At 41.7% G+C, this 126398-nt stretch overlaps 3 protein-coding genes and 3 long non-coding RNA genes across 40 annotated transcripts; 4 read left to right on the forward strand and 2 right to left on the reverse strand.

Annotated features, from left to right (window-relative positions):
* Positions 1–4871: 4871 nt before the first annotated feature.
* Positions 4872–5666, forward strand: LOC125294452. The gene is made up of 3 exons (XR_007193529.1): positions 4872–4891; positions 5456–5560; positions 5643–5666. It is a non-coding gene; the product is annotated as an uncharacterized LOC125294452 (long non-coding RNA).
* Positions 5667–29618: 23952 nt separating this feature from the next.
* nf2a (NF2, moesin-ezrin-radixin like (MERLIN) tumor suppressor a) lies at positions 29619–66944 on the reverse strand. Of its 3 annotated transcripts, none has more exons than XM_048243085.1 (16): positions 65778–66941; positions 60020–60145; positions 58949–59071; positions 51853–51936; positions 49440–49508; positions 48939–49021; positions 48584–48659; positions 48031–48165; positions 47845–47919; positions 47245–47358; positions 44105–44227; positions 42523–42740; positions 40584–40689; positions 39633–39760; positions 38479–38638; positions 29619–30258 (listed from the first exon to the last, which is right to left on the reverse strand). In XM_048243085.1, the coding sequence occupies exons 1-16, from the start codon at positions 65886–65888 to the stop codon at positions 30208–30210; spliced, it is 1782 nt and encodes a 593-aa protein (XP_048099042.1). In that variant the 5' UTR covers positions 65889–66941; the 3' UTR covers positions 29619–30207. The 3 variants fall into 3 exon arrangements, with proteins under 3 accessions (XP_048099042.1, XP_048099041.1, XP_048099043.1); XM_048243084.1 differs by having other exon boundaries at positions 40524–40689; XM_048243086.1 differs by lacking the exons at positions 29619–30258; positions 38479–38638; positions 39633–39760 and adding an exon at positions 39843–40359 and having other exon boundaries at positions 40524–40689; positions 65778–66944.
* Positions 66945–66994: 50 nt separating this feature from the next.
* fbxo21 (F-box protein 21) lies at positions 66995–74508 on the forward strand. The gene is made up of 12 exons (XM_048243083.1): positions 66995–67240; positions 67783–67918; positions 68249–68358; positions 68592–68713; positions 68837–68983; positions 69120–69256; positions 70435–70571; positions 71643–71837; positions 71940–72072; positions 72439–72629; positions 73300–73457; positions 73826–74508. The coding sequence occupies exons 1-12, from the start codon at positions 67014–67016 to the stop codon at positions 74062–74064; spliced, it is 1932 nt and encodes a 643-aa protein (XP_048099040.1). The 5' UTR covers positions 66995–67013; the 3' UTR covers positions 74065–74508.
* A 358-nt stretch (positions 74509–74866) lies between these two features.
* tesca (tescalcin a) lies at positions 74867–83573 on the forward strand. Of its 32 annotated transcripts, XM_048244392.1 has the most exons (12): positions 74867–75097; positions 75377–77344; positions 77541–78307; positions 78405–78465; positions 78571–78615; positions 80751–80820; positions 81049–81129; positions 81277–81416; positions 81724–81785; positions 81883–81990; positions 82404–82451; positions 82553–83573. In XM_048244392.1, the coding sequence occupies exons 5-12, from the start codon at positions 78585–78587 to the stop codon at positions 82634–82636; spliced, it is 624 nt and encodes a 207-aa protein (XP_048100349.1). In that variant the 5' UTR covers positions 74867–75097; positions 75377–77344; positions 77541–78307; positions 78405–78465; positions 78571–78584; the 3' UTR covers positions 82637–83573. The 32 variants fall into 32 exon arrangements, with proteins under 32 accessions (XP_048100349.1, XP_048100348.1, XP_048100347.1 ...); XM_048244391.1 differs by having other exon boundaries at positions 77541–78465; XM_048244390.1 differs by lacking the exon at positions 78405–78465.
* A 17380-nt stretch (positions 83574–100953) lies between these two features.
* Positions 100954–102757, reverse strand: LOC125294929. 2 transcript variants are annotated; one of them, XR_007193586.1, is made up of 4 exons: positions 102621–102757; positions 102292–102450; positions 101500–102091; positions 100954–101367 (listed from the first exon to the last, which is right to left on the reverse strand). It is a non-coding gene; the product is annotated as an uncharacterized LOC125294929 (long non-coding RNA). The 2 variants fall into 2 exon arrangements; XR_007193585.1 differs by having other exon boundaries at positions 100954–102091.
* A 2465-nt stretch (positions 102758–105222) lies between these two features.
* LOC125294928 lies at positions 105223–105685 on the forward strand. Its single transcript, XR_007193584.1, has 3 exons — positions 105223–105353; positions 105431–105502; positions 105594–105685. It is a non-coding gene; the product is annotated as an uncharacterized LOC125294928 (long non-coding RNA).
* The last annotated feature ends 20713 nt before the right edge of the window (positions 105686–126398 follow it).

A 126398-nucleotide genomic window follows, 5' to 3' on the forward strand; every position in this document is an offset into this window, starting at 1 on the left:
AGAGAACTGTGTCTGCCCTACCCTCCGGGGGGGTCCAGTCCAGCGGGGGGGGGCTACAGATCAAAGCGAAGAATGGCGGTTCCATGCTATCCATGTGGGTGTACATGCCCACCAAGTTTTGTGTACCCGGTCTTTCAGTGTCCGGGAATCCTTGTTGGTGTCGTCACTAAATGTACACATAAATTATTTTATTGTAAGGCCCCCATGAGCGAAAGTACACAAACTTGGCATGCATTCGGAGGAGGGTGTCATAATGATCCTACACTTTTAATTTCGTGCAGTTTTGACCTTGTCAGCCAGAGATATTGTGATGAAAACACCTAATTTTTGCTTTTTAATTTTTAACTAGGTGGCTATACATGAAATAAGTGGTAATGGGATGGGTTGACATGCCCCCTTAAGACCAACATACATAAAAAAGGTGGACCTCCTAGGCCCTACAGTTATCGAGATATTCACAGAAAACTGTGTCTGCCCTACCCTCCTTTCGGGGGTCCAGTCCAGCGGGGGGCTACAGATCAAAACGAAAAACGATGGTTCCATGCTATCCATGTGGGGTTACATGCCCACCAAGTTTCGTGTACCCCGGTCTTTCAGTGTCCCGGGAATCATTGACGGAAATTTGGGCATGCGAAAAAAAAAAAAAAAAAAAAAAAAAAAATGTGACTAAACCTATATGACCGCCGCTTCGCTGCGCGGCGGTCATAATAACAACCAAAATTGGTGCTACTTAACTGAAGTAGCTGCAGCTAATGGCCAGTACTCCCATTGAGCTACAATGCGAGGTCTGGGGGCATCATCTAAACCAGTGTTTCTCAAACTTTTTTTTCTGGGGACCCACTTTTTAAAAATGACAGACTACCGCGACCCACCTCGTGACTGTGGTAGTTAACAATCTAAACGTGCCTTTTTTGCCTCCTTACAGACTCAAAATGTCATTAAAAGGTCTGTACAATATGAGTCCTTATGTGACAAAATGATGGATTTTCTACTCATTAGCTGTGAAGAAAGCATCTAAATTCAAAGTTTTGCCAGAAATTTTAACACATGTCATTTACAAGTCATTTTAAACACATGCATGATAGAAGGCATGGTTTGAATTACAGCGGGATTGGGGGGGTCCGACTCCCTTAGATGAGACTTGGACCCTCCCAAATGGGATGAAAATAATAGTTTGGGGGGTACTGAAAAAATTATCATATATTGCATGTAATCAAATGTATTACCATCACATACCAACAATTCAGGATTTAATCTAATGAGATACGATTTTCAAACCCTCACCCCCATTGGGCTGTACCATTTATCTGGTACGTTCAGACTGTGTTCTTTGCTATGATATGACGACGAATTAAAACAAATGCACAGTGTAGAATGCAAACGCCTAAATGGATTGACAAGCGGTGGCCAACTGACCATACATTTGTCTAATATTTCACTGCCTTTGTAACACATATTGATAGCCAACCTTAGAAAAACATTGAGTAAAGATCGCTATGGTTTAACCGGAGGTCTCCCTTCACTCAGCGGCCACGACCATCGCTGCTCCTTAAAAATCAGGCCTACAATCACATGTCATAGGAGGAGTTCCATAGATTAGAAATACAGACACGGAGAGAGGTTTAATGAGGCGATTTATCATTTTGTGCAATTTCATTCTTAATGAACAAGAGGGAATCTGCACTAATATTCAGGGAATTTCGCATGTAGATGGTTCTCAACCTTTTTTAAGCAAATGCCCATACACCCATAAATGCAACGTTACCTGCAGTTTGTTTGAAACGCTAGGTGAACATTTAATAATAAATTGGACCTGAAATGTCTTTCTTTGTTGCCATTATTAGAGATCAGCCTTTCTTAAAAGCGTATTGCTGCACAAACGTTTTGTGATAGAACACCAGGCGCACAATCCACTAGGCTACATTATATGAAATGCCTAGCTAGATAACGTGGATTTGATTTCCAACCGTGAACAAATCATTTTTTTATTTGCTTGACGTTTGGTAGGCTTAGCTATCCAATAAAAAATAATTAAATGAACCAAAGGCAGGCCTTAGGCTAGGTGAACTTGGCTATTAAACGGGAGACTTTCTTTGGCCAATCTGTAAACAATTCTGGGTCTTAAATTAAGTAGTATGTTTGCCATTTCTGTGCTATTGGTCTATGCATGTCCATGTTTGCATTGCACTGCTATACAAAAAAAGAATTTTTGACTGTGGCGCGCAATTTTACGCACTGGACGCACCTTGAAACAATGTTTACCCAAATTCAACCCTTCCCATAACGTGCAAGGTATTGTGCTTGCTAGTATGATTAGGCCTACAGTAGTTTCTTTTAACTTGTCGACCAGCCAGCCACGGCCATATAACCTATATTTCGAAGGAAATTTGACTGTGAACCACAAGTGTGAAATCATGTGTAAGCCTATATAAAATGGAGAGTGACGTCACCAGTCGAAATAGCTGTACCCCCCGAAGCTCACATTATAATTCGAACACTGATAGAAGGCACTATACCTGAGAAGAAACCCACGACAAGCCTGTTTGTGGAGCAACAACACATCTAATCACTGAAAGTTTTTTTTTTTTCAGTCCCAGGACCATCATGTGGTCTAAAAGGGAATTCAATTTTCCAAAAGCTAAAATGCGCCCAGGGATCAATCCAGACCAGCTTTATAGCCACTGAGCTAATTTGCCTCTTTCGTCTTATCTTGTTCCTCTGGTTGATTTTATTATGATAATATTAATCATTTTTTTCATCCGTGTAACTGGGGCCAGAGTTAGGGATTTCACACCATGGGCAATTTCTCTCCCACTCAATTTCAAGCAACAGGAATTTATGATTAATGATTTATGAAATCAATGTTTCTCAGCAGACGCTTGGCCTGCTCAGTCTGCAGCGGCAGCTTGCTGTGTTCCTTGTCTATCGTTGTCTGAGAGTGTGGACAGCTCCCGGGTCAGTGTAATGGCCTGTCTGTGGGCTTCTTCTACTCACTGACAGAGAGAGATTATGTTTCACTTGCCCCGTAGTGAGTGACTACACTTACTGTATGTTTCTGCTGATCATTTTCTGACATTCTATCAGTGCCTCTTTCACGTTTATTTCAAACACTGATCATGTGTAATTTATACACATCATTTATGTATGTTTCAGAAAGTGCTTTCAGGGAGTGAAATCCCCCAGAGTGTTTGTGATAGCTCATCACCCCTCTCACTCCCAATCCCCCGGGCACTTACCCTAGTCAATGACCTGTGACTGACTGCATATCTCTGGTACCCTGCCCATGGTGTGAGTGGACTAAAAACCTACTTCCTGTGAGTCATCAGTGGACCATCTTATGAATGCGGAGTGCAAGCGATCTGATGCTCCAAATAGTGCCGCCCCCTCGTTTTTTTAATGGCATATTAACAAGCAGAGTGAAACCCTCCCTGTAAAACACATGTGGCACAAATGGGTTTGAGATTTGACCCATGTGTCACCGTAGCACATAATGGGGCCTTGGAAAATGGGTACCCGTACTTTTGCACAGTTTGTGCTTGATTTGGGATTATTGGACCATGAGAGAGAGAGAGAGAGAGAGAGAGAGAGAGAGAGAGAGAGAGAGAGAGAGAGAGAGAGAGAGAGAGATTGTGTGTGTGTGTGTGTGAGAGAGAGAGAGAAAGAGAGAGAGAGAGAGATGTCCTTCTTCATTAACAGCTGATGCCCTACACGTGGCCAGCAGTTCATGGATCTCCATAACTCTGCAGGTAGTCACATATTCATTCTGAAAAATCGTCACCTCAAAAAGTGTCTGGCTAATTTTATCCAAAATATAGGGCAATGATATTCAAACAAAAAGAGAAAACAAACTCTCTTTTGAGAGATAGTGTTCCTGTTTACTTTTTAATTAAAAGAAAAGACTGGAAGGATTTATTTGAAAATCCCCCTCCTATCTAAGACCAGTGTTTAAATATAGTATTCAAAATAGATGTCAGAAAATATTTATTATGCAATAATGTCGGTCTGAAGCTGGTATACAAAGCAAAATATGGTATACAAGGCAAAAACTAGTAGCAGGCAAACTTTTGGTGAACGTCTGTACATGTCGAACACCAAATGTAGCATCGAATTGTAGGTAACACTTTATAACAACTACACACAATTCATAATTTAATAAGCTGTAAGTAAATAGTTTGTTCATCATTTGTAAAGTATTGCTTAGTAGACTTTAGTGGACTTTAGAAAACTTTGGCCAAAGTTGAGATGTGGGAAAACTCATGGTTTCACTTTCATCAAGGAAAACAGCGTGTTGCATTGTGACATGTTGTTCCCTCGTTCGTTTGAAATCTCTGATTGACCACCTGTTCGAGGGATTTGCGACAGCCTTTCCCAGCTGTTTGTAACATGTTTGTAGCATATCAGTGTTCAACAGAATTATTTAAAAAAACGGATGGGAAAATAGGCAGTTTTTTCCTAATAGCCTACCCTACTACATATCTCTTAGATTTCGCTAATGAGTGTTGTAGAAGATATTGACGGCACGATAACTTTTACAAAAGACCAGAAAACAATGTTAAGTAGTAGGCCTATATATAGTCTTTTGATCCCGTGAGGGAAATTTGGTCTCTGCATTTATCCCAATCTGATCAGTGAAACATACTCAGCACACAGTGAGGTGAAGCACACACTAATCCCGGCGCAGTGAGCTGCCTACAACAACTGCGGCGCTCGGGGAGCAGTGAGGGATTAGGTGCCTTGCTCAAGGGCACTTCAGCCGTGCCTACTGGTCGGGGTTCGAATCGGCAACATTCCGGTAACAAGTCCGAAGCGCTAACCAGTAGGCCACAGCTGCCCCATGTTAAGGCATTTGTGGAGAAGAAGGATGGTTCGTGTGTTCTTCCTACATCTCACAGTAAGTTATTTCGTTGCTCTGATTGGTTAGGTCTATCCAATTGAGTGCAGAGGAGTCTCAATTGGATAGACCCCAGTATCGGTTGAAACACGCCCCATAATTACTTCCCAATGGAACAGTATCAGACTCATATTCTGACTAGAATTGAGTATGGCTACGTCAGGCTACCACCTTTGTATTTTGCTTCCTTTTTTATGTCTTGAAAAGTTTAATCATGAGAGTCTCATAACAAAAAAAGCGTAAGCGAGACAATAGCTCTGTCTGTTTCAGTGAATTTGATTACCTGAATCCATTAGTTCTGTCTGGGCATGATTGCTCCACAGCATTAGAACATTACTGTCATGGTTAGTGGATGGATAATGTTTTGTCTGATTGGGCACATCAGTTCCCATAATTTCTAGGAAAAGTCAAGTGCTGATAATGATTACTTATTATGGATTTGCATAATCAAATATACAGTTCAGATCAGGTGTTTTCCCTTCTCCCCAAGGTGACTTACAATGTGAAGACAATAATCTGTCTACAAAGTCATTTCTTTGGTGTCCAATACTTTCATGCTTTCAGATACAAGCTTCTCTCTGTATCTCCTATGAGAATGGTGTAACCATGACCAGCAGGCCTGTATACACTATGTCCAACATTCACAGTGTAGAGGGATTGTAGTTACTGGTACGTCCTTACTTTTTTGAATTATATTCCCCTCCATCATTGCGTTTTGAGATTTGAGTCACACCAAAGCCTTTTTTTTCAGAAACACAGCTCATTTTCTTACGGACGCCAGGGATGGAAAACTGCCGACTTCCATCCTGTCACAAATCTCCCGTGATGGGCTCTGAAGGCGAGCTGCCAAGGAATGTGGCTTTTTGAAGTGTTCCACTGGTGTCCTCGTCCCAGTGCAGCTTGCATCTAGTGAAGCCGCACCACCCGCTTGTGCTTGTCATCGACATTTATTTCAGAATAACTGCTTGCACAAAATGAGCCTGCAAGATTCTTTCACAAGCAGAACTCAATGAAGCCATAAGTGCCTGCAGTAACTCATAGCTGATAGGCTCAATTGATTCCACCAATTAATTTTTTCAAGAATAACAACTTCTGTCAAGTTTTTATCGTCACTGGGAACATCAAAGAACAGAGGAGAAATTGGTTTGGAGCAGTTAAGGAGACAGATAAAAATCTAGCTCCTCAATTTTTGTGAGTGGGGAATATATATCCACATACATGCCGCTGTTTGCACACTAAATAGACCTCCAGATGTCCGTACAAGATGATAGTGTACCACTGTGGGCCTAACAGGAAATTAATTAAATGGACTCTCATTGATGACATTTCAATCTAAAAAAACAAATCCTCTCAGACCAAGAGTTCTTCCCTTCAATCTGGCTGAGAACAATGGCTTTTACACTTATTATAAATAACTAGGCTTAATTGGGAGAGATCGACTGTGTTGTGACACCTCCAAACAAATCAGCAGTGAAAGCCCCCTCCGACACATGCCAGGAAAACAGAGGGTATGCCTAGAACGGTCGTCCGGAATGTGTGATGGGTACCCAGGTGCCGTCTGTCCATGGGCAATCTGGAGACGGTAGCAGCATGTGTGCCAGACAGACAGATGAGGCATCAGCCTACCCTGTGCCACCTTTTCCCTCTTGATCTCTCTCTCGATCTCTCTCCCTTTTCCTCCATCTCCCTCTCTCCATCTCTCTCTCTATCTTTCTCCATATTTCTCCATCTCTCTCTCTTCCCTTTTTCTCTGTATCTTTCTCCCTTTTCCTCCCTCTCTCTTTCTCTTTCTCCATCTCTCTCTCTCTCTGTCTGCCTGTCTCTCTCTCTCCATTTCTCTGCCATTCCCTCACTAATCTCAGTCTCCCAGAGGTGTTCTTAGCTGTGTCATAAGCACAGTGATGAATCTCATCCATATCTCTCCCTCCCCACAATCAGTCTGTGTCCTTGTAAACAGCAACTCTAATGATCTAACATCACGCTTGCTGATGGATACACTTGTGGTTACAGTATGTGTGAGCTGTACTCCAGTTGTGCTGTTCGGCCATTACTGCAGACATGGATGGGCTGTTGGTCTGTCATTCTGATCTGAAATATTGTGGTTTCTTCTATTAGTGCATACTGGCACTCAAAATCAGGAGGGGAAACACAATATTATGTGTGAATGGATTTTCGCCACCAAGGCTTAGATATGCATTGATTTTATTATGGTATCCTATGTAGACAATGTTTTATGTAGCCAATCCTATGTTTGTGTAAGAAATGTACACTCTTTGATTTCTATATCTACAGTATGTGCCCAAAACCTTTATGCTGTATTTCTTTCTTTCTCCCTTTGTTCCTTTCTATCACACACTCCTTTCCAATGCCCCCTCTTTCTTAGAGCATCACTGACCATATCATGGAGAGCTGCCTTGAATAATAAGATAATAAGACCCATTTCCTGTGTAAGTCCAGGACCTGGAGTAAAACTGCCCCTGTGTCTTATCAGCTTCACTCTGCTTCAACCCTGATGGTGAGGGGAGATAGATACAGAGACAAGACCAAGGGCAAGGTCACTGAGCACTGGATAAGATCATCCCCTCATGACAGTATCAGATAAGGACCTGACTAAATGTTTGGCACGGCTCTCTGCACTAGTTCATTTCTAGCTCACATCGCACAATGTCAGGGACATATGTGAATCATAAACATCACAAAGCTGTCGACCGCACAGTTTGAGTATACAGCTAAACTGATCCTCGGTCATATTTTTCATATCTTTCATTCATAGCAAATAAATGCACACACAAATAAACTCTGGGAAGTATTTTAGATCGAGAGCAACATGCTTTACATAGAGCAGTGTAGAGTGCTGTTGACAGGATGCCCTGCGCGTGCTCGCTCTGTAATAACACTGTGAGCAAATTGAAAAGCCCTGCTATAAATGTCATCTGGAGAGTTGTTTTGTGCCTATAAAGGCCAGTGAATGGAGTTGGTGACTCAGAGCTCTGAATGTGTTCAATTCAACTCACAGTACACAATTACCTGAGCTGCTGCTGAGCTGGGAGCCGGGGAGGACACAGAAAAAAACACGCTTTTCTCTCTGCTCGCGTGTGAATGTTACATAGACAACCATTCAGCGTTTTGTTAATGACTAGAGCCTCTGTGTGAGTGACCTCATCGAGAAGGGCATTGAGTCTTGAGTGTTTTTGCTCATCACGGATGGCTTATGTGAGGTGGAATATAGCCATAATGGTGCACCAAGAGACAATGCTGCTGTCTGAGGTTTTCCAAGTTGGATTTCCAATAGAAGTCAAATCTTTTGGGGATATTTGTCTAAGACATACATGCATTAAATTCATAAATACATACATGACTGCTCACCTCATATGCTGTTGACAAGCTTGACAAATATAGTTTTGATTATAAAACGGATAGTCCCGGTCCTTAATTATAATTGGCTGAATCGTGTTTGATGCCATTGTATAGTCCAGCACAACCCCACACGCTGACCGCATTTTGTTCTATATTACTGCGCTACCACAACTTGCTACAATAGTTAGAGTTGCTGCGTCTCGACATTGACAACATTCTGATAGAGGAAATATATTTCTTTGCGGAAGAATGATCATCTATGAATAAATCGTTACATTTATCGCTGCTGTGCCTTTATTTTCTAAATCTTAGATAAATGTAGTAACTGTTTTAGAAAAGCAATAATCCTTTCAAGTCCATAAGTTACACTGATTATAGACCAGTTAAGGAGGTTTAAGGCACTCCGCCAAGTGTGTTGTGCCTAATTTGCCGGTATAGTCCTGCGTGTGTGTCCCTCACACATGGCACGTGACGAGAATTGCGTCATCAACGCGGCATGCAGGGGGTGTCGTGTGTCTCCCAACAATTGTGACTGCGTGTCGATGACACACATCTTCGATGTGTGCAAATGTGCACGGAGGAGCACACCACCTCCTTAACAACGCCACTTAGATGTTCTACAATCCGTGTAACCTACAGCCTCTCAGGGGCTTATTGCTTAAACATGAAAAGGTGGCCACATTTTCTGCATAGGGCTCCTATCCTGCAGTGCTGTGTCTCTGTCTGAGCACCTTTGGCCTGTCAAAGTCTGAAATGGACAGTCAGAAGCAGCAGCAGGCAACATCTCCTCCTGCCTGTGGAAAAGCCTCTAGAGAGAGGGCAGGACATGCTCATTACCCAGCAGGCTCCCACCATGTCATTGTGAGAATGCACACCCAGGACTTTCATGTCCTTGTACCAATCACCACTCTCAATATACAGAAGTGACTGGAGTATGAATAGTGGTTGCTCATTGCTATTATGAGAAGCCAATCAAGCCTCACTGTCCACATCAGGGAGGTTCCTTCTTCAGGCTCCATACTCATACTAATGGCATTACAGCAGCTAACATCAGTAATGTTACTGCTCTCATAATGAAGTGTACTCTACTGACTGGCAAAAGCACACTGTATTATCCACATTCACAATATGTACACTCATCAACACTCTAGGAATCATTTAATACCACTGGGATTGTTATAAACATTGAACAATACCCTCCAGCATCATCAAACATGTTTTGAATGCCTTTTTACAAATCTGATACCGCATGTCGCAGTCCACCTTACCGTGATCACTGAATTTATAGTTTACCCACCTCTTATTTTACCACTACACCCCTGTCCATACTGATGAGAGGGGAACTATTCCCGGGGGTGAGGGGTTGAGTCCCCGGTTCCCTCTGGGGGTTCAACAAGGCTCCTACTCTGTCACTTGAACTTGAGTGAGAAATTTAAATCACCCGTCAACCCCCCTCCCTCCATGACAAGAACAGCCCGTTAAGCCATGCAGCCGGAGGAGTTTGTTGCCATGACTCCTGGAATAACACTGTGTTTTTCGGGAGGAGTGATTTTCCTTCCCCTCACTGAAATGCAACAAAATAAATATTACTTTGCAAAACAAAGGATACCCTCCCATCTGCACACATTCAGGGTTCATCTTAAGGTCTGTGGTTTTGTTCTTGGTTGGTGATAATTAGGCTTTGATTGCAAAGCTTGAATGAGTTGTATTTTCAAAATAAACACAATCAACCACCCAAAGACATCTCTGGCTCTCACAGTGGCTGTATCCCCAACCAGGGGACAAGATTACTGCTTACTGTAGTCAGGGAATATACACATTCTGACCCTGCAATGCAGCACAATAGCACTGTAGATCAAAACAAAGTCTTCCACCAGTCTTCATAATACCTCTCTCTGTGTATTCATTACTGTGGGTTTGGCACCTTTTGGTTTGTTTTGTTCTTTAATCTTCTTTTCCCCTGCCTCTGCTTAATTTATTCATCCTTCGTTTAAAAAACGTTCAGTGTAGTCTGATTATAGTCTGATTAATCTCAAGCTTAAAAAAAAACTCAGAAATGTCCTCCCTCTAAAGGATAAAACTCCAACCACAGGTCTGTACCAGTGAAAACCACACGTGTCAGAGCTCTGAGAAGGTTAATGCTGCATTAGCATGTAGCAAATGAACAAGTAGCACTTGTTTACAAAATTGTCATGCCATCAGTCATATTCATATAGTTTTCTTGTACGTGCCTCTAGCCAGCCATCATAACTAGAGACGTCTAAGGGAGGACTAAGGGTCCATCACTCAACAGGCCATGTGTTACTGACAGCCAACAACTCCTCTGAGAGGACATGAGCCTGAAAATGAATCAGTGATCACAGAACACAGTATTCATGGTCCTGATCACCAGACTACACACACACACACGATCGCGCATGTTCGCACACGCAGCAGTTAGCATTCCATTCACGTACAGGGAGCGCAACAAGCAGGCAACCAATAAATTAACACTCATTCAGGAGATAAATGTGTGTCCCTAATAATGCTGAAAGGATGATGGTTAGTTCAATAAGCAATGAAAATAAAATATGCACATTCACTGTGCACACAGAGAGAGGAAAGAATACGCCTGCCAACTTCTGTGGTTCCGGTAATGGCAACCACTCTCTGTGTGACTGATATGCTTCTTCCAAGAGCTTGCTATTAGTGAATCATCTTTGTCTTATTGATATTAACGTGGCATATTCAATACGATGAGCTATGGGAGTTATACTCTGTTTTTGGTCTGCTACAGCACCATTAAATAAGACTCATAGTTTGATTGAACTGGAGTGATGCAGGGGCATCTAGGCATTGGATTGCATCTCTTCGCTACCCTTCACTTTACCTATCCAAAGCTACTGGTCAAGCCTTTACACTGACACCTGTCCCAAGAATGCTGCCAAGTTGTGTGCAAATAATGCTTACAAAGGCCTTGTAACCAGCTACTGAATGGGGTTCCGCAGTGGGATTAACTGTCTATCAGTTTGCATTCCCAGTTGTGCAAAACAGAATGTCAGAACCACACAGGAAAGAGTTCTATTCAGAGCCCCTGTCCTGTTTTTTACCCTCCACATCGACCAGCTCAGGCTAGTCTGAGTGAATGTTTGTGTGTGTGTGTGTGTGTGTGTGTGTGTGTGTGTGTGTTTGGTGAGGCTCCCTCTCTATGTGACTGAGTGTGCAGACGTGGTCGGCCACGGGACAGAGGGTCAGACTGCCAGCCGGGGACCAGCCAGCCAGCCAATGTCGGGAAGGGTTACGACGACAGACGGCGTTTTACTGGCCATGTTAATGACGCACTAATGAAGGGCCCGTGAAGAGACGACAGCCTTGGCTGATGGCAGTTACCAATGACTCTGCGGACTTCGTATGGCCAACTGGCAGCGTGTATCAACACTTGAATGCTAGTGTGTTTGCATGGTTCAGAGTCACACATATGGCGTCATAACAACAGCAGCAGCCTGATGTGACATTCACGCCCTCCTGCACTCCAATGCACTGAAACACTCCCACACTCACCGTCAGCATGTTCGGTTAGTATACTTTCATATGCTATTTAGGGCTGGTGAATTCAAAACCCTCAAATGCATGCCCAAGCTTGATCGTGGCTGACAGAGCTGTTGATTAGCCACTCAAACATGTGATTGGTTTGAGTCATAAGCAAAGAGAGGCAGTCATTCCAGGTTGGGTATGAGGGTGTTGCTGATGTCGTGGTGTGAAACATGTCTTTTCCCCCCAAATCATTCACAAGGATACAAGGATACAAGGAAGTTTATTGTCACATGCATATAGTTACTGGAAGTAAGAAATGCAGTGAAATTATGTCTGGTGTCAGCCTATTTGTGCAAAGTGGGGGTAAAAAGTGCAGTAGAAGAGGGGTTTAGTAGATTAAGTGGCAAGGGCTGCATAAGAAAGGTGGGGGAGGATTGGAATTGGGGGGGGGGCACCAACAAGGAGCACCCAAGAGCAACAGGGGCAAGGAAAAACTCCCTTACCAATAAAACCATTCTCTGAACCTGTTCAGACTTACCCATCAAATGAGCACTTTCTGAAGTTGAGGTCCATAAGTATTCAGCCTCGTCAGATGTACAATCAGTTCTAATGTATATTTTCTAATTACAGACCCATACAAATCCCCATATTTGTCATCTAAACTTCAGTACCCTGAGTGGTATGATAAGAATAATGGTCTCCATGTGTAATCAACAACATACCCCGTAAATATTGCTTAACGTAATACCCTTCCTACAAAATATCCTTCAAATAAAAACCACTGAATGCCAGTGTATTGGCATGGTCAAATAGATACAGAGACACTCAGTATTCAGAGACATACCCTTGCTATCCCTAAAGGGCAATTTGCTATGTTGTGAAAGATTAACGTAACATGAAAAGGACCCTCATTAACCTTGAGAATGTATCAAAATGTATTAATGATGTTTTGATCATCAATCCAACTTAAAGCTCCAAGGGACTTAATTGTTTTCATAACAACTGCTTTCCAATCACATTTTATTCATTTTTCATGTTATATTTTTTAATCAAGACAAAAATGTGGGCCAGACAAAACAGCAAAACAGCCAATAGCAGCCAAATACCAAGGCATTTAACACTATAGAGTTGTTATGTTGACAGTTCAGACAACCTGATGAAAAATGAATGTCTGTTTTATTAGTTGTGCCAAACAATGGAAGAATGACTACAAATTAGGAAACATATCTCCAGCACTGGACTTTCTTGTACAATGAGGCCTGTGAAGGACTGTGGTTAATCAAATCATCTCTCCTACGGATGATGAGTAGGCTAAGCATCAAAGAACTTATCATTCATGTCACTGATCTCTCTTTTTGAGTTTGTTATAAAAAGGTGGACACCGCTTTGACCCCTTTTTGTTTGTTTGGTAGGGGCTAATGTAGTCAGTATGTTAATATGACAACATGCCATGATGATCATGACCTTAAAGCAAAGCAGAAATAATTCCATACAGAAATAATTTGGCATTTTCTTACCACTGTTGTGACATCAGTTTCATCTACAGTCTATTAAAAATGCAAAGCTTCCAGCGTATCAAACATGGATCGTGCCATCTGTCTGTTATACAGTATCAGTGTTCTGTTATGCAAGATAAAGCACATGAGGGGGAGAGATGTTATTCACAATTCTCTATCAGTATCTCTCTATTGTATTTACACAGCACTTCTATGCAAAGTATGGCAAGATGCTTTAAAGTAGTGTTAGCATTTCAAACATTCAAAACTTTCCATGACATTTTATTTCATGCTTATTGAGCATGCATAGAATGCTGAGAGATACATGTATACTATGCTGATACATTGTACTGACAAATTTATTGGATACACTGCTTTGTGGTCAGCAAGATTGTGTAATTCAAACTAAATCAGACTAACAACAGACTTCTGAATATTTTTACTGACTAATCAGAACTGAGTATTCGGCAGAGACATATTTTCTAAGACTGTATAACACAACATTGTATTTGTAGAAGAAAAAAAAAGGTTTTCACTCTACATGATCATCTGTTGTGAAATTATGCGATTGCTATATTCATAAGACGGTATATTCATTGACGGTAAATTTCATATCAAATTATGTAAATTTCATATCAAATTATTACATGACCAACAAATAACAACCATAGTCACGATCACATACTTAGCATAGCTGTAGCACAAAAAAAATAGACAGCATTTTCTGTTCCCTTCTCACCTAAATTTATTTTAGTGAATCTCAGCTGAAGCTACTCAATTCCCTCACATGCCAGTTTAATTACACTAACAGGTAAGAGCACTGAGAGGGCAGCTGTCAGAGGCTGCATCATTTGTTTGTTTACTTGTTTGTGGGCTTGTTTGTTTGTGGGCTTGTTTGTTTGTTTTCTCCCTGTCTGCTTCATTACAGCTAGCATTTGAACGGGATATTCACAGCACAGGGTTGGCATTGAACTCTCACAGGCCTATTTAAACAGCTGTGTTTTCCGCCAAGCCATTGCACCCAGCCACCAGCATGTGTGATGATTCATTCATTTGTAGGTTTGTTTACATGTTATGTTCAACAAATCAAACAAATTCAATTTAGGGGATGCTCTTAAGATCAATAGTTGTGAGTGTGTGGGTTTCTACCCCCTCACTGTCCTCCAGCCATCATACACTGAATCAGATTCCCCTGCACTGCGTCTCCTGAGGGAGCCATGAAGAATCCCCATGTCCCCCATAATCCCCATGCCCCATTTGAATTCTGCACCTCACATCTGTGCTTCTGCTGGAAGTATGGCAGGGATTTTCTCAACAGTCTCCCTCTCTCTCTCTCTCTTTCTTTCTGTTTCTTTCTTTCTCTCTCTCTTCTTCTTCTTCTTCTTCTTCTTTCACTCCTTCCCACAAATCCAATCTCCTTCTTTCTGCCCTGCAGAAATCTTTTTTATGGAGAGCGCCTTTTATTTCTGTCTGGCATTCCCTTGGACAAGAACATTCCCTCAGGGATACACAGACCTTATTGCCTTTTACTGATACCCTAGTACTGATAGAATGACCATCTTTCACATACTTTCCACTGTAATCTTAGCAGATGTCTCTATGTTCTTTAAGTAGCAAAGCCAGCTGGGAAACTGCTCCATCTTTTTTCCATTGTCTGATGGAATGGTCCTCTTCATTTCACTGAGCTTATCAAAAATGTCAATTGAACAAATTGACCCCTTCACACAGATTTAATTAGTGTCACTGCAGATTTTAGCAAGTGTCATTCAGCTTTTCTTTATTTTATATGAAAACTATTCAATATAGGACCTTCTTTCTTTCTGACTGTAAGCCTTTCACCCTCGAAAGAACCTTAGAAATATGCATTTTTTGCCAAGAGTTTAAGTGCAATATCAACCAATTAGTGAAACTTTATGCCATCTCTCAGCTCTGAATAACATTCCTAAAAAAACTGTGAGGAAGTGAAGAGATTTCCCAATGGAAACAAATGACTCCTAGGGGGTGACTAAAATGTGCCTATTAAGATAAATATTTATGATATTTAAATGAGGGAAGAGCAAGACTGGTACTCAAGGGTCTACACATAATGCTCAGGGGTGTAGTTTTTAAGACTGGACTACAGAAACTGTTTCAGTTTCCACAACCTGGCAGTGAGGAGAAGTAGAAGAGCAAAAAGGTCTAAATGTGTTCATTGAAATATGCCCATTTTGATTCATGATTTTAATTATGCACTATACCGAAGTATTTATTTATTTGATATGATATTATATTATTATTATATATTATATGGTTATTTATTTTATAGTATATTATAGTATGTGTTTATTTTCATTAGGCTATTGATTGCATTGACATTATTGTTTATTATTACTATTCCCATTAATGTAGGCTTATCAACACCTTTTAAAACGGTTCATTGTTAATTTAACTGTTGTTTTGTTTGTAAGTCGCTTTGGACAAAAGCTTCTAACAAATCCCATAATCATAACCATAACCATTTAATTACTTGATTTAGGCACAGCTGATAAAAATAGTGACAGTATTGATTTGACAAACTCATTCTCCTCTCAAGGGTCGATTCAGAGTTGATACACCTTGAAATGAAGTGAGATAGAGCCATCCACATCATGCTGTCAGCAGTGTGCCATTCATTTTTTTCATTCATGTTTTAAAAATGAGATTAACTTAATGGATAGTAACAATGTAATGGGAGCTGAGAATACTCAGTAATGAGAACACTGAGTCGATACACTTTTCATAATTTGCTTTTATTGTGCACCATAATCAGAGATATACAAAATGCCATACAAAAAAAATGAGCCAATAAATGAAGTGAGCAAGAATCATTTCAGCACAGTAAAGAGAATGAATAATAATCTCTCATAAATCCTGCCATTTTTCTCTCTCTCTCTCTCTCTCTCTAGGGAGGATGATTACTGGACAGCTCCGCACAGGTGACCTTAATGGTGCTGACACCTTCCTTGCTCTTTGCATAACTGTTTATTTGTGCTTGTGTGACCCCTACTCGACAGAGCCAGAGCCAAAGATCACATCTCACCCTCTACTGCACCACGCATGTGTCCTGGCAGATGCCCTTTCTGACCCAAATTCACATGTATCATCCTGACTGGTCTAATGACCCAGCCGTGGCCCCTTGGCGACGTGCGCAGAATCTAAAGCCTCAGACTTCAGACATCGCCTTAGCTGTGAATCTGTCCTCTGTATTTTTAATGAGGCAATACAAACTAAGCATGTGATGTTGTGTGAGGTCATTTGGAGTGGGCGGAGAGGAGTGCATAATCCCCGACTGCATTTTGAGTGGTTGAAATGTGTATATGAACGCCTATAATAGGCTTTAACAGAGCCTTGATAAGTAAAGGGGGAGCTGCGATAGCACCCCGCTAATGGATATGGATGGCCGCATTAGTGAGTTCACCTTAAGCGATGTGGACGCTGAGTTTACCTGGCTGGATGGGAGACAGGAAGTGTAGTGCTCAGGGTTTAATGGGCACAATGACCGTTTTGAATGGGAGGTGTGGGATGTAATAGCACTCAGAGCCAAAGCTCTCATGCACACTCAATCACAGATACGGATGAACGTGGGCCTCCCGTCACAAAGATGGGCTGCTCCGCACAGCAACAGAGAATGTCAGGGGAAATTGTTAGGACTGAATTTTAAGACAGTATTAGCTTCTTGGCAGACCCTAAGGAGAAAAAAACTGGCTTCATAAAGCAATGCACACTGATAAATTCACGACAGCGCTGCTGGACCATCAAGATAATTTAGCTTCATTATGGCAGTGTTTAATTGAAAGCTTTCAGTCCTCTTACAAGGATTGACTGCTCATGTGTGTAACAGACACATAACTCAGTTCCCTGTGGAGCAGCTGCCATTTATCTGTTCCCGCAGTTAAGGTAAAAATCCCTTTCCCTGAACATATTTATATCTCCTTACCAGACACACAATTCCATGGAGTTACAGAAGACATGTTGGAAGGTTTGAATTTTTCAGTCAGTGCGCTATTAGAGAGGTTGTTTTCCAACAACTGGTCAAGGTTTCTGAGAAACACCAGGGACATATTAATAAGTGTTATAACAGAAGATGTTTGGTAGGGTGCAGTCGCTGGGGGAGAAGTGAAAAATAAGGGGAGATGAAAGAGGCATACAAACACACACACACACACACACACACACACACACACACACACTACACCAACACACGAAAACACGCAAACACACACACAGACACAGACAGACCACACACACACACACACACACACACACACACACACACACACACACACACACACTAAACGCATGCACACACTAAACACACACAAACACACACAAGGCTCGCTCGGTAATACAACCAAAAACCCCAGGGAGGGTGTCTGCACATGAAGCAGTGTAGATTGAACACACCATATCTCCTAATATGTCAATAAAGACTTTTGTTAACACCACAGGCTTTGAATAACAAAAGAAGGCCATCATAAAACTCTAATGAAGTGAAAAACATTTTCAGCCATCATGCAGCTAACCAGACTGTACTGAACCAGTGGTCACTTCTTCCCCACAGGGGTGAAATAACTCGCCTCCAGTGTCGTGGAAGCACACACGTAACGCTCAAATCCATTCTTCAGTTTCGAACCACTGGCAGCCACAACACGCCTCTGTCAAAGCCGCAACCTCATTTCTGCCATGATTGTGCATTCTGCATCCATCTAAAAGAATTGTAAAGCCACAGGGGAAGCAGGGCAATGCATATACTCAAATACAGAGGAAGCAGGGCATTGCATATACTCAAATACAGAGGAAGCAGGGCAATGCATATACTCCACTACAGCTTGTTACTGGAGAGGCTGTGGTACCATCCATCAGAGCGGTGACTAGGAAATGTGCTTTGAAAAGGTAGATGCTCTCATCCTCTCTGCTTCTCTCTCTCTCTCTCTCTCACACTCACACACACAAAAACTAACACACAGTCACTCGAACACAAACCTACAAGAAAATTGTCTCTCACACACACATACAGTACACACACACACACACACACACACACACACAGAGAGACACACATCTTCCTCAAGAGGTAAGCAACGGCAACTGATTTTCATGGTCAGCTCCAGCTGCCAGGCAGTTTCTCTGAAACTTTCCCGCCTCATGGAAACCGCACCGCCTTACCAATTTCCCATTTCCTATTACTGGTTTCATTTCAATACTGTTGTCTGCTCTCATACCCCCACCTTCTAAGTTATTTGTTTATTTATCTATTTATTTGTCTTGCAGAGGATTTGAGGGTAATTGAAATGGGCAGAGCATCCAATTGCAGACAATGCAGATTAAATTACAGCGCTGCACACAATGGTCCCGGGTTCAGTCTGAGAAGTCCTGGCACCGATAGGGCCCCAGATGAAACAGCTGCCTAATTAAACTCACTCATGTGTTAAAAATAAATGTCTGCGAAAGCCCTCCGCTTGCCACAGTGCCACTGCCACCGTTGGGGACACGAGTGGCAATTACAGCCAATATTTCTGAATTTTGCCAAAGCAGGGAAGTGTAATTGACTTTCCTACACCCGAGGGGCCCCTGCGTCAGGCTAATAAATGAAAACTCATTTACCCACGTGGCCGGGGTCCCTCGCCATCAGAAAGCTACAGTTTTTTGGACAACGGCTGTTAGGCGCCCAGCATTATGCCTGTGACAGTGATATATTGCGGTGGTTTATCTGGGGGGAAATTGGGATCCGCTGCTGATGGGTCCGTTTGCCAGGCGTGAACAAGGGGGGATTTGATAAGTGTCAGTCGTGGGAAAGGTGTGAATCACATGGGCCCCCATACGGGCTGTCTAGTTCCATGGGGTGGAACAATTACTTTAACATTTTGTGGAAAATGCAGCGAAATTATGATCAATATTGTCACAATGTGCGTCTGTTTCCAGTTAAACACATTCCACTGTGTCTGTGTATCTCCGGCATCTATTTAGGCACTCTAGCATGATATTGCATATTTGTAATGTTTGTAGCCTCAGACCCCATAAACATGCAGAAATGGTTTCTGCTGCTAAGCAGAGCTATTCTGTGCAAGGGAGATCTGGGGCAAGTCATACTCACAAACAATTTTCACGTTTTCATAAAGCTATACATTATAGACAGTAGCCTATAAACTGTCTCAGAAACTCATTTCTGCAAGGGGGACTCAAAAGCCAGCTGGGTGACTTTGGGACAGAATGGCCCATTATCTACTGCATGAACATACACGCACACACAAAACAGAAACATTGTATTGTCCAAGCCTTCCTAATTTGCAGGTCCATTGACCTACATGCTTGTATTTCTTTATTAAAGTGCTCTCTTCCTCTATGCACCACTTGTCAGGTCATACTGTTTGAGGTAAATAAGGCTTTAGGCAGGAGGGCCTGTCTGCAGTTGTATTTCGTGTGGCTACGGTACAGTATACCCAACCTAATTCGTCACAATGTGTTAATAACATAACAAAATATGTTAAATTCCTCATGCTATAGGTAGGGGATTTCACACAGTGGACAATCTACATCTAAGCCTAGTTACCATCAAAACCAAAATCACCAACAAATCACAAAAAAACCCATCCCCAACAGAACAGCTTTCAAGACCATTTCACAGGGGTTATCAAGCAGGCACCTTCCTTCATATGTGTTTCATTGAATTAGGCCCACAACACCTCCAGAAGGCTCAAGTGAGTGCTGCAATACAACTGTGATCAATTTACAAGATCATAGGCTGGGCCAGTTTTAGTTTTAGTATTTTATGCCCCCAACGTTGTCTTCAAGGCAGTGCTGCCTGGAAGGCACTAGGGTGAGGCAAGGGTTAAGGTTAGGGTTAGGATTAGGTTTAGGATTAGGTGCCTTTAAGTCTGCGGTGGCAGCGCTGCCTGGAAGACGACGTTGGGGGCATAAAACACCATCGAGCGGCTGGGCCAGAGAGCACCAGAGAGAAGAGACAAACGGTGGTTGTTAGCCTGACTATAACTCAATTCTAGTCAGAATTTGAGTCTGATACTGCTCCATTGGGATGTGATTATGGGGCGTGTTTCAACTGATACAGGGGTTCTTCTTCTCCACAAATGCCTTACCATTGTTTTCTGGTTATTGCGCTGTCAATATCTTGTATAACAGACGTGATAGCGAAATCTAAATTTCTACCTTTTAGCAACAGCGTTTTTGTTAGGAAGAACCGGGAAGAATAAAACACTTTTTTAATTAAATGTCACTTACAAGGACATCGTACCATACTGAAAGCTAATATTTTGTCACTAGCAACCTACATCTGTCCTCTGTCAAACACAGTTGCATTTTCAGCTCTGAACAAAACCGTTCAGGAGTTCTGGTCCGAACCGTGACTCCGAACAGCTCTGGTTCGTGCATAGTTGGTCGACAACGGAACAAGTCCAAACCGAACTTCCCGACCTTAAATTTTGTGGGCAGGGCTAAGTTCGGCTGGCTTCAAGGCTACAGGTGGGTGCAGCATCTTTCCTCAAAAGTGAAATAGCTTTTATTTTTGAAAAATAAAAACTGTTATAGACCTTCAGTGCTGATTCACTTGTCCTGGCACAATAAAGCTGGAATGTTTGTGTGTGTTGCTGGAATGCCTGTGTGTGTGTGTGTGTGTGTGTAAGGTCTCTTTTTTGCTGTCTCTTTGTGCATGCTGCTGTTAATCTATGCCATTTCTGTTCTGTTCCATTTCCAAGGCAGCAATACTGTCCACATGAATTTAGCTGTCATGAAATAGCCATTTCTGAGTATGTCTGACACTCTGCTTGGTAAGCTTCATGTTAAATCATGGTTTCATGTGAAGGTTAAAAGTACAAAACCTTTTTTTATGCTGTGAGAACAAAATCTCATAGCACCTTTACAATTTGTATCTTAATATGACTGGACAGGGTTCATTAACATTCCTATCACTGTTTTATCAAATTATTTTATTTTTTCTGACCCCCTTTTGCCAAAAGAACAGCAGGAGAACCTAATTGCTCATTTCTTGACTAGAACCCACAGATGTCCAGTTGGATCTAGGTCAGGAGACATGGATGGCCATGTAAGAAGCTTGTATTTGTTCTGATTTAAACATTTAGTGGGTTTCATGGTGTGCTCTGGATCGCCCTGCTACAGTAGAATTTCCAACTACAACATGTTTTAGCCTTTCTTGTCAGCTGCGCAATATTAGAGGAAAAAGCCCCACTGCATCATAGGTCTTTCACCATTTTTGACACTTGATATTAGCTGCTTTTCGTTGAAGCCTTCTTTCGCCATCAACCCACCTACAGCATTTGGAGTCAAAGAACTCAGTATTTCGGTAACACATTTTAATTTAGTGAACACATGTTAGCCATTATAGGTAGCTTACACAGGTGAAAGTATTTTTGGCGACTGTAGAGCTCCCTCTAGAGTCGTGATATATTTATATTTGACTCTGCTGTTGTAAATAGCAAACTTCTCCTGACTTATCCCCCCTGTACACAATGAAAATGCTTTTGCTGTGGAGGCGAAGGATTAACAACAGGCAAAGAAAAACTCCAAAGAGCTGACAAGGTAATGTTTCACGATTTTCAATCAATAGGTCATTTATTCTTGGTAAATCCTTAATACTGGTAAGCAACCAGTATCCAAATAGAGACTTTATCGACTCATAATTCAATGTCTGAATATGTGACAGTATAATAACATATTAAGACAATGTATTAGAAGGCTATAGATTTTCTATTATGATCCACATAATTCTTAACCAACTAGTTGCTTATTCAGGATTTACCAAGAATAATTCACCTATTCAGCAAGAATAAGAAATTGTTGAATAAAGACTTAATAATTAGGGAATAATGCTGCAGACCTTACTGAGCACTATAAACATACTATTTATGTATTAATGGCTAACATGTGTTCAGTGATGACACTGAAATAGTGTCATCAGTATTTCTGTTTCTGTTTGCACCCTGTTCGTCTTGAGCCTCTAGTGACATCTGGCAAAGTACAACGTGGTTTTGTTAGTGACAAAAGACTTCTTTCTGCCATATCTTATTATAGTTTTGAATGTGTTCCACCTAAAGGATTGGCATTTTAAGTCATTTAGGTCTTGGATTCATTCCCTGACAAAACATTTGCCTAATTGCAATGAAATGCTTTTGAATCTTTCCCATGGTGATGTTGGGATGCCTACGATTTTGAGGCCTGTGTCACGTCATTTTTGTATCCCAGTGAAACAGAAAATCATTGAGGACATTGAATTAACCAATTAGACCAACTCAGACCAATGGACAAATAATTCATTCATATTTAAACTTCTTTGGAGTGCTTTTTTTAAAGAAATATTTATCCCTAATGGCTGCTTTATTTTTTGAGTAAATACATCTTAAACAAAGATACAGTACTTTTTAAAATAAATTTTAAGATTAATAACCGATAAAGTGATATTTTATGACTTTTCAAATATCTTCAACAAGGAATGCCAACCATTCTGGAGGGCACTGTACATGAAAGGGGCTTGAAAATGTGTCAACATGAAAATTAATTCTAGAGTAAACCACCTATACACATTACAAAGAGGAATCTGATTTTGCATTACATCGCAAACCTGGTATTTGGCAAAAGGGATCACAGCTCTCTGTTCTCATTCAACTAATCAGTGAATGCACTGAAAGGGTCCTCACACTCCTCTCCACCATGCCAAACCCTCAGTGTGGAGCTGTGCTGATGTGTTCCTGCAAGTGGTTTGAAGAATCAATTGCAAACAGGGGTGGATAAAACATAACATTCAAACAAACTGTGCCATCGATATATGACTTGATGCTTCTCAGAATCTGATGCCTTCAATGCATCCATCATCTGCGTGCTCATTGTGTTATGCATTATGAAATCACTGTGCTGTTTATTCTATATGAATACTTGATACAGACTTCAGTAAGAATATCCCATTTTCTCCTCCATCATACCACCCTGTTCAATAAATCAAGACTGTCCCTCTGCAAGACTCCACAAAACCTGCCAAAAAGTTACACTTCTCTGTCTACTTACTCCACCCATTCATTCATTCATTCATTCATTCATTTATTCATTCATGCTGGTCCAGATCGGGTCGGAAGTGGGGAGGTGTGGGGAGGTGTGTGGGGGCGTGGTGGTAAAAAAAGAGCGCAGCGAAAAGTGTGTCAGCTCCGAGTGTCTCAGGCGTAGTCTGCCGTCACCCAGACAAGAGGGAGACGCAGGTGGAACAGTGGTGCAACTACTGCCTGTGTCTCATAAAATGGAGGCAGCCGCTCAGCACCTGACACTACACACTGCACACTGACACTGCACTGTTATGACAGGGCCGAAAGCACTGTCTGCAGGCTGCCTGCTCTATATTTTGATTGTTTGGGACTGTAATGAAGAGCAGACAGACAGATAGACAGAGAGAGAGAGAGAGAGAGACACACACACACACACACACACACACACACACACACACACACACACACACACACACACACACACACACACACAAGCAAAGAGGTGAGAGAGAAATAGAGAGCAGCAAGCAGCAGTGACACAACAGCAGCTGCTATACGGCAGAGTGAGAGAGGGAGACAGAGAGAGAGAGCGCTGGTGTCCCGACATAACTCTCCAAGAAATGGGCCAGAGAGTCATGTCTAATGCAATGAGACAGAGCAGGGGAAATCAGGCTATGGGCATGTCTGAGGATCCGGTGGGTGAAAAAATGTATATTACTGCAACCACGCTACTTTTAGATGTTTACCACCTAAAAATAGAGGGACTAGGAACATTGATGAGAGCTAACAGCTTGAGTTCTGTCTCATTGTTTAATAAGAGGTTGTGTGTGTGTGTGTGTGTTATTCTGACAATCTGCCGTGCAAAGGTCTGTGTATCTCTGTATGGCCTCCACATCATTCAATTTCTATTCAGTTTCAACCTTTCAAGCCACTGCACAGCAGGGATCCTGGTCAATGGGCAGTAGAAACAGCTTTTAGGAGACATGAAATTGCAATAGCTCTTAGACAAAATCAAATCCCACACAGTCTTTCAAAAGTTCTGTTTCTCAATAAAATGGGGCAGTGCTATGTGAAAAGGCACAACAAGAAGTAAAAACAAAATGTATTCGTGCTCCACATACCACATTCAATTACTTAGAAATCCAGACACAGTCGACTATACAGCTTAAAACTTAAACAAAGAAATCACATCAACCCACTGTGACATATTGCAAAGAGCACTATCAAGTGCACCTACTGTGATGGGCACTCAATGATTTGGGGGAGTCAATGACTGATAACTTTGACATAAGGCACGATTACCAACAGAAAGAAAAGGAGAGGAAATTAAAAAAGGAAACAGACAACCTTCCCAATTAAAAATAAATGACAAGAAGCTGCCTCGGCTCCAACCCCAGGAGGAGTTAGATGAGCTGAGTGAAGACTGTAAACAATTTAAAAGAGTGGCCAATAATCAGGTTATACTCCTAGAAAATGAGAATGGTACCCTTATAAAATAAGTGTTCTTGGGGGATCTTTATAGATCCCTTGGGTTCTACAATAGATGTATGTGTATGCATAGTATGTGCATTCAAAAGTCAAATAGGATGGCAAATAGGTTTGGACAGGGAGAACAAGTCTCTGTGGCTCAGCTGTCTTCTCTTTAGTGCCAAGAGAAAGTGTCTTTAGCATTTAACATCCTGGTGTGGCCTGACCTAAAGGACAGTTTTGACATTCTGCAACCCAGCATTTAATATAATGATCCAGGGGGAAATGATTATACCAATAGATGAAGTATATCAAGGTCAAGTACAAAGTGAAAGCATGTCAGTAAAAAAATCAGATAAGTAGGCCTAGATACTGATAAAACATGCATCATGGTGAGGTCCTCTGGATAAAATGTAAATAACTTTTATGTGAATTTGATTTGCCCACCTCATTAATTAGGCCTTGGCCAGTAAATAGCTGAAATGTAGTCACCCATTTTTTTTTATAAAAGTTTCTGCAAATTACATAAATATAGGCAAAACATTTTATTCCACAATAAATTAGCCTGATATTCTTTCTCCAGATATGACAGTTTACCACTACCAATAAGGTACTGGAAGTAACAAAAACATTAATTAAAAATAAGCAGGATCACTTTGTGTCATGTACACATGTTCTGTAATTTGGAGAGGATGGATAGATCCTAATGACTACTAGTCTAATTTTTCTTATTCAAACAAGGTAACACCATTAACATCGCATTCAAACATACTAAAATTAACATATCATTCAACCTAGCAATAATTAACTCTTCATGTGGAGCTACATCACATCTACTGCTTAGTGTAAATATTTATCCCATATCAGTAATTTAAGCTCAACACCTTTCCAATACACACCCTGGTGTAAATGTGAAGCCCCAGTACTCTTCAATATCTCTGGTCCAGCAGACATAACACTGTGTGTGCATTCTGTGTGTTCAGTGGAGCAAGAAGTGTGAAGATGTAAAGAGAGGGAGGATTGGAAAGAGGGAGTGAGTGGAGAGAGAGAGGGAAGACGAGGCAGTATGGGTGGAGGAATGGATGAGTGGAGAGAGAGAGGGAAGACGAGGCAGTATGGGTGGAGGAATGGATGAGTGGAGAGAGAGAGGGAAGAGGAGGCAGAATGGGTGGAGGAATGGATGAGTGGAGAGAGAGAGGGAAGAGGAGGCAGAATGGGTGGAGGATTGGATGAGTGGAGAGAGAGAGGGAAGAGGAGGCAGAATGGGTGGAGGAATGGATGAGTGGAGAGAGAGAGGGAAGAGGAGGCAGTATGGGGAGCGGAGGTGAAAGAGTAATGAGCAGGGCTACAGTACAGAGAGTAGGGGGCCTGGAGGAGAATTGGGGTGACACTGACCCTACGGGAGAAACCGTTCTTAAGAGAGAGGGACTGAGAGAGAGAGAGAAAGAGAACATTGGAATAGATTTAGAGAACATATTATGGAGCATGCAGACAAGAACATGAGGAATAAAGAGAGAGCGAGAGAGAAAGAGCATATGAGAGAGAGAGAGAGAGAGAGAGAGAGAGAGAGAGAGAGCGAGAAGAGAGAGAACTCAGGGCAACAGACAGATAAAGAAAAGAGAGGAGGAGAGGAGGAAGCAACATTGGTATTCATGAGGGGTAGCGTCCTAATGAGCCGTGATCTGTCCTCTCTCAGACCTTCGTGATTTCAGATGGGCTGTTTGATGTCAATGTTGGAAGAATATGGCAAAGGACAATTAGAGATATGGGGCGGGGGGGGGGGGTGACATCTAATTTCCTATTCTGTCCTTCTCTTTCTGTGTGTCTTCTGTCTCTGTCCTGATATCCTCTGAAGCCGTAAAGAGGCCTTTCATTGTACATCTGAAAACTAATGAGCCGTGTCTGACTGCATAAATAGCTGACAAGACTTGTTTACTCAGTCAAATACTCAGCAAAACTGCCATGTGAACACAGTCATCATGTCGTTCTGTTACCTTGGTGCACCCAATCACACAGATAGCGCAGAGAGCATATTTCACCTGATCCTCCTACCTGCAATGACATCCCAATTTTAGCCTTCCTCTCCACTGTTAACAAAGGGTGCAAAGAAAGCTTTGTTGTATTGAGTTTTTCCACACATCTCTGAATTATTTTTATATTACTATGACCACTGCAGTGCTAGCAGTCATATTGGTCATATAGATGTAGATATAGATAAAGACTATTATAGTATATAGACTATTTTCTTTCTTTTTTTCACACACACTTGATCTCACACTTCACTTTCACACACACACACTGTCTGTCTGTCTGTCTCTTTCTCGCAGTTTCAGCACTTCAAGCTGTTCACACTGTACATTGCTGTGTTGCATTGTTAAAAAATAATTTACTAAGAAGAAAACATTGACCAAGAAGAGAAGATGTAAGACTTGTTTACATGTTAACAAAAGAGTTATGGGATGGGGAGGACTTGCTGTTTAGAAAGAGTTGCAGGAGTGTTTGTGTAGCAGGTGGCAACACCATGTGGTGGTTATACCATGTACTGCTGTGAGGTACATCTAGTTTAAGAAATTCTTTATGAAACCTTCACCACATCAGAGGAAAGAACAATTCAGCTGGTGAGAGCAGCTTTGGTAAGCATAGATGTGTGTCACATTTTGAAAGCCTACTGCGGCCACCATATCATCCTGAAATTAAGGGAAGGAGGCAGAAGTTTATATCTTTGCCTCTCTGCTTCACTCTACATGATGACTTGCATGAACAAAAACACAAGCTACAGTATGTCTCTCTCTGTCTCTCTCACATACATGTAGAAAGGGCACTGCAAGAGACATGGCCTCAGATAAGCAGGCAAGAGGAAGACATTCGTAATTACTGAAAGACTAAAACATTACCACCGCCTCTGGCCATATGAATACCGTACTCACTCAGTACTGTCTGTGGTAATGATCTCTAATAAATGCAGTGAATGTCTGGTGTCCCTGCGGCTGCAAATAACTCAATGAAATATTCTTAAAGGCATTTTATGGATGCACAATAGGCTAAGTCTAATTATACAACTCGTCTTTTAATAGTCACTCCTTCCCAACTGCATGCATTCATACATCTACTTTCAAACACTGATTTACCAGCACTACACTTAATGAACATTGGTTCCATTTTCAACACAGCCAACTCGTTGAATTAGGCTCAAGGCCCTTCACTTTGTCTTTGGCTACTGTCAAACCATCAAATGCCATCCTGCGGAGGACAATCACGCAAGCACGGAGGGGGGTGGTGAGTGCCGAAGCTGTCTTGTTGAATTTTTCATTTGTTCAAGCAGATTTCATGGGTAGCATAACATCCATGCAGCGGATTTCATTTTGGAGAGGTGGGGAGTTTGTTGATTTTACATCACTGTGGATAGACCAAGTGACAAACAACTCAGACATGACCGTCAAGGGTGTGTAGGTTTTATGCCATTTAATTAAGCAGAGGTAACCAATGTCTTATTTAACTTGACAAGGCATATTCTACTGTTTAGGATTAAAAACAAGACTGAGAAGTACATTTCGGAAAGTTGGGAGGCAGGAATAGAACTAAAGGTTCAATCCTAAAATAACAGATCAAAGATGACTGTGTTCAGAGTGCATTAGGCCTAATTAGTCTTGTGGTGTTGGCCCCAGTCCATAACAGGGCTAAGGTAAAAGAGAATGGCTGGCATTTTGGATTCCTTCACAATATCCTACTTTTGACTTTGCCAGGCAAGGTACTGTATTGTGAGGCCACACAAAAGTAGCTCAAGAAAAGTACCCACCTCAAAAAAAATCAATAAATAAAAAATTCCCACTATGACCCTTCAAGGACCTCATATTGTTGTAGGCTAAATGAATAAATGGATGGTGTTGACTATATGAGCTTCTGCTGATGGAGCAACGTTGAGATTATGCATCAGTGCTTCCAGTTCACTGACCACGCACACCTCCAAGGGGCGTCTGACCTGATCCAGTCGTGTGTTGCCCAGTGTAGTCACAGACCGCTCCATCTCTCCTTGGAGGCCTCCTCTGTCCCAGGATGCATGGCTGTCACTGAGGGACGCCTCCTGCGCTCTTCAGCTGCGTCTCTGTCACCTTAGCGCTCATTGCTCTCCAGCAGGTGACAGCCTGTCGATAAGACTACACTGACCTGCCATTCAAACTGCCAACACCACTCTGCTCACTCACAACAGCTCTGGGAGTGTGCATATATGGGAACAAAAAAGGGCGTGTCGTATTGAACTGCAGAGGTGAGAGACTAATGCTTTATGCTATTTGTTTTTAGATGTGTGAGTGAGGTCATCTGAATCAATTACGGGGAAAAAAACAATACCTCTGTGCCTATCAAACCACTATACGGCCAACTCTCCACAACACACTCAAATGAGAAGTTTGCTATAGGCCCACTGTATATCTTTTTGAATGTATAATTTCAGAAGTTCACAGCTAAAAGGATAAAAAAAATCCAATATAAGGACACCTTACTGTTGCCATCACCACCATCAATTATGTCTATGAGCTACAACTCTTTCAGACTAATTTTATGAGATGTATTAAAATACTTTATGAAAAGGCTTTTCAAATGAAGAGCTATTTAGCAGTTTAGATGAAGACACAGTTGATTAATCTAAAGTCCATTTATTCATCTAAAAAAATGGCAATGTTCTTTTATTAATACACAAATCTTCTAGACACCACTTCAACTGTCACACAATCATTAAGTAATGAACACTAACTAAAGAATTAAAAACATAAAATCCTCAACCTCATAAAAAAAAAAAACATGATTAATTTTTCACCTCAGCTATCCCAAGATACATACAAAATAAATATAAAAAAAACAGCATTGACATAGTGTCACTTTCCCTGTAATGTAAACCCTACAATTAAGGCACAAACTCAATCACCCAGCAGAGCTGCACATTTTCTGGTGGGGTGGGGTAATGGGGGGTTAGATGCACGCCAAGGAAGCGTGTTCCATGCCCACTCCCTCAGCATGGTCACCGTGCAGCCGAGTGCCTCACAGTTAGTCTCTCAGACGGCCTCACCGCCTCGGTCTCCACCTCCGCCTGGGCTGAGCGGCCGGGCGGCTGGAATGTAGTGCATTGCCTGGACTAATGGAATGGAACGGCTTTGCCAGGGCCTAGTAGTGATTTCTCTTGTACAGGAGGTGTGTGCTGGACGCATGTGAACGCTGCCGCAGCAGACATTCATGAGGACTGTGGCTCACGGAGCAGCAGCAACAGCAGTTAGTCAGTGTCTCATCAAGGTGGTTTAGTTTAGTGTTAGCCCTATAGGTGTGCTTAAACGGACGACTGTGCCCATACCCTAAGGAACACAATGCAACATGTGCACACTCACACAATATATGTTTTCCCTCACATGTTCACACACACACACACACACACTCACTCACACTCACACACACATTTCCATCAGGGTCCACTCTGCTACAGCTCCTCGAAGCAGGCCACTCTGGATTTGGTGCTTTGTAATGTGAGCTGTGGAAGAGAAGAAACAGAGAATGGAAATGATAAATGGATGAAACACACTCGAGTCTGAAATGGGAAAAAAAAAAAAAATAGATGAAAGCAATTTCAGAGTTCAGAGTGTGTGGGTACCCAGTTGTTTATTCCATCCCAACAAATCTCATTCATTACCTTCAAAACCATGAATGGCTTTTCTGAAACATCATCTGAAATTCCATTCTTTTTCAGAATTCTATCTGAGATAATACTTTGCTTCTGTATCCATAGCTTATACTTATACATAATGTTACTGTTGACATCTGCATATGTATCCAGAAATGCATCAACAGTTTCATGCTCCTTGCTTAAAATTTCCATGAAAATCGTTGTTTTTTTCCTTTCTTTCTTTCTTGGTGAAGCCACATCAAAGCAGATTCTACCAGCAATCACCGCTGTATATCAGGTGCCAGACACGAGCATGCGTCAGTCAGTCTCGATGTCAGATCTGAGTTCAGTGTGTCGCAAGATTGAGGCCTGATCTGGTGACAATTCTTTTCATCATCCGATTCCTTTGGCATTGCACCAGGCACACCTATTTTCCCGTCACGCAACACCCAGGAAACTATGGGGCGTGTGTGGTGACACCTTGAGGCTTAGCCGTACTGCGGTGACAATGACTGAATGGAACATTATTGGCCAAGGCAAAAGGTGCTGTGTAAATGGCCATGGAGACAAATACCACAGACAGCCACAGTCTACCCATTTGTATCGTACTAAACAGTGGTTAAAGCCTCAAAAAGCAGCATTTCCATTTGTTGTTTGCACTTCTTTGTATGACTAAGAATTCCATCCTGGTTTCTAGACAGAAAACTGAGTAGATGTACGATTCACCACCGGTCTTAGCGAGAGGAAGGCTTAAGCCTAGATGGTGCAACTGCCGTATCTATTAGGTTGGACTTAGAACACTGTAGCTTAAGACCAGGCATAAGCCCCAGTGCTTCCCACAGAATTCTATTTGTGGTGGTAGGTTTGCAGAATGACCTTGAATGCAACAGTTTTTAACAAATTAGCGTAGCATGGTTATGATGCTATCCAGATTTGGGCACAATTTAGTACAACCTGGAAAAACCATTGTGTGGTGGTCAATGTTGATATTGTGGTGGGCCGCCACAAATAAGTCAACGAATGGGAAACACTGAGCCCTGTTGGGCAACCCAACAGAACTGTACAGTTTTCAGAGGAGGAGAACCGGTGTCCTTGCGACAGATGCTACAGATGTGCTAGTCTGACCAGATGGTCTGGTTAATGTGACAGAGGGCTGGGGCTTTTAAAGACCAATCAGCACCATCTCTCTTTGGGCGCTTGCACTCTCTCTTGCACTCTGATTCACACCTGCATCTGCAGATGTTAAAGTGAAAGAAAATCTGCTGTGTTCTTCAAATCAAACCATCTGCAGTCATCTGCAGTGTCCTTATCAACCATGGTACCGTCAGTGTCAAAGAACGGTTAATTGCCAGGGATACTTAGAAAGCCCTGAAGAGTTGAGTTGGGACACGAGGTATTCCTGAAATAACTAAAGACACAAAAAATGCGTCTAACTGGAGGGCAGAAACCCCCATTGTTTTTCAAATCGATCAACAATCAAGTGTTGGCCAGACACTAGACACAACATTCCTTACATTATTTTCACTCTTGAGATTGTAAATCATAATGTAATTGAGATATTGACAGACTCTTAAGGGTAGAGCTTACTCAGCTTTCTGAGGGTAGAGAGAGCCAAAATCTAGTGCTTAATTCCAAACACAACTTTCCCCTAGAAGAGCTTGACTGTGCTGTCATGATCAGTCACCCCTTGACTGCATTTTTAAAGGCTGTGCAGCTTTAGCAGAGCTTAATTCGGGACCCGCAAATACAAAAAGCTCAAAAACTGGTGGCTGGCGAATTTGTTTTTCTTCTCACGAAAGTTTTCAACTTGCACCAACAAATGCATAATGCATTGGGTGCAGTTATAGAGAGAGAAAGAGAGGGGGGCTAAGAGGAGAGACAGAGCCACTGAGGAAGAGGAATGGAGGGAAACAGATGGAGGGAGGTGAGAGAGGTAGATGGAGCATAAACACGCTGCTCTAATGTGTTAAATATTTTGTGTTGGGTTTCTCCAATTACTCGGTATGAAAAAATGTGGCATCTAAAAATTATTATGCCTGTTCGAGTGGTCATACTTCAGCACTTCATACTTGACCTCCTGCAGAGCATTACAAAATTGCTAGGAGAGAGAAAGATGTCGACAAAATCTTCAGAGCAAAGCATACGAGATAAGCTTAGATTTGCACCTCATACAAACAAGAAAGTAAACTACCTGTCCAAGTTCCACTTTATTTCTGCACACAATCCTGTTTGCTGAAAGAGGCTATGAAATCATTAAAGCCCCTCAGCCAGTGCAGGTATGGCCGCCCTGAGGAGTGCACTGAGCTCTGGAGTGTTGGCTCCTCCAGCGTCCAGTGCTTTCTCCCTCCAGTAACTAGATGTGGTCATGGGCCGTTGAGCAGACATCATGAAGGATCTGTAAACAGAGCTATGCCCACAGACTAGGGGCCCATGCCAAAATGAGCCTCCGCAAGCCTCTTGTGGACTTAAAGGCAGACACCTCCTGATTTGGGAAGCAGCTCAGCTCAGAAGGCAGGGAGGGATGGAGAGAGGAATGGAGGGAGAGAAGGATGGAGGGAAAGAAGGAGGCTGTTTTTTTTTCAGTGGGGACCGCCGTTCTGCAGCCTTAGGTCTCGCTCCAGCGTGGCCAGCAGATGGAAAAGACAAGAGGAAGGAGGGAAGGGGAGAGAAGGAGAAAGGGAGTTGTGGGGGAGAGTAAAAGAAAACTGAGGGACAGAGAGAGGATGGAAGAGAAGCAGAGCGACTGGGCCCATTAATCTTGCTCTAGCATCGGCTCCAACCTGAAAAGCCAACAGCCCATGTCACCTGCCCCCGGGCCTCTCACCCACTCTATAAACCAACTCCACCTGTCTCTCTCTGGCCCAGAAAACATACAACACTCTTCAGTTTATATGTCTCTGTGTGAGTGTTTCTGTGTGTGTGTGTGCACTTGTTTGTGTCACTCGTCTTTCACTCAACTGAAAAAGGCCCCTTCCTTCTAACAGCGGAGCCAAGTGCGCTCTCCTGAGAACTGCGATTAATTCTCACCAGTCCCGAGTCCAATTAAACGATCACGCTGATCCGAGCTCCGTACGGCTTCGCGAGAGCCCTACATCAATCCGAACGAGTAATCACAGTACAGAAATCAATTAGTGTGACTTGTTTAAGTGGAATTTCACAGCCAGGAGTGGAGGTACGAGAGAGACTCCTGTGGATGAACCCAGGGGTGTGAAGCACCTCTAAGGTGCTTTTTTTGGGGTCTTGGTAAATGTGTGACCACTAGATAAGGCTTGTCCTCTTTCTGAGAGAGAAAGAGAGGAGAGAGGGGGAATGTGTGTGTTTCTGTCTCTCTGTGTGTGTGTGTGTGTGTGTGTTCGTGTATAATGTGTTTCCTTATTCCTGTTTATGTGCTCCCTCACGCATACGATCAAATTAAGTATCTGGGCTACATATGATCCCATTTTCTGTGACAAATGCTTCTGGAGTTTATCATCATCATCACGACAGGGGTTTCTTCCACCCTTCCTATAAGGATGCATTCTTTGTTAGCTTATACGTTTTGGAATTTCAACAGAGCAAAAAAAAAAGTTTTTGAGTTTGAGTTCTGTTTGTGCAAAGAACTTTCTTATCCGTGTGGGATGTAATTATGGAACTCCTATATGTCCAGCTGAGAGAGATCATTTTCTATAACTGGAGGCCTATTAGCGTGGGTTTGAGTGAAAACAGCACCTTGGAAATAATAGGAGTGAGGGACATGCACACATTACACATGCTTGGAAAGCGCATGAAAAGAATGGGGGAATGGCTGGCCTGCTTTGGGGAGGCAACTAAAGAAGCACAGAGAGCACTAATGTTTTATGAAGGGCGAGACGATGGGGCTGCCTGCACGGAAATCACAGCATGCTCTCCATCCCCCTCGCTGCTCCACCTCTCCTCCTTTCTTCTCTTCCTGCTTCCTGTCTTTCACATATCTCTCACCTTGTCCTGTGTCTACTCCCTCCTCCTCCATCTTCTCCAACTGCCCCCCATCTCCACCTCCAGCAGTGCCGATGGAGCAAAGCTCCGAGGGGAGCTGGAAGAGCTAGTTTGGATTCAGTGAGTCTGCCTCATTGAGATGCAGCATCTCTCTGAACCATGTAATCACAGCCTTTGGAAAGAAGGCCAGGAGGTCTACCTTCAAGCAAGCAAGCAAGACCCCATCTCTGCATCGCCTCTGATCATCTGCCTGTGCCTTGGTGGGACTTCAAATGCATCTTGTGAGGTGATGGGCACTGTTTTCCAATGAGTTTTGTGCAGGCTTGTGTTTAGTGGTACTTTTTTTACAGTGCAGCTGACAGGAATTTGCATCTTTGCATTTACAATCATAGTCTATGGCAGGGCTATTAAATTACAAATTCAGTCAGATTTTCAAACCAAGACATTGAGCTGGGCCAGACATTTTCAGCGGTTGGCAGGATAAGCAGCAGGTAATAACACAGTTTTAAACCAACACAAATGAATGTAGGCCTCTTGAAAAACAAGTAGCCTAATGTTTATTTATTGTTTTCCTTTTGAATTTTGTCACATTGGACATGAGCACAACAAAAAGTGCATAAAACATTTTGATGTGCCTGTGTCAGATGTGACCCTTTGGTGGCATTTCTAAACTGCCGCTCTGAGTGCTATGAGTAGGCTACACTGTGGCCCTTTGAAACTGTTCTTAAATTAATGTTGATGGGAATTATCGTATCGTTAATTCAGAGCATCACACTCACAGGTCATTCAGTGCGCACACTGGGCACGCCTTCTGATTGGATGATGGGACAGAGCGGCAGAGTGTGCCATTAGTCAAACTGAAAATAGTGGCAGACAGGGTTTTGAGCAAATAGGACAGATTCCAGATCTGTTTACAATTTAGAGACCTTACTAAGTATTTAAACAAAATTGATTGCATAGTGCTAATCATGCTCACTGTTGTTAAGCTCTTGAATGAAAAAAAAGTCTTATTTCGACATGCTGCTTGTGTTAATTAGCGTGTTTCCATCCAACTTCCTAATGCGCATTTAATCTATTCGAATAAGAAATCCCGGTTGGAAACACGTGAAATGCGCATCAAAAATCCTAATGCGCATCTATATTTGATTTGCTAGAGGGGGGTGGATTAACTCTTGATGCGCATAAGGTATAATGCGAATAAAGTTGATGGAAACGGTTTATTCGCATCATGTGACGTAACCTTCAGAGAATCTCAGCAATCTCTGGCGCTTCCCTATAACATTAGGCAACTTGATGTGTTCTCTTGCTTGTTTTCGTAGAATAAAACAAACTGAATACACACATCGGTGCACAGTTGTTTTGCTGACGCTAAGGTTTCGCCAACAACTCGATCGGCACACATCGGAAGTATTATATACTAGTGCAGTGCCCGTTCAAACATGCCATTCCTGTAGAAAACCTGTAGCCCGATTACATGCCCGCAGGTATGCCTGCTTTAACAATAGGATGATAGGGAAAAACATAATTTCAGCTAAGCATTCAATAATGTAGGCCTACTGAATATCATAATATATTAGCCTATAATTAATGTGCAGTAAGCAGAATTTAGGCATGACTGCATGTGATTTCTACAGATCAGAATGGCATAACAAATGTTTTGAGTTAAGGCTATAGGCCTAGCTTATTGCATAACTTTCCTGATCGTAAAGACAAGCCATTTTGTGATCGTTTGACATTTGCAACGATGTGACTCAAAAGCAGTGTTTGGTAGCATAAGTGACGTTTCTCTGTCTGCCACTTGTTGTCTAGCTGTGTGGCACGTCTTCTGAAATCGGGACCATTAGCCTATTACTTGTTTCAATTTGGGACCTTGCAGTCGGAAATGTAGTTTGTTTATTCAAAGTCTCACGTCCAATGTAGCCTGGGCTATTCAAAGTGTCAGTTTATTGCACATACTTTTCATGTAATTTATTTATTGTTGAGGTCAGATGATAATCAAACATCTTGCATTTTAACCGTGATTTAGTGCTGCCAAATCTCTGCTTATCCTCTCTCTGGTCCTGCGCGCAGTGCTGTGTGTAGAGCGGAGAAAGCCAACGTGTGCTTCTTTTACCGATATATAGCCTATAACGATATATTTAGCTTTTCTTATCCAACCAATGTCAAACTATGCACTGCACTGACTCATGCCAGTAGCAAGACACTACTCATGCCAGTAGCAAGACACCTGCCAAGTTTGAAATCGAACGGACCAACGACACGCAGACAGACAGACAGACGTTCCTGCAATTTATGGATAGATAGATGCGATGGCTTGTTTTTTGGGATAGGCATCCGACAACGAGTACTCGGGGCAACAGCCAGGTCTATCATTCATCATAATTCTTCAAACCCTGACTTGTGAATCTAAAGGTCTCCACCCACTGTTGGTCAGTGAAGTAGAGCTATAATCGGGCGTAAAAATTTAGGCCCGACAAGACCCGAGCCCCACAGAAATCAGCCCGAGCCCTGACCGAGCCCGAGACTGACAGCTTTTTAAAAGCCCAAACCCGTTTACAGCCCGACATTATTCAAATGTCCGCAGGCACGCAGCTCTTTTGCCTTTTGTCAAGAATGAGTAACATTTGACATCATTTATTCATGACTAACGTAGCCACTCGGAAGTTGGAACAAAGAAATAAAATAGCCCAAGTCCTCTCAGCATTCTGAAGTTTGCGGGAACCCTCCCATACGCAGCCCCGACATTAATTAGTTCTTTCGCCAGCTTTTTCAAACCCTCGCCATTTCTGATATTAAAAAGGCCTAATGTCTTTACAGCGAAAGCTGACACACTTCTTTTCCGTAACCATTTGTTTCACCTTTGCAGGGTTTGATTTTGTTGCTGTAGCCTAACAAACGATGTGATCCTGATCACTGACAGCTTTGATCAACATGCCTCATCAGCGACGAATTCCCTGTTGTTCTACAGAATGTTGCATCTTTGGATTTTACATAACCACTGGCTCATTATTCTCATGATCAAAACTTTTCCACACCTCAGACTTTGCTTTCTTTGCCAGTGCAACTAAAACGCCAGTCACAAGAGGCCAGCCTCTGTTTCACCTCCTAAGCATCCATTTCTGCATCTTTCTCGCAGCTAACCGAAACGCATCACCTGACCGCTCATTTAGCCTACCGGCTGAAGCCCGAGCCAGCGGAAATGATAGAAATGAAGCTCTACAGTGAAGTGCCAAATTTGACAAAAAAACTGCCGAGACCTTGGTCGTTCCCAAGTGTATGGCGGTCTCCGGCAATGGGAAGCTGCCAACACCCGATTGCGCAACATTCTCCGCCTTCCTTCTAATCGATATTAAACAAAATATTTTCAAAATGAAGGAATGAATTAGGCCTAGGGCCTAGGCTATTCCGAGGGAGGAGGGCGTCCATTTCACTAAACATAGGCAAAGTGTCCCAAAATACTTAGAATCAATAGGTGTTGGAAACGCTGACTAATGCGCATTTAATTTATGCGCATTACCACGGATGCACATCACTAATTCGCATGAGTTGGATGGAAACACGGTAATTGTCAATTTTGATCTATGAGAAACCGTTCGTTAATTTGAAAGAAGATAGAAAGTTGCGAGCATTTTCAGAGTGCCGTATTGAATTTACAAACACATTAAAAAAAAAAAAAAAAAAATTTAAGACAAAACACAATATAAGAGCTGTAACTGAATGCTGCTACACTATGCAGAGTGTTGCATTCACAGTCTGTAGGCTACTACTTGGGATGCAGGAAATGTCTCTCTGTCTTTCTGGCAGGACCATGGGCTGGGTCACTCGGAGGTTGCTTCTGGGCCAGATGTGGCCCGCGGGCTGCCAACTGTATAGCCCTGATCTATGGTTACATCTACAATCTGGTCTACGGTTACTCTGTCACTACACTACAACTCAACTTGTTTCTGTTGTTTCAACTTGTAAACTGATAAATTCAATTGAATTGAATATTTGTATTGTCATTGTATATATAATGAAATTTTAAACTGCATACCTTCCTGCAAAAAGGAAAAAGTTCATCAAAACAAGCCCAGAGTGTCACCTGGCATGTGGCCATGTGTGTGTGTGTGTGTGTGTGTGTGTGTGTGTGGGCACCTTCTTGAAGTTGCTCTGCTTGCTGTTGCCCTTCTCGGTGTTCTCGTTGTGCAGGATGTCCAGGGGCGTCTCACGCTCCCGCAGCTTCAGCGACTCGATCTCAGTCTTCAGCTCGTTCAGCTGCACCTGCAGGTGCTTGCTCTTCTCCATATACTCCACCCTGCCACACAGGTGCACATACACATACATGCAGACACACACACACACGCAGCAGAAAACCACAAACACATGAACAATCACAAGGACACAGACACACACGAACATGTGTCAGAAAAAAAAAAGATACACATATAATCACATGGATACACTTCTCTATGTCCAGATAGGGACAACACAGTTTGTGTTGTTTCTAACACATTGCTTTTGCTATTTGTTTTAAGGATGTACACAGTACTGTATGTGTTTAAAATATAGCACAACTTGTATCTCTATGTTTCTAACACATTCGTTTTGGAGTGTGCATGCACCCATACGGCACCCACAACCACACACACACAGTTTCAGCAGAGTTTATTGCACAAGTCCCAACTTCCCATCTCCCTCTCCTCTGTGTGAGTTTGTGTTTGCTGCACCGTGCAGCCTGGCTGGGTGGCTGAGTATGAAAAATGGGTCAGTGAAAAAATGTAATCGGTACACTTATGAAGCTGCATCAATCTTGGTATGCATGCACAATCGAGCTTTTAGCAGCATACATCACGCTCAGAATAAATAACCAATGAACGTCTTGTAGCTGCAAAATATAAATTGGCTGCAGTGCACTTCCTAAATGACAAAACAGACTTTCTGCACACACGCTCAAGCCAAGTCCTGTTCTTGTGTTTGGGTGATGTATTTTTCCAGTAGAAATAGGAATTCTGATGTGACTGGGTGAAAATAAAAAAAGTAATCTGAAGTCAGGTCATGAACTGATAGATTTATGAACACACTCTTTGGATGTGTGAAAGTCGACACTTCAGTCTGTTCTGCGCGCTTGGACTCCTGATCAATATACAGGGTGCCTAAATGATCATCACAGCATCACTTAAAAAAACACTCACTCACCCAATCTTTTTTTTTTCATTACAGTGTGTGTGTGAGAGAAAACACTTGCAAACAATCAATCTCTCTCTCACTCACACACACACACACAAACATATTCACCCGTGAGGACTCACTTCTCCTTCTCGATCTCCATTGACAGGCGTTTCATGTCGGTGTCTTTGAAGTCGAAGCTGAGGTTCTCTGTGCTGAAGTTGAAGCTAGGGATGTCGGGGGGCATGGCGTTGGCAGACAGCGGCAGGGGCTGGAGCAGAGACAAAACCACAGAGAGAACCAGATAAGCCCTGGCACACATTAACCCCCCTTTTTGAACCACAGCCATCGTGACATCCCAACCTTAACGTCTCGACCATATGGCCCTTAAACGAGTTCAAGAGGAGAGGTACGTCAATCACGCGAGAGGCAGGCTGCTTATACCCAGGAAACGGCGGTCATGGCTAGGAGATGATTGGGGCTGGAAACACTGGAGTGGTGTGCCTAAAATCTCTGCTCTGCCTTTTGATGTGGCCGTGGTCTGCGCGCGGACTAGAATGGCGATGCCTGCCGAGGCTTGGGGATGAAAACATCATACCACATTAGAGCGCGCCCTGAAATTGCTTCTTAATTGTTGTTTAAACCAATTTTGGACTTCCTTCCCTCCAGGTGCTGTGCAAACTAACTGCATTTGTGCCAGTCTTTCTCACTCCTGACTGACTTTCCCAGTCTAATGCCATTTCCGTCTCTGCCCATCTGAATCAGTCTCTCTTTCTGTCCATCAACCTCTCTTCTATTGCCCTCTATGTGCTTTTTACCTTATCGCCGTCTCTCACCCCCTTTTGGTTGGCAGCATCTGCCTGTTCAGTCCTTGGTTGCCAATTCCATTTTGTAATATAAATGATGCATTACATTATTTATATAACACATACAAATACATAACAATGTGATATTCTTGGCCATTCATTCTAACAGCGATTGACATTAATATTAACTGACAAAAATGTTTTCATAGCATTTATAATGAGTTCTACCTGATGCTGTTGGGTCCCTGGTTGGGTCTGATGGGGCGTGTTGACAGGCTGTGTGTTTACCGTGTAGGGGGACCTGCTGGTGATCTCCAGTAACTTGTTCTTGGCCCGTCGCTCGGACTCTCGAGCCTTGTGGAGGTCCTGCTTTAACTGGTCTGCCTCCTTAGCCCTGTGGACACGGACACACACACACACACACACACACACACACACACACAAACACACAGTGTCAGCAGGTCTATTGCCCGTTTTGTTGGTGCTTACTGCTGAGGCACCTGGAGACAACAAAACCAAATCACAGGTACACAGGTATACCAGTAACTGCTGAGACAACAGGCCAATCAATTTGTCAGTGACTATCAAAATCAAACAAAACACTACTGTAGATCCAGTGACTTGGATAATGACTATGTTGTCCTGTAACGTTTTTAAGCTCTCATTAATATTGCCACTGGGTGTGCATGGCTGGAAGTTCAAGGCGTCTTCTTGAACATCAGTCGAAGTCATTTGTGTGCAGCTGCTGTTCTCAGAGCCTTTATCCCCTTCCTTTTACGTAAGTAAGTAAGTAAGTAAGTAAGTAAGTAAATAAATACATAAATAAATAAATAAATAAATAAATAAATAAAAATAAATAAATAAACACACTCTAATGCAATTAAGCTGTGTATTAAACAGTGGTGGTGAGAAAATTAGCATTTGAAAAAAATAAAACTGCAGTAACACCCTGCAACAGCCGATATTACACAATTACCTGTGGTTCACACTATGGTAATTTCTTAATTTAAATGTATGACTGTAAATGAGGCGTGGGGCTTATAGAACTAAGGCTATTAATTCCTCTCAATGAAACTTTATTCAGGAACATTTTAGGACTGTCAAGTTGTCCAGGTGTTGCAATCAGTACAGCTTTGCCCAAACTTGAAAAATGGCTTGTTCAACACATGAGAGATGCAAAGGGACAACTCAATTCCTTTTTGGTGTTTTATTTTTCTTCCAGATGGTTCTGATGGCATTGGTAATATGTTGAAACAGTTGAGTTGTTGCATAGAGTTGAATGAATTGATTGTCATAGGATTAGGGACTATGGACTATGGAATAAGGAATAGGTTGATAACCTTAAAGATAAACAGAAAATAAACATGCATTACTTTACACAATAAACAATGCATGGTAAAGCAACAAAGCAATGAACAAAGCAGCCCGAACAAAGTAACTGCTTACACATCTCAATTTCAATTTAATCTACTATAGCACTTCATGCAATTACTTCCACTACCACATTATCTGCACTAAAGAAATACATATAGAATTAAACATATAATTTGTGTTAAGCACTAAATGCAACATACAGTTGTAAATCATTCCATACGTCGTCTATATATATATATATATATATATATATATATATATATATATATATATATATATATATATATATATATATATATATATATATATATACACACATTTTTTTTTTGACTGGACAAAATACCATACAGAAAATCTACTGGACATACGTTTTCAACAGGCATATGAATGCCTATGTCTTCAAATGGCAATAAATCACAAACTATATATTTCAACAATGCAGTTTAGTAAGCATATTCACCACCAGCAGTTTATTTTTGATCAACTTTGCACAAGCATCAGAGTAGGCTACATACTGCTACACATGCAACAGCGGAGAATTGTGCGAGTCGGGTGAATTCCCAGTGGATCGGTAAAGTTTTTCTGGTCGGGCATACGTGAGCTTAAAAACATTCATGACATTGTTTGCCTAAGTTAATTTCTGTGCACAGCCCCTCACTCCCACTCTCAGTGGCTCCTCTTCACAGCCTAATAATGTAGACGCCCAACAGCTGTGGTGAACTGTCATGCAGATTCATAGAGTAGGTGCAGACCCTTACTGAAAGTTTTAGATGGGCGGTTGTGACAAGTGTGTGTGTGTGTGTGTGTGTGTGTGTGTGTGTGTGTGTGTGTGTGTGTGTGTGTGTGTGCCTACCTCCTCTCCGACTCTTCGGCCATCTTGAGGGCCATCATCTCGGCCTCAAGCATCTTCTGCTCCATGAGTCTCCTCTCCTCCTCGGTGCGGATCGCCGTCACCTTGACCCGCTGGATCTCCTGCTCTGCCTCGGCCGCCTTCTGGGCCAGCAGCTTGGCCTCCTCCTCGGCGATCTGGGCCTTCTCTGCCAACAGGTCTGCCGTCTCCTCCGAGCGCAGCTGGACAGGCAGAGGACAACACTCAGACGCCAGCTCTTACCCCCACGGCCACCACTGCTTAAGTAAGCAGTGAGTCAGCGAATCAACTCAAAGTCGATTCATGAATATGGGCACAGGTAGGGTTCCTGATCCAGTGACCGTAGGTCACCGACTGTGACCGAGTGGTTGAATATGCACTCTGACTACCATACTAAAGTGCCTGGCTCTTTTTACGTGGTGGTCAAGCCACACGTTTAGTACCCCGGAGATCCGGGTTCAAGGTCAGGTGGGGTCACTGCCCTTTCCCTTCGCTACACTGATGCCTCAGTGACCTCAGATGACTTCCTAATCTAACCTTCATGAAACATGCTAACCTTCTTCTATATCTAGCAGAGATGTAACTGTGCTGTCTCATGGGGACCAAACTTAGACCTGGCTTTGCTCATCATTAATCAAGAGTCAGCCAAGCAAGGGTGCACTCCACTCTTCATGCCACTATTTTGACTGAGACAAAAAGGCTTGACGTTAGCAGTGACACTGAGTATTTGAAGAGAATGGCTCAGTAGTTTAATTCAATTTAACTGTTGATTGAATTCAGTTTAATTGATCTGATTGTGCATGTGTAGCGGTGCATTTTTAAATTCAGAGCAATTCATTATCCATTATTGTGCTAATGGTTAGCTTTTAATGACTATTGAAAGGATCATTTGTGGATCCTAAGGATAGACTTAGAAGACAATGACGCAAGGTTCACTATCTGCATAACTGAAACAATAATTATAAGCTTATCTTCAACACAGGACTGTAGCTAAGAGAGTATTTTTTGTTCCATCACTGTGCAGCTATGAACAACAATCCAAGCTCTCAGTGGTTTACTGACCACTGGTGAAGAGGAAGTGGAATTCAGCAAGTGGCTAAAAATATCTCACTTTTACCTGCCTAGTGGAGATGGAGATGGCCAGAAGCAGGTTGAGGGAAAAAACTGAAAAGATTGAGTATCACATCTACACCCAACCGTGCTTCAGAGGCATTTGGAGTGAGCTCAGACAGAAACATCCATCCAACATCCAAATGGGGTCTAGTGCACTGGACTCTACAAATGAAAGGCTGACCACTGCCAATAGGAGGAACTACACAAGGCATCCATATTTGATAAAGAAACCAAGCACAAATACTCACTCCCTTCGAGTCGAGAGAGAGAGAGAGAGAGAGAGAGAGAGAGAGAGAGAGAGAGAGAGAGAGAGAGAGAGAGAGAGAGAGAGAGAGAGAGAGAGAGAGAGTGTATGTATGTGTGTGTGTGTACGTACAGTATATAAGCATACATGTGCGTGTATTTGTGTGTATGAGTGGGGGGCCTGAAGATCGGGTCAAAGGTCAGGACTCACTAGGGCCTCGTTGGCCATGTGGGCCTCGTCCTGCAGCTGAAGCAGACGTCTCTCCAGCTCATCCCGCACTCGCTCCGCCTCCTCACGGAGCTGCTTCTCTCGCTCCAGACGCTGCCGATCCACCTGCACACACACAGAGGACAGAGAGACATGGAGGGGAAAGAGAGAAGGATCAGGGGGGGCACACAAAGAAAAAAGAAAATACAACCCCGTTTCCAAAGTTGGGACACTGTAAAAATGTAAATAAAAACAGAACGTGACAATCTACAAATCACATAAACTCATATCTAGTTACAAAAGGAACATAGGAAACATATTTTGAGACTCCCTAAATAGCACGTGTTGATGTTCTTCTTCAGTATTTGAGAGTCCTTGAATGCAACATACATTCCTGTACATCTCTCTCCATAAACAGCTCTCTAATAAAGATCATGTGACATCCCCTGTACGATAGTGGGGGCTTTCCCTGAGGCAGACAAGTGACTATGTGATATGCAGTGCCTATGCTTCTATAGAGAACAGCGCTGAGATATAATTAATATCATGTGATGCAGCCTTCAATAGCAAGGAAGCCTAAGGGATGCATTGTGCTTAATCCTTGAGTTGTCTATTCTCTCTGCTGGAAACTACAGTGTGACGGTCATGGGTTTTTCTCCATGAAGTGCTCAGGTATTGTCATATGCCTGTATGTAATGGTTTTGTCTAGAAAAAATGTAATTGTGTATGATGAACCGGTATAAAATGGGGCCTCGCTCCAGAAAACTTTAGTTTTGCTGCTGGAACTTTGTTAGTGTTCCCGCAGGAAACAAAAGGCCGAAAAAGTGCAATGCTAAGGAAAACACGAGGATACAAGGATACAAGGAAGTTTTTGTCACATGCATATAGTTACTGGAAGTAAGGAATGCAGTGAAATTATGTCTGGTGTCAGCCTATTTGTGCATTAATGGGGGGGGTGGGGCACCAACAAGGAGCACCCAAGAGCAACAGGGGCAAGGAAAAACTCCCTTACCAAGGAAGAAACCTTGGGCAGATCCACGGCTCAAGGGGCTAACCCAACTGCCAGGGGTCTTGGTGTGTGTGTTGGGGGGGTGACCGGGGAGATGGGATAGTGTGCTGTGTAGTGTGTGTGTGGGCAGTGTGCTGTAAGTATGTTGGGGATGTGTGTTGGAGAAGCTTCCTGATGAAATAATGTGCCGTGTATGTAGGGGGGCAGGGACTTACTATTGCAAGCAGAGTACTGTATGTATGATGTATGTGAAGTGATGACAGTGATGATGTAAGTGTGTGTGTTGGGGATGGGGGTGGGGGCAGAAAGGCTAGGCAATCAAGGACATGGGTAGATGGAGGAGAAATCAAAAATAATAAATAAAAAGTTCTATGGAGATGTGCAAAAAGTTGGAGAAAGTCAGATATGTGTGTGTGTGTGTGTGTGTTTTGGCGTGTGATGAAATAAGAAAATAAATAAAAAGGTCTGTAGCATAGGAGGAGAAGGATGTAAAAGTGCTAAAAAGTCTTGTAGGTGTGTGTGTGTGTGTGTGTGTGGGGGGCTCATGAGTGCTGAGTAGTGAATGAGTGCAAAGTCAGTATAGTGTGAGTTCAGAGTTCGGATGGCCTGGGGATAAAAACTTCTCCTGAGTCTCTCAGTTCTGGTTTTGTGACTACATAGGCGTCTTCTTGATTTCAGCGGTAGGAATAATCCATTGTTAGGATGAGAAGAGTCCTTCAGAATCTTTTGGGCTCTTAGGAGTACTCTTCTGGAATAGATATCTTGTAGAGCAGGGAGTTGAGTTCTTATAGTACATTCAGCTGAGCGCACTACTCTCTGCAGAGTACTACAATCTCTAACTGTGGAGTTCCCATACCAGGTGATGATGCTACCAGTTGCTACCAGAACACTCAAGGAGGAACATCTCACAACCAATTAGGTTAAAGAACAATATCATCATCTACAGCAGCACATTTTGTATGCAAGGGGCAGAGCTGAAAATCAATATCGGATGGCCTTGATATGCAGGGCTTCAAATGGCATTGCAGTGAAAACAGACCCTTTCCTGTAAAGGAAGTCAGTGTATGGGCGTAGGAAACCTTCCGATAACCATTGTCTATAAACACAGTTTGACACTCCATCCACAAGCGCTAGTTAAAACTACATGCAAAGAAGAAACCTATTTAGATGAAAAATATTTAGACATGATCTATAGGGTTCCCACTCTAAGTCAAATGTAAAATTCCATAACTTTCCTTGACCAAAAAAAAAAAATTATAATCCATGACCTACAATATAATGAATTAAATGGTACAATATACTGACCAAAGATTTCAGAGCAGCCGCACAGCATTCAAAAATCTTTTACTTTTTTGCACCGGAGATGAATGGGCATTGAATAAACAGTTAGGCTAACCACAACTACTCAAGCAAGCAGTAAAGCTACTAACCAGATATAACCAATCTTGCGTGGAAATTTATTTGTATTAATGTATTTTGGCAAGTAGATTTACAACAAAATTCCCTGATATTCCATGTCTGGAATAGACTTTCCAAAATTCCATTATATTTTAGAAATTCCATGACCTGTGGAAACCCTGGATCTAGAAAGGCAAAGAGGGCTTCATAGGTGAGGACAATAGAGGTGGTGGAGGGTGGGGGTGGTGTGCTGCTAGTGTTTGGACCTGAAGTAGCTGAGGAGGAGTTCTGAACCAGCTCCAGGCGGAAGGTGATGAAAGCATGTATGAGGGTCTGTGAGTGAAATGGCAGACACAGGAGATGTGCATGTGTGCGTGAGAGTGTGTGTCTGAATGTGTGTGCCCATCACACAGTGGTGCATCAGAATCTGCGAATGTGTGCCAGCTGGCCTGAATCAGGCATCCATACTGTATTATGTGAAGGTGTCTGTGCAAATGCGGGGCAGAGGGATGGTGACTGACATGTGTGTGCAGAGGTCTCCTGTATGTAGGTGTGCGTGTGAGTACTGTATGTGAGATTAATTCTGATCACGTTTGTGTGTGTGTTTGTGATTAATTCTGATCACGTTTATGTGTATGTGTATGTGTGTGTGTGTGTGTGTGTGTGTGTGTGTGTGTAGGCATGAGCTTATGCTGATGGTGTAGGAGTGTTGGCTGCTGCTGCTGCTGCTGCTCACCTGTTTGCGGGCCCTCTCCTCGCGCGCCTGTGCCTTCATCTGCTGCACCTCCAGGGAGTCCACCCGCCGCCTCCTCATGAACAGGTCGTGGTTCCCGATGCACAGCTGCAGGATCTACACAAGGAAGAGGAGGAGAAGGAGGAGGAGGAAGAGGAGGTGAAGGGCCTCCAAATCAGCACTTAAGCACTGCAACAGCTGAGCCACTCCTCAAGAACACGACTGTGATTAAACTACAGGGGGTGTCTGGGGCCCGACATTTCTCCTCCACACTGCTCATATCGTGGTCATTAAACTTTACCCAGGCATATGTAGGGCACTGGCTGCCAACTTGGCTCGAAGAGGGCTAATAAGCATATTAAGAGCCAAGGGGTGTTGAGCGCTGCTTTAAAAAAACATCCCTGTGGTCCTGTCAGGCCGAGTGCAGGTGGGTTTGATTACAGGAGACATCGGGGTTTGGACTTTGCAGCAGAGCTTCGTGGGAATTTGGCTGGATTACGGTGTGATGAAATGTGCAGCAACTCAGGGCCGGTGGAGCTGCACCCCCACTGAGAGAGACCCCCTGGCAAACGGTCCAGGTGCCAGACGCACGGCTAGACTCACCAGCTTGTTTACCCGGAGCTTGGAGGAGTTGAACTTGAACACGTTTGTCTTCTTATCCAGGGGCTTAATGGCAAACTAAGACCAGACAAAACAGAAGAGTATTTTGTATTTACAGCTTGCAACACAAATAATCAATTATAAGAGAAAAAAAGGGATGTTAGCTGACCTCAGAGGAGGCTAACGTACCTCTTTATCGCTGTAGGAGATGTTGCGGATTTCATTCCAAAGGAAGGAGATTTTGGGGGTGAGTTTGTTGTCTGGGTCGTAGATATGCAATCCCACTGCATCCACGCCCAGCAACAGGTTGGTTCCCTTTTTATTCTGTGCACAGAGATCACAGTAGGAACAGGTACATTTGTGTTCATCTAGGTATTGCCTTCACAGTAACACTCTCTGAGTATGTCTTTATGTTGAGCTGTAAGACCAATCAACTCAAACAGATCTGCATATGAAAGGACACCTTTCAGGTTGCATGTCGACACTGATGCAAGCAACATAAATGTGTTTAGGGTATATCTCTGACACCTCTATAATCAAAGTAAATGGAGGGAAAAAGTGTGAAAGCACGTTTACTGGGGTTTACTAACTTGATGTAAATGGATGGAAATAACAAAAGGCCTGATTGCACATTCATTTCCACCCAAATGCTCAGGAGCAGCCCCACCTCACTCAACTCCTCTTAGGGGGGGGGGATCAGACACTCACCCAGACTCACTGTCAGGTGGGAGAGTTACCTTACCCTAATGAAGAAGTAATTGACCCCATACATCTCCAGGTCCTGGGCAATTTTCAAGTACTCCATCTCCGCTTCATCCCTGGTTCAGAGAATAGGAAATCAACCTCGGCGTCAGTGAAGGGCATAACAGTGGTGGATGAAAAGTGCAGTCATTAGCGTCTTATTTGCCATTTATTGAACTGGAACACAAAATCAAAGGCTCAGTTGTATTAATTGGACGTTCCCCAAAGGTCAGACTTTAGAGATCTCGCACACCAAGCACAGCAATGAATCGATCATACAGGAACAATCAGGTCTACACTGGTGCTGCCATGGGCAACGCTTGCTGATGTGGATTCCAGAATATTCCGCCATTAACCTTGTTCTCCCACGGTGCTCGGCGTAGCAGGCCGTGATCCTCTCCTCCCACATCTCCGGAGTCATCTGGTACAGGTTGATCACCTGGAGACAGGATTGGATTGGATAGTCTTTAAGCACAAATACACTCAATCAAACCAATACATGAGGAGCACATATTCAAAATGTAAAATCACACACACTTGTGGAAGATTGTAATATGGTGATATGTTCCAGATTGAATGTAAATATAAGCAATGATAAACAAATGCAAGTTGACCTATAACTTGTTAAGAAACCCAACAGCTGATGGGACAAATGATCTTAGGTATCTGTTAGACCATTGACGCATAGCATTCGAACTTTACTGCACTCATCTGATGCTGCTGTTGTTACTTGGCTTGAATTCAGTGGTTTGGTGGGTGTCCAAGGGGAGAATGGGTCTGAAATGGCTGGTGTGGGACCTTTGTGCACTTGGCCAGACGGCCTGAATGAGGACGGCGAAATGATGAATGATTCTCACCCTCTTTGGTAGAAGTTCCTCCTGAGCCAAGAAGCCTGGTTTGTGAACGTTAGGGTCATAGTCCCCATACTGCAGGGTAGAGAGAGAGAGAGAGAGAGAGAGAGAGAGAGAGAGAGAGAGAGAGAGAGAGAGAGAGAGAGAGAGAGAGAGAGAGAGAGAGAGAGAGAGAGAGAGAGAGAGAGAAAGAAAGAAAGGGAAGAAAGCAAATCTTCAAAAAGAGTGGAGACATGCTGGCAAATGTAACAAGCAAATTATGCAAAATAAATGGAGTCAGTCATTAATCAATGAAAAAAATCATTCCATTTCTTCTACACACATTAGGCGCCCAAGCCGTCAGAAAATAATGTCATTAAACTGTTTCATTAGGCCATGCAGAGACATGACTAATGTATCAGGAGCTGATGCCGTGGGAATTGAATACATTTGGGTCCAAAAGTTTTTTGAGGATAGAGAACAAATGATCAATCTGTATCTTTTAGAACACAACACTAACAGAAAGCTAAGAGCCAGGTATGTTGTCTATTTTTAATTTTACCATGAGACTGCCACTGGTTTTCAACTTGACCTCTGTATGTTGATTCAATGCACTGAACAATGGAGCAAGTGGGGACACTTGAACGGGGCGGTGGTAGGGTAGTGACTAAGTAGTTGGGCTAGTGTGCAGTAGCCTGAAAGCTGTGGGTTCAATTTGGCTTCCAACGTTGTGCCCTTGAGCCCGTTCAGTTCTACTTGTGGTCTCCATGACACTCACCTACTGGATATCTCTCTACCCCCAACCCCCATACAGACATACACACCCTCATCCACTCCACACGACACCCTTACCCACTGGATGGCTCTTTCTGGAGGCTCTCCTGCCTGCTAGATTTTTTTTGGGGTGGGAGCAGCTGTTGTCTCAAACTGACTGTCAAGCCTCGCAGAGAGGAGCAGTGTGTGGCTGTGCTGTGCATGCCAAGCAGCCCGCACTGTATCCACACCTGCTCAAATAGAAGTGCTCTCTCTCTTCATCTATCTCCTCTCTCCTTCATCCCCTCATGTATGTTTGTCTCTCTCTCTCTCTCTCTCTCTCTCTCTCTCTTTCTCTTGCTTTCTCCCCCGTCTCTATCTCTCTCTAATCTCCTTCTACAACTTTTACGTTCCACGAGACGAATGACCCACTTCTACTACTACCTCCTCCACCTGCTCTTCCCACCACTGCCTTTAATGAAAAACCAGCGAGTGTTTACAACCCCTTACCTAGACATGCATATTGCTGCTCATTTCCTCTACTCGACTCACTCATCTTCATAACTGTTTCCAGGACCAAAGAAAGATATGCTGCTCAACCACACCAAAGAATACATTTCTACAGCATTGTCAAATAACCCCCACCCCACCTCCCACTCACACACACTCCACCCACCCAGAAAACAATTAGTGAGAATTCTCCTGGGATTAACTGGGATCTTCTACAGTGGAAATGCTGCGAAAAGGGAATTTGCACAAAGTCAAACTTTGCATTGCATTTATGTGAAGCGTTCCCTTTTTTCCTGTCTCTTTGTCCCTCCCTCCCTTTCTCACCAGACCGACTGTCTTTGGCCATTAATGAGTCACTGGCTCCAGCACCCAATTGTGTATTCCATTCATGCGCTCCCTAGCGCCTCTTTGCTGTTCTGTTCATAAATTACCAATTAATACGGCAAGGAGAGAAGCATTCAGACAAGCAACTATCCCTCACAAAGGGACATTAAATGGTCAGTGGGATTTTTTTTTCTGTAATCCCTGCTTACATACACACACACACACACACACACACACACACACAAGATGCATGGACTATAGCTAAGGCAGTGAAGTGATAGCTCCTCTTCACTGGCCTGGCCAACCAACCGCATACATTGCTGAAGGTGCACTGCACACCTAAATTGACAGGAAGTAAACAGTGGCGAGGCTTAAAACGGCGTGGATGTTTTGGGGGTCTGTATTGTGCCATGTCTGATTTGAGTTGCTTGACCAGAGAGTGGGAGTAGAGATGATTAGTGGCTTACAGGCAAACGTGTCCATGCGTCGGTAGGCCTCCAAATTGGCCGCAGGTGAGGTGTGCGTGTGTGTGTGTGTGTGTGTGTGTGTGTGTGTGTGTGTGTGTGTGTGTGTGTGTGTGTGGTTAATAAAAGCCTTTCTATAAATCCATTGCTTCTTGCAGTACCACAGGCTGTCAATCAAACTGACAGCCTGTTTGGGAATCTATTTTTTTTTTTTCTACTCCCACTTTTTGGTCCAATTTCACTTCTACACACCCTAGACAGTTTGACGAGACCCACACAAAGACCGTTTAGAAAAACATATTCTGGAAGTGCCAGTAAACAGGTGGTCCTTGTCTGACGGGGCCGGGTTTTACTGGAGCTTAAAGGGCGTTGTTAGCAAGGGGTCTGACCTTTGCTTGGACGGCGTAGGAGGCCAGGAGCACGGAGGCTTCAGGGGGACAGTAGATTTCCTCCTCCAGGATCTTCCTCTTCACCTGGGGGGCAGAGATGACTTTACTGGCAGTCAAAACCAACCTCAGGTATTGAGATGGATTACAGAACAAACGAACAAACAAACAAAAAACGACCTAAGCTGAAGCCGCCCATGCAAGACTCAAATAAATTAACAGACAGGAGAGAATATGATCACATTAGACAGGGTTATTAAGTCAGCATTTATGTAAGCGTCAAAAACAGCTCTACAAACACAGCACACTTCAGTGAAAAGAAGATTTAAAGATGCTCCCTGGTGAAAATAAAATTTTCAACCTTGAAATGCTTGAAATGACCAATCACTGTCAAAGGCCAAAAGATTTCTGCCAAGGAATCTACGTTTTGACCAAACACAGCCCAGGTGGGCCAATTCAGGTATTAGTCCATTAATGTGTCTTAAGGGTACAGAATCAATCCTGAGTACCTGGGGATGGGACAATTCTTCATAAATACGCAACCAAGATAGTTAAAGTGTCAGCTGCAGCAGCCAGTAACAGGTGAATGATGTGTGGAGAGTCGGCGGGGCTAGATATATCCCATTTCCCAAAATAAGGAAGAAGGTGTACAGTTACATTTCAGCCAGGGGTGTCAGACTTATATTAGGTGGTGGGACGAATATGTTGGAATGAGACCTCTTGGGGGGCCGTCATTGTTCTGGTCATTCTCATGATCATTATCATCTTTCTGCATGGGTATCAGATTGATATTTGGTGATTTACTCCTTTACTACACCCACTTCTAAGTAAACAAGGCATAGGTTTATCGTGTACTTAAGTCATACTGCTCTTTCTTTCTTGAAATACCCTAACATCCATGTCAGTCTTTCTCCCCTGCATATAGAGTACATGGCTACATCAACATACTGGTAATGTAATTGTTGTTGCAGCAAACCACATTTTCCTTTTCTGCATCTTCATTCCTGAGGATGGTTTAAGTATAAGTACGTATACGTATATATACTTTTTTGATCCCGTGAGGGAAATTTGGTCTCTGCATTTAACCCAATCGGTGAATTAGTGAAACACAAACAGCACACAGTGAACACACAGTGAGGTGAAGCACACACTAATCCCAGCGCAGTGAGCTGTCTGCTTCAACGGTGGCGCTCGGGGAGCAGTGAGTGGTTAGGTGCCTTGCTCAAGGGCATTTCAGCCGCGGCCGACTGGTCGGGGCTCGAACCGGCAACCCTCCGGTTACGAGTCCAGAGTGCCAACCAGTGGGCCACGGCTGCCCCTGTTTGTAGTGCTAGGTTTAATTCATTTATATTGCTTATTCTACACATAGTTGATGACCGTTGGATGTGAATATCTGTTTTATTTTTTTCATTTTCCCTTCCTACCCAAAACATCCAGGGGGCCATATGAAACCTGATGGCAGACCGGATCTGGCCCTTGGGCTGTATCTTTGACACACCTGAGGTGCGTCAAACAGTAGCGAACATGTTTTCTTTGAACAGTTAAATTTTAACGATTTGGTGTTCACATTCCATTCTAACAGTAATTGCATTATTATCTTCATCAAGCTCTCGTCCAGTTCCACTGTATGTTCACAGAGAATTACCTCCGCAGACTGTTTGCAATTGTTTGCGAACGTTCGGCGAAGGCAAACGGAAAACTGTTCGACAATGTTCGGTAACGTTTGACTATGTTTGCGAATTTGAACGCATCTCTGATTTAAGCCATGGGCCATGAGGGGATTTTTTTCTAAGAAAACAACTTCTGAATGTATACTTTAGAGGAACAGAGAAGAGATTTTGAAGTGTAATTTCATCTTTAACAGTCACAAAGTTTTTCTCAACAGAAAAAAGTACTCAACACAGACTGCCTTGCCGAGCTGTCTTAATTTGCCACACAGACAAACTGACATCTTGACTACTTGCGAGTCGCTCGGCAATTAATTTACATCTGAGGGCTGTTTGGCAGCTATCCAAGAGGTAGGTGTCCTTGTGAGTCTCCATTAGCGCGCCACTGTGCGCTGACTGCTTTAGACGATAGATGATTTTATTCATTCAGGAGACCTTCGTTTTGAAACAACAAAAGTAAACCTAGCTATATATATCTATACTATGCATATGTATGTTTATGCATTTCTTGTACACTTTTATTTGTGTCTAGACCGCCAGTCAAATGCATGCAACATGCAAATAGAAAAATGTATGCAACATTTCTTGAAGAGATAAACATAAGAGATGTACTAATTTAGTACAGGTTTTTTGAAGATCAGAATGCTGGTTAGTCCACCTCTCCAGCTGTGTAAGAGTGGACCCACTCAATTCAACCTCAGCAGCATGGGAAGCACTGGAATGTTTCTTTGGAATGGGTATTTTCTTCCGAAGGGAACTAAGCTTTCAGGTATTAGACAGTTAGTGCCATGTGTATTGTGTTCATTATGGATGAGTATGCAGTCATGAAAAGCTGAAGCTGTTCCATGTTAAAAGCACAGTTTAACAGATGACTTACATCTTAAAGGATAATTCCGGTATTTAGCACTTTGAGTCCCTTTTCTGGTTTGTTCTGGATGAACTAGAGTGGTGGACACATTTTCACGATGGGTCCTGTCTTGACCTCTCTGACTCGTTTTGAATCGCCTTTGACGGGCTGCTATGGGCATGCACAAACATGTCCTTAAAACAACCCTTAATGTTAATTTTTAAAACTGTGCAACTCACCGAGTGGTTAGCGATGTTCGTTGATGTTCCAAAACAAGTAGCGTAGCGAAATACAGTTTCTGTCGTGTTTTATTTGCCATTTTGTAAAATCCCATTTATTTCTGTTGGAAGACTTATTGTTTCTTGATATCACTGCGCTACCGGAAACGGAAAGGGGGTCTGTTTACGGTTGTAGTCTTTCCCCCGCGAGACCTTCTTTTATTGTCTATGCTTCAGACTCAAATATTGAGCGGAAGTTTATGTGTATGGTTGTGAGGACCACACAAATAATATTCTATGTTTAATTAAATTTAAATTAAATATAAGATCAAATCCTTGCATTGAGCTGCGCTTTTTACGCACGCAGCCTTTCCTTGCCCTGCCCCACTCTCTCTCGTAGCCCGCTGCCCCTCCTCTGCATGTGCATTTAACAAAATATTCACGATTGTTGAAGGATTGTTGCCACATAGAAGCATTGCATAGAAGACGTCTGGCTAAATTGCTATTAAATCCGCTTAGCATCGTGACCATGCTGCGCAATTTTGTTCAAAACTGCTGCATTGAAGTTAACTCTGCTAAGGTCTTATTACAACATAGTATGCTACAATGAGGAGACTAAACTAAGTTAAGTTATGCAATCAAGCAGTATCTCAAAGCTAACGTTAGAATACTGTTTGGATGTCGAATTTAGCATGCTTAGCCTACTTCCAGCTTCTTGACAATTTCGTTGAAGCGTTGATTTTATTGACTCTGACACTGAAAGTTTGCAAAATCCCGATGTAAATGGAAAAGTGTTTTCCAAAATTCGTGTGCGCACATGAAAGTTTCAGGTTTAAACTTTAAATTTGTTTTGCTCATGTCCCGTTAGGGGCTCCGTAGTTTATCATAGGCCGCTCGCTATTTTTTTTCAGCGATAGACGACGTTGTGGTTAACTTTAGGCTACTGCAAACTGCTTTACACACTTCTTAGAGAACGTTTACAATGTCAATGTCAAAACAGCTTGTTACATCGATACATAGTAGGCCTATCTCCATTGTAGCAGATCTAACTACTATGCTACTCCATTTAATTGGGAACGCATTTGGGCGTGCACAAAAGGGAGAGAGCGCAATGGCAACAGTAGTTCCCACTACTGACCATTTATAAACTGTGAGAGAGCACAGCCATGCACAGCACTAGCCATAGGCTATATTTAAGTGGAGCTGGCAAAGTCTTAAAGTGACAGTGCACCATTTATAAATGAATTAAACAGCATTTCATTTTCTACAACGAAATTACTTTGTCATTTAAATAATATAAAACGTTATTATTATTATTTGTGTGTGGCCCGCCGGCCAATTTTCAAAACCCAATGTGGCCCTTGAGTCAAAAAGTTTGGACACCCCTGGACTAAATGATTAAACTAATGAACAAGAAGCAGAGCTTAAGTGGCTAATGGGGAGTGTTGGAAGGATTCCCGGTGGGCCGTTAACGTTTCCTCAAATATTAACAAAGTACCACGCACAAAAAATTTGTTTGAAAGTTGTTTGGGAGTTTGGAAGTCACAGTCAAGTCTATATTTGCAGTAATTTAGGGGAGTAAATGTGAGGGGAAGAATTTGGGTGAGCCAGATAGCAAATCCATTATGTTTAGGGAAAAACTATTTTTTGTCACTAAGATTAATTAATAATCGTGATAAATAATCGTGATCTCAATATTGATCAAAATAATCGTGATTATCATTTTGGCCATAATCGTGCAGCCCTACCACCACTAACCACTCGGTGAGTTGCACAGTTTTGAAAACGAACGTTAAGGGTTGTTTTAAGGACATGTTTGTGTATGCCCATAGCCAGCCAGTCAAAGGCAATTCTAAACGAGACAGAAAGTCAAGACAGGACCCATCGTCAAAATTTCGGTGTCCACCACTCTAGTTCATCCAAAACAAACCAGAAAAGGGACTCAAAGTGCTAAATACCGGAAATATCCTTTAAGGGTACTCACTAATCACTCTCTAAAGGGCCGTTCACACCAAGAACGATAAAGGCAAAAATCTATCACTCTAGATAGTATGATGAATGACAATGTCCACACATAAACTATAAATGATAATGACATCATATTGGCGAGAGTGATACTTTTTTGCCGTTATCTTGGTGTGAACAGCCCTTAACAATCATACCATGAATCAAAGTTGACTATTACATTTGAAGAGAGACACATTCTGAATTACTGGTCAATTGAAATGCAAACTGAGGTTATAATTTATAGTATAACGCTGATAAGTAACTGGCAGGGATTAGTCCTGCATGTTCTCCTAATCAACAGAATGTTTAACACTTGATATTTTTGTGGAAACAATATTCCAACCCTTTTAGGGCCTGTGTCCACCAACTGTGTTTTTTGCACCGAAGGTTGCTATTTTCTATACAAATCCTATGAAGTTCAGCGTTCACAGTGTCCTCTGCCGAAGAAAGCCCTCGATGCTGACCATTTTTGTTGAAATTTATTCAACTTTTAGAACAGCCTGGGCTCGTCAATGTCACCTCTCTCGTCAACCAATCAAAACTTTGTAAACTAGCAACAATAAATACTTGACTGAAGCGCTCTAAAAATGAGGTTGAGGAAGCCTGTCAGGGCAAAAATTTGCTGCAATTGATAGGACCCTTAATCAGCAGACAATTCCAGTCCTCCCTCCAGTCCATACCTCCTCACTTTTCCCTAGCAGCACAACTGGGCAAACATCTCTGCAAATTTAGACACAACAGAAGACATCTCTACAAATTCAGACACAACAGTGTGCTCGTAAAGAAGAAGCAAATCTAAAAGTAAACACTTCAGTATGACCCCCCGATATTACAAAATATCACACGCGTTAACGTCTTTCCACCGCTGCCGCCGCCCTTCAAAATGTAATTACCAGCGAGTGTGAAAAGGTAGCAGCAAAAAGGAAAACCAGCCCGGCTGCTCGGCTAAATGACCAGCCGTTACCAATCTGCTTTACAAATACGAGTGAGCACTCGAGAGCAGTGCGGCAGAGGGTGCGTGGCCACCTCAGATAAGCAGAGATCCAATTGAGGGGGGGCATGAAAAGGCAATCTAAACAGACACACACTCCCCGGCGCAGGACCAACACCACAGCAAGAGCTATTATGGCCAGCAGAATGAAAGCATTTCAGATTCATATTTCCAGCGGCTGATCACCAGCAATCACATAGTGGGAGGTCACCCATTACTTGGCTTGTACAGGCTAATGATAAGCCTCTTGGCATATTCTTGTAGTGTCCTTAAGGAAAGCAGAATGGACTTGAGGTGTCCTTAAGGAAAGCAGAATGGACTTGAAGGTTACATTTCCCTTCTGGGAGAGATTTATTTATGCATATATGCCTTTGTTAGTGCCATAAAAAACTTGAAAATACACAGACAATTTCAGATGGTTTCTTCTTACAGCTCTAGAAAAGCTCAGCTCCTTGTGCAGGAAAGCCGCAGTGAATGAGGTCCCGTATAGGTGAACTGTGTGCCCTTAATTGGTGATTGATAAATGAGGCCGGTTCAATTAGGGCGCCACGGCTCAGTGACAAATCCATTTCCATCACGCTGAGGAGAATGGAGCACCTGGCTTTGAGAACAAGACCCCGAAGGATTGGAGAGAAAGGGCAACCCTAATATGCGTTAACATTGATTCCACTTGGCTGAGCACAGTCAGCAGGACAATGTGAGAATACACTATGCCTTTCCAACAAAGACATGGGACGAGAAGTGGGGAAAGGTTCAACCACTAGCGCAGGCATGCACAAGGACATTAGTGGGGGTATCAAGCAGCAATATTTATATGCATTGGAAAAGCCACATTGCCCAAGGATTTCTCTGATTTTTGACTAGGGTGCATTCCTCAATTAGGGAGAAATTGGTTCATTTGACTTCCACGATTGGATTTGAGAGAAAGTGCTGTAAGAGTCCAAGTCCAAGGTTTCTAGAGTGACAGACAAGGAGAGGAAGGATAGACAAGGATAGGAGGGGTAGAGATGAAAGAACAAAAGAACAGGAGAGAAAGTCTCCATGTTCACTTGAGGAATCACAAACCCTGTGAGATTTCAGCTATGGAAGACAGTGTCTCAGACATGTCAATCATCCTCAGCTTTACAGACATACTTCTTTTGGGCATCACTCTGGACAGGCCAAAATATCAGGAGAGTTATGAGTTCCAGCAGAGGCCAAGCGCAATGAAATGATGGGCATTCGGGACGTTTAAATGAAAGATTATTATAAGACTTTCAGCTGAACGTGGTAATGTGACATGTGAATGTGCTACACAGGCCAGGATATAGTAGATGTGGTTCCTTCCTGTACTGTTTGAAACTACTTCTGATACAAGAGAAGAGCTTACCTGCAGGAAAAACAGGTGTTGAGTGATGTCCTGGACCAGCTCTTCCTCTGCGTTCTCAGGGTAGAACTTCGCCAGAAAGTACAGCATGATGGGTTCTTCTTTAGGCATGTCATGGTCCAGGACCTATCAAGAAGACATTTCACAATCATACGGAAAACGTTTCTTTCTTCTGACAATGAAAGTGAACAGAGAGACATGGTAGTGATCAAACGACTCAAATGCAGAGCCGGACAGTAACGGAGTACATTTACTTGAGTACAGTACTTGAGTACAATTTTGAGGGATCTGTACTTTACTCGAGTATCATTTTTGGGGAGTACTCATGACTTTACTCAAGTACATTTGAGAGGCAAATATTGTACTCTTTACTCCACTACATTTCTATCCATAACCGTGAGTAGGAAAACAGAAAAATCTCGGAAACCCTCAATTTGTTGTTTCCCTCTCAAACGTGGGCTTCATGGTCAGATTTAGAGACGAAACCATGGACGAAACCATGGATGAAGACGCAGCAGGTTACTGGATGCCGGGGATGTGCCAACCCGTGGCCCCACCTCGCCAGACTATTTCAATTTGCTGTTAATGATGCAAGTTAATGATAGTTTTCGCTTCAAGTGTTTCAATTACAAAAAAGTATTTTGCATTTGAAATACGTATTTTAAATATTAGAAATGCTGCTCATCCCTGGCAACATGGTAAAAAGATGGAAATGACTTGATTTTACTTTCAATTCCTTTTACATTCTCCAAGGTATTAACATTAACATTTTTCATAACTCCATGTAGGACGTTTATGTACATAAATGTAAGCACTGTGGCAGTAGTAATGCAATATTTAGAAAATGTACTCTTGTACTCTTAATACTCAAGTACTTTTAAAAACAATTACTTCAGTACTTTTACTCAAGTAGACATCTGACTGTTGTACTTTTTTCTTGTACTTGAGTAAAATTTAGCCAGGGTTATCTGTACTTTTACTCAAGTAATGAAGCTTTGTACTCTGTCCGCCTCTGCTCAAATGACAGATAGACACCATGATATTTTTGTCGTTTCAGAAAGCCAAATCCCTTACCTTTTTATCCATCTTCAGCCAGGCCACGCTGTCTTTGACACTGTACTGCAGGCCAAAGAACCAGGTCTCCCTCAAGCCTATGGTCCGACAAACCCGATCAAAGAGATCTTTCCCTTTCCATTTGACCTACGAAAAGAAGGAGAAAAAGACATCCTCTGTAATAAAAGAATATGGCCAGAATAGCCATGCAAATAACCACAGCAATATTTACTACTTTTAAGTTCACTTTTCACACCCATCCATGTTACCAAGTGTAGACTAAGCTGGAAAAATGTATCTCAGCATTAAGGATGGAAATGTTACTCCTACTTTTTGAGTGTACAGGCTATTCTTTTACTTCTGTTTTGTTCCCAAACGCTATAGCTTAAATTTTAATATAGCCTATTCATAAATATTTTTTAGTATCAGTGGAACAGCAACTGGGTTGCTTGTTGATACTTGATTTTTTTTTTTTTTTTACTTAATCAAAACACAACTGAAAACTGTATTAATATTACCTGAAACACACATTACAAAGGCATGATTCTTTTTAATATTCTTACAAATGGATAAATTGCATTTTGTATCCCAACTCTTCACATGCTCATGGCCACCATATTTGTCTGTGAGGGTGTCCACACGAAGCCAAGATGGACACGTGCCACCAAAGAGCACGAGTGCATGTACCAAGTCACCAGAGAGGAAAATCAGTGTTTCACTCGTTCTGAATGTGGGCTTTATCAGTTCATCTTTTATCCGTTTTGTCCGAGACAGGAAGAGGGGGTCGGGGGGCGGAAATGGATTTCCATATTCAATGAGTGAAAGCTGAGAACCATATCAGATGCACATTCCCAATTAATGCTGCTTTAATCTCAAGCTGCTTCAAATGCAAAAGCAAGGCATGTAGGCTCAGAGAAATTTAAGAGGAGCTTAAAACAGAGAGAGAGAGAGAGAGAGAGAGAGAGAACGAGAGAGAGAGAGAGAGAGAGAGAGAAATATATCTCCATCAGCAGAGAGGACAAATGTTTCTGGGAGATACAGAGGACAGCGCCAAGAGAAATGATATCGGAGTATCAGAGTAGGAGAGAATCAAAACAGAGGCCGCTCTGCCAAGGTCAAATTAATTTTGACGAAACGTTACGATACCATAAATGTAATAGCAAACCTAGCAACCCATCAACTTCAGCAGCTTAAGGAAATTCTACAAATCAAGTCTCTGGTGAAAACACTCAGCCGAATCAAACAGCAAATATAATTTAACCCTAGAAAACATTTACACTCTAGTCACAATGAGTGGACTTCCCACCATGATTTGGTCACTTTCATTTAGAGATATTGAACGCTCACTGATTGAAGCTTAAAGTCATTGTGTTGCCACTGCATTCTCTAGGAAGGACACAGCTAAGCCCTAGTGACAGTCATGCCATCACAGAATGAATACATTATTCAGACATTCCAGTTGATTTAAAAGATGCCATAATAATAAAAACAAATTAAAGAATAAAAACATTGTCTGAAATAATAATTACCACTTGTCAGCCTTACAAATAAATAAATATGAGTTCTTTCATTCTACTGTGTCAACCTTCATTCTATGTTCATAAATGAAAAGACTAACCAAGTGCCTGGGCACCAATAAAAAAAGAGAGTGCATCAGTATTAAAACAGTCCAGCATGTTCACTTCATCAGATAACAGACTAATCTATCTCTTTGAGAGGCTCTTTTGTGTAAACATCGAGATGGTACCTCATTATCTGGTAAAATTACCCTGCTACAGCATTGATCCTGTTCACCAGTTTTTGGTATTGGCTTATTAGAAAGCAGTGCATAACACTGATCAACATTATCCCTACTTGTGTAAGCATTTTATGCACAATAACTTGCCCAGAAGTCATAAAAAGTGCTTTGGAGCAATGATGTGGATGATATTGTATTATAGGTTTAAATTAATGAATATTTTCATTTTACATACGATTTTGATTGGGACATGAACCATTGTTTCCTACAATATTGAATGAAAAACTAAAAAAAATACCCAAAAATATTAAGCACTATTTCTCGTATGATCTCAAATTAATTGTCACAGACAGACACACAGTCAACAAGTTTTGGTTGGAAGTCGTAGAGGGCTAGGGATATGTTCAAGGGGTTTATTGTTATGTACTCAAAAAAGGAATTAAAAGTAATGGGGTGTGTGGGAGGGGGATGATGAAATGATGAAAACTTAAATTCCCAAATTTGACACTGTCCCCGTAAATTAGGAAGTAAGAAGAACTTTCCGAAACATTTTTACCTATTTTTAACAAAAAATAAATTAATTCAGTTCAGCGGTTCAGCTTGACTTTGAGTACTTAAGGAAAATGAAGGCAAGTGCTTGAAAAGTCTACCAGGCTGAAAGTGGGCAGAAAAGGACAAATTCAGTCAATATCTCCACAAAATTGGAACAGACCAGAGGCAAAAGCATACCCTTGAATGCACAGTGCCACAGGTCAGACTTGAGAAACGAGTGAGGCAGACAGTCAAGAGAGACAGCAAGTCTCCCTGCACGACCATCCCAAGACCCTCCGGTGTACATTCATTCCAGAATAGGGGTATGACGCAACTACCGGTATGTTTTTTTCCCTGCTTTTTATTTTCTGCAATGGTTAAACATAGCTTAAGAGTCAATAGGGGTCAATTAAATTATTTTTACCAGCCTTGGAATTCTCTCATTTGACGGCCTTAAAAATATGACTAAAGCACCATCATTAACCTCAGGCTGCCTACAGTGGGCGTTGCTTTCAAATGGCCACTTCAGTCGCGCATCACGTTGTTGGATTATGAGTGCTATCCCATAGGCAACCTTGCTTAGGTACATTCCAGTGTGTCTTGACTGTCATTTTAAATATTCTTAGGGACAAGTAACTGCCAATTAAACCGGAAGCAACTAAGGCTGTGCAATAATCGATTTTTAATCAGAATCGGAATTTTAACTGTGCTTGCAGCTTGTACTTCTGTCTCTGGTTAATCTTGCCACATCGATGTTTGTTGTATTCATGTCATCCTCCATGATAGACAGTGAAGCTCATATAATAGGAGTGCTTCTCATGCACTAGGCATGTTCACCAATCAGAAGTGGCCCAATTCAAAGCAAAATCTGGAATATTGAACTGCAGCTTGACTTTCATAATTATACCGCAAATCACATCACAATCGCAATGAAGTAGAGATGCACCGATATGGAATTTTAGGGCCGATAACGATAACCGATATTTATTGATTTGTTGTGGCCGATACCGATACGATAACCGATAATATTACTCTTGAAAAAAAATTGTGAAAAGTGTTTTGGGGAAAGCATTTAATAAGCATAATTTTATTGCAGTAATTTTACCTACCACCAAATAATGGACAGAACTCATAATAGGCTAGTCCTCAATAGTACGGCAGTCAACAACATAACAGTAGCCTAGCTCTACAGTATGTGTGGCTCCTTTAAGTGAACCTGACGTCAGTGAATTGCGAGTGAGTGGCTAGAGAGTTTGAATCGTTTTCATTTAGGACTAAACACTCAGCTTGGAATAAGCTACAGTATAGCGACTAAATCAGAGTTTGTGAGGTAAACTTAGGTTTAGTTTCAACTGCGGGTAACTGAATAAAGCTGCAACTCCTCAGACTGTATCTTATGTCCGTCTACTCTGTTGCGCACAACCTGCTGCAGCAGAAATTAAAGGGGTTAGCCCCGAAGGTTTTAATAACTTATTATGATGACCTGTCTGGAACTGAAGCACAAATGGTTAGCATATTTCTAGGTAATAATACAAAACCCAAGCTAAAGTAATGCAAATATAATACTAAAACACAACTTAGAACTAGGCCTACTTATGTACTCGTCCCACTAGTTTGTTTATTTGTTTTCCCGACCAGCGCGGTAAAGTGCAAACACAATGAACAATGAAGATAATCACAATTCGATATTTTCTCCAAACCGTACAACCATAGAAGCAGCTCTACCACAGAGACAGAAGACAGCAATGTCCATATAGAGCCCATATGGATCTCATAGCAGGAATTTCCCCTTTTCCCCTGCAGAAATTCCTGAACTTTCAGCTGCACACTGAGAGCAACTGGCAACATGCTGCCATCTACTGCCCAACCAGCTGAGAAACAGTGGCTGTGCTGCTCCATCTGAACAAGTGATGTGGGCTCCCCTCAAGGACAAACAAGAGCTGATGCAGTCGCAGCCGCACGGTGGTAACAGATTCATCCCAACGCAGGGAAAACGCAAGGGCACACACTCATCTCAGGATAAAAAATGTGTGTTTGTGCCATTCTTTGGCGGTGGGGTGTTGTTGCGCGATGCTCTGATCTGGCATGAGTCAGAACTGGCTTTCAAGTGCACTGAATAGACCCTACGCAGGAAAAAGCATTCCTGCTCTCCACAGCAGATTTCTCCTGATGTGTTTGGACAGATATCATTTACGGGGATTGTTCAATTAGATGCATCTGTTCACAGGACTTGCCTGTACCGAAGGTCACATGAACCAACAGACCTTTTCACAGATGAGCACAATACAAGCCTAAAGTTCCTTGAAGAACTAGCTGTCACTCTTGTAGATAAAATTGTGAATAAATGAATACCTATGCATGTATGAAATGAAAATGTATTTACAAACAGTATGTCCAAGCCCCAGAATGTGTAGAAACAGTGAACAATTGTATTAGTTGCTGCCACCATGTGGAACAATGCTGTAAAGTCAATATACCATCAATTTAAATGAACATGAATCATTTAACAACTAAATCATCCAACAATATTTCCCAAAGAATGGAGGAAGGACAAGTCCTATATTCAAGTCATAATGCAAAGGAACAGAAGGTCTAGTAGACATTAATAATCCCTATGAAGGCATGTCCTTTTAAGTGAGAAAATTATTTCTAAGACAGGCTTGAGAGAATGATTACTGATATGATCTGACAGACTTACCGAAGTTGACCGTATTGATTTCTTGGTTTAGCTACTTGGTTCACATGTCTTTCTGCAATTCTAGACTGTTGACAACATATGGATGTACTGGCTCAATGTAGCCTCAACAGACAAACCCCCCGCCCCAACACTCTTCTGGCCTGAATGTTTCTGCTAATTATCTCTCCTCATTAGACTAAGAACTTGAAGACAGATGAAGGCACACCGAGGAAGAAACAAGAAGGGCCAAGAACCCTGAGACAACACCGGCCAATGTGGGCGAGGTTCATTCAGAGGGATATGCCATACACTGCCACATCTCCATCTGTTCTGCTGGTAATTGAAACACTTCCCCAGTTGGTCTTAAGCCACACATTGCTTGTCATTACCCTCATAAGAACTGAGAAAATATACATATATACATGTATGGGCAGCTTAGCTCAAGAAATCCTCAGCCTGGTGGCTTGGTCTCTCTTCTGGAGCCAGCCCTGAAGATACTGATGACAAGATGTTCACTTAGACCGGCCCTGAACTGCATTTGTGATTAGTATGTGCCTGGTTTGGTTGGTCTACCTCAACAAATTGCTGCTTATCCCCCTATATACATAGCTAGTCAAAAAAAAAAAAAACATCTATGACAGTTAATAATAGAATGGAGCTATTCATGGGTTTCATCAGGTCCCTTTACACAGGTGTATTAATTAACACCATGCAGTCTGCATTCATAATCAAGGTGCATGATTGTATACACCTGTGGAAAGGGACCTGATGAAACCCATGAATAGCCTAGTGCTACATTATGCGCAGGAGAAAAATAAAGCAAGTTAACTCACCTCGCAGCTGAACTCCATGTCAGCGTCCATGGTCGCTATTTGAACGTTAAATGTCTTGGCTTGCTTTCTTCGCAAAGACAGTCCCATTTTTGATGCTATAGCGCTTGCCATTGTAATTTTAATATATTTCACAATGGTGTATTTAATCCTACCCGACCATTAACGTGAACTTAGCTACCTGTTGTTTCAATTAAGCACTTGCTCCTTGTTATCTTAACATCAAATGATCCACCAAAAACACACAATTAGAAATGTGGACAAGCTAATGTTAGCTGCCCAGTGCATTTTGCTTAAATATTTGTCTGGCTTGGCTTCACAAATGAAGCTTCATTCGATCACCAAACACTAAGTTAGCTATCTGATCTCACTGCTCTTCAATATCCAGCTAGCTGTCTAGCAAACTTCTTCCCAATTTCCCAATACATAGCGTTAAACCTTAACTGAGTCTGGCATAATTTCGTTGCACATTATAGCAATATTATCTAGACACATAGTTCAAGCTATCAAACATATTACAAAGTAACTTACATAGGGTAACAGTGGTATAACAAACGGACTAGGCTGTTTGTACATTTGCTAGCTGGCTAGTTAGCTAGATGGTGTAATCATTTATGCATGTGCGGAAAAGTTAGCTAACCTAGCTATTCTAGAGACACTGCTAGCAAACTCGGTACTCTTGTTACAAGGTGCTGTATTGAACAGGTAACGAGCTATCATGTTGACAAAACTAAACTAACATACGCTTTTTTTGCCCTAAAAACAAGCAAAAATATTTCAACACTGCTGTCTGAAAGGGGTAGGACCTAACGCAGTTTCGATGTATCTTCGTTATATTTTTAGCGTTTAACTTGAAAGCTACATGCCTGCTGCTACTGCACCTACATTACCTCCGGTCGCTGTTCTGTTCCGGTAATTTTACGGTTTCTATAATGCTGGGCCAGAGATCCAGAACATAACACGAACTTCCAATGTATGGACGATATCAGTAGTTTGAACACCAATTGCGAGGGAAATTATAATTCAATTGCAAGTAAAACGGCATGTGTGCAAACATGTAATTACATTGCTCTATTTGATTTGGCTATTATTTGTGTTTCCATTCAACCATTACAAGTTTTGAGCAACACAAACTTTACGGTGTCATCGCATAGTTCCCACGTGCTTCAAATCGTTCAGCCCCCTGCGCCACTTCAGGGCGGTGCTTCAACTATGAGGTAATCGTGGTAAACATAAAACATGGCGTCGCCTGGAGCTGGAGAACGACGTCGTCCAGTGTCAAGCGAAATTATTATCGAGAGAGACAAGAAAAAATTAACAGATTTACCTGCTGAATTGTTAGAATATATTTTGTGCTTCCCTGTCCTCAACTACGTCGACATTTTGAGCGTGGCTTGTACCTGCAAGCGACTTCATGATGTGTGCTATGGCAGGGGGAAGGTCTGGAGGCATCAATTCAAACTGAGGTAAAATAGCACATCGAATATATCAATGCAAGAACCAGAGAATGATATGCAGTGCAGTCTGAAATCAAATAACATTTCAGCTGGTCCCAGAAATACCTGCATTTGGATGCAAGCAAGACTGTATGCGACATTGTGGCATGCTAGCTGCGAGCTAACTGTTTAAAGCCGCTGCTGTCATTCTGCTGATGCACCAAATTCAACAACACACTGTGCTAGCCACAGCGGGATAGGTAGCAGGCTTGCTAGTAGTAGCGACGCTAGATTTAAGGTTGCTAACCAGATTTACCTGTACCTACATTTAAAGTGGTTGTTGTTTAGTTTTTGTCTCTTAAGTTACTGGGTCTGTTCAATTGACCTTGACTTTTCTTGGATAATGCAGCTTAACGTTACATGCTAGCTACCTAATAAATGACAAGTTGTTTAAAGGTGAATTACTCCGCTTGCTTCAGCCAGTTATACCAGATTTAACTCTGTTGATTTAACTCATACATACCAGTGTGAAAACCACATGTTTGACTTGTGCTATTCTGTGTGTTTGTCAGATGGCCAATGCTGCAGAGGAATTATCGTAATAATGAATCTCATGACTGGCTGAAAGAATACAGGACCAGATATATCGTTGGTCTACAAATACGGAGAACAGTTGTGTCTATATCGAAGCGATTCTTCACAGAAGTTGTAAGAATCATATTACTATGTAGTATCATTGTAATTAGTCAAGATGATAACAAAATGTGTGTTTGCTTCTATTTTAAGTTTTTGTGATGGGGATAGTGGACCATGTTGTTACTTGGGTATGGAGCGGTGGTAACGCTGTGGTTAAAAGTTGTGGGTTCAATTCCTGCTTTCCACCGTTTTGCCCTTGCAAGGCGCTTAACCCCAAGTTTCTCTGGGGACAATGGTGCTTGTATGAAATATAAGTCACTTTGGGTAAAAAGTGTGTGCTAAATGAATAAATGTAAATGTGGTGCGTAATTGTTATAACTAACCCAAAGATCTGTAACTCAGCCCTGCGTTGGTCAGGTCCTTGGGGACAGTTTTGCGGAGATTGAGTCCTTAGGTGCCCCAGAGCACTTCTGTGAAGATGAGCTGCTCTCAATACTTAACACTGATAAAAGGTTAGTAATGTCTGTATTTATATTAAGTGCATTGTATCATTTGGTTGTGGCCATTGTTATTCTGTAATGGTGAACACCAAAGATGTACATCTCTTTAAGTGTATTTTGTAATAATGTGATTAGTGCTCACCTTGTGGAAAAGATGATAATTCAGATATGGCTATTACTGTAGTAGACCTTGATTATTCTCAAAACTCACTTCTGCCTTTCTCTATTGTCCTTTCCCCCTGCAGGAAGAGCCTGACCTTGAAGTACTATGCAAAGAAAATCCTGTACTTCCTCCGACAGCAAAATATTCTCAGGAGCCTCAAAGTGTTTTTGGAGCAGCCAGCAGAACAGCAATCAGCTCTTGAAGGTGACTGACCTTGCCTTGTTAGAAAAGATGAGAAATGTGGGGCAAATCATATCTGTGCTCTGTATTATACTGTTAGAAATGCCTGGCATTTTCTTCAAACTAATTCCTCCTGTTGCTGTGAAGGTGCGGTGTTGGTGGACCAGTATTGCAACCCTTTGGCAGATATCACACTTGAAAACATTTCGGCCCAGTTGGAAGAGCTCGCTGACAAAGTCAGGAAGTGCCTGCGAGTCTCCAATCCCTCCCATCCCAGCCAGAGAGCCGCAGCAGGTCAGTCACACAGCCTCAACTTGTTCAACTCAAACACTCTCTCTCTCTCTGTCTGCCATTGTCTCCAGCTGGTGTGTGTGCTTCCTGCTTCCCCATAGGGTGATCATATGCCCTCTTTTCTCCTTGAATGCTGCAGGTGACTGTTTGGTGGTGGAGGACTTTGAGCTCCAGAGGCAGGTTATATGTGCGCTCAACACTGTTCTGTATGAGCAACTGCATTACACTGGCAATGAGTGCGACTTCTACAACCCACTGAATTCATACATCCACCAGGTTAGACTGTACATCAAGTACAACTGAAGAGTTTGGTTCCAAAATGCTATATCTCCATTTTTAAAAACGTTCATGTTATTTAACTCATTGAATGCCAAGCTGTTTTTGGGAGCTTGGTCCTAGAGTGCCAGCAATCTAGACCATTGTTGATTTTTGTACAGCCACAGCTTTTTCTGTGTTATAGCTATGAACACATACAATGGCTCAATTAAAAGGTGAGACTTTAAGCTCTCGGTGGGTGCAAACCGTGTATTTCTACACACCTCTGTTCCTGAGAAATCCCAAGCTAAACAGTGGCCAGTTTTCATCAAAATCGCTGTTTTTTTCTAGAAATGGAGATATAACGTCTTTCATGAAATATGAAGTGTTGCCTGTTACTTACTTGTGTAAACTTTCCGGGAAGTGATCAGCGAGACCTGGCGAAACTGCCACCTAGTGATGTGATGGACCCAATTTAAAATGGCCTGGTTTTGACCTGACGTGCATGCGTCACTGATTCGACCCAAAGCGGCAACCGAGTTATGATAAAATGTCCAGATTGTGCGTTTTCATGAGTTTTCGATCGTCATATATTTCATTTATATCATTTCCATTAATCACAGAGTTCCCAAAATCAATAAGGTGTGTTAGCGTGTCTATTTTCGTAATATAAAAAAAAAAATCTAAAAACGTAATATTACGTTTTTGGCACTCAATGAGTTAACTTGGTATTTCGAGTAACATCTATACAATTGCAGTTGTGTTTTGATTGAGTAAAGATCAATCAAATAACAATATCCAATAACAGTTTTACTGGAATTAATTGGAAAACAAAATGTAAAATAATTATTTATGAAAATCCATGAAAATGAAGGATATAGCGTTTTGGAACCAAACTCTTCAACTGGTCTGCATGAAGGCCAGTCGCACTATTATGATCTTGATTTGTGCTGCTTGTGAGAGGATTTCTGTATGGAACAGAACATACATTTTTTTTTTTTTGAGCACCATATGTGCAAATTGTAGAGTTTCCTGTGTTTTGACAGATTTATTCATGTTCCATTTTCGCTCGTGATGAAAATTCATACAGTAGTCAATTAATACATGATTAGGAAAGGTCGAGTTCAGGTGAAAACATGCTAAAACACTGATAATGACCTTGCTCTTCTGTTTTTGTGACTTGGTGTCTTTGGAAACAGGTGTTAATTCGCCGGACTGGTATTCCCATTAGCTTGTCAGTTCTGTACATGACTCTGGCACGCAAGCTGGGTGTTCTACTGGAGCCTGTCAACTTCCCAAACCACTTTCTCTTGCGATGGTGTGAAAAGCAACGAAGGTAACTATTTTAAAATCCTCACCCACAGAAAAGGGAAGTGCTAGGAGGGCATTGGCGTTTCATTGTAACACCTTTGCAGACAGAATAGGAGGCAAGAGTGCATTAATCTGAACAGAGGAGGGAAGGGTTAAGACCAAGACCAGCAGTGTTATCCTGTGTGACTACAAAGAAGGGTATTGTTTTCCAGTTAGGAACTGGATTGTGCTGATTGTGAAACCCTTAAGAACTACAAACATACATGTGCTGTTGGTTAACTGTGTTTTTAAATAACTGAATTGACAGCATAGCACAGTGCGACAATGTCCTTTGGGTTAGTAATTCAATTTTGGTGAATGATTCAATTTTGGTGAATGATTGTAAAAAACTGTGACATGATGGATTTTCTGAGATAAAAGAGTGTACCCTACAGAAATGAAGGGACCCGTATACTATGTTTATAGCCTTGCAATTATATTCATTAAATAAAGACAGTCGTATGTAAGGGATAATGTATGGAACTCTGGTCATTATCGGGAAAATAAGTCCCAACAGGGCAAACCGGACCCCGACACAGCAGCGGAGGGGTCTTGCTTCACCCTGATGGGACTTATTTTCCCGATAATGACCGGTGTTTCATACATTAATCTGCTTATTATACGGCTGGCTACTAATTTATTTGTTGCCGTTTCGTTGTGGCCTTTGCGGAGAAACAAATAGTTTGCAACACACGCTGAACTACCTAAACATTCTTTAGAACGCGCTAAACATTCTTTAAAACACAGCTGCTCAACCGTCTGTTTTCACTTTTGAATGAAGTTCCATTACAAGAAGTGACTGGACTACTTGTGGAGTGATATGAAAGATGTAAATCAGAAGCACAAAACCCGTTGCCATTGACAGCGGTAATTATATGTTTCAGCGGTACATGAATATATTTTACCGTAGAACACTGGCAAATTCTATTCATCCTATGTTTAATTTTACTTGTGTATCCCACAGCCACGACAATGACTGTGATTGGTATTATTTTTTACCCCTAGAGGTCTTAAAAAAGGTCTTAAAAGTGATTACATTTGTACTTCCAATGTGCAGATACCCTATTTACAGGAGCGGGAGCATCTATGATTATATCTACATTGACACTTTTGGGAAGGGCAAACAGTTGACTGCAAAAGAGTGCGAGTACCTGATTGGACACCAGGTGACAGCTGATTACTACAGTGCCATAAGTACCTCCAAAGTATTACTGAGGATGGTGGGGAACCTGCTAAATATCGGGAAGCGAGGGTGAGTGGTCATGCATCATTGTACCTTGTCTTCATTTTACTTGTGAGTAAATAAAACTATGACTGCACCCCAATTTAAAGGTTGTTTGTTTGTTTAACACAGAGAGGGAAATGAGAAATCTTACCAGCTCCTTAGAGACTCTCTGGACCTTTACCTCACCATCAACCCAGACAATGTCCAGTATTTACTACTACAAGCCCGGCTGTATTTCCATCTTGGCATCTGGCCAGAAAAGGTTCAATTGACTATTTCAAAATGTTTTCTCCAATTAAATATCAACATTTTGACTGCTATGATAAAGGATTGAAATTCTGCTCCATCATTCACACTTCCACACTAGCCCACTTTAAATCAAATCTGTAACTTAAATATTCTCTCTCCCCCACTCTGTCTCTCATTCCCTTTCTCTCTCCCTCCATCCCTCTCCCTCTCCCTGTCTCTCATTCCCTCTCTCTCGCTCCCTCTCCCTGTCTCTCATTCCCTCTCTCTCGCTCCCTCTCCCTGTCTCTCATTCCCTCTCCCTGTCTCTCATTCCCTCTCCTCTCTCCCTCCCTCTCTCTCTCTCTCTCTCTCTCTCTCTCTCTCTCTCTCTCTCCATCAGGTGTTAGACATCCTCCAGCACATCCAGGCCCTGGACCCGTCCCAGCATGGCGCAGTGGGCTACTTGGTGCAGCACACACTGGAGCACATCCAGCACAAGAAGCACCCGGTGCTGCCAGAGGCCAAGCTGCGCAGCGCCACGGAACACCGAGACGTGCAGTACTCCGTGGGCCTCATCATGAAACACAAACGGTGAGTGTGACTCATGGTCTCGACTGAATTCACACAGCAGAAGCCACTCTGTGTGGAATGGCCAAATGCACGCTGGAGGTAGAACTCTAGTCAGGCTGGATGCATACAGCAGCAAGTCTTTGTCAACATCACAGTGGTTGTACCCAAGATCTAAAGTATGAAGACTCCTGGTGTCTGATTAGTGGAATCTGCTGCTGGTCTGTTGGGTTGCCAGCTGCAAATTCTAAAAATAGATCCTCCTGGCTGTATAGCCACACTAGAATGGCTATACTTACCATATAGATAATTTCTGTGCTAAAAGGATTGGGATGCCTTAGACAGGAATCTATTTCTTGTGGTTTGTCATTGTGAATATATATTCATGTGTATATGAACCATTTTATGTTATCTATTTTATTCACTTCTGTAATTAACTTAGGTAATAAAGTAACTCGTCTATACACTAACTAGGCACACTGCACACAAGACACAAAGCTTGTAGTCTGTTTATCTTAAAAAATGTGTTAAAAAATAAACAGTTTCCCTCACGCACAATGAAAAGGAAGACAGTGCTGCTTATATGCTGAGGGTGACTTGTGTTTTTTTTTTTTTATACTCTCTGTCTTATCCTTGAGTGTTTCACAGTTTTTTTATATTTCATTGCTGTTTTGAAATGTTCATAATGCTGTAGTTCGGGATACAACTGTGTTATCTACGGCTGGGACCCTCGCTGCACCATGAGCCAGGAGTGGATCACTACTATGAGGGTTCATCAGCTGTCCAATGGGGCCAACCAACCCTTCTACAACGTCCTGGTGCAGGACGGCACGTGTCGCTACGCCGCACAAGGTCAGCCTCCACACACCTTCACACACAGCGTTACAGTCTCCTCATACTGTCTGTCAGTGAGGTTAAGAACTTTACATTTTTAATAACAAAAAAGTCCATATTCTTTCCTAGACTAACTCTGGAATGCTTTTCCTCCATTTTTTTTATCTCAATGTCTCATTATTAATATTACATAACATTTTCATTTTAATCCACTTTTTTCTTCAACATGTTGAAAATGTCCTTTAGCTGTTCCTAAAGTGCACTAACCCTTACTACCTTGTGTACTTACAGTACTTACTTCATGTGTGTTTTAGTGCGTTGGCTCCCCGTTCTCACCCTTTTTTACCCCTTAACCTGTTTGCATGTATTTTTGTCTCTTCCTGCAGAAAACCTGGAGCCTCACTCTGCCCCTCTAGAAATCGCACATCCTGAGGTGGGGCGCTACTTCTCGGAGTTCTCCGACACCCACTACGTTGCCAACGAGGAGCTGCAGGCCCGCTATCCTGAGGACATGGCAGAGACTCTGGGGACTGTTGGGGAGCTCTACCACAGACTGAGCCCCACTTTGGAGAATGAGGCCCTACTGCCCTCGGTCCGGCACAATGCCGATGCCACGGCCCCGTGATTTTGCACTTTTCCAGCCTCGTCACCTTTAGGACGGTTCACTCACCACCAGGCTCAAAAGCTCCAGAGAAATTTCAGTCAGAGCCCACACTGACTTCACTGACCCATCACCTAATCCAGTAAACCAGTCATTCCCTGCACCCCCTCACCATACCAAGAAGTGTTATGAAAGCCATTGCTCTCTCTCTCTCTGACCATAATGTTCTTTTCACGCAGTGATGATGGAGAAAAAAAGACTTGCCCTTTCAAGAAAAGGATTTTTTTTGTGATATATATTTACATGAAAAGGAGTACAGGATTTAAGGGCTCAGGAAAGCAGTTTTACCTGGTCACTGTTGAGATGATTCTACATGATGTTCAAATAAACAAGCACTTGGTTTGGAAGAAAACAATGTTATGTTTAATTTATTCAGTAGTAGTTGGAGGACTCTTTTGTTTCACATGGTGCACTTGAGTAGGACGTGTATTAAAATAAATGTATGCAGCAATCACCAAGGAAAATGCTTTAATGGGCAAGTTTTGGAATGATTTGAAGCAATGTTGTCCTAGACAGAATTGCCTTGAACAATGCACTGGAACATTTCTGTCTTCAAATTAGGCTAGAGTACCTATTTCACTTGTTGATCTGTTTTTTTATTACTGTTTAATTCACTTTATCGCAGATGTCGAATGCATATCATAATGTGACCCACGATGGCCATCATCAATCGAAAGGATTTAACATTTCTGTTGTGACGTATTTGAAATATTATGAAGTTCATTCAACGTCATAATGGTACCTTTGGAAGCTTTATGTAAACCTGACAACTTTATTAGACAACTTGAACCATTTGCATTTGCATTCCTTTGCGTGTAAACACTGTCAATTCGTAGCCATTAGAAATTAGCCTTACAGTTCAAGTCAATCCACTAATATTTTTGAACAATGCCGAGAAGAAGCTTCTCTCAGCCAGTCGGCCTCGATCGACTTCGCTTTTCTGAACACATGACAAGCGATGCTGGCAAGTTGATGTCCGAAAACATCCTTGAGCGAGGTAAAGAAGTCTGTCACCGGGAATATTAGGCCCACGGTATGGCCCTTGATTCGGAGGTCTCGTTGATGATTGTTGATTGATGATTAATGATTGACTAACCATAACTAAGAACTTGTATCATCTAGAATTAATGTGGTGCCAAAGAGGTAATGTGAAGCTCTGAATCTGGCGTGACCTTAATAGCTTGAATAAGTGAATAATTTAATTTGATTTATTCGATTATTTAATTTCATTCATAAAGTAATTGATTCATACCTAAATATCATTTGATCATTGCAGTTCCCTGGAATATGAGGGAGGATATGATGGTAGGTGAAATATGGATCACCATACAATTTTGGTGAGCTACTTCTGAATCTGATCCATCAGGTTATGGTTTTTCCTTTTCAAACTGTGTATATTTACAGACAAGAAGTCCTCAGAAGAAAGAGGCCCTGTATGATGAAAAAGAAATCTGGGATTTCCTAGACTTGTGAATTTTCTTTCTTTCTCAATAATGAATTTGGAATTAACGCAGTCTAAACATTGTGAATTGTATGTGTGTGTGTGTGTAGCAATATGCAGGCGAAAGCGTACATCATGAATCTGCTGCACTCTAGGAAGAGGCTCATGAAGATGAATGCCAACCTGCAGCAGGCACTGAATGCAAGCCAGGACTCCAAAGCGTCCGTAGAAATTGAGAATACATCCTTGAGAAAACAACTTGAGGGGAACATTTGTCTCAGTTTTAACCTCTTTATAAGTTCTGTTGATTCATTGCTCAGGATGTACTCTTGCACTGCTATTTCTAAATTTAATATTATGGCATAATAAGTTAGCAGAGACTAATGCCCGGGTGCTGGTGGAAATTAACGAGATGCAGGGGAGCCTGGATGATAGCAAGATGGCCAACAATCAGCTTGTAAGTTCTCTCCCTAAATAGGCCTATGCCATGAGAAAGGGATTTGTTGAATAGTGTAGCTTGTACAGTTAAATTCATTGTGACCCATTCAATTGTTGTGTATTACTGTGGTGTTTTTCAATGACTTAAAGGATGCATGTATGGTTTTATAAGCGTTAATATTACTGCCGTTATGAGACTTCAAGGCCTGTACACATCTTGAACAGACCAGACCAGCAGTCAAGGAGTGGGGTGCAGGAGGATACAGTAGACACTATGCCTTTCATATGATGGCCAGGATGATGCCAGCTGGTGAGGATAAGAGCAAGGCCAAGTAACAGGTAGACATTGTATGCTATGAAGTAAACAAGATAAAGCCCTGCTTACACCCAACTGGATAGAACCAGAAAGACCCAGAACTAGACAGTTTGCATATATTGTTATGCATGATGGGAAAATTGTTTCCACCAATATTCGTAACCCTGGTAGATGCTGATTGGCCAAAAGGGGTCTTTCGAGAATGGCGAGAGGAGAGGGCACAACTCTAAGAGTAAGGGGTATAAAAGATAGGCCGCAGACATCTTTAAGTCGGATCTCATCGGGGGGCGTCAGCTGATGACATCTCACCTCACCCTATTGCTTGATGACTGGTCTGGACATTGTTTAGGCTGGACTATCACTGCAATACGGTGAATAAAGATCAACAGTCTTCAGAGATCTCCTGTCTGCATTGTCTCCTTCGGACGCCTTCTTCCAGAGTGCTAATTAGTAAATAGTTAAGTGATAAATTGCTAATTGGATTCGGGAAGTGGACCAGTTTTTCCAAATTACACAACATACTGTGAGTGAACATTGTAGATTTATTACTGGTGCCATAGTATAGGGCAATCTTTGACTTTGAATTAATAAGTCTACAGCAAAAGGAAATTGAGGCCCTGAAGAACCAAACTGAAATCATGACCAATGAGGTAACCTCAGTGAGACTACACTATATTTTGACACAAACTACAGATATTGCATAATTACATTTTAATTAATTAATGCTTATACATTGATGACATTTTGTGCTTGTTGTGTGTGCTGTAGATATGTGACTTTTTCGCACAAAAGGGAGATGAGAAAAAATGAATGAATTGGAATCAACTCATCAAGGCTCTGCAGATATTTCTGCTCTAAATAAGATGTTTCCTTATCAGAAGTGTGGAGTAGTTTAGTTTCTACATTTCTCTGTTTCTGATACAAATATCACATTCAAGGATGATGTTTTTGGTCATTTCACTAATATCTTGTGGATTTTGTTGTTTGTGAAGCAACAAGTGGAGCTCTTAAGTATGCAGCTTGATGGTCAGGATGAGACTATCTACAAGGTGAGATTTTCATGATTACTGTGTATAACACTGTTTCAAAAAATGTATTTAATCCAAAAAAAAAAAATACATAAGGAAATTGTAACATAAGTCAATGTTCACACACATTGAGAGTCAACTGGAATTGGCATTGATGTATGTATTTTCATAATTTTTCTGATGAAAATGTTCATTTCTAAGTTTTCTTATCTTGTAGTATTAGAAAGGGAAGTGTCCTGAATCCTGATGGAACTTTGATCTTAGCTGTGGAGAGCTCAATGTCTCTAGCAGAGGAGCTTGGAGTGAAAGCTGGATTCCTGGGAAGTTCTCAGGGGCCTGTTTCTTAAAGGCAATTTTTGCTTTGAAACATGCGAGGCAGTGCAGACTTTTCAGCGCAGTTTATATCATTCTGTTATTTCAGCAGAGGGTCAGTGATGACTTTGAGGTGGATGTGTAGACCTTGAGGTGAAAGTCATGGAGAAATCACTGACCACAACTTCAGACCTACATCAGACAGTGGACAGAGCAGTCAACAGTGAGATTGACAAGGTGGAGGTCAGCTTTGAGAGAATGGAAACAGGCACTGTTCATGAGGAGGTCATCAAACTTGATGTGGAAGAGGACATCGAGCTCCAGGAGAGTAAGAAAAACATCCAATTCGAGGAGGTAGAAAAGGTCATCATCATTAATGACACTGAGGAGGTCATGATGTCTGAGGCAGGACAGGCATCTTTTAAACTTGGGAAGGTGGTGGAGACAGTGAGGCTTCAGAATGCCAAAGAGATCACCCAACTGGACAGTGTGGCAGAGGTCATCAGAATTGAGAATGCCCAAGAGATCACCCAACTCAAGGATGTGACTGGGGTCATCAGACCTGACAAGGTCAAAGAGACCGCCCAGCTCAAGGATGTGATGGAGATTGAGATGTCAGACCTGACAGTCCTCATGTAGAAGTGGAAGCTCAGGTGGTTGGATCAACCATGAGTGAGCGCAGGTTTTTTCTCTGATTGTATCTGATTGTAGTAAGCATGAGGCCTATACTATGAGTGATATTCATGCCAACTATATTTCCTCTTGCTAGCACATGGTTTCAGTGTAAAGGCAAAGATCCTTGATTACTAACTCCGCTTCAACCCTCTCTGGTAAAGGTTTGCAGTTTTTGTCTCTACGTTTGAGCTGTTTTATGTTTGTCAGTTTTGGCTTTTCTTCCTTTTCCATTCCATCCATCCCGTATTCTTTCCCCATAGCAACCACTGGCAGGATGAAAGGGGCTCTGTTTGCTGGTGCTATAGGTGCGCTGATTTTCTGGAAAATTAAGAATTGAATAGATCTACATTGAAGGCATGTGCAAACTCTGAAATTTCAGTGAATTCCTTCAAGAGGATGCACGGGACATGCCAATGGTCAATAAAGCTTAATAGTTTCACAATACTGTATATCCTTCAATCTCTGTGTCTGCTGTTAGTCCAATGTGTGTCAAGTCCCTCAGTGCTGCCTTGATTCCATCTCCATGCAACCATACTGTCCTCTAGTGGCCTAGACACATAGCAAAAGTGCTATCACACATAGCAAAAGAGAACAACAGAATGAGAGGGCAGAGGCGCATAACCTACTTATTTTGCATCTTCTTTGGTGTGCCATCAATACAACTAACTGCCAAGCAAATTTTACTCACATAGTAGTCCTATAGGAAGTAAAGAGAATTCATATGGAGATAACTACTTCAGCCTCATTCATAGTAGTCTATGTGAGATTGGTAATAAAGAGTCTGTAAAGCATTTGGACTGAATAAATAAATAAACATCCATGATATAATTCTGAGGATGCAATCTCAGCAGGTAATGCAAACGCAACGCCAACAATTTAACAGTTTGCTCTCACCAAACAAGCCTTCACAGAATGACACGGCCGACAATTTTGCCAAAAGACGCATGCTTGAAAACTTTTATCAGATCTGCAGGCTTTTTAGGTATAGACCAAAACTCCACATTGTGCTTATTCAAAAACATGTTGTTCAATAACCTGTACTAACTTTGGTAAAGATAGTCTTATCAGCACTGTATTGGAGCTCCACAGTGTTTGTGATGGTAATACGCACTGACTCACCTGTTGCTGCGGCTGCCAGTCCAACGCCCCGCGACACATTATGTCCTATTCTGTCACTGGCTAACAACATGGGAGCCTCTCAATCTGAGCATGAGTTTAAAGATCTTGCAGAAAGGACTGGTTGTAAGTACACTCGTTTATTTTTTTCATCTGTGGAATATGCTAAACCTAAATGTGGCAAAGTAGGCTAGGCTACGCTACATTATTTAGGAAGTCTCCGATTTCTCGAAATATTACGCAGGGCTACCGTTTGTCCTTAACAATCCAGTGTAGTGTCAGTTGTAATAGTCTTAATGCTGACACCAGAACATATTCGTTAAGTGGAAAGTTAGGAAGTACTGCTTCAAGACGTGTCAACATTCTGTCAGTTATTAGTCTCATACTGACTGTAAATTTATTGTCCTTACACGTCCTCAGACCCGCGCACGTATTCATAGCCTGGCGCTCAGATTGTTTTCCAAGGGGAAAAAAAAACAGATTTTGAAAAACGGACTCCTTTAGGCTACTCTAACTTTAGGATGTAGCACTTCTTAAATACTTTGTATTAGTTGCTAAAGTGACTACTCTGCCTCTGCTCTGCCTTATTCTCTGACCTGTGTCCTGATACTGTCGAAAGAAAGACTAATGCTGATCTTCCTTGTGACTTCTGGAATTTACTGAACCAAAAAAACTGTTTTGACAAAATGTACAAGTGTTGATGGAATGAAAACAATAGTTCCCCACAAAAGCATAATATTTATGATAGAGGACTGCTGGCATCAAATAATATATCAGTGTGTCCAGCCAGTGATATGTCCACATACTCTTAAAAGCCCAATCCACTTAAGAGGTTACATGAGGTGAATTTGTGTATGTATGCCCAGAGCCACCTTTATATGGCTCTGTGTATGCCTATTCCCTAAGGATTTGGCATTACTTCTTGAATTGCTTATCATGCATCATATAACTATTCCTTTGATGACTAAATACGTAAATGCTCAGACAAAGATTCTCTGAATAGCATTGCATTTGTGTGTGTGTTAACTTGATAGTTCTACACAACACGGGGTTATCATATAGTTTTTAAGTTATTGAGTTTCTTACTGCTAGTCACCAGATAAGGTCACTGAGGACAAAAGGAGCCATTATCTTTATCTGAGTGGTTAATTATTAAATTGCATTTTTGAGTGCAGGCTAAAAACAGGTCACTGTGAGAGAAAGCACAGATTTTATAGCATGGCTCTGCCTGTCAGCGCATTCAGGAGGAAAGGTTGTTGAATAAACACAGAGTCAATGTTTCCAACCATAACATTTCTAATTTGCTGTGTTGCTTTGTATACAGTCAGTTTGGACCAGATCAAAAACTTGCACCAAAGGTTCAAGTGGTTGACCAACCATCAAGAAACTTTAAGGTACCAATAAATGACATTATATTTAATGACATATTGTGCAAAAAAGCCAAGGCCCTATATTCAGATTGAATTATTATTTAATTTTTGAAGCTTGTCCATGCATAATGAAATAACAAATTAAGAATCCTTAAAAAAAGAAATGATTGCAAAATTACCTTTAAAAGGTTGTTCAAATATCTATACGCTTGAAGTTGACATTTTGAAAGATTTAGTTCTTATATTTTACAGACAGGAAGACTTTGAGAAGGTGTCTCATCTTTCTCTCAACCCAATAAAGGGCCAAATTGTGAAAGCCTTTTTTGACAAAAGGTACGTAATAACAACAGGGAACCAGGTTTAGTGTGTGAAACTAGAAAACATGGTACATTTTCCAGCACAGGCAAACACCAAATGTTTTTTTTTGAAAGAGATAACAGACAATGATCTTGTTATAGCATGCTGTGTCTCTTCCTATAGAAACTTTGGAAAGCATGAGGTGGGTTTAGTTGAGGAGATTGGTTTTGAAGAGTTCCTGATGGTGATGTCTCACTTCAAACTCCCAAATAAGAAGCTCACAGATGAAGATACAGAGGACGTGAGGACAGAGAAGCTTCGCTGTAAGAATAGAATTATATCTGTGATGGCAGTAAACCATACTCAAATCTTACAGAAAGGCTTTATTGTTTTCAATTATTTGCCACCCACCACACCCTATCACCTCTGTGCCCAACATCTGATTTTTGTCTGTAAACAACACAAAAGAATCCATCTTTCTTCCTTTAGAAGGCACAAGCAAGTCTATATCCTGCTTTATTCAGGAGCCTCCCCTTAGGGTACAAGCATGATAGAGTCAGTGGTGTGGCACTAACCAGAGCACTTACTTGAACAAAACACTTATTTGAACATTTCTCCCCACCTCTCTAGTTCTATTCAACATGCATGATACGGATAATGACGGGACCATAACACTTGAGGAGTACAGACACGTGAGTCAGTCATTGAGGTCTGCATGCAGCCATGATATGATTCATCTCTTAACACCTCAGGCCCTAATTGGTGTGTGTTGAACCTGTCTCTCTGCAGCTGGTTGAAAAACTTCTCTCCACTTGTGAAACCCTTGAGCAAGACACCTCCCTAGCCATTGCTGACGCAGCCATGTTGGAGGTTGCGAGAATAACAGTTGGACACATGGTATTGCCACCCTGTCATTCTCATAACTCAAATGGTGTTGAACTAGACTAAAGATGGAAGTGCTATTTGGGTCAGGTTGCACAGTGTGGACCATTAGAAGAGATCTTATTGCCAATGAAGAGGTGTCATCATCATGTCTCAAATATAGTAGGCCTAGTTGTAACACTTTCAAACACTTTCATTTAGTCCGCCCAGTTAAATATGTAAAATTGTTGTTGAACAATTCTTCTTAACCCCAGACCTTAACGTTAACCATAAACTGTGGTTATAACAGAGTGCCAACAGATAGTTTGTTGAATCTGAGCACCTGGCGATGTGGACTTTCAGTAAAGTGTGCCCGTGCCATTCATATGGGACTCTATTACAGCCTCTTGGGAGTAACTGTGGCAGTCCATTTGCTTTTCTGTTTTCAGGAGCCTCATGAAGTCTATGAAGGAATCACATTTGAACAATTTCAGCAGGTATGTTATACAACTTTCTTTTTCTGTAACATTTATTATGATTCTATAGATATATCTCTGGGAATGTGACTTAATGTTTAACCCCTTAATCATTTTTACAGATACTAAAAGGTGTACAGATTGAGACAAAGATGAATGTTCGCTTCCTGCAGATGGACACAACTACAATGCGCTGTGGGAAATGAGGCCTCTCCTGTAGTGTTTGTCTGCAGCAACAACGATATTCTCCCAGATGAAACCCTAAATTTAGCATCCATGCCCCCACCCCCCTCGTCTTCCTCGTTCCTTCCACTGGCATTGCCCTCGTTGTGCCTGCATACAGCTTCAGAATTATGTAAACACCTCGGGCAGCCCAACTGCTTGAAGAAGTTCACATGACCTTTTGCTAGTCAAATTTTTTCTCAGAGTGAGACTGGCATTCAGGGGCTTTGTCTTTTTTTTTGTGCTGAGTTCAAAGTAGCCCACATGAAACGACATTTTCATGGACTGATTTCCCCAGTGCCATGGAAGTAAACTGAAGCTCAGTATTATATTATTGAGGGACACCTGTATGTGAATTAAATACAGTAATTCATTTTGTTGTTTTTGTTCCTAAAAAAAAACAAAACACTCATTGTCACGACACCACCAGGTTCTCCACCAGTCTCTCCTCCTCGTCGCTTTGCTCCAACAATCTCCCAATCTAATTCCCCTGTCTACTAATTCCCCAATCATCCTATCACCAGTCAGCAGATTACCCAATCATCCAATCTCCCGTCTGCTACTCCCCAGCACCTGTAGCCAATCTCCTACTGCCTATATAAACCCCTGTCACTCTGCTCTCTCCGTCTGGCCTCTTCAACGGAGACACTTACTCCAGCGCACAGACTGCACCTTGTTTCCCAACCCAGCTCCTCGTTTCTGGAATTTCCTGCTACGTCCCAGGTTGTAGAACTTTTATGTTGGACATTTTCTATTGGACTCTTTTTATTGGATGATATACTCTTGCAAGATTGGAGCCTTTATGTTGGACTGCCTTGTTTGTCAAGTCAGGATCTTCTGAGTGTTAACCTCACATCAAGACCTTGTTTAAATTCTCCTGCTTTGGTTGATTACAAATTAAAACTACTTGATTGATCCTAACCTTGTTTCCTGAGTCTGTGTGCCCTGACACTCATCTTCTGTCTCCAAATGTATGGGGTATGGTTAAGTCCTCAAGAAAGCAGCAATCAGTCTGCATGCTACTATTGAAACTAAAATGGTTCATGCAAGCACAATGGATTTTCATACATGATCCTTAATTTTTTTTTTTTTTTAACTCCATGAGTCATGTGACTGTACCTAGCTCCAGCCAGTCACTTATCTACCATGGTCTAATAAGCTTTCAAGTTATACCAGGCGGAAAGGTGGGAAAACAAATCAACCATATGCCTGAGGCTGAGCTCTGTATCTTTGGAAACAGCTGAACTGCTCACTACAGACTAGAGCAGTGGTCTCCAACAGGTCGCCTGCATATCACGCTCTAAAAACACGCTCTATTGTGAAGTTTTCAATCGATATTTAAGTCTAGACCAGAACCATTTTAAGAATGTATGTAGCCATACATATGTAACATTAAATTGATATTGGTGATATCTTACAAATTGTAGCTGCGTTAAATTTTAGCCTTTGGCTCCAAATCCGTTTCCCATTTAGTCTTTAAACAACAACAGAAGCGGAGCGCATACACGCTGCTCGCACGCATAGACCGTAAAGGGGGGAAAACTAGCTCGTTCTGGAGAATACTTTTGAAGAGATTAAATATATTAGATGCATAAAAGCTTTAACAAATGTTCCTAAATTTTCTTTGGGATGAAGTCTGTGTATTTGTCAGTCAGTCTGTTAGTCTGCCTGGATATGGACATGGTGGACTGTGTGGATGTGTTCAAGACCTTCCATTCATTTGTCCCTTTGAACATATTTTGTTAATCAACATAATGCTATTTAACATGTACAAATTAAATGCATTTGATGAAGAAAACAAAATGAGACAGTGTATTGTCATGGTCTTGGGAGCTGGTATATTGGTAGGCATGTAATTACTATCAATAGTTAACATGTTTAATTTGATTGTGCATGAAAATAGAACCCATGAACCCATATTATGCATTATTAAGAACTGCTAATGTATATGGATTGTGCCATTTGATTTTGGGAGAAAAGACTGGGGGTACTAGTGTAACTTTTCATTGTGAAATGGCACCCCAATGTGGTATTTTTTTGTAATGCATCTGTGCTGCACGTCATTAAAAAGCATCAAACATATAGTTTATTTGTTTTATTGAAAATGTTAAAAAAAAATATAGCTGCAAGCAGCAATGAGGGGGCCAAGCAGATAGGCTGGAGTAACCATGGCAACGAAATGCTGTTAGCTCAATGCTGCAATCAGACGTATGGCCATAAGCTGTCAAAGCAAGTTTCACGTCTAGCACGTCAAAAGTTACAAGGCAAAATGCATTTTTGCTAATTGCAGTGACCCTAGAGGTCAAAGGTCACAAAATGTCTTCGGCATTCACCTGATGGGGTCATGAGTCCATGTACCAAGTTTGGTTTTGATACATGCAACGATTGCTGAGATATGAGCTCACTTCCTGTTTGGCGGCTTCGCCACAAATTAGGATTGGAGCTGCGAAGGCACCCATTGTGTTTGTACGTTTTCTTATTATTACGCATCATCTTTCTTCTGCCATGGAAGTCTATGGCAGCCCACAGAACCGTCTGGTGAAAAGTTGTGAAATTTGGCACACCGATTAGGGACAGTCGCATGATTAATTTCACCATTGCTTTCTGGAACAATTGACAGAAGCATTCGGCTGTAACAGCCAATCGAAATTTGCAGTGAAGCCGCCAAACAGGAAGTGAGCTCATATCTCAGCAACCCTGCCATGTATCATAACCAAACTTAACTACATAGATTCATGCCCCCATTAGGAGGACGCTCAAAAAATGTGTTGACCTTTGACCTGTAGTGGGTGCTGCGATTAGCAATATTGCATTTTGATCTGTAGTTGCTGATGTGATCTTTTATTTTTGGATGTGAAACTGATGACATGTTCCATCCAGTTCATTCTAATGCGTGCGTGGAAGGGCGGGGCAGGACGGGGTGGGACGGGCAGGGGTGATTAGGTGCGGGGGCAGGGCTGATTAGGTGGGACGGGCAGGGGTGATTAGGTGCGGGGGCTGGCTGGCGGAGGCAGTGGCAATACTCAGCTCTGTTTCAGCCCTACAAAATCAGTTATGTTTGATGTGACACTTGTTGAAAGTGTTGATCGCGAGTGTCTGCTGAGTTCTATCTTGTCGCCGTGGTTACTCCGGCCTATTCTGCTTGGCCCCCTCATTGCTGCTTGCAGCTATATTTTTGTTTTTGTTTGTTTTTCAAGTCAAGGCCTTGTCCATGTTAGAGAACACCTATTATATCAATACTCTGCTTTGCCTATTACTATTGACAAAACAATAATATAAGCTCAAATGAATGAAAATCATCAGTCACCTTGAATAAAGGCATCTGACAAATTAATGTATGTAGATCCATTGTTATTTTTGTTACTATGTCCAACTCTAGCTGTAGATGAAGGATCCTCCTGCAAATGACCCTCTTGTGGATTTATTGCTGATGTGTTGGTGTCCTGTGTCAGCACCATTGGGGACACAGCATTTTTCTTAGAGAGGCGCTGCAATGCAAAGAACCATTTTACATCACAATGCATTCAATAATGCAGCATATTATATGCAGCAGTGGCAGTAGTCTTACTTGGTCACCCATGTAAACTCAAGTTTTTGGGACAAGCCCTTGACAAAAGGGTTAATACATGTTACATTTATAATTTAGTATATACAGTTAAAAACAAAATTATTCATACCCCTGGCAAATATTGAATATCTCCTCCAACTCTTCTCCAAACATGCACAACTCAGCTAAACCTTTATAAGGCACACCTGGACAAAGAATTTAGCTTTCTCTGAATTTATTTTGACCCAGGGACATGGCCTGAGATTGGCATAAAAAAGAAACATTACATTCCAATGACACCATGTCCATTTCAATTGTGGGGGTTAGAAAAGTATTATTTTGGGATGTTTTTCAACTGGGGGGACCTGGTGACCTTCTCAAAGTAAATGGTAACACTAAAGCAAGAGGCTACACTGAGATTCTGACACTGAGAAAAGATCAGGCAGTGTGCCACGAGACCTGTCCCAATAGGCATCATTGGACCACTAAACCATACAATGATCCAAAACATACAGCCAAACAAGTCAAGAAATGGTTAACAGAGAACAATGTCCTATTTTAGGGTGGCCCAGCCAGAGTCCAGACCTTAATCCGTCAAAAAAGTGAGTACAAGGCCAAAGTGATGGCAAATAATCGTTCCTGCCTCAAAACCAGGATTGCAGCTAAAAAGGTGCTGTCTACAATCATTGTGGAGACATGGAGCAGCTTGGTACGTATTATAAGAACCATTTTAAGGGCTTTGATTGCAAATAAAGATCTTTCCAGTGATTATTTAAAAAGGGTATGAATAATTGTGTACATGACATTTTTCATAAAAATGTTAAAAAGATTTAAAAAAAAAACATATTTTTTGGATTCCATGTTTCTACCACATTGTCTTACAACCTATTGGCATGTGGCCATGCAAAACATTAAATCAATATTTGCCAGGGGTATGAATAATTTTGTTCTTAACTGTATGCTTTACAACTTTGACTATGTTTACCTTGATCCTCCTAGACACATTTGATTTTTTGTTCTTTTTTATCTTCTTTCTCTCTTCTCCAGTGCATGGGTTGATGTCAACCCAGTCAGTGTCAGACACCTCAACAGAGCTGTTGGGGCAAGCAGCAACCTTGCTTCTTTGGCCTGCGCAGGGGCTGGGAAGTTCAACCTCACCGGAAGCCATGATCACCATTCCAGCTTCCTCCGGCTTTGTCACCAACTCAGTAAAATGTATACTCTGGTACTCTGGACTGGGCCCGAGCTGCTAATATTTCAGAAAGCACTCTCATCATTTAGCTCACCAGCCGGTCTTTCAGCAAGTGCAATTTAGTCATTTCATCCAGGGCATGAGAGGAACACATAGAGTCTCCACAGCAGCTTTCATGTGCTTCCTTTGCCATGCGGGCGTTAGAACTCGGGGTTCCCTTGATGAAGTCTTCTGGGACACGCACTCTACATGTGCAAGATGACTCCTCAGTTAACATGTATGCGTCATTTCGTCTCTGCAATATTGGCAGATCTGTGTCGGAAAGGCTTCGGCCAGCCAGCAGGCTGCATCTCTGGCAGGTGTTCTTTTTCAGTAGATGACACACCTCATTGGTAAGGTCAAAGGAAAACTGCCGAAGCCCTCCATTGTTAATGAAATATTCCAACCTTGTCAAAACCTGGCCCATTCCATCAGCTTTAGCTCTCTCTGCTGTAGTAGAGTGTTTCTGTGACATGCACTTTTCCTTCTTCTGTGAAGCTGACCATGCTGTAGCAACTGGTGTACCCACCCCTATCTCAGGCTCAGTTATTTTGGTCAAGGTGGGAGTTATTTCCACAGTAGATGCGCATGGGCGAGGACGTGGGCAGCCGTGGCCTACTGGTTAGCACTTTGGACCTGTAACCGGAGGGTTGCCGGTTTGAACCCCGACTAGTAGGCACGGCTGAAGTGCCCTTGAGCAAGGCACCTAACCCCTCACTGCTCCCCGAGCGCCGCTGTTGATGCAGGCAGCTCACTGCGCCGGGATTAGTGTGTGCTTCACCTCACTGTGTGTACACTGTGTGCTGTGTGTTTCACTAATTCACGGATTGGAATAAATGCAGAGAACAAATTTCCATCACGGGATCAAAAGAGTATATATACTTATACATACTATACTTATATGTGCTATATCCTCTTTGTAAAGAACACTGTCCTGTGAATGTGAACGCTCCTTCCTGATCACTTCATGAACACGCAGAGTCCTAACCTTTCTGACAACATCTTTGGTTTGCGGCTCAGTGTTGTTATGGTCCACCACCATTTTGTCACAATGAGCTTCAGCTGGAAGTACATTCTCGCTTGAACTTTGTTTATCAGAGGAAGCTGTGCTCTTTCTTTCTGCTGTTAAATGAAAATCCTTTGAGGGTTTCTTGGGAGAGGGTCTGACCCTTGGGGAAGTCCTCTCCCTGTGTCCTGCAGCTTGTTTGCCAAGTCTCTGACCGGTATAATGCTTCTCTGACAGCCCTTTCTGTGAACAGCATTGATTTGCTTAAGGAAAGTGGAGATTGCTGCCCATATTTTCAACTTTGAATCCTTTGCCCTTTTCTTTGGTCCTGTCTTGTCAGTGGAAGAAGCAATACTGTTTATACCATTCACTTTTCCCACCCTGGTGCTAGGAACTTCATTCAGATGGAGCATCACATCGTCAACACATTCAGTGGCTGCAAGACTCATTTCTGTTTCCATGTCTCCAGCAGCTTTTGAGCTTCTTCTTCTCTGCTTTCAACAGATTTGGTTGTTTGCCTGTGCAATCCACAAATGGACACTTGACATGTTGTAGAAGCACAAGGAGTACAGTCTTGGTGGCCTTTGTCTTAAAGTCAGCGGTGAGCAGAAGGGGAGGCACCTTCTTCAAAGAGCTGGAGCCAAAGGAAAAGCCAGGATGGAGTGCGCTTTTAGAGGCTTTTGAAGATGCCAGGACTTTGATCTTCTTGGCCAGTGCATGTAACAGGATAGTGGTTGCTTCAGGATGCTCGCAATGGAGACAGGAGCTCTCAATGAGAGTCAAAACAGCAATCACCACTCTCTTTGTGATATCTCTTGACTTTTTGAGGATCTGTTCTTCCTCAGAAAGGCCACTGGCAGCCAATTTCCGCGCATCCAGTCTCTTGGTGAGCACTTTTAAGGTCATCCTCCTCTAGTTGAAGAGCTGGGGCTCTCCCATCAGCACCAAGTCCAGTGGGCAGAGAGCTTCGGGAAATCCTTTCCAGAGTCACAATGAAGGCTTTCTTGACCTCCTGACGAATTTGTCCGCGTAACGTGCGGACAAAAGGTACATTTGAAGGAGACCTACGAAATTAGAATTATGACAAGTTTAATTATTTTGTGTCTATTGTAAATCAGACTTAAATTGTAGTTTTTCAAGAGCCATCAAATGTTTTCTTACCCTTTAAATACAGCAGCATCAGATGAGGTCTGAGGCAGCTGGGAATCCTCCAAGTAAGTTGCATCATAGTCCAAAGTGCAAATTACCCCACCATAATTGGGGGGTACTGCTCCTTTACTTCTTCTATGACCATCATGGTCCACTACCATATCAATCCCCACCGTGATCACCAAGTGCAACATGTGTTATGCAACACACACAAGGTCTAAACATGCGACAAACTGATAATCAGTAGGCTACAGAATATCTCATCGTTCTTATATATCCTGTCGTCTCCCTGCGGCCTGCTCACAGCTTTCATCCTGTGCCTCTCCTGTCTGCTGAGCACCCCTTTCTGTAACACATATGAACAGTGTATAAAACCTAACTGCACCTACACTTTTAATGTAATTGTTTGTAGATCTTAGTGCTAAAATTTCCTGCTTACTCTTTTAGCACCAAAAAAGTGCCTGATGTCTGCGTGCCTTTTCCTTTTCCTCATGTGTCTCTGTGAATAAAATAAAATCCTAGTTTCATTAAGATAGTATCAGGGTTCTCAGATGAAACTACATTTATCGAGCTAAAAATATGAAATGTAAAAACAATACCAACCAACTAAAATCAAATTCAAATAAGCCTAGGCTACTTGGGTCTTTTTATGTTTCCACAGGTTTCACTGATGTTATGTGGCCTAGGCTTAGCTACATCAGACCCTCTTGTGCATACCAGTAATATAAAAACACAGGATTTGTGCCAAACTAATTTCGAAAGGGCACAATAATTTATTCAAGATAAAATGAGAATAATCACATAGGCTATGGAGTTCATCTCCTTGGAAATGACAATCGATTTTTACCTCACCACAATGTAAAGCTTGATTTAAATAGAGAATTAGCCTATCTTGCTAACTAACCTTGGTAACTAACCAAGGTCCACTTTACTAGCCTCAGTGGGTAAGTAGCAGGTAAGTAACCAGTAATTCAATGTATGAAGACGTGACATGAGCTATGAAAGAACAAAACACGTTTATAAATGAAGGTTGTAAAATAACACATTTTCAACAAGCTCAGTTGCTTATAGCGCCACACTGGTTAAAAATGGTACGGTCCACAATAGGGGTGTCTGAAATTGCTTTACATTAAAATGTTCCTACGGTGAAAATAGGAGTTGACTTGTATTGTAACTGTAATGGTATTTTTTCACAATGTCAGAAAAATTATCTGACCCCCCAAAACTGATATTTCTGTCTCTTTGGGGGTAATTCGAACTGTCATAGTCCATCATTTGGACAACAACTGGTTTAAACTTCTTAAACGTAGATTTCGACAAATGTGAAATAATGCCTAAGCATAATTCTACAAAGTCTAGTCTCGTCATCTGTTAAGAAGAAACAACATTATGAGAACCAGTTGACACTCAAACAGTAAAGGAAGAGGCATATTTTTAGTATGTAAGTGCAGATATTATCACAGAAGAACTGCTGTAAAAACTTACATCCTGCATTCCACTTGTCACAACAATCCACTGTCTGGAAGAGAAAGACATCAAAGCATTTATTATACACACACACACACATATATATATATATATATATATATATATATATATATATATATATATATATTGAGTTTGGAATACTGTTTCTGTTAATTCCCAAGACCTTTATTAAAATCCTTCATTGCATTCTAACCTGGTGTCCTGGCACTGCTTGAACTGTCCCGCTGAGAACCTTGTAGCCTCTCATGATATCAGAATATATATATATATATATATATATATATATATATATATATATATATATATATATATATGTATATATATATGCAATGACAGATGATTTTTACAGTGAACTTTTACTGCTGAATCCAGTTTAACTGGATTACAGTTACACGTTACACTAAAACGAATTAACACTTTGGTGTAACACTAACACTAAAACGAGTGACTTTGTCACTGGAGTACATCAGACACCCTGCAGGTAAACAAATTGTGATGTGAACAGTATTGCAGTGTCACAGGAAATACTCCTTTATCTGGCCCTGTAACATAGGGCCTCCACAAATATTTCTGTTCTGCTCCAAAGCTACATTCTTATGATTAAGAAAATATATGGACATACTCATCACTTAATTTCTCCATGACAGCAATGATATCGCAGTGAACAGAGCTACTTCTATTGATCTTCACTCTTTTGTGTTCTTGACAGGCTGCAGGATGACCTTGGGCAGGGTTTCTTTCAGACATTTTCAAAAATCCTTCACAGGAAAGATTAAGAGGGGTACAAAGACGTACTGTCAGGACCCTGTAAGACCTGCACCAACCCCGCCCCTGTTCTGTAAATATTTCCATCTTCCAGCAGGGGGCTGTAGCTGTGCAGGTGTGCACAGGTGTGCTTTCGAATGGTCCTAATGAGCCAGATGTTAAAAGGGACCGCTCTCAGGATCCAGACGGACTCCCTCTCCTCTCGGCCGTCGTTATAGTGCTTATGTTATGTTATGCTGTCGAACACTTGTACTCATACCCCTAGACACTATGCACTACACTTTAGTTTTTAGCTTCCACATACTGACTTTTCTATAATTATTTAATAAATATACTTTATTGTTACTCTTGCGTGGACCTCCCTTATGTTTCATATGCGTGAGCCAGCATGTGTGACAGTACATACATATTTATTAAACACTACTAAAAAATAAATTTTCACCCAGATTTCAAAATATCTACAATAGGCCTAATACAAATCTAGAAATTCTCAACTTCCAATGGATTGGCCCACACAATCAGAATTAGTCTGAGTTACACACTATGAATGATACATTTGATAATTTTACATTTTTGGAAATGACACCCATAGGGTACACTAAATATTAGGCTGGATAAGAGCAGCAGGTGGCCGCGCATACGCCTAATTATAAGTGTAGCTCGCTTTTTGTTTTTACTTTAAGTCCATCAAAGCGGGCTGCGTGAATTCGTGGCTCTGTCATAGCCATTTACTACTTGTACGTTTTGTCTAGCACACGATTATTTAGTACGCAATCATACATTCCGTTAAAATGTCGTTATTCTAGTCAATTGAAGGCTATATTCGACCTTACCTTTTACTTTCAAATGAGGTCGTCGAAAAGAGCTTACTGAATGAAATTATGAGAACCATAGTTCGAATTACAGGGGGTACTGGGGGGTACTATACCCCCCAATGAAGACCCCCAAGAGACAGAAATATCAGTTTTGGGGGGGTCAGATAATTTTTCTGATATTGTGAAAAATATCATTACAGTTGGCTACAATACAAGTCAACTCCTATTTTCACTGTAGGAACATTTTCATGTAAAGTGATTTCAGACACCCCTATTATGGACCGTACCATTTTTAATCACCGTGGCGCGCGAAGCAACGGAGATAGAGAACTACTTCAACTTCTCAAGCAAGTGTCAACGTTGAATGACAAAACGCTAGGTAAATTCCTCCAGTAGGCTAACTTCTGCTGACGTGCATGGGTAAATGTAAGTTGCTAGCAGACGTCTAGCTTGTTGAAAATGTGCTATTTTACAACCTTCATGTATTAACGTGTTTTGTTCTTTTATAGCTCTTGTAAAGGTGGCTTTTTGTAAAGGCAGACCCGGGTGCAGAGTAGGCAGTGTACAGTACAGTGACAGAGGGGGCATTTGCGATTTCCAAGGGGGCACACTTTTTTATTGGGGGGGTGGCGGAGCAAACATTTCATGTCACTGTTGAATTAATATAGCCTAATGTTAACCGCGACCGCGAGTGTCCGCGAGACCCAGCTGTGCTCTTACATTATTAAGGCTCTTATATGCATGTTGCTGCTGAGAGCTTTGCCTGTCTAACGAATGTTATCTCCGCGATTTAAGATTGTTTGTGTAATGTATAGGCACGGCACGCACTTTAATTTCCCTATTTTTACAATCGGCTAGCGCTAGCCTAACAAACACATTTCATTTAAAAAAGCAACCTGGTCAATCGCTAACAACTAAGTGCACCTAGACCTACAACTCTACACATCCAAAAGGGCAGAAGGTTCCAGTAGGCTATCATAACTTTTTTTTACCGTTTAGTCTGTGCAATGGCGCAGCCTACGACGGTGTGAATTAGTGACAGCTGTTGTCGCGGTAAACGCTCCTGTCTCTAAATGGTGTAGACTAGGCCTACTTGCTATGTTGCTTGATTTTCTGTAATAAATGCAGCCTGTAGCCTAGGACCTAGGTTACTTCAGCAAACCCAGACAGTGGCTTCAGTTTCGCTTTTAAAACGCAACAGTGTAGCGTGATAGGGAAAGTGCCTGTTGCGGGCTATTTAATTTACAGCATAGGCATGACGAGCTCCCTTTGTGAGCGCACTAGACCAGCGGCATCTTTAGTAGCACCCGGGTCTGTGTAAAGGTATTACTTTTACTATACAGAATCAGGCACGGGCAGAGAAGGGGGGCTACAGGGGCTCTAGCACCTGCTCTTTTGCCCCTTTGATGTCCAAGTGCCCTTTTGACAAGACCCGTTTTTTACTTTTTACAATTTGTAATACTTCCGCTAGCTCCAACGTGAATATTCGCTAAAATGTCTCATTGATAGTTTGTGAAATTAGAAATGTACAAAAATAACAATTTTCTGTGTTAATTGACATGCCTTGCGGCCACCAATCCGTGACGTAATACATTCAGTGAACTCTCAGAAGGTGCACGCAGGCACAGTGCTGCAGGAGACGTTTGGGAGCACGGTAAGGTCACTTGGCAGTTAGCCTATCTGAACATGCAATAGTATTCAGCTTAGAGATAGAGAATAAAATGTTTAAAGTTGTTTCATGTTTAATGAAGTAGGCTATCAAACCCGTTTTAACCATGTTATGGTCCATCCATTTCAATAACCTGGCAGCTTCGAAAATCTAAGGCTGAACGTTCATAACATATTCTGTTTAGGTTACTATGTTATAGTAGCTTAGGTTAGTAGACCTAGTTCATAAAACAGAGTAGGCAAACCTTTTCTAAATCGTCATAAGCCGACGACATAGGCTACTGTAGTTGTTTAACTAACCCAACTCCACACGTCGTTTTCTGTTTACAGTAGGCTACATTACGCGTCATTTCACTCAGTGGCCAAGCGCACAGCACGTGAATCTGCAAGACACCAGCTTGCTAATGGTGGTAGTTCACTGTGATAAACATTAAAATTATAGCCTGACAAGCCAGACTAGGCAATAACATATTTGCTGCCGCTAGGGTGCGTAGATTTCTAGGCTATTAAAATTAGCTTTGAATTTAATCAAAAAGATGTAGCCTTATAGCCTATGATCTCTGTGTAGACAAGAAAAATGTTGTTCCATGTCCCTTTTTTTTTTAAATTTGAGCCCCTGCCCCTTCAAAGGTATCTGCACGCCCCTGTACAGAATGGTATCCTATTTCAACTTCTAACTTTTGAGAGTTGATCAAAACTGTTCTCTTTTGGATAGCCTATATAATAACAATGAGGTATTCTGTAGCCTACTGATTATCAGTTTGTCGCATATTTAGACCTTGTATGTGTGTTGCACTTGGCGATCACGATGGGGATTGATATGGTAGTGGACCATGATGGTCATTGGTCATAGATGAAGTGAAGGACCAGTACCCCCCAATTATGGTGGGGTAATTCGCACTCTGATGAGAACTCATTCTACATTACAGTGTTCACACCAAACCAAAGATTCTAGAACAGAGCTCCGCTCTAGAATCTTTGGTTCACACCCACGTGTAATCAATTGTTACGCACAGGCGATCTGAAATCGTTCACCAAATAGCCTATGGGTTTCCGTTTTAGGCTATGAGAGGGTTCCAAGGATATCACAAACATTGATGGCTAAAAAGATGGCTGACATGCAGGTGCCGCCGGCGTTTGTAAGCTCGCTGGCCCTGAACTCAATAGGCTACTGCAAGAATTTACTAACTTGCACCAAAATAGTAGCCTGGAAAATCCAGACCCTGATAATCTAGAAAAATTAAGGGTCTGGCAAAGAACAATGTAATGGCCCAACTCGAGGGGCGGCAACAAGCATGCATTTAAAAATCTCACTGCACGCAACACTAGACCATGTTTACTCTGAATTATTTCAGACTTCGACGCAATCGGATAACACTACGACCAATGTGTACTGTCCTCCAACGTTGCAGCCAGAGCCCGTCTACGGAGAGCCTCCCCACTCTCTATTAATCCCATACAAACCGAACTTGGCTGCAGTTCATCAGAGTTCACCTAGATGGCGATCGCGGGCGAGTCCAAAATACATGGGATCCTATGGAGCTACATGGCTACATTTATTGTTTTCACCTATTAAACAACTGAAACCTTCAGATTTTATTTTATTTTTCGCAAAACGGATATGGATTATCAATCAAAAGTGAAATAATCCGGGAGTCATGTCCTTTCGTTTTCTTACAGGTTGGGTCATTGTTGCCCATAACACGCTAGCATTGATGCTATGCTATGCTATGATCATGCTAATGAATGACGTCATTGACACGTTTGAAAGTGAAAGTTTGAAAACACGTTTTTTTAGAACAATTAAGTGACTTTAAAAAATATAATACTCAACCAAGTGTATTGTCTTTGCCTCCCCTTTCGAATACAATATTCAAATTACTTGAAAAATAATTATATCCCGAGAAAAGTGGATTTTGAGGGGTACAGCTCCATAGACCTCCATTCATTCTGGACTCGCCCGCGAGCGCCCCTAGATGCAGTACCACACTGGAAGCGTTCCGAGAGTGAAGGTTCTCCCCTTATTAGACATTCTCTGGTTGCGGCGCTGTCTTCATCAGTTTAGCTGGTTTCCCGGAATGTTGGGGTAAAAGGAACGTGCATCATTGCTCTTTGCCAGAGTGTCTCGCAGAGACAATTCCATTGTGCTCTCGCGAGAACTCTGGATTTCCAGGGTACCAAAATAGCAAGAAAGCTTCTTGAAATCATTGAGATGGATGAAATCCAAAAGTCTCTAGCCGCAATCCAACTGGAGATTGGCAAAATTGCAACTCAACAAACAGAGATCCTGACGCTCACAAAACAGGTGTCCAAACTTCAATCTCAGGTTGATATCCTAGAAACTAAACTGAACACGTATAATGATTCTAATAAAGCTAAAGATGAACAGATTGAATCGTTGCAGAGAAGACTGGATGATGCTGAGCAATACTCTCGCATGGAAGATGTTGTTATCACCACTTGAAAACTCACCACTGATCCTATGCCAGGGCTGTGGCTGTTAACACCGACGGGGCTTCATCTTCCACCGAGACGGATATTCCGAATTCGCAGGGTGTTGAAGCCGGGACCACGGTTTTTGTTGCTGATGATCCTCCATCCACTGAATCGGAAACCTTGGCAGGTTATCAAATTCCGTCTCCATTCGCGGCCGGCAGATCTCTGCCTGCCATGCTCTCCCCCAGAAAATCAAAACTACGTATCCACCAGCAATTATTCTCCACTTTGTAAACAGAAAGGATAAAGCCGAACTGCTGCAGCAGGGGTTCAAGCTAAAAGGGTCAGGTGTCTACATGATTGAACACCTCACAAAGAACGGCGACATTGCAAAAGAGGCACGGTTTCTCAGAAAGGGTAACTCTGCCCTACAAAGGCAAAACGCCTTAACATCATGTTTGGTCAAAAATGAGTTAATGTCATTTTTGGGGTATTTGAGACCTCCTTTATCATGTGAATAAATATCGTGAGTCAATGTAATCATTTAATGTAATCAAATGTAATCATCGAAAAAATAAAGGGCTATGACAACCGTAACATCCAAAACCACAGCAGAACGCCTTACAGTGTTGTTACGGCTCTATAGCCTTTGCTCCGGCAGCTGAAGTTGAGTTGAGGTGTTCTGGCTTTGCTGAACCAGGCAGCAGGAGAGATTTTACTGTACCGCCGTGATGTTACTGTACCCTGGCTTTGTCATACCGGCTTTCGACTTTATTGACGAACGCTACAAACTAACGTTAACAGTTGAGTGATTTATGGTTGTAAGTTAGTGTAACGTTAAAGTTAGCAAGCCAACAGCTAATGTTACATTTGCTCACATTTATGCCTAGAGTAGCATCGGTATGCATTTATTCACTGTTTTAAATAATTACAGGTTCATAGATCATTAATTTGATGTCAGTGTTATTTTGTGTTAAGTTTATATTAGAAATATCCATAATCGCTAAGTTAATGTTAGTGCAATGACATATCTTAGCGAGGCTACCCTGTAGCACTGTCCTGTCTCAGTGTTCCCTCTGTTTTCCCGGTCTGAGCGCGTGCGTGTGGGTGTGCGCGAGTGTCTGTGTTTCCCGCTCCCTCCTGTGTTGTCAGAATGTATCCATCATGTTTGATGTGTTTGTGATTGGGGGGAGGTGGTGGGGGTCAATGACGGGATCCTAATTAATTACGTCTCTATAGCTATGGACAAACGGTACGATGAGGTTTTCAACTTCATCCACCATGGATCATATCCAATAGGGAGCAACATGACTCAGAGGTTAAGTCTTAGGAGGTATGCCTCCAAATTTACCTTGAGGGGTGAGTACATTCATAAACTGTACTATACACTGTTAGACTTGGCTGTACATTCCCAGTTATTTTACACTAAATACCCAGTAAAATACCATGTCATTAATAAGCAGTGTCTTGCTGTAGTTTGCTTTGCACTGTGGGCATTAAAATAAAAGTTCATACAATTTGTGGTAACTTATTGGGGGAAATTGTGGTAGTCTACTGTTTACAAAAGTAGCCTACAGTAGTGCTACTGTTGCATTTAAATGTGTTTCTGTATTTTGCACTGAATCATGGGATTGTTGTCATGCAAATTGTGGTGATTTACTGTAAATTATGTAGTTTGTGTTAATCTACTGGTTTACACAAAACAGTGTAATGACGTGCTTATTTGTAACAATGTTGCCTGAGAAAAAGCCATTATCCTGCCTAGACTCCTCCTTTTCAATCCTGCGATTATTGAGGTAAGTGCCAACCATTATTGTTTCATAATTTTACATAAATGCAAGCCAAAGTTATGTACCACCTACTCAAAACTAGTTTCCCAATCTATGAAAAAAGTGTGTCGAGCAAGATCAATCAGTCAAAAAAAGGTCCGGTTCGTGCATGCATGGTGCAAAGTTGCCACAAGGGGTCCCTTTAACTAGCAACCGGTAGCTAGCCACGAACCTGCTAACTGGCGGGTGGTAATACGTTTCAGTGTTTCATAAAGCCTCGCTTTGCCCATCCCTACGTAAAACACGGTAGCCTACTTCGACGGATGTTTTGTACACAGGCCTAATCACGCAACTAATGTAGTGAGACATTTATATCTATCCACGAATGCGATGGAGAAGCACTTTAATCAGTAGGACAACAACTATTCCACCCAATTCTACTACATTACTTCTTTTGATTCATGTAATATTGTTAACCACTATCGAGTCGAGCGAGAGCATACTTGTCTCTGATCACCTAGAGTTACACCTGTATGAAGGAAATACGCGCCGCGGGCATGCTTTCACTAGCGTCCAGCTACATTATGTTCTCGCGAGACAGCTTGTGGTCGCGCTACCTACAATTTTTATTTTTTTTCCGCTTCCTTGTGAGTTTTATACTCTATGACTATGCTTCACGATACGGGTCTGGCGTTTCATAGTTTAATAATACAGTTTGATTAAGCCCACATTCGGTTAGTATTACTGTCATCACTGATTGAAAATCAAGAAAAGATGAATAATGAGTTATATTTCGCATAATGTAAGCCGATATTCTTATATTTGGCCTAAAGTGAGGCAACCTAATCATGCAATGCATTCTGGGTTGCAAGTAAGCTCATTCCTCTCCATGAACTAGACCGTTTACGTAAAGCACAAATAGCGTGTTATAGGCTAACCCACCCTGACATTGTAATAGGCCTACACATGTTTCACATGAAGATGATCATGAGCCACTACCTATGACATGAAATTGTTCTCTGAAATTAATAAACATGAATTTCCATTTTTTTTAAAACCCCAGACGGAAAAAATAACTGTAACAGAACCCCAACAGCATCAGCATACTCAAGTATGTATAAGTGTAAATTTTGCGGCATAGCCTATGCATGTCCAACTTGAAATGCTTCCTTAGCCATGCCAAAAAACACCAACATGCAGCAAATCACCAGTTCATATGTGGAGCTGAAAACTGCCCTATCTCCTTCTCATCTTTTCAATCACTGAAGAGCTTCAATCTTGAATTTCCCCTTGGGGATCAATAAAGTATCTATCTATCTATAGATGGAATGGGAGACTTTAGAAGTTGATATAAAGCCAAGGAGGAATTGTTCGTTTGGAACTAGTAGAACCAGAGCCATAGAAAAAGAGAGTTGCGACACTCTTTGAAGTCGCCGCCGAGCGGTCACGTGGTTCACGTACGCTTCAACAGTTCCAAACAGCCCTCGCGCTGCCATGTTATTTATATGGGATAGACAGCAACGATAACGGGAAACATTGAAACAAACCAAACATGAGTTTAATTTTAAGTTATGACGTGTTAGCATGCTTACATGATAGTGCCCATGACATATTGCGAGTTTAATTGCTCTGCAAACATCGTTCTGAAGTTTATTATCACTGATGTTCCTCGGATGTTCCTAAACATCGGGCTGTAGGCCTATGACCTTCTTGCTGGTACACAGGCCTAAAGCACAGTTATGTACAATAATATGGACCTCTCCCTGTTGTATAGCCTACTACACACAGAAGTAGCATACATATGAACACATCAGAATACCCCAGAATTCTACAGTAGCCTATTGTTTGGCAGTTCCAACATTACTGTTGTCTTTTCTTTAGGATCCTTCATTTACCTGTCTCCCGTCATGTATAATGAACTTACATTGTCGAAATGTATGTATTTTGTATCCTATGTTACTGTGGGCTTTTGATGTGTTCTGTCCTCTCCAGCTCTTTTGAGGAGATACAGGTGGCCACCCTAAATGTAAGCCGACCACATACAGCTTTGACAATTTTAAGAGTAAGCCATAAACATCTAGCAAATAAGTATATAAATGGCGATCAGTAACAGCTTATATGTTACAAGTAAGTTTGATCAATGCATTCAATCTGGTCATTAGTTAATTTTGAACAAATAGCCTAAAGGTGGCCACCACTCATCCTTGATAATATTTTAAGACCAAGCCATAAACATATGTCAAAAGTACATAAACAATTCACAATCAACAGCTGTGTTAAAAGTAAGTTTGTTTAACAGTTTGTTCAGGACAGCCACTGTTTTGATAACACACTTGTAACTCAGTTTTAATAAAGCAATCAACGGTTTCAATAAAGCACTTATAACAGCATAAAAAGGATGACTGATACATTTTAGGTTTTCACTAGATTTGTTTATTAAATTTGCAATGTGTGGAATAAGTGTGTTTCAACAACAAGAACAGGAACAAAACACAAAAAAGGCTGTGAGGGAGATGGTGAGACTGCAACATAAAAAGGAGGGCAGACACTCATTTAGATTTTCAAAGACATTCTGAAAAACATTTTAGATTCCCAAGTCTGAACAATAATTGTGTGTGAACAACCGAAGACACAATGTGGAAAGGATGCTCTACATACACTATGCACACCTACAAGAGGGCTAATGTAAGGAAGAGGTAGCACATTTGGCTGGAGTGCTACAGGAGGTGTTGGAGATGCTGATGCTGGATCAAGAAAAACCTTTGTGTAAGGGCCTCTTCTGACCTTTTCTGATCATTTCAGTCATACCGCACACCCATCTTGTCCTCTGCATCCTTGGTCCTAGGTAAGAACAGGCACAGTGGAGAATGGAGAGAGCCGGTAACAGTCAGTGTACACTTGGTACAAGACATTCACAGATGCCACATCAAGTTATTACCAGAAACCAAAGAGACCAGCAAGAGTTTTACATACCCATACACGGCCGACCTCTGCAAGGTCGGTTGGGGGAGCCAGACCTTACATCCACACATGAACTATAATGATAACAACACTAAAAATGTGATTCCCAACTATATCTGTCAAGAGTTATTTTGAGAATAAAAAGCTGACAGGCAATCAGAATCCATTGAACTTTAGCCAGCAAATTCATCAACACAAGGAGAGACTTTTGTTATTGTTGGTCAGTGTGGACGCATTTATCGTTACAGTTCCTGGTGTGAACGGCCCTTAACACAGAGACACAGTACATACCAATTTATCCTTCATGACTGCAAAATCATTCCCATTTTTGTTGTTGACCAACTTCAATGCAGCAGACAAATGAGATCCCAACTTTTCAAAGATCTGACCCCAACAGCACATATTTATTCAATTTCGGTGTCATTGTCACCTGCCATACACGTCTTCAGTAGAGCGACCAGTGCTGGCCTGAAATACCTGGCTGAGGAGGAGCAACGGCCACAGTCTTACCTCACATCTTGGTTCCTTGAGAAGGTAGACCACTGGTTCGACACCATCTGCAGTCCTGGTCTGAGGCTGGAGGAACTGATAGACCCAGCAACACCTGCAACAGCAACACCTACCTTAACCAAAACAGATGCCTGTGTATTATATTACCTTGCAGGATATATTGTTAAGAGGGTAATCAGTAACTCGCATTGTGAGGAATGCCAGCATGCTGTTGCAGACAATAGCAATGATGGTGCTACTAGCAAATGTAGCGTACTGCTACAACTGAAGGAGTTCAAGAGAGGTGCCCTTTACCGTCCATCACAAGAGGCCTTCGATCTCATCAGCAAAGTGGAGCAGTTGTTCCGGGCAAGGACGACCGATTCCCTTATGGAGTCAGCCAAAGCAGTGGCACTACTACAGAGAGAGGCCATGCTCCTGCACAGCACACTGCCTTCATGCCATGACCTAAAACTAAAAATTGTCAACACATACATCAGGCTGAGGCTTCGTATTGAAGCAAAATCAATTAGGGCTGATAGGAACAAAAAGCGACAGGATGATGACCATCTTGGAAGCAAGAGTCAAAGCAAAAAGGCAAGGAAGACTCGAAATCCTTCTGCACCTAAACCCATGCCTCCCACCTTGCTTGTTGCCATGGAAGTACTTGGCCTGCCCTTTCCAGTCTCAGCTTCAGGGAGTCTTGTTGCTCCAGCAGCCTCTAGCAGCCTATTCCTCACTCCAACCACCACTCAATCACTCCAATAACCACTTGTCAACCCGGTCCCTGCGGAAGACAAAAGCAGGGCTGTGAAAACTGACATGTTTGTGTCATGAGGTACCTGCTGTACATGTGTTGGTCACTAAACATCTTTATTAGAAATAATAACCAATTAGATCTGATGTGTTAATTTCATTAAGTCTCTTACCCAATTATATTTTGTAATTGTTTAATAAATGTATGTAATTGTACAAATCTACAAAACGTTTTATGCATTTCTTTTGTCATTACATTACATTACATTTGGCTTACGCATTTTTAACCAAAGCGACTAACAACTTGGTAACCTTTTTAAAGCAATTCTCTGTAAAACTGTAGGACAATTAAAAAAGGTGTAATAGACAAGGGTACATATTAACATTTGTGGTTGATTAAAGTATACCCACTACAGTTAACAAGACTACATATCACAGTATAGCCACTACAGCTAACTAGACTACATAATTGCTAACATTGTTCTGATTCTATGGATGGACCAAATATGTGCCCTTAGAGCATTGTTAACCTGACTACACTTCACAGTTATCAATACAAGGTAAAAAAAAATATCCTACTTACAAGGGCCATTTACCTAAAGACAGCCAATGTCCTCTTGTCATGTCACTTTCAGCATCTGCAAAGTTATTGCAATGAAAATTATTCCTTTAAGAACATCGACCTGCTGTGGTGATATAGACCTCAGAAATGTATATTAAAATGTAGAATAAATTGACTGCAACCTGACATCCAACAACAGCAGTTGAAGCCAAAAAGTGATACTGAACTGCACACGTGCCACTGTCCCACGGCCACGCTCTTGTCTCGTGCCACTGTCCCGGGTTAGAACAGTGGTAGTGGCACAGGACAGGACAGGGTAGGCAAGTGACAGAAGGCAGGTGACACGCGGTACAGTACAGTACAGTGTTTACATCTACAGCTCCCCTGGCCTGAAGTTCATAACCGAAACCTCCGTCGTTCACAAGTGATGTACCCGAGTTCATGTCATGTTCTGATCAAGTTCAGCTCGTGGTTCACTTCATAGCGCCATAAGATTTTATGTCTGGCAAGCTAACAAGCTACAACAGGTCTAAAGCAAATATTGTCCCATTAATTGCTTCCACTTTTAACACGAAGAACAGTAACTTAATCACAAACTCGTTGATAACGACCACACCTGATGCTGAATGACATGTATTTCATAAAGATCACGTTAACGTTATCCTACGGTTCCCCCCCTCATTGCATTTCGAATGTGAGTGAGCTGACTAGCTAACGTTAGCTAACGCCATCAGGTTCGGCAAGTAAAGTTAGGATTATAACTTTCAAAACTCGTTGATAACCCTACCTATTATCTAACGTTACTCTACTACCATAGCCTAACTAAGTGTGTTTTGTCTGAAATTCATTATTGACATAGGAACATTATCTTTAAGCTAGCCTCTCTCCAAATCAAGGTTTGCAGGCTAACTTTTAGCTTTGAAATTTCGGTCAACAATTAAGCTATAAATATCAGTTAAACAAGCACCACAAAATCCTCAAAGAACAATACCAGTATCTACTAGTGCAGTTGGTATAGGAAATGCATATGACAATTAAAAAAACGTCGTACATTCGTCTACTTACCACTGACAATATCAGGCAGAAAGCAATGGAAGTGAATGGGGCTACAGCCGTGAATGTCAAAGTTTGGAACTGTTGAGCTCAGCATAAAGCGGAAGTAGCGTGAAAAAGGCGCCGCCATTGTTTCCTATGGAAGTCTATGGGAGTGTCGCAACTCTCTTTTTCTATGGCTCTGGATGGAACATATATCACACATGTCTAGAGAGTTTTTTGTTCTTACAAAAAAATGAATCTTACACATCTCCATCTTAATTTTTTGTTTCAGCTGAAAGTGGATCTACAGAGTGACTACTGGCATTCAACACAACACACACACACGTTAAAATGTTCTGTGTTAAAAAAAATGTTAAATAGGCAAATGTATGAAATGGACTTTGTGGACACATCGTGTGCACAAAGACGACGCACGCACACACGCATTACACACACACACTCACTGGTTCACTTGAAATGATAAAATGTTATGGCAAATGTATGAAATGGACTTTGTGGACACACGTCTGCACACACACACACACACACACTTGTTCACTTTAAATGTTCTGATTCTTCTCTGACTTAAAATGTATTCTATTTCTTAATTGTTAACCTGTTTGGTTTTTTTTAGATAGGGACACTGTTGTACTGCCCCTTCCTGTTTTCGTAATATAACATTGTTGTATATGTCATTCAAAATAAAGTTCTTGTACTAAAACAAAGTAGTGGGAAATCCTTGGGGGGCACCATACTTGTTTATTAGGCCTAACAATTCCATAATTGCATAACTGATTTGTTAAACAGTTTCACCATGTGTTTAATTAATGTTTACATATCTGCAGAAGGACAGCTCTTCTTTGCGGGAACAAGACGAGCTGTCAAAAGTAAAGAAGACACCAGGAGGCTCTTCATAGAGTTTCACGACTCACCGTTGGGTGGCCATGGGGGGATCGTAAGGACATTGAAGGCGATGTGTTCAAGGTTTTACTGGCATGGCATGTCTGTTGACATTGAACAATGGGTATGTGCTTGAGCATTTTTTTGTTTTGAACTATTGTCGAAGCTGTAGCCAATAAACTAATAGTTCATTTCTCAAAGATACTGGAATGTGACAAATGCCAGAAGGTTGGGAAGCCACTGACCTCTGTGCAACCCTTACAGTGTATAAAGGTAAATTTATTTGCTCTTCAGATTATACAACAACACAACCAATTAAATAATGTTTAACGAGTAAATAGATTTAATTTACGTCAATTCACAGGTGTCTGCTGTCTGGGAGTTGGTAGGCATTGACTTAACGGGCCAACTACCAAAAACCAAGGCTGGCCATGAATACATCATGACAGTCACTGACTATTTCTCTAAATGGGTAGAGGCTTACCCCTTAAGGAATAAGTCAGCAGCTGAAGTGGGAAGGCATCTCTGCAGCATGATATACCGCCATGGCTGCCCCAAAAGAATTCTTTCGGACAGAGGAAGGGAATTCGTAAATGATGTATGTGTATGTTCACATGTAAAATACCAATTTCTGCTTGGTTCTGTCTTTTTTTCAAATGTGTTTTCTTTTTCCAGCTCAACACAACCCTTTGCAATTTGTTGGGGATCGAGAGGAGTGTCACGGCTGCATATCATCCCCAAACTAATGGTCTCGATGAGAAGACCAACGATAACATCAAGCGGCACAAAAACAAACACTCATCAAGCAGCATTGTGTAATAGCAGTCAGGGCGCAAGTTCATAGACACTACTAGTTATCATTTAAATGCCAGGCATTAGCTCTCGTGGCCTCGTTTAGTAGGCTAATCTTGAAATAACGTGATAATTTCATGTAGGCTAATAACATAAATATGTTAAAACGTGAAAAAGATATTGTTATAACATGAAACGTTTCACGTAATTACGTGATACTGGGCCTTTTTATTTATTTTAGTGTGGCAGCAATAGCCTACGCTTCTGTAAAAAAACACCTAAATGTGTAAATTGTTTTTTTTTTTCATCTGCCGTGTCTCGCCTTAATTTATAAAAACAAACATGAAACGTAGGTGTCTGTGCTGCCTTTGTAAGACAACTTAAATTAGAAAAGCCCGAATAATTCCAAACACCACGGTCATTGGAGAAAAGCAGGAAGGCAAAGCAGTAGCCTAGGCTACGTAGGCACTAGCGTATGTAACTTCGTACAGTAGCGCAGCTCGATAGGCAGCGCAACTCGATATGTCCGTGCTATCGATTTACGCTACGGTAGCTCATCTCGACAAAGGAGCCTAACTCGACACGACCGGCGTTCTATACATTATCCCGCTTATTATACGGCTACTTGCCAAAACAAAATAATAAACTCCCCACGATATGACTTCGCCTACATAACCTAGCCTATTTGTTACCGTTCATCGTGGCATTTGCTGACAAACAAATAGTTCGCAACAACACACTCTGTAATAGCGCAATGGCTTACTCTCGTGGAAAATTGTTGGTGGAGATGGCCTTGAAACGAAGACATCAGCAAGGTAAGAACATACCGAAAATATGATGAATTTAATTAAAAAAACATGATACATTTTCGATTGTATTCTACTTCAGCTAGCTTGTGAGAACATAGGCTAGCACCACTTAGCTGGCCAGACAAACTGCTCAAAGTATGCAATTGGAAGCAAAGCAAGGTGAAAGCCATATTAAGATGGTATGCAGCTTTTATAGGTTGTCATTCATGTTATGATTTTGGTTCAGATCTGACGATGTCAGTGACAGCCCGGTGTTGCACCAAATTCTGTGACCTGTCGAATTTTTTGACTCTAGAGGACGCTGTTTTATTGGAGTCTATGAATGTACTGAGCTGTACTGACACATTGACAATTCTGGCACATAACTGGCAATTCTGTTATGTGTATAATTCTTCTAATAAACTTTGTGTCAGACACCAAACAGGACGAGGACCACAAAAGCGTCACGTTAGAATGTTTATTTAAGGGTTGGGGGGTTACAGGGGTTTCAGGGGTTCGGGAGTTCAAGAGTCTGCGTGTGTGTGTTCCCCAATAGCCGAGCAGCAATGGCAGGAGCTGGATGATCCGGGAAGTCCTGGGGAAACACACACACACAACAGCAATTGAAACGAAGCAGCAGTACAGTCAAGGGCTAGGCTGTATTAGTGAGAAGAGAGACGGAAGGCAGGTCAAGATTACCGGGCTGGAGATCAAAGAAGTAGTCGAGCGGGTCTGGGTTCACAGGCAAAGAGTAAGAGTCGTTTTCCAAGACAGGCAGGTAACTGGTGCGGGTTTGCAGACGATCTGACAAGTGTGGACTGAAAAGCAAGGCTTTATATACCGGGCATGATGAGTGGTGAATGCAGTGCAGCTGGTAGGTAAACGAGGGTGAGGCAGAGCAGAGCAGGAACAGGTGGAGGTCATCAGACTTTAATCAGCTGGCGTGTTACCAGGCAGAGAGAGAGCTCATGACACTTTGTACATTTTTGAAACATGGAACATTGACTGGGTGTGGGTGTATTATTCTAGAGTAGAGCTAAAGGTGATGTTCCAAGATGGCGGCGCGTACACACGCAGCGACCTCTCTCTGTCCCAACCGTACGGTGTTTTGTTCGTTTAAAAAGTGTTTGTCCGAAAGTTTTTACGTGTTCGTCTCGTCTTACCACGTGCATTACTACAAGTACAGCAGGCAGTTTTAATTGACATCTGCAAAAGCAAGTTTTGCAGCGTTCTGGACTTTGCAACAGAGACGCTTAAAGGAACTCCCGCCTGCAACAACACCGATTCGCCTGCTACTCCTCCCCGAAAGAAAGCGCCGGAAGCGGTGTGCGAGGAAGCAGAAGAGGGGCAAGCTGAGGCGTCCGGGCCAGGCTAGCGGCTAGCCCAACTCGCCCAGCAATACCATCCATTCTCCTGGCAAATGTACGATCACTGGACAACAAAATGGATCACATACGACTGCTGAGATCAACGAACCGGACAGTAAGTAACTGCTGTGTGCTCGTCTTCACTGAAACTTGGTTAAATGACAACATTCCGGACTCTGCTGTACAACTGGAGCAGCTAGCATGCTATCGAGCAGACAGGGCCATTGTAAAGGGAGGTAAATCACGAGGAGGAGGAATCTGTGTTTACATCCGTGGACGAATGGTGCGGGACACTGTAGTAGTATGCAAACACTGCTCACCACTGGCAGAGTTTATGATCATAAAGTGCCGTCCTTTTTACCTGCCAAGGGAAATTACTGCGATTCTGCTAGTCGCAGTATACATCCCGCCTACCAACAACAACAGCGATAAGAAGAAGAAGGCTCTTAGTGAACTGTACCAGGCTGTCAGTGAACAACAGACAGCACACCCAGACGGTTTCACCATCTTCACTGGAGATTTTAACCATGCTGATCTCAAAACTGTACTTCCAAAGCTACACCAGCATGTTGATTTTCCAACAAGAGGAGATAACATCCTGGACCTGGTCTACACTGCACACAAAGGAGCATACAAAGCCACCCCCCTCCCCCACATTGGACTTTCAGACCATATCACTGTTATGCTAATGCCCGCATACAGACAAAGGGTAAAAGCGAACAAACCGGTTTGTAAGCAGGTAAAAGTGTGGCCTGAGGGAGCCTCCGATGCTCTTCAAGACTGCTTTGACACAACAGACTGGGAAATGTTTAAGCAGGCAGCCACTTACAACAACGGACAGACATAGAGGAGTATACAGACACTGTAACCTCTTACATCACCAAGTGCATCGATGATGTGACCCACACAAAAGACATCATCACTCGGGCTAACTGGAAGCCATGGCTGACAGGGGATGTCCTCAGGCTGCTGAGGGCCAGAGACAAAGCCTACAGAGCTGGGGATGAAGCTGGCATGAAAACAGCGAGAGCCAACCTGTCCCGTGGCATCAAGGAAGCAAAAAGGAATACACTCACAAGATAACCACCCACTTCAAAGACAGCAGGAACGCGACAAAGCCTATGGCAGGGCATTCAGGCCCTCACGGACTACAAGCCCAGCCACAGAGCTGTGAGAGCAACATCCCTCTGCTCAACAACCTGAACCGCTTCTTTGCTCGCTTTGAAGCACAAAACAGCACCTGCCCACAGAAGACCCATCCCCTCTACATGAGCAGCCCCGTGCCTCTCTGCCGACAGCGTGAAGAGGACACTTGCTGCCATCAACACCCGTAAGGCAACAGGTCCAGACAACATCCCAGGTCGCGGCGCTGAAGGACTGTGCAGGGGGAGCTTAAGGATGTCTTCACAGACATCTTTAACACTTCCCTGAAGCAAGCCATCGCCCCATCATGTTTCAAAGCTGCCACCATCATACCTGTGCCGAAGAAAACTGCTCCATCCTGCTTCAATGACTACCGCCCTGTGGCACTGACACCCATCATCATGAAGTGCTTTGAGCGGCTTGTCATGTCACATATCAAAGCCATTCTCCCCCCCACCCTGGACCCCTTCCAGTTTGCATACCGAGCCAAGCGGTCTACAGAGGATGCAATCTGCTCTGCCCTCCACCCAGCCCTCACCCACCTGGAAAAAAGAGACTCATATGTGAGATTGCTGTTTATAGACTTTAGTTCTGCATTCAACACCATAATACCACAACAACTCATCTGCAAACTTGACAAACTGGGACTCAGTACCTACCTCTGCAACTGGCTACTGGACTTCCTCTGTCAGAGGCCCCAAGTAGTACGTGTTGGCAACAATACCTCAAGCAGCATCACACTGAGCACAGGGGGCCCCAAGGCTGCGTGCTCAGTCCGCTGCTCTTCACCCTGCTGACGATGACTGCACTGCAACCTACAGCAACAATCACATAGTGAAATTTGCTGACGACACAACTCTGGTGGGTCTCATCACCAAGGGCGACGAGACTCAATACAGGTTGGAGGTCGACCATCTGACCACGTGGTGCAGGGACAACAACCTCCTGCTGAACGTCAGCAAGACCAAAGAGATTGTTGTTGACTTCCGGAGAGGTCACACCCAACACCTGCCACTGACCATCGACGGTGCTGTGGTGGGAGAGAGCGAGCAGCACCAAATTCCTGGGGTGCACATCAGTGAAGACCTCTCCTGGACCACCAACACTGCATCACTGGCTAAGAGAGCTCAAGCCGCCTGTACTTCCTATGGAAACTCAGGCGAGCAAGTGCTCCACCAGCCATCATGACCACATTCTACCGAGGCACCATCGAGAGCATCCTCTCCAGCTGTATCGCTGTGTGGGGCGGAAGCTGCACTGAATACAACAGGAAAGCCCTGCAGCATAGTGAACACAGCTGGAAGGATTATTGGTGCTTCACTCCCCTCCCTGAAGGACATTTACACCACCCACCTCACCCATAGGCTGACCAAAATTGTGAGTGATGCAAGTCACCCCGCTCACAATCTGTTTGATCTACTGCCCTCTGGGAAGAGGTACAGAAGCCTGCGGCTCCCCGCAGACTACCAGACTCACCAACAGCTTCATACACCAAGCCGTGGGATGCTGAACTCTCTCCCTCCTCTCCCTCCTCCACCCTCAGCTACATAACATCCTGGACATTGGACCCAAAAATGGCCGCCTGCACTACTCCACTTGCACACTTGCACACTTGTACACTTTACAACTGGTGTTGTTGTCCTGAAACACAACACTTCTGCTGCTCTTACATAACTTGCACCACTATGCCACTTTCTTCTTACTTAGGTCAAACAGAACTACCCAAGCCTTTTATTGGCCTGAATTTGCACTAGTATTTTTATTGACTGTCTATGCACAATTTCAACCACATTTTGCTGCTCTTATTTTTTCATTATTATATGTGCCCTCTTATTTACTTACTTTTTTGTTTACTTGAATGTTATGTTTGTCTGTGGACCTAAATTGGTAAAATATGTCTTGTCTTCACCGTGGGATAGTGAGAAACGTAATTTCGATCTCTTTGTATGTCTGGAACATGTGAAGAAATTGACAATAAAGCTGACTTTTGATTAGGCCTACAGTAAGTCTGTAGGCTATGGGATGGATAGCCCATCTGAATGTTTTTGGATGCCGCCTGTGATTTATTATTTTTGGGCATAGCTACGGTATAGGCTAAATCAAGGGGAAATAATGAGTAGCCTACGTCTATTCTCAGGTAAAGTCCACAAAAATAGACTTGATGGGCCCGCCAAACACTGCCGGAACTTTAAGAATGAACGATATTTTGCGTTCCGAACCGGTTCAGGACCGATATGTTGGTGGCGGAACGCATGCAAGAATGAAAACGTTAAACATAGGCCTACCTGAACCGTTCGGAACGGAACGTTTGAAAAATAATTTTGTTTTCAAGCCCTGCTGACAATAGCCTAAGCATGATCAATGGCAACATCCGACTGTGATAGGCCTGCCTATACAGAGAGATGAAGAGACTGTCTGACTGACTTTTGTTCAAAAAAGTGAAATAATACTGTTCATAATATTTTTCCCCTCAGGACCAGATGGCTGTGTGACATGTTTTCAGTTCTGTGCCAGTTTTCAGTTCACCATCACACCATGGTAAGTGATAACTTACTTGTCCTCCATTTACTAGTGTCACAATGTAGCCAACGTGTAGCCTATATTATTATAAGTTATAGGGATATTTTGTAAGCATTTATTTACCAATGAGAATAGCCTAGCCTAATGTTATCCCTTTGCATCTCTTCACAGGGATACACAAAGGCTAGGGTTGAGTGATGTTTTTGTATCAAAGAAGGGATGAGACCTTAGACTTATTTTATGTGGCATTTTCAAAATGTGTTGGCTATGCAGGTCATGTGACGCCTCTTCCGAGACACAGGCTCAGTTACTTTGCCATTATTAGTTAAATCACAGTCAGTTTTCAAGGGTCAGCCCATTACCATGCATACACCACTCATGCATTTGCTCATTCCAGTCTATTAATGCACTGAACATTCATCTCTCACGATTTCATAGAAAGACAGAGCAGGAGGTTGCATATCAGGAGTGTGAAGGAGTTAATATTGTATTTACATGTCAGCTGTACTATAGTCTTATTTAATATATGCATAGGATTAATATTCTGCTGATTTGTCTTCCCATTACCCCACAATCCCTCTGTCTTTCTAGGAAGACGTCAATGTCAACAGCAGAAGGAAAATTACTCTGCAGGCCCTTCCCATCTTCCTGTGGGAAGATGGATTTTTTAAGACCTGGAATGTAAGTTTTTGATTAAATTGTGTGTCCTCTTTCACTCTTTCTTCTTTTTTTACTTTGTCTTCTCTATATATCTCTATTTCTATTCAGCCCTCTCTGATACTACCTTGCAGCCAAAAGACAACAACCACAACTATCTTCCTAGCCACCAGAATAGCAATTAAATCATACAATAGTAATTCACCAAGAATGTCATATTTGGGAATTTTACCTTAACTTTTCATTCACTGGTATTTCATATTATATTAAATACACATGTAGTGTTTTTCATTGACTACTCTACTCATTAACTAATTACTGTCATGTTCTTCAGGCAGAAGAAATTGACCTGCCAGCCTTCTCCGATGCAGCTGTAGCTATTCTCACTGTCTCGGGTGATACAGACTCCCTTGTGAAGTTTGGTCCTGCTATCCATTCTATAGTTCTTGATGGAGATATTGTAGTGTGTGATATAGCAGAGTTGACAGAGACATAATTTGGCTATTTGGCTTAATTTGTGCACTTCATCTCGATTATCCAAAGCAATTGTCCTACACATTTAATTTCATTCAAAAAATTATAATGGGTTTGGAAGACCTGAAGCGGTTACCTCCTAGACTGCTGCTTAGCCTTAAAAATAAATTGCTGATGATGGATGAGTAAGCATTCTGTTTTCTAAATCTCATGGTTGGTACTGCCAGCATGTTAATACTCAAGCAAGCAATGGAGCTTTTCGCTTTTATTTATGTTGGCCTATTATTTTGTTATTTGAGTATTATTACCTTTGTTGAAGTGGTAAAATGTTGTTATTTCTTTGATGTTCTGTATTAACCGCATTGCTGGGGATGTTGTTCTGTTAGAATTCTAATGGAATTCTTAAATAAATGGAATCTGCATTGAAATTGTCTTTTGAGTAGTTTTTTTCATCATACAAATAAAATATTTTTGATTTTGAGGTAAATAGTAAACCTAAACAGTCAAAAAATGTGTTTCAATAGAGTGAAGTCAACTTAAAAATATAAGATGTTATGTTTAGGTTTGAGCAAACGTTGGCAACGTTTACACCTGGAGATGTCTTTTAGCTCGTGTCATGTTTGCTAGCTTGTGGGCTCAGTTGTGTAGTGCTACCAAAATCATAGAAATTAACCCGTTTAATCCCAAATTTTTCCCAGACTTGAATATATAAAAATCATGTGTCTTGAGTAACCCTTTGAAGTAATCAATTACTATTTTTTCAAATTTTCCTGAAAAAGTGGGTGAAAAGGAGTCTTTTATGCTTGGTCATAATTGTGACCGTTGGGAAACAACACAGTCCGATTTTAGGGATTTTCACACATTTCATTGTGCAATCATCTAATTTTCAATAAATTCCAGTCAGAGATGATAAGGGGACATTGTCCCAGGTCTGTTCTTTACTTTTAATTTTGTATCACAATACAATACTCAACATTGCCTCTGCAATTCTCTATTATAAGTGTGCCGATTTTTACATAGAAAAGGTATTATATCACACTATTACTATAGTGTAAACAACACCACCCTACAATACAACAGCAATCACAAATGTTACAAAAAGTCTTTATTGTATTATTTAATTTTATAATTCATTATTTAATTAATTAATTAATTACACAACAGATTGTCCTGCAAGTCTACTGCCATACTTCCAATGCCATTGCCTTTCCATTGGACCAGCAATTGGTCTCCTTTGCTCAGTGGTATTGTTCAGGTCACTAAATGAAGTGAACCTATGTTACCTGGTCCCTATGCTCCAAAGGCCTTATATTCATAAGGCCCTATGTTCCCAGTGTCCTATGTATCCTGGAACCTATGCTCATTTGGGTACCTATTATGTGCTTTATACAGCTGGAGGACCCTGGAAACATACAATGCTTGACCTGGGGAACACAGGACCCCTGTCCATGATCCCATCACATATAAACCTGAGGAGCATAGGAGCCTGCTCTGACCTCAGTTACTGGCCTAATCTAGTGTCAGAGGGGTGTGATGTCCACTATATTGCTAAATTTGATTAATTTTACCACTGGATTAATTAAAGTTCTAAATGCATATACAACATCATTACCATATGAGCCTGTCTGGCATCAAACACACAAGTGGAGGTGTGTTTTGGTGAGTGCTGTTAAACATATTTTCATCACAGCATACGACTAAGTAACTTGCCATCTTCATAAGGCCCTATATTCCCAGTGTCCTATGTATCCTGGGACCTATGCTCATTTGGGTATCTAATATGTGCTTTATAAAGCTGGAGGACCCTGGAAACATACAATGCTTGACCTGGGGAACACGGGACACCTGCCCATGATCCCATCACATATAAACCTGAGGAGCATATGAGCCTGCTCTGACCTCAGTTATTGGCCTAATCTAGTGTCAGAGGGGTGTGATATCCACTATATTGCTAAATTTGATTAATTGTACCACTGAATTAAGTAAGGTTCTAAATGCATAATAGGAAATATTCTGTAATTTGGACATACAATAGTGTGAGAGCAGATTCTTGAGACACTTGATCTTTATTTTTGATCACATGAAGCTTTGCTTCTGGTTCGTCTGACTGGTACCTGTGGCAGAGGCCCTTTACTGTACATAAGTGGAGGGGTATTGTTGAGAAAAGGGGTGGGAAATACATTTTCTGGTAAGGTTGTTCATATCTACTGCAAGTCTCTGCATAAATTCAGCCAATATGCCTTCAACAGGCTGACTGGCAAGTTGATTATACCCCCCACCACCTTGTTTATATGTGACATTATGTAATATAATTATGTAATATAATGTAAAATAATAAAAGTATAATGATTTACTGTTTTTGAGGTGTGATTGTAAAATCTGGGCAGTCAGTTAGATCGGATATGTGCAGGAAGTGACTGAAAGTGAAATTAAAATTAAGAACAGCATAGAAAATCAGCTATTACAATAGCTATGTATAATAGTGTGGTATGGATTTTCTATGTAAAAATTGCCACACTTAAAATATAATAGAGAATATCAGAGGCCATGTTGAGAAATGCCATGTGATACAAATTTAAAAGTAAAGAACAGACCTGGGACAATGTCCCCATATCATCTCTGAATGGAATTTAGTGGAAATTAGATGATTGTACAATGAGATGTGTGAAAATCCCTAAAATTGGACTATTTTGTTTCCCAACGGTCACAATTGTGACCGTTATCATGTTCACTCATGCTATGAGAACGCTGAACAAAGTTCACATATTTCAATTGCATCCCTCCATACTAGACACCTTAAAGATGATGTGTACCAAAAATCTTTGTCCTATGTTTACTTAAACATACTTTTCTAAGCTTTAGTTTGGGAGCTTTTGGGTGGACATTTTCTGGTCAGGGTGCAACCAAAACATAAGCAGCTCTGGCCATGTGACAAATTACACTACACATTTAACACTGCACATATTTAACTGAGACCCTTTCAGGTTTCTATTTTTGGGAGAAATGTATTGATAATTCATCCAGTAACAGTTTTAAAGGCACAAGAGCAAGATTTTTTTGTACGGTCACAATTGTGACCGTTGGGATTAAACGGGTTAATAACATTGCAAGACATTTACCTCTTCTGTGATCCAAGAATGATTTCATTCGAGTTATTTTTTAACATTTATTTTAACTAATGACATAGAAACATCCCGAATTCCATCCACATATAAAGTTATTTCCACTCGTAGCCGAACACAGTGAGATGCAAGCCTTCCAATCCACTTAGACACGTCCTTAAAGTGGCAGGCAGTCAATTAGACGTACACACCACCAATGTAATAACATTAAAGAAAAGTGTAGTCTAATAGTTTAAATCAATATAAAATTACTAGATACTTAGTTGGCTATTAGTAATTATGCAAGTCACAGAATATGAATTATTACAAATATATGAACTTAATATGAATTACAACATATATGAATGTATTGAAACATGACATGATGCCATCTTTTTAGGGGGCTGTCTTTTTTGGACAGTTCTACGAAAGGTTATACTGCTTTGTGAATTACCCCAGTCAAAGTATTTACACAAATAAAGTAGGCCTACCTTGATTTTCTGTCATTTCTTCGCAAAAAACAGCTAAAAACACCGCAACTTCCATCGCAATTTTTTAGAAAAGTTGTCGCGAAATCAGGCATTTTAGATCGCAACAATCTGGTAACATCACCCAGCTACCAACAGCAAGATTATTTGTCCCAAAAGGAACAAGTCGGCGCAGCAGGTCTTTTGTTTACAGGCTTAAAAATGAGGATCAGGTTCCACAGCAGGTCTGCAAAAATTTCTTTTTGTCCACTTTGGGGTACAAAAATCCCATGTTGTCAGCAAGTTAATAGTAAAAGCATTTTGATTGGCAGTATTTACAGACCACCTGACTCCGATATCACTACCTTTATTGATGCACTCAACTCCACTCTAGATGCAATAAACAAAGAATGTAAACTATGTGCCCTTGTTGGAGATTTCAACATTGATTTGCTTAAAGGTGACCTCACATTAACAGCTGATTTTTTAAATGCACTTTACTCTTTTAATTTTCTTCCTTTTATTACTAAGCCATCCAGAATTACAATGTCATCTGCTACTCTTATTGATAATATCTTATTCAATTCTCTTGATTTTGTGGTCACTTCAGGCCTTTTGATGTGTGATGTTTCAGACCATCTTCCAGTATTTCAATTTATTCACCATAATGACTCACCTAAGGCTAACGTAACTTTCAATGAACCAATTAAGGTCCGTAAATTTACCAGAAAGAACTTAGATTCTTTCAAGTCAGCCATTAGCTCTATATCATGGGATGAGGTTCCTACGTTAAAAAATGCAACAAAAGCCTATTACTTATTTCTCAAGCTCTTTAACTCTGCCCTTGATATTTCATTTCCCTTGATTAATAAGAATTCCAATAACAATTATTCTAAGGGGAAACCATGGATAACAATTGAGCTAAAGAAGCTTTCACGAAAGAAAAATAAACTTTATAAATCGGTATTAAACCCATCCCTCATTAATATTGAAGCATATAAGAAATGCAAAAATAATTTTACAGCTTCAGTAAGGAAAACCAAGAAGAAATTCTATTCAGAACAATTCATTCAGGCTTCAAACAACATTAAAACAACTTGGAACCTCATCAACCACTTAATGAATCGCAGTAACTCTCCATCAACTACTCCAATGGAGATGAATACCAAGGAAGGTGCTCTCTCCAACCCAAATGATATTGCTAATGGCTTCAATGATTTATTTGCAAATATTGGCCCTGAACTGGCATCAAACATCAAAGGGTCTGATATAAATCTGTGTATTATGATTAAGGGTCAGCATTCTACACTCCGCACTTTTGATCCCCCAACCCTACAGGAAGTCCGTGAAATTACAATGGCATTAAAGAACTCAGCCCATGGACATGATGGCATTAAAAGTATTCTCATTAAAGAAACCATTGACTTCATCATCCAACCTCTCACTCACATCCTTGCTTTATCTTTACAATCTGGGATCATCCCCCCTGATCTGAAAATTGCTAAAGTTATACCAATTTTCAAATCAGGTGATGCCAAGGAATTTAGCAACTATCGACCAATATCAATTTTACCCTGTATATCAAAAATCTTGGAAAAGCTCATTTACTCCAGACTCTCCAATCATTTATCAGCTAACGACATATTATATAAACACCAATGTGGCTTCCGTAAAAAATACTCCACTGAGCATGCCCTTCTACAGCTTGTAAATTACATTTCATCAGCTCTTGACAACAGGAAATTTGCTCTTGGAGTCTTTCTTGATTTGAGTAAAGCCTTCGATACAGTATGTCATGACATACTTATTGCCAAACTCAATAGATATGGAGTGGAGAGTACAGCCCTTATCTGGTTCACAAACTATCTCATTAACAGAGAACAATATGTCTGCTTGAACAGTTTTTCCTCAAAAAAAAAATCTAAGATTTTGTATGGGGTCCCTTACTATTCCTAATTTATATTAATGGCATGGCATCATCATGCACTAATGTTCTTCCAGTTTTGTTTGCGGATGATACAAACATCATAGCCTCACACCAAGATTTTAATACACTTATCAATAATGTTAATGATGAATTGCACTCTGTAGAGAAATGGTTTCAATTGAACAAACTGACCCTCAATGTGAAAAAATGCAACTTTATGATCTTTTGTAACACAAATAGACAATATCCCAAAGAGCAAGCTAAAATTTATATCAGCAATGCAGAAATCGAACTTGTTCAGCAAACCAAATTCTTAGGGGTCATAATCGACAGTGGTTTAAAGTGGTCTAATCATATTGACCTAGTGTTCAAAAGATCTGCAAGGATGCTGGGCATATTGAGGAAGATTTGTCCCTTAATTCACTCCTCAGCTTATCTCACTTTGTACTATAGTTTTCTGTTCCCATTTATTAATTATTGCAATATTGTTTGGGCAGCTACTTATCCCATCTACCTCAATAAACTATGAACCATACAGAAGAAATTTCTTAGGCTAATTTCTCACTCAAATAGATACACACCAACACTGCCACTCTTTAAGCGATACAACTTACTCCCCATTGATAAAGTGAATCCATATCAAACATGCTTATTCGTCCATAAGTTCCTCTACAGAAATTTAGATCTTCCAGTCACACTCCAGAACATATTTATTTCCACATCTAACACCCAGTCATGCCGTACTAGGTATAGAAACAACAACCTACTTCTACCACGCACGCGTACTTCTAGGCACCAGTTCAATATATCCTTCAGAGGCCCAAAGCTGTGGAGTGAACCGCCCACAGCTAAGCCCACAGCTAAGATCAATATCATCATTCTCTGCTTTTAAAAGACAGTTGAAAAACCATCTATTGTCTACCTGAAACTTTCTCTCTTTGATTCTTCTTTTCTTGCTTTACATCCATTGTTGACATGTCTTTTTCTTCCTATTTTTTGCTTTGATCCTAATCATTTTGCTTTTGATGCTTCCTTATTGTGGATCAAACAGATTATTTATATGTTTAGCCTGCATGTCAATATGTTAACATGACTTGGCAATAGGTGTGGAACTCTGTACAAGCCTCTAGGCTTCGTTCCCGCCTTGCACAGATGTACTAATTTGTGCTAAACAAATAAACTAAACTAGTCTGCCATGTCCTGAAGGAGCATTCTGGTCATCCTTATAGGTCTCTATTTCGATAGTCGAGCTGATGATAAAGGCCAAAGACTAGCCTACATGTTTCAGACTTCAGAAGCTTGATGCAATTCTTTACTTGGAATGGCATCACAATTGTCAAGAGTGGCACGCAGTACACCACACAAAGTATTCGTGTCTAAGTGTAGGTGTGCAGAAATGTTGTCTTTCTGCACCTGCTATTCCCAAACAAAGTTACAAAGTTGTTACATTCCAATCACTTTCATCTTTTCTGATTAAGTTCAAAGAAATAAACACCAATGATCAAAATTCTTGTTTCTATTTTTTTTACCCTTTTCATAATGGGATTTCTTCATTTTCTTACAAAAAACAAAAATTATCATATGATCATAAATTTGATCTCACATACATACACTTTACAGCACTACCCATTTTTGTACAGTACAGTTAGTACTGTAATATGATACATAATCATGTGACAAATACAGTGAGTACAATCTGAAGATATGCCTGTTCTCCATGTCCTGTCCTTAATGTCCTGTATTATTGGCGCTACTGTGTAGCGACTGAGGTTAGGGCTCTTTACCCAGCCTCCCTTATGGATAGGTCATGATTTATCGCATGGTCCACCAAAGTAGCCCTGATATTTGATACACGCCTCCGCACTGGTCCTCGTTTTTGTCCACATCCTCGTCTTCATCCACGTCTGGCTCCTCTCTCTCTTTCTTTCCTTAACTTCATATGAGATGGGCATTTTTAGACTTTTCCCCCTCGAAATTGCACTGTGCAGGCCTACTTCAGAGGCCACTGTTCCCACCTAGTTAAAAAACAGTTGTGCGCCACTAATATCAGTGAAAGTACATAGTGTCATCAAATTAGAAGCATATTTGTATCCCTAATATACGTGAAAGTATGGAAATATGTATACATATATGCTGACAAAAACGCCAGGCCTAGCTTGCATCCAAAGACCAAAGCGGTTCATAATGATCAGCTGAAGCCATATCGCAGCCGCTATCCACTGGACAACACCTGAGTCATGGAATTGGCCAAGGGCTGGTCTCCTAGGGAGTTGCGACCCCTAACCATGGACACTGATTCTGCAGACCCGGAGCTCACTAGTTTATTCTCCAGCACGGATGTGCAGCAGCACTCCAGATTCAGCAGGGGGCGCTGCCGCAGCTGTGGCATCACTTCCAATGAAGAGACTCAGGATCGTGGTGGTGGTGCAGTAGAACGAGTACACTCTCAAAGATCACGCCGTCAACAGAGACCCTCGGCCATAATTGGTGAGTGACAATTGAGATCATTTACAGTGTTAAAGAAAGACAAAGGTTGCAATGAATGTTTTATACGCATTGTGGCTTGAAGCTAATTGCAAATTTGATATGATCATTCTAAAAAAAAACTGAGGATTGTTGGTTTGACAATGATTATGAACTGTGACAAAAGACTTCATATATGCTGCTTGCCTTAAACAAAAGCGCTGCTTTGCACTTTAGTTCCAATTCTGCAACACACTTGCACCTTTCTGCAACACACTGCTCCTGCACACTACACACTATTTCATACACAAGACACTTTGTTCATAAATGAAATGTCAGGGGTACCATTGGGACAACACATCTATTCAAAATACAAAACACATTGGGTGATTAAAAACACTTGAAAATACTTACTTACAAAACTGAACACCAATCAGCAAGGTCACAAATAGGCCTCAGTTGAGCGATTTTGAGAACTTTGCGAGCATGGAGGCAGGGAGAGCAAGAGGTAGAGGAAGACAAAGAGAGAGAGGAGTAGGATGTGGTCGACGAGGCTATGCACAGAACAATATTTCAGATGATATTAGAGCAAGTTTGGTGGATCCTGTGATAAATCATGGCCTGACAATGAGGGAAGCTGGGCAGAGTCCACCACATCTAAGCCTGTTTTTCTGTATATTAAGGTTTTGCACCTCCGTTCTAATGTTATGTCACTGTTTGTTTACAACTAGAGTGGTAGGCAAGAATGGTAGGCAACCCAGATAGCAATTTCCTTTGGGCCGGATCCGCATAAAAGCCTTTAGATCCGCCTGTAGCGGACATACGGTATCTGACTGTGGGCCAGGTCTACTCCCGATACAGGTTTCAGCTCTGCTAGCAATGCTGTTTTATCACCGGTTTACAGATTTGTCCCAGGTCCAATTTCCGCAACTCAACTGGAAGTCAGGAGATGCGTTTAAAATACAAAACACTGATTTGGCCCAAACCTGTGATAATGGATATGAGCGAAGGACCATTTTTTCACAGCAGACCCAGGTGGTAATGATATTAATTAAGGTGCTGATTCTAAATTGACTGTCCTTTCCCTACTTCATTATCAACTGGCTGCTAAAGAAAAAAAAGGTATTTTGGAATGGCACAAATTTAGAAACCATGGGGGTGCACTATGTTCCCATGGCCACTTAATTTCTACAGTAAGGCTGGAAAAGAAGATATAGTTGGCTCAATATTGATCATATGTTCGTTTCATTATTTTTATTATTACCTAGCAGTGGTAAAAGTAGTCAATTGTTGTTTGTGTCAGATCTAACAGTGCTATGAAACAACCCCATATTCTTGCCACGCATGCAGAAGTCCAAGCAGTAATGTTAATCAAGGACCTTTGGTTTGCTCACTATCAATCTTTTGACATGATTTGCCAGCCTGGGGTTGGACTAGGACAGCACAACTTTTCAAGGTAGTATCTGCTTTTTATCTCTGTTGGTTTATTCAGAGACAACAACAAGCAACCGAGCGATTGATAACTACTATTATTTTCCAGCAACAACAACTAGCTTAACTTAAGCAAAACAGCTATCACAATAACTATTTTGGAAAAAAACAGTGATGACGCTAACAGGATCACTGATGATAAAAAACGAGTGTAATTGTGACTTAGCCTATTTGCAAAAAGGAATAAATGTGGAATTAACACGACTTAAACTTTGTCTGGGATTGCACTTCTACAGCCAGGTTGTTGCATAAAAAAATAAAAAGACACTTATATGTAAAGTTTTTTTTACCCCCCTTGTGTTTGTAGCCTAGCTTATGTTTATCAGTTGAGCTGTTGGGAAAACGTTACTGTGAACTTTAGCCTGGGTGAACCTATAACGAACCTGTTAGCAAATGTGTAGCAAACAGATTTTTCAGGATAATTAGCCCTAATTACCTCCGTACCACACACAATAAGCGGACCCGTATTGCATATGATAAACAGATCTGGAACACGTCAGTAACACAGACTACCATACGGAACTGGGCCAGTCTTAGCCCTTATTGGCACCAGATCCGTCAAACGGATCCAGACCAATTTTGGACCGATGTGCGTTTGGACGCCGGATCAGGTCCATTATGCAGATCCGTGCCGGACGTTGTGGTAGGTGTGGCCCAGTTCCGTCCCAGTGTATGTTTGCTATCTGGGAAGGCACTGCAGAGTAAATAGCTTCTAGAAATTTTAATATCAAATATTGACTGGGATGCCGACCACTTGTGTAAGCCCTAACAGTTGGTTTTACGATAAGAAGCAAAAAGGCGACGAACGACCGTTTAGCCTACCAATCCTCATGGTTGTGGAGAATGATCGTTAGCAGCTGTGAAGTGTTTTATTATGACCGCCGCGCAGCGAAGCGGCGGTCATAATAAAACCATAATAATCAGGTGTTGTCCGGTTTAGTCAGATTTTTTTTTTTTTTCTTTTTCGCATGCCCAAATTTCCGTCAATGATTCCCGGGACACTGAAAGACCGGGGTACACGAAACTTGGTGGGCATGTAACCCCACATGGATAGCATGGAACCATCGTTTTTCGTTTTGATCTGTAGCCCCCCCGCTGGACTGGACCCCCTGAAAGGAGGGTAGGGCAGACACAGTTTTCTGTGAATATCTCGAAAACCGTAGGGTTTAGGAGGACCATTTTTTTTTTGTATGTTGATCTCAAGGGGCCATGTCAACCCATTCCATAACCACTCATTTCATGTATAGCGCCACCTAGTTAAACACAAAAAAGTAAAAATGAGGTGTTGTAATTGAAGGTATCTGTGACCTAACATAGTCAAAACTGCACGAAATTGGAAGTGTAGGATCATTATGAAACCCTCTGTATGCATGCCAAGTTTTGTGGAATTCCGTTCATGGGGGCCACACAATAAATTAATTTATGTTACTATACACCAACTGGCCTGTAGGTGGCGGAGACAGTTTTCTGTGAATATCTCGAGAACCGTAGGGCCTAGGAGGTCCACCTTTTTATGTATGTTGGTCTTAAGGGGCATGTCAACCCATCCCATTACCACTTATTTCATGTATAGCGCCACCTAGTTAAAAAATTAAAAGCAAAAATTAGGTGTTTTTCATCACAATATCTCTGGCTGACAAGGTCAAAACTGCACGAAATTAAAAAGTGTAGGATCATTATGACACCCTCCGAATGCATGCCAAGTTTTGTGTACTTTCGTTCATGGGGGCCTTACAATAAAATAATTTATGTGTACATTTAGTGACGTACACCAACAAGGATTCCCGGGACACTGAAAGACCGGGGTACACAAAACTTGGTGGGCATGTAACCCCATATGGATAGCATGGAACCATCGTTTTTCGTTTTGATCTGCAGCCCCCCCGCTGGACTGGACCCCCCGAAAGGAGGGTAGGGCAGACACAGTTCTCTGTGAATCTTTTATGGTATGTTGGTCTCAAGGGCCCACATCAACCTGGCTCATAATCACTCATTTGTGATTTGCCCCATACCTCGGTCAAAAAATGAAAATGCAATATTATTCTGCTTTAATCGCCCCTATCTTCAGTTAAGATGTTCAGAACTGCACCAAATTTTATGTGTATGATTGACCTGGCATTCTCTGGGGGTATGGGGGGGCCATGGGGGGGGCTAAAAAAATTAGGTTATGTGTACATTTAGTGACTGTACACTCATTGGCCTGTAAATGGCGGTGCACACATATAAACATGCACACACACAGGCACCCACATACTATCGGTATTAGAACGGCCGATACATAATTACAAATTCAATAGGATCAAAAGAAAGCCAAAATATTCATCATCATCATCATCATGGCTGCATTTTCAGTATTGGCGATAAGTAGTCGTTTGTCCACTAGATGGCGCATCGTTGCAGTGAGACGTAATTTTTTTGGAAGTTAAAAGTGGGTTGAAAAAAAAATGGACACTTCCTACAAGGACTGTAATTTACCTGTTTAACATCTAATAAGGACAGGACGATGTTCACATGAAGTGTAAGTGAGGATGAAGTGAGGATGTTTATCGGACATGCTTGGTTTTACTGCAGAAATGCGTTAATCTTGTAATATCAATAAGGACCTAGGTAATGTTACCGTTAAGCGTTTGGTTGAGTGATGGAGGCCCATTTGATTGATTGCATTTGTAGAAAACTATAAATGCGGTTATACCAAGCAAATTGATAGCAGCACTGTTTGTATCTTTCGACTGTCATTTATTGCACGTGCTACAAAATCATTCTGTGCAATGGAAGATTTACCAATGTTACACCGGTCTGATACAGTTTTGCCTATACATGCGTGAGACTGAGACGCCTGTTTATTTTGTTTTAAGTGCGTGCAGGGTGTGAGAGGGGAATCGATGTGCTTTGATTCCAGCTTGGTAGTTGTAGTCTGTGAAATTAAAAAGCACGTGTGTGTGAAGTATCCAAACAATGACACCTTCATTTCATTATGGCTGCTTTAGCAACACACCTTAAGCTACTGTGTAGTGGGTCCCATTTAGAAGTGGCTACTTCATTCGCGCTTTCCTTGACTCATGGAACTGCGTGAATGTTATTACAACTTTTCGCCACGATATGGCACTTTAAGTCCGCTTGATACTGTAAAGTCGTAAGCCATTGGTTTCCAAAGGAGATTTTATTTGTGTCGCCAGCATAGCCTATTGACAATTTATGTTGTAAATAGGCCTACCTTATAATCCTACCTGTAGCTTAGGGGAAGCTAACCGCTTTCTATTAGGATCTAGTTTGTTAGTTACAGTTTTGTCATAACTCCCTAATGCATTTTGCATTTAGAATAGCCAGAGCGTGTATATCTCAATCTGAAAAATTAAACAATATCGGTGCCTATGGACTAGGCTGGGTGAACCCAGCCTGATCTGTCCGCTATTTATTTTTGATTTCTTAAAAGATTGAGCTTGGTCTGATGAAAGCCAGACTAGCCATGGACCTCAGTTACACAATGCAAGGGAACATGAATCAGCCTATATTTGCACGAACAATAACGGACAAAAGCTCTTCAACTTTGGCCCGTTAAAATGTGTATGAACAGTCTAGCGGCGCGATTTCATCAAGGCCCATTTGGACATGTCAGTTATTTGCACCACTGGTTAGATGTAAAACAGCATTTCGTTTCAGACTACTGTTACTTAATTTGTGCATTAACAATAACGTTTCAGACTACTGTTACTTAATTTGTACATTGACAATAAAGTATTACATGAACTAAAGATGACTCAAAATCTTATGTAGAAGAAGAAATATTCACAAAAATCCATCCATCCAAAATGACCTTTGTTTTTTTTTGATAGCTGTTGAAAACGGCATGGAACTGACAGAGATGTTTTTGTTTATAAATACATAAAAAAATAAATAAATAAATAAAAAACATTATGCTGATACCTTTTGCTTTTCCCAAATACAATGTAGCCTACAGGTGTAAGTGACCTTTCATCAA

The sequence above is a fragment of the Alosa alosa genome, chromosome 5 (genome assembly GCF_017589495.1).
Source record: "Alosa alosa isolate M-15738 ecotype Scorff River chromosome 5, AALO_Geno_1.1, whole genome shotgun sequence".
Taxonomy (NCBI): Eukaryota; Metazoa; Chordata; class Actinopteri; order Clupeiformes; family Clupeidae; genus Alosa; species Alosa alosa.

Coding starts and splice junctions, on each gene's coding strand:
- nf2a (XM_048243084.1), bottom strand. CDS start 65,888: ATGGCAAGCGCTATAGCATCAAAAATGGGACTGTCTTTGCGAAGAAAG. Junction 59,072..60,019: donor GGCTGAAGATGGATAAAAAG/GTAAGGGATTTG, acceptor TCTTCTTGATAG/GTCCTGGACCATGACATGCC. Junction 48,660..48,938: donor GAGCACCGTGGGAGAACAAG/GTTAATGGCGGA, acceptor TCTCTGAACCAG/GGATGAAGCGGAGATGGAGT.
- tesca (XM_048244361.1), top strand. CDS start 79,408: ATGGTAATACGCACTGACTCACCTGTTGCTGCGGCTGCCAGTCCAACG. Junction 81,417..81,723: donor GAGGACAGAGAAGCTTCGCT/GTAAGAATAGAA, acceptor CCACCTCTCTAG/TTCTATTCAACATGCATGAT. Junction 81,786..81,882: donor CACTTGAGGAGTACAGACAC/GTGAGTCAGTCA, acceptor GTCTCTCTGCAG/CTGGTTGAAAAACTTCTCTC.
- fbxo21 (XM_048243083.1), top strand. CDS start 67,014: ATGGCGTCGCCTGGAGCTGGAGAACGACGTCGTCCAGTGTCAAGCGAA. Junction 68,714..68,836: donor ACAGCAATCAGCTCTTGAAG/GTGACTGACCTT, acceptor GTTGCTGTGAAG/GTGCGGTGTTGGTGGACCAG. Junction 72,630..73,299: donor CTCATCATGAAACACAAACG/GTGAGTGTGACT, acceptor ATAATGCTGTAG/TTCGGGATACAACTGTGTTA.